General features: G+C 41.0%; 1 protein-coding gene across 5 annotated transcripts; it reads right to left on the reverse strand.

Moving 5' to 3' along the window:
* Nucleotides 1-50,914: 50,914 nt before the first annotated feature.
* Nucleotides 50,915-111,840, reverse strand: MPPED1 (metallophosphoesterase domain containing 1). 5 transcript variants are annotated; one of them, XM_030959522.1, is made up of 9 exons: nucleotides 111,756-111,840; nucleotides 110,809-111,064; nucleotides 102,929-103,001; nucleotides 98,070-98,332; nucleotides 92,931-93,112; nucleotides 80,198-80,423; nucleotides 60,924-61,039; nucleotides 56,238-56,351; nucleotides 50,915-52,775 (listed from the first exon to the last, which is right to left on the reverse strand). In XM_030959522.1, the coding sequence occupies exons 4-9, from the start codon at nucleotides 98,219-98,221 to the stop codon at nucleotides 52,657-52,659; spliced, it is 909 nt and encodes a 302-aa protein (XP_030815382.1). In that variant the 5' UTR covers nucleotides 98,222-98,332; nucleotides 102,929-103,001; nucleotides 110,809-111,064; nucleotides 111,756-111,840; the 3' UTR covers nucleotides 50,915-52,656. The 5 variants fall into 5 exon arrangements, with proteins under 5 accessions (XP_030815382.1, XP_030815383.1, XP_030815384.1 ...); XM_030959523.1 differs by lacking the exon at nucleotides 110,809-111,064 and having other exon boundaries at nucleotides 111,756-111,827; XM_030959524.1 differs by lacking the exons at nucleotides 102,929-103,001; nucleotides 110,809-111,064 and having other exon boundaries at nucleotides 111,756-111,833.
* Nucleotides 111,841-144,179: the final 32,339 nt, after the last annotated feature.

The following is a 144,179-nucleotide window of genomic DNA, read 5'->3' on the forward strand; positions in this document are numbered from 1 at the left end:
GACTGAAGCAGCTTTGGGCAAGGTATAACAACTCTAAATGATTAGGTCTTGCAATAATGCATCTTTTATAGGATTACAGAGCTTTTGGTAGTGCAGTGAATGACAATAGATTACTCTGCACAAGAAATCTTTTATTTTGTTATGATTGTGACCTCAGTATACAATACTGTGTTACAGGAGGCTATGTCTTATCATACTAAGTTCAGTTAGATCCATCAGTTTCCAATGAATTCAAAGATAGAACTTCCTCTTGGCTTCAGTATTTCTGATCCCTTTAACTGAACATGCATTTTTCTTTTCAGATGGCACTGCAGGTCACAGGTTAAATTAACTTCTTTTCCAGCAGTTTTTCTTATACCCACAAATACCCAGCTCAGGGTGTGCTGGGTTAAAGTCAATGCCAGATATCTCAAGTCAGGTGGGAACTGCAAACACAGCTTCCATCCAGGAGGTCTGTAGACAGCCCACATTGCACACCTGGGTGAAGGCACTACCTCTTCAGAGCACTACATTTACTTGCAATATTTTCAACCTAAATAAAAGCAACACAGTCAAAAGAAAAATGCCACCTACCGAATACTTAGCAAAAGAATGCAAGGCAGTTTCATGCTGTGTAAAGATTTCAAGAAATATTATAAACAAGTAATTTGTTGTGCAGTGGGGGGGACCTTGTCTGCCTTGAACAAAGAGGAGCTGTGCTATAAACTGTATTTGCAGTGGGATAGATGTCAGCTGTATGTGACATTATATAAAAAGCTACCTTCATTACAGGTCTATTTTGAAAAGTGATCACTCTAATATATAGAATCTCAGTGTATTGCATTTTGGTTACAAACTGCATTAACTATATTGATTTTTCTTAGCATTGATTCATTTATGAACTATTTTCTACTCCATAAGATTTTACTTCCCATTCTTATTCCTTTTTCCTATGGCACGTTGAAGAGTGTCCTTTTCATGCAGTTATCTGCTGCATAACTTCACTCCCATCAGCCACTCCTTTTAGAGAATAGCTAAAATCTCTTACGTGCCTGATATGTCTGTAACTGGAATAAAGGAATTAGAGTGAAGCTGAAGCTAAATTAGGCATTGCCATGCATCAGAGCACTGGCAGGGAGAGAAACTCCAGAGGAAACAGTCTATGGAAGGATTTATACCTAAGAAAATATGAAAATTGTTATGAAGCTAAACCCATGTTTCTGAAGGATTACAAATCTGAGCATCTTGTGTGACCACTTTGAGACACTTGAGAATGGATTTTTTGGAGATCTGCATCTCAAATCAGACTCTGAAAGACTGCAGCACTGAGAGCTGGAGAATACTCCCAGAAATTTGCTCCTCAGGGTAGTATTTTTAGAAGTGACTCTGTGATTACAATGCATAAGCCCCATCTTTTGAGCCTCATGTAAAGTCACTCATTCATTTTCAGTGTGGTATGGCACCTCTGTAAGGAAGGGAAGTCAGTGAGAGCTAAGCTGTTAAGTCAGTTAAGGACATCTGTAATGCCTTTCTATGGGGAACACATGAATATTTAAAAAGAGCATTTCTTTTTCAAGGTATGATACAGATGAAAAAGGATAACTAACTCACCAAGAATTTTTAAGAAACTGGGGATAGAGTTTCCATCCATTGACACAGGCTCAGCCAACACATCACAGATGACAGCCATGCACATTTACAAGCATTAATTTTGTTTATTATTAGAATAATAAACAAAAGAAGCATTCAAAACTGAAAGAGCAGCAGGGAAGAGCAGAAAATAAAGCCCTGCATGTAAAAGAAATTACAAATCAGACCAAGTAAGTTATTTATGAGCTTAGCATTTAACTCTCAGTGTTTGTGTTTAGTTTGTCAAGATGTCACTGTGAGCAATACAAACACAATGTTACTAAAATAAAAAGGCTCTGAAAAGCCTTTGGAAGATGCTGGACCAAGCTTATCCATAGTGTTATTCCCTTGTTTGCTGGAGATGAGCCTAGCTAGTGTGCACTGTTCTTTCACAGATATTCTCCATGGGTTGTATGTTTTACTACACAGACCTTGTGGCAGCATCTCTACTGGCAAAGCACAAAGTCCAGAGACATTCCCAGACTGCTGCTGGACTGCCGCAGCTTTCACTTGTGACAGCTAATGTTCCCCCAAGCACTGCTTGGGAATAAGAATGCCCCAAGGATGGCTCGTCCTGGGCAGTTTGGGGGCAGCTGCTCCCTTTGGGTGGTGGAGAAGGTTCACTGGCAGAGATGTGCCAGGTGTCCCCTGTGCCTGGGCCACTCTCTGGCCTCTTGATTGGTATCAGCTCGTGATTCCAGCCCCACCACTGCTATCAGCTCAGGCTGAAGGAGAAGAACAAGGGCAAGTCCTCCCCACTAGACAGCTTTAGACAACCTTGGCTTGGACCTGGTTATGCTCACCAGGGGCTTTCCTTGCAGCTGGACTGGCGGGGTGTGTAGGATGCTGTGGTCCCATCTCACTCCCTGTCCCTTGGATGAGGGATGGGTAACAATCACACTCAGCTTCACATAGCTCTAGCAGCTCCTTAAACTGCTAGGAAATGGCTCTGGAGTGCAGCAAAAGCAGCCTTGACAAGGATGGACCCTGGCTCCACATGACAGAAACAAGCACCTCATGTCCAAGTCTCTGTCTGAAAAAATATCAACACTCACAGTTGAGAGGTCACTGCTCCAGAGAAGAGCATCTGGCAGACAAATGACAAAATGATCTCCTGCTTGCAGTGGAGTCCAGTGACCCGTGCCTGCCCCAGTGAGTCAGCAGTGAACAGCCTGCTGCTCCTGCTCCTGTAAGATCCCTGCACCTGCCAGCAGACTAAGGCAGCAGGAGAATCCTCTGCCCCACCACAGTGCTGTAAAAACTTCATATTTCTGTGGATAAACACCACCTGGATGCTTACCATGTTTCTTGCTTGTGCTTTCACTCTTCTCCTGAAATGTATTATATTTTTTATTTATTATTTAGGAGTATAAACCCTCAGGAACAAAACCCATGTAAAAATATATCCCCAGGAGCACAGATTTGCTTCTTTTGTACTTGGAATGTGTCTGGAAGTTCTAGAAACTAATAAATTATTGTTTATATGAAAGATAATTCCCGATGACATTGTTGGCAAAGTTGATACGCTCATAAACAGAGAAGAGCAGCCTTGTCTTGCAGATAAAGAGGCAGCTTGGGAAATCAGCTCACAACTGCCCCACAAAAGAGAGAGAGAAGCCTGTAAGCTAAGGCTTTTGCCTTTTTCCCCTGCTTTTTAAAATTCTGTTTCTCAGTATCCCAAATAGCCTGAAAGAATAAGAGCAAAACTGTGCCTTTTTTTTTCCAGCATCACGTCTCTCCCACCTGCATTGCAGCTCTCTGGCATAAACTGCACTTATGACACCCGCAGGTATCAACAAGAGTTCCACCTGTAAAGAATTGTATAATATAAAGCAGAGATGGTGAGGCAGCTGCTGAGTTGCAGGCATTGTTTATTATTGTACTTGATGCGAAACTGCCTCATGCTGGGCTTTTCCACTCCATTCTTTGTACCAGCCCTTGTTATCAGTTATCTCTAGTCTGACTTGGATGAAGAGCTCTTCTGGTCAGGAACCTTCTATTTCTTTCCTGTTAGTGCAATGCCAAATGCAAGGCAGCCCTGCCTTCAATGCTATAAATAAGAAGCAGCTCTGCAAGTCAGGAAGATGCTGTGTGCTGCAAGCAGAAATTATACAGTGTGGCTCAAAGATGCAAAATACTCCTGAAGCAGCTGGAGAGTAATTAAATCAATGGAGAAGACATGCCAGGTAAAAATGAAACAGTCGTGATGTGTGATGCTGCAGGTTTGCATCCTTCAGAGTTATTTACTGTTGTGAACCTATTGTAACAACAATCATGGTCAGAACTGCAACCACACTCACAGATACACATTGCTCAACCTTTATTTGGAGAAACAGAAATTGGAGACTGGGGCACATAGACCTGGATGCAGTTATGTGCTGGCAGCTGGAGCCAGATGCTCCTGGCTGAGGTAGAGGAGCATTCTAATAGATGGACGTGGAATATTCTGAGCCCTGCTCTGGGGGCTCCCTCATCCTGAGTGCTGACAGTTTGCAGAAGGCACTTTTATAACCCTTTCCAAAATTGCATTCTAATTATTTATTATATTCTGCTTTTCTTGATTTTTATATATAGGACACCCAGTTCTGATTTTAATATTTTGAAATTTGTCATCTGCAGCTTTGTCTGGGAATGAGTTCACTGTTTAATCACTCATGGTCTGCAAAAGTAAGTCTTGTAATTGATTATCACCACCTTTCAGTTTTGCTGAATGTTCTCTTTTTGCCTCCCACTCTTCCTCACCCACCTCCTGGGTAGTGGCAGCAGTCCTGTGCTAGCAGTGCCTGTCTGGTTTTCTCTCTTGGATATCTGATGTGCAAGAGAAGTTGAATCCAGACCTTTGAACTTCTCAGATTTCATGTAAGGCCATGGAAAGCCATAAATTACTCTAGAGCTGGAGTGCCTGTACAGTGGATGAAAACATCCATGTGTGTGGAGGCTGTGAAGGCAGGAATCCAGCCCAGTGTCAGCCTCCTGCTCCAGAAGCCGCTCAGAAAGCTGAGCCGTGTGAAGCAGAGGTGGGGACCACCCCTCTGACTCTGAGGTGGGTGAGAGGAGATCGGCTCTCGGTCAGCAAAACTGAAGAAGGGGCTGCAAAACCAAGCCAGGGTGTTCCCATAGGCCTCAGCCCCCACTTCCTTCTCAGTGTGTTGGGAAACTGATCCCTTTCACCTTCCCCATTCAGAGGAGGAGGAGATCTTTGCCTGCAGGGTGGATTTGCTGTTTACAGGACCCGCTTCAGCAGCACTGGGAGCAGCACCCGCTCCCCCTTCTGCGACCTTGCCCAAGCCCTGGCGTTTTTCCCTGCCCAGTGGCTGTCCCCAGCCTCTGTCCTTCTCCTGCCTTCCTGCAAGGGCTGTGAACCCCACCCCACCAGCTCTGGAGCAGTTTCAGGGCCCTGTGATTGCACACTGTGAGGCAGACAAAAGCTCTGGACATCTTACAATTCAAAACATACTGCCTTTTTTTTTTTTTTTTTTTCTTTAGCTTTTGGAACAAATTGCCCAAATTAGAAACAGACATTGAACAGTGTGCAGTGGCTCTGCAGATCTTCAAGAAAAAATACAAAACATTTGCAAGAAAATATTAAAATTTTGGCATTGCAGCTTGATCCATGGTTTTAATCCTCATTTTCCCCACGTAGATATTTATTGCTGTGAGTGGAATAATTACCACCTGGAAATCTTTTATTAGACCAAAAAATGTTGAATGCTTCAATTTTCCAAAAATATGAATCTCAAAATCTCAGCCTCTATTTTCATTGGGACTATTCTGTGAAGATTTAAGTGGAAGATGACAGCAGTGATGAAGAGTGGCACTGAAAGTAAATATAGTTGAAAAAGGGTTGCTGAATTTTCTTGCAATGAGGGTCCAACGTGGACCATATCAACCCTTCAAAGCCCATCCCTGCAAGATGGAAGGGGCTGTGCTGAACAGATTTTGTGGCTGGCAGAGATCAGTGTCTGGCTGAAATCACAAATTGTCCTTAGGGTGGTCAGCTGCTTTGGCTTTAAGTTGCTGTCCTGCTTCCTTGGTGTGACTCTCCTGGCCTCTTCCTGGGCCTCAGTCCCCATTTTCCTCCACCACTGCCCCATTGCTGTAAAGCTCAAAAAAAACAAACCTTCCTCTGAGAGGAGATCTTAGATTGTTTCTCTGCTGGAAAGTCTGCAGGCTTCTGAACATAATAAAAGTTGAAATCTAGAGATGTAATTAGCAGATGTTGGATCTCTAGGGTTGGATATCCACGAGGAGGCTGAGTTGGAGCTGGTTAGTCAGTAATTGGAACATGGAGACCAGGGAGGGCAAAGCCAGCAGGAAGGCACTGCAAGTGCACCCTGACTGCTGGGCACCCTCTGCAGGGCTCTTCCACACTCTTCCAACATGAGGCTTGCTGTGAGTGTAAGCCCAGTGCCACATGGCATCAGCAGTAGGATGTGAAAGAGAGGAAGGAATTAAGCAGAAAAAGAGAGATTTGAAAGTGAGAGAAAAAGTCATAGCTCTTCAGGGGCTTTTAGAGCCTCTAAATCACACAGGCATTATTGCAGTTTCCTTGAAAAGCCTCACATCATGCCTTGGAACTTATATCCAGTGCCCAGATTAATCATAAGGAAGCTCACAACTATTTTCTGGAATATTGCAGGAGTAGGAGCTATCAAAGTTTTTAATGGCATGAAACCAAGGCAGGGTGAGAGGGCAATCCATGCAGTTACAGAAAGTTGAAGGAATATTGCACTCACAAGGAAACTTGAACTTTTGAAAGACACAGGTTTCATATAAGAATGCAGAGGGAGGAATCCTTTGAAGAATTTTTGGCTGATCTTAAAATAACAGACCAGTCAAGTAGCTATGACATTTCAGAGATTCCATTTTAAAGGATCAAATCAAAGATCCAAAGGTACAGAAAAGATCCCAGAAAAGTAGGATTAAAAAAAAAAAAAAGGTATGCTAGAAAAATCTGTTTAGTCCAGCTAGGACAGTTGTAAGAGGACAATATGGAAATACTAGAAGGGGAGAAGAACATGCTGTTTGTCAGAAAAGGAAACAAGAAAAATTTAAAGATTCTTACAGCTATCTGCAAATAGCTAAATTGATATATGTGAAAATTTATAGATTCACATTATGTTCAGGAGTTTAGAAACTCTGCAGCAGCTATAGGAAATACAGTTATTTTGCAGGACCTTGCAACTGAAAAAGCAGAGGCAAAATAGAATACCCTCCATATCCCCAGATCTATGTGATGGTGCACAAACATGCAATACAGCAAAATATCACAAAGAAATGCTGTGCACCAGCTTCAAAAGTGGGCTGCAGACTAAGAATAAACAACCTTTATATTAAAAAGTGGTGCTCAGTCACTGCTACCCCTAAACATGCTGCAAAATATCTGGCCCAGGAATCTCTCCATGTAGAGGAAAGACTATTGAAACTGAGGGTGTCTAGCAAGAATCTGATTTGTTTCAAAGGACTGAATGATCTTAATTTGAAAAAGATAAATGGGGTAGTTTAAATTTATAGGCAGAAACTGTTTGGTTTTTAAAATATGTCTATCCCTGGGCCTGGTTAAAGCATTGAGTTGAGAAGGATCCATAAACACAGGTGATCAGCTCTGAGAAATCTTTAGTGTCAGAGAAAAAGGAGACCCAGAATGCAGAGCTGTATTTTCCCAACAGTGTGTGCTGCTGGGAGTATCCCTCTGGTTGTGAGAGAGAAGCTCCTAAAGGAGCTGCATTCTTTAGGAGTAATGTGGGAAGTTTGAAAATGAGCTAGTGAGCAACAGCAAGATGAAAAGAGAGATGACTGAGATTGTTCTTACAACTAAGTATCTGTTTCAGGACAGCCACTGTCCTGTAAAGGATGTTTTCAGGTAAAAGGGCTGCATACCTTTTTACAAATATCAGTAAATTTTTTACAAAAATTAAAAATCCAGATTGTTCTGCTGGATCTAAGCAAACTCCCTTGTGTCTGCCAAGGTGTTTAACACCTTGCAATTTTTGACCCCTGGACAAGAGGTTTTTCTTTCAAAGACTTCCTTTAGGCTTGAAGTTCATTCTTGAATTTTCACAGGGAGAGCCAATCACTTGAAAAAACTGTCCTGCTTAAACTGGAGATGTTGAGTAAAGAGAAAACCAGTAAGGAATCTGAAAAACATCTGAGGGCCTGAGAATGTGATTAGACAAAAATGCAACTGTAAGGCAGGAGAAATATCATAAAACATGAACTATCAACAATACAAGCCCGAGTCATTACAAAAATGCCACCCACAAGGATATCAAAGGTGTGCAGAGGCCACTTTGCACAGGAATGTTACATGAAAGTTCATTTCACACAGGAAATCTGTGCAAGTAGCTTTTGGTTTAGTACACAAAATGGACTTATTGAGCTGTCAATGTAGGAAACAAATGCCCTAATTAAAAGCATTAATAAATACAACCCCTGGCCTGACATATATTGGCGCTAGAAAATATTTAAAGTCTTCAAAAGATGGCTTACAGGCAGTATTATTAAAAAAAGAGGAAATGTGTGGCCTGTGTTTCTAGGACACCTGTCAAAACCAGGACTGGGGCACAGACTGAGAGCAAAGTTCTGGCTCTCACTAATATGGAATATTTCTATAATCAGCAGAGTTGTGGCTCTCTGGTTGTAAGTTATGTCACATATTTGCTAATCCACCTGTATGGTCAGAGCTGAGACAAACCACTCTGCAGGCCAAAGAAAGAACAGCTTCCAGAATGTAAAAATAGTGTGACTTTTAGTGGTTTGGGGGTTTTTTTAGGTAAAACCATTCAGCCTTCTAATAAAGTTAAGGTTGGAGAAAAACCTACTGATCAAAGACACTTTACAGAGCATTCAAGGAGTCTCCAGATATTTTGAATACAACACTGAGCTAAGCCAAAACTGTTAAAATACAGTTCAAGCAAGCTGTGAAGCTGAGAAGTAATCTATACTTTTCAGCTGAACTTGAGAAAAATGTTGAAAAAACATTTTCTTGCCAGTGAAACTTGATTAAGGAGAGAGTTAGTCCACGTAAGAGTGAAAGGTACAGTGGATCTGAAGCACGTAATAAATAAACTTCTAACAATCCACCTAAGTCCTATCATAATTCTGACTTTTTAAAGGTGAGTGATTCCTTACACAATGGTGTTTCCTGGGCCTTGAGGGCTATGGGGAAATTGCTCTTTGTTCCTGTGAAGCACAAACTCCAAAAGTTTGGGTTCTTAGGAGAAAAACTAGGCAAGGAAAATGCATTGTCCTTGTAAAGGCTAGACTGAACTTAGAGCTTCTTGAAAACAAATAGAAAACCAAGGATTCTGCAAAGCTGAGAGGACAACAGCTGAGAACAAATTGCAGAGAGGCTTTTGATTGAGTCAAGATACAGGGAGTCACATTGCTTGAGTTATCAAATTTGAACCAAGTCCCTGATATCAGTGAAATGTAAGTGACAAAATGAAGGGGGAGAAAAAGTCAAGACTTTGAGGCTTGAATTCAATCATGTGCAAGAAGTGATATCTCAGAAAGGTTTGAAGGTCCTGATCTGAAGTCCAGCACATGGGCATCGATCAGGCCTTGTTCTGCTCCAGGTGTTGGTCAGGTCCAGCAGGTTTTATTGAAGTTGTCTTGCTGTGTCAGAGTTTCAGGAGCCTCAAGAATTGTGGAGAGTTATGGTGCTAAACCCCTGTAATTTTAATGGTTGTAGTAATAATAAACATTTTGTAACTCTGATCAGGACAGGCTTTAAAAGAGAGAACTGTGTTTTGCATCGCAGCTCCGAATGGAGAGAGGAACCAGTTCTTTTCCCAAGTAACATTTTTTTGTATAACAAGAGGCCCGAGCCACACAATTCCATGTACCAATTAAATGGAGGGCATATTGGATTTAAAGTTTATTTCTGAACAATTTGGCAGTCTTTGAATAAATGATATGAACTTACCACACCTAGATAAAAAAGGTCAAAATCTTTCCCTGCTCCTCTACCCCTGTTCTGTGTATTTGTCTGTATCCTTTTAGCCCATTTAACAAAGGAGCTAAAATAAACTTCTGCTGTCTTTCAGGGGTAAATTCAGGGATTATGTCCAAGATTTCAATAACGCCTTTCATAAAGGATAAAAATAGAGATGGCTATGTAAAAATATGTGGCCTGCAAAAGACATTACAAGATTTCAAGCCTTATCTTGATGATAATGATTTCAGCAGTTTCCTAAACAGATTTGTATGATTATCTCCTTAGGACCTCTTTGTTCACACCCACCAAAGCCTATAAGCTTCTACTGAGTGTTCAGTAAATGGAAAAACTCTGTTAAAGCTAATGGAGATATCCACAGATTTAAAACTACAGATGTGTGAAAAATATTTTTGCATAATGATTTGATTTTGCAGGCAAAAAAGTTAAATAGCTTCTTACTTTTTTTTTAAAGTATTCTTTGAGTATGTGCATTTCTTTGCTAGATTGTTTCACTTACTTCATTTCAGTTTAACTGAGCAAGGGTGTGCAACATCTTGTTCAAAATGGAAACACAATTAAATCAGACTATAAGATAACATTAGCTTTCAAATGATCCAGTGCTGCTGTCATGACAAGCTATCCTTTTCATTCTCTGTATTAATATGAGAAAGAAGAAAAATCTCCATTGTAGAAGCTGAAGAACACAAAGGACCTGCTCCGACATTGGGTACTGCAGTTCTCCGCACCAAGCCAGCCCCCAGAGGTCACATGCCTGGCAGCACTGGGTTTTGTTCTCCAGTGCCTGCCACACCAGACTCATTTTTGAAATAAAATTAACAAAGTCTCTTCACAGTTCACCTTTAATTGGGTGATCAACTTTTTATGAATTGAAACCTTAATAGGAATCTGCTGCTTGTTTCTTTCTCAAAGACCTCTTGATGATAAACACCTCCATTCATTGTAATTTTGTGCAGATTATTCCTTTCTTGATCCAAAATAGTCTTTTCTAAATAATACAGAGTAGATTAGCATATGCATTTAGTTTTATTACTAAAATTTTAATGCCCACTTGGCAATTTATTTCTCCACTGAAATGGTGTTGATTATTTCCTTTTCCACACACTATCTCCAATATTGGAGCCAGCTTGACACGGGTAGTATGTGGGAGTGCTGTGCAGCTGCAAGATGCAAAATCAGGGCTCTTGAATGTTTTTTTTTCTTACTAACAGATATGGGGTCTATAGTTAATTTCTTTTCCAGCCTGTTTTATAAAGCTTCCTCTTTGTTTTACTGGCTCTCCCCATTAATTAGACATTCTTGTAACTGGATATTCTGGTGATTGGTAGCTGAGGCATTGGTCCCTGGTGATTTACTGTGGAAACAGATGATAAAAGTGTGTTACAGTAATTCATTTTTAAACAAGAAAATCGGGGTTGTGTGGTGGGGCCATCTCCTCTGTCAAACCTTGACTCTCTAGGACTTGCCGTGGTCATAATTCTAACAAAAAAGCTGAGTGCAAGACAGAAAAAAAAAATGCAGGCTTTCCCCTGCAGCATAGGACTTGTCTGCCTAACACATGTGTCTGAAGAACCCATAGTTCTGATGATTGGCTATAAAATTATTAAAGTATTTTATAAACCTCTCTAAAGATGGTAACTCTAACATCAGTCTGGAATAGTTCCATGGCAGCCAGCGGGTCTGTATCAAACATGCCTGGTGTAAATTGTATTCTGGAGACTCTCTGGTGATCTTTTAAGAGCAGGAAATTCCACAGTCTGGCTGCACTGGCTTAATATAAGGAAAACAAGGGCAGAGCAAGCCCGGGCTCCTGTATCCATTGTGGTGATGAGCTCTACAGGCTCACTGGGCTTGTTTGGAGTCCTTGTTTAAAATATATCACGTGCCTTTTCATTAAGAAACCACAAGTCACAGGACATTGAAAATAGCTTTTCATGTAGTGGTCAGTGCTATTCATCTTGTCTTAATTTTTCATGCTAAATAACTTTTATAGTCAAATATTTTATGTATAAGTGAAGCTTGCCTGAATTCCAGTCCTTCTATAGTAAAATATGCAAATAAATCTTAATTTAGTTTGGTAACAAAGTCCTCTGCAAAACAAAAAAAAATTCCCAATCATATGCAAGATCTCATGATTCCCCTTCCTGATATCTGATGCAAAAATATATTCAGTGCTGTTACCTGGAGCTATCTGCAGTCAGCTCTGTGTCCCACTCCATTTCCAGTGTGACAGAACACAGAATTCTCCAGTGCCTCTGATCCAGCAGATGTTCCAGGTGACAGACAGAAATTTGGGAAGCTCTGAGTGCAGCCTGCCGAGCCATGGGCAGGGCTCCCAGGTATGGGATGGGCTCCTGTATAGGGGATGGGCTCCCAGGTATAGGATGGGCTCCCGTGTGGGGATGGGCTCCCAGGTACAGGATGGGCACCCATAGAGGGGATGGGCTCCCAGGTATGGGATAGGCTCCCAGGTAGGGGATGTGTTCCCAGGTATGTGCTGGCCGTAAGTGAAGTGGAAAGAGACCCTTGCTGGACACTTCCCACCACAAGGCACCGGCAGCAGGGCCAAATGCATCAGCCCTCTGTGCAGCTCACTGGGCACCCCAAAGAGGGAAGGGCCTGTGCCTGAGACAATGAGTCTGAGCCCTGCCAAGAATGTGTTAAATAATTCTCTAGTGGCCTACCAAGCCATGCCAAGTGAAGTGCAGGCTGAAAAAGAAGTTAAGCCCTTTGCCATAACCATAGGCAGAAGCGCTGTATGGAATAAAGTTTGGTTACTTCCCATGTGATGGAGAAATTGCGAGTTTAGATCTGTGTTGCTATGTCCACAACACCAACCACAGAAAGGTGCTGGCTATCATAGTGCAGGTCTGGCAGCAGCTTACAAGGCTGCCTGTGGTTCTGCTGCTTCCTCTCAGAATGATCACAACATTTAGGAGAGTTAAGCAACACTTGAGCATCTGCAAGTCACGGGTGTTTAAACTGCATGTCCTCCAGCCACATCAAGGATGGTGAGCCCCTCAGTAAATGGGGATCCAAAGAGTGTGCTGTGTTTAGAAAGCAAGGAGTTATTGCTGATGGACAGGAAGGTTTTGCTCTTTGGCCCAGGCTAAAGCAGGTCTCCTCCTGAGCATCTGGAGATTGGCCTGGATCTGCATCTGAGACTGCGGTTGAATTTAAATGACAGGATGGGTATCTTAGACTTGATAAAAAGCTTGGGCTGGAACTAACAAGATTTATACACGGACACCACAAGCATATCCTGAAGTGCTGCTGCAGTACAAGTAATACATCAAAATAACTAATCAGTTCAGACAACATGAGATAATGATTTAAAATAATTGATATCTCATTCTGTGTTTTTCCCTTAGCTTAGGAATCAGCATTCATGACAGCAAGCTCTCTTATTTTGGTTTCCTGAGAGCAATTGAGGATGGCAGAGCATCTGAATACCAGCAGAAACAAAAGCAGGCTGCACCACCTGCAAGCTTTGCAGAGCTCAGTGTAGAACAAACCCTAATAAAGATAAAGGAAACAGTTACATCATCTTAGGATTTGTTGTATAAGGTAAGTTTCATCTTACTTAATGTCTATTTTTTTCTGCCTGGCTGGGTACTACCGCAAAGGCTTCAAAACTTTTCTGCTATTGAGTGCTACCAACAACCTTGGCCTATGTAGAAATATCACCTTCTGACAACATCAGGATTCTTAATTTATTGTATTCTGATAATTCCACAAAGCAAACATATCAAATCAAGCCTAGAGGTTTTGTGACAGTAAGATTTGGAAAGGAAAAAGCAAAGAGCAAATTATCAGGGCCTTCCTCTCTCCCAAAAAAACCCCAAACCCTTTCCTCCTTCAGTTGTCTGTAAATTGTGTCCCAAGCCTGTAAATATCGCATCTCCCAAACAGCTCTGTTGATTTTTCTAAGCTGAGATTTGTTATAACTAGATATAATGTGCTACTGCAGGCAGGCATTATGGTTTTATCAGGCAAAAGAAGCATGTAGCAACTGAGGATAAAGACATCTGATCAGATGTGAGCACATTATAGTGGGTGCAGAAGTTATCACCTGTCACCTGGGGCTCTGCAAGTATCTGCATTTATGCTCTGGGCCACTTCTGATTCTGACACAGACAGATAAGAGGCATTAGCTGTCAAGCAGCATGTTCCCTGGTTTCTCCACCTGTAAAATGAGAACAATAAAAATAACCACTTCTCCCAAGAATTTGGTAAGCTCTGAATGAAAAAAAAAGCTGTATGCTAAGTAGTCTTAGACCATTGTGTTGCAGCCTACTGAAATGCAGCAGCCTCTAGAGGAAATAGCTCTCCCTGCCACAGCAAGATTGTTATCAAGCATGGGAAAGAATAATCAAAAAACCTTGAAGAAAACCCTGCCATCACAAAGAACTCTAGAGCTGTGTCATCTGCACCTGCAGTTTCAGGCCCAGTTTAAGCTCATGCTTTTAGAGGCAGACCCTGTATCCCCAGCAATGTGGTCCTGCCTTCTGCCTTGGTCAAAACCAGCACTTTTCTTCTGGCCCTGTGACCTGAGGCAAGGAACATCCATGTTGTAAAATCCTGGCCAGCTGTTTGTGGCCACAGGGGACCTGCTGCCTGCACAGGGGAGGGGAAGGGAACAGTCCCTGGAGGATAATAGGGATAGAAACTCCCTGTCATCAACTGCTGGATTGTCAATGGCTTCGTTTCTGAAACCTCATCTGTGCAGTCAGGAATAGCACAGCTTTCAGCCAACACACTGCTAGTGACATCCCTGGAAGTAGAACCCAAAGAAGAGATTTCTGCTGCTTTACAGAAATCTTTTCACACTATTCAGAGACTCCTGGAATGTTTGTTCCAAACTTATTGGGGTCACGTTGCCACAACTTTGATCACAACAAACTGACCCACAGCTTTTCTAGATTCTGGTATTTCTGCCACTCTCTTGAACTGCTGTCTCCAAATTACTGCTGCTGCAACTCTTCCCTAAACTGTTTCCCCCGGGAAACCTTTGGAAAACTCCCACAAGGAATAGGCTGGGAACTTTGTGCAAGGGAGGATGAGAAGAAAGTAAGCCTTCAGGATGACCTGAAGTTAATGAGGATGAAAGACTATTGAGTCCTTTATAGAGCAGAAAATGAACTTGCCTCACCAGCAGTCTTGGTGGGAGTGACAAAAGGCAAATTGAATATGCTCAGGTGAGTTTAATTATAAAAATATTTTAATGCAAATTATTTAAGGAAGCCCTCTGATATTTTTGTTTGCTTCATCTCTTGTCTTAACCACTACCTTTTCTGGAATGTCTGAATATTTGCTATAATGCCTTTTAGCTTTTAGGGCAGGTTGTTGTTTGTTTCATACTTATATTTACACATCACAGAACCACAAACTATTTTTGGCTCATTTCAACAATTGCAACTTATTTTTAAAATAAAAGCATGCTTCAAGTTAAATGTGGTTCTGAGAAATGTGATTTGTTTCTTCATGTAAAAAACACCTGCAATTAAAAGGCATATGGATCTCAGGTGTTTCCTTGTGAACTGCTAAATGGCTACTAAAAAAGACTGCTCTTTTGGAATGTCTAGGTATGCTTAAATAATTTGAATTCTTGCTTCTCAGGCATTTTCTCTGTTGAAGAAAGATGACAGTGGAGTAAGTAAGCACTGGAATTTCAGCAAGTACTTGGCCATTTCCCCTTTAAATGATGAGACAAGCAGTTCAGGCACCTTCTCAAGAACCTCAGCTTTTTGTAAGTATTTCACCGTACACTAGGAAGTGTTCTGGGAAATATAAACTACCTCAGACATCAGAAGAGCCACCAAGCTATAATACATTTCTTTAAAAGATAGGATTGGATGTGTTAGCAATGACTGAGTAAGCATGTGATTCACATATTTTCAAAAAGTCATATATATTTCTGTTGACTTCTATTTAACTCCACAAATCCCTTACCGTCTTTCAAACTGCTCTAATAAGTTAAGTTGTACACTCACTTAAATTTTGGTTTGGACATGTAGCAAGCTGGAAGCATGACCATGGATGCAGCCAGATTGCCCCACGTGGGTGATGCAGGACATGGGCTATCCAAATGTGCCAAATGATCCCTGATGGACTGGCAGAGGCACACAGAAAAATGAGCGGAGTAGGAATCTCACCAGGTTCTTGGTGCCAAATTAGAATAGCAGAGTAGGTGTAGGAGGAAGGTCAAATACAGAGATTAATCAAGTACAGAGAAAATCTTGGCTGTAGTTATGGACAGGCTCTTTTGATGTGCTGGATATGAGAGTTACAACAACTCAGATTAAACCAGATTTGCTGTTTCTCTGTGCAGAGGTCAGTGCCAAGAGTGTCTCACTTGCTGCGGATTGCAGGAGCAGATCCCTCAGTTCATAATCATGTCCTGTCAGTGCAGCCATCCTTATCATGTTTGCAAATAAGAGGAACATTATTAAAAGTGCAAACAAAAGAAGTCTCTGTGCTGTTAATTTTCACAATCCTTTCTTCTGTCTTCTCCCCTCTCTGTAGCAGCAGCTCTCTGGCCACAGAGAGCAACGCACAACTTCCCCAGGCATTGTCCTGGGGAAGGCTGTGAGATCAGAGAAAAGAATGATAAACAATTTTTATCTTCCCTTGCTGCACCTGTTGTTGTGAACATGTGGAATGTGTTATGGAGATTTGCTCCACCAAAGGGTGGTTTCTGAATTGGCCAGTGGTGATGGTGTTTAGACTGAAGGACCAATGGGGTCCACCTGTATTGTGACTGTCTGCAAGGACAATGGGTTTCTTAATAAGTGTAGTATAATAAAGTGATTGATCAGCCTTCAGAGAATCATGGAGTCAATGCTAATTATTACCCGGCTGGGGGCCTGCAGCAACACCTCTCAGTCTGCCTTTTCCAGCAGGAAGCAGGTGTGAGTAGATCTGAGTGTTCAGGAGTCCAAATGATATTTCCTTACAGCTAATTTCTGAACCTGGCTAAGGATGTGAAAGTTGGTTACTAGAAAAGAGTATTAACTTGCAGCTTATGTCCTAAGAAAGGGACCATGTTTCATTTTTGAAAGTACATGCTCGAAGCACAAGTAAAATGAAAAAAGAAATTATCATCCAATGGCAAACTGTATATCTCTATTGCCATGGCATTACTGGAATGTTGTACTAAACAGAGCTATACAGAGATTAAACCTTCTGTCATAAGGAAGAAGCTGGAAAACCAGTGAGACATGCCTCAGCCTCTCCAAATCCTGAGTCAAAGTCTGTCAGGTATCAAAATTACAGGGCTTGAGTGATGCACAAGAGAAGGAAGAGGAAGGACCACAGGTTTCAAATAAAGGAAAATCAATAAAGAGCTCCAAAAGTTTGCAGTGTGTTTCTAAACGTTTGTAATGTTTTACAGGTATTTGTAGCTGGTTAGAGACTTTGTGTGTCAGTTGGCAATAGGCAGTTTTACCAAAGTGCTTATTGTAAGTGTAGCTTTATTAAAAATTTTATAAGGTTGCTTAAATGTATTTTATTCTCTGTAAATACAGCATTAATATTTATAGTAGTGCAACTGTTACTTTGTCTATAATAATAGTTATTTAAAAAATAGCTGGGGACTTAAAAATATTTATGCTTTCATCTTATTGAAATTAAAATGCAGTCTTAACAAATAGGTTACATGGTTCTCAGGTATGGAATAGTGGGATACTTTCTAAAGGTTTGCAAATGCCACATTTCCCCTTTCTTGCTTTTATGCTGGAATAAATTCAGTAGGTTTCAACTGAGTCATATCAATAGAAAGACCACTGGTATAAACTGTAACGTGCCTGTATAATTATTGAAAGAGTTTATTTTTGTCCTGTAATATAGACCCACCAGCAAGCTCTCGGGTTATCTTTCAAACAGGCATCTGCTTTTGTTAGGGCAAGGTTGGCTGTGATGTCTTCTCCTCCTCCAAGGAGGTGTTAAGCATCCTTAATAACTCGTCCGGCTGCACAATCCACGGGGTCAAACTCTACAGGACTGTGTGTTTTTACATGAGATCTCTTTTAACAGTCACCCAATACTTTGCACCTCAACTAAGCAATAAAACAAAGTGCCTCCACATCTTTTAAGGGGTACTTGGTCCATGACAGGGCTGGATTTGAACTGCTTTATGAAATACTGAGTGTTCACCTTGAACAGCTTGTTGGGCTGTGGTAGTGGTAGAACGGATAAATCCATCATTAAAATCCAAAATTAGTCCACAAGGGAGAACTTTTCAAAAGACAAAGCAAATACAAACCAGGTTTGCAGTGCTGGCTCAGCTTTCCAGGTGCTCTGAAATCTTTTGTTTTCATTTTGAGTTCAAACTAACATTTCCCACCCACACCTTTACAATTTCATCCCACCCTGGTTCACATGTATTCCTGGGCTCCTGTGCAGGTTGTAAGAAAGGGCTGCTTGTTAAATTATTCACTTCATCCAAACACTCTCCAATTGTAGCCTGTAAAATATGTATGTAAATTAATGAGGTATGCAACTCATTCAGGCACATTAGGAAAACTGATCATTACGCTATACAATTTGATCACTGAAGTATATTAAAAAGTAACAAGTAAAGTATGCAGCTTGATCATTAAAGTATGGAAAATTTACTGAACTAGTAAAGTATGAGCCTGGGATGACTTTTGTCTCACATGGCACCTCATAAATAAAACCCATAACCACAAAGGAAAACATTCACAAACCCAAAAGCCATACAGGTTTAAGTTGTGAGGGGTTTTTTTTCCTAGAAAACAGCTGAATAAGGAGAGACTAAAAAAATCTTATGGTAATTATTTCTAAATGTTTTATGTGTCACGTGGATCTTCTGATGGCTTTGACATATGTTGATGAGCTTTACATTATGATTAACTCTCTAGAAGAGACATTACAGCATCTGTATACAAGCAGGATGCCCACTAAAATACATCAGTGTAGAGTTATAAGGCTGTGCTGTACAAAAATAGAATTAAAGAAATGTAAAAGTTTTTAAGCAGTGTGACTGCAGCTCAATATTCCAGCAGGAAAGAATCACGGTTAATGATATTTAGCTTGGATGTTGCCAGCTAACAGCAGAGGAGCTGAGGGAGGAGACAGACAGGGCACTGGCTTAGGTGGGATTCCATGAACCACAGGTGGATTCTCTAAGAATATTTGAAAGAACCCAGCCCCTGGAGCTATGAACACACACTTTTCCTGGCTGGTCTGCCACTCTTGTGATTAGTAAGGCCTGAGTGGAGATCTTCTGGTTTGGCACAAGTGGCCAGTGCTGTCAGAACTAATGAAAGCTGCATCCAGCACTCAGGCTTCCCCGGGACAGAATGTCCTTCCCCACTGTGAGCTGTTCCAGAGGTGGAAGCAGAAGAAGTACAGTGTTAAAAGCACTAATTCAGGACATGCTGGTCAGGCCTAGAATAGCAAGGTGTTCATCCAGGATCAGCACAGCTGCCTGGAGAGGGGAATGTATGGAGAAAGGATGGATTGTAATCAAGGCCAGACAGTGTTTAACCTTCCTGGACCTGAGGATGCTGAGTGATTTGCTGGAAGCAGAGCAAACCTTCCCCTGTTAAGTCCAGCAGTGAGGAGAGAGAGGGCAGGTCAGGTTGAGACGACTGGCAGAAGTGACAAATTACCACTCCTTCCTGCTCAAGGGCAGGAACTGAGCTAACCAGGGGTTTGTTGACACTTGTGTCTTTCAGCTGACAAAGAGAATTACAGGAATGAATGGAAACAGATTAAGCAATGTTTTTGTTTTTAAAAAAAAGTCTTCTCATATAAAATGATGACATTTGGAAATCAGATTGAATTCCAAGACTTTGCATAAAAATTTGCAGAATATTTCAATATCAAATCAGGCATTTGGCTTAGCTTCATCCCGAACTTCCTGTTTCCACATTAAATTCTCTATTTTTGTTCATGTTTAGCTTCCTGTTCTGAGTTTCTTTGCAGTCTGTCTCATGCTGCCAAGTGCCTTCTTCAGTGGCTGTGTGCCTTTTGTTTTCAGCCAGTGCCATCTAATCAACCAGCCTGCAAAACTGCAGGCTTGTCTGTTCATCCATAGTGCTCTTCCTGCTTCTCCTTGGACCGGTACCCGTGAGAGGATTACTGTACAGTAAGTTTGCATCTCTTCTCGAAGTCTGGCGCTGTGAGAACTGTACCTGTAGGTCCAAGGACTGGAGTTTCTGCCATTCCTAAATCAACAGAGAGGACAGTGCTGACACAGCAGCTCCACAAATGAAGAGTGGCTATGCTGTGCCTCCCCAAACACCCGCTTGCCTGCGAAGTGCATAGAGTGCAACTCTACACTGAATCTGTGGAGCTCAAAACCTCCATGCAGCAGAGAAGTGACATCCTCAGTGATGCCTCAGGTTTTGGCTTTTATATTTTTCAGATTCTGTACTGCTTTAGTGTCTAGTTCTGAGCTTCATATTAGGGAATAGCAAGCTCTCTTCACAGAGTAGGTAGACAAAACAATTCCTTCTCTAGCTGGGGACCAAGGACAAATGATCCAAATTTCAGGCCAAAGAGCATAAACAACAGTGGACTGAAGAGAGAAAAACAAGAAGGATGGGACTTCATAAACTAAGGCTATAGGTGGACAATTAACTCCAATATGCTAATGGATCAGAACTTATAAAAGTGTGAGCTCCTGTGGCTGGTCATCCATTTTGTGACTGTTTTGGGTTCATCTTGCAGCTTATGTCCACACATCTTGGGTGTGGCCCTGGCTGGGCTCTTGTGCCCAAGAGTGTATCCATTGAAGCCTTTTAATAAATACCTACTTTGTTCTTTAGCTCTGTCTAGTCTCTGTTCTAGGTCAGCCTTCACAAGGCATCATCAATCTTTCCACGACCTTCCTTCCTAAATTCAGGTCACTGTTCCAGTCCTTCAGTCAGATGTGGGGACCTGAATCTGATTTTGCTGACCTGTTCAACAGTGAAATTGCAACAGGAATATGTAAAGCTCCTCACTGTGGTTCCCATTTCTTTACCCCCTTCAATAGGTACTTAATATTTCATGGTTATTTAATACAATAATACAGTTATTTTAATTGCACTTAGAAGAATGTGGGGTTTTTTTCCCAGGCGAGACAAAGGCATGCGAGCCACCTTTAACTCGTTGTGTCAAATCATTTTGTCAAATCACTGTGTATTTTGCATATTCCAAACACTCCCAAGAATATCTTATCCTGCAAGTGTGACCTCAAAACATCAATCTGTGTATTGCAAAAATTTGGTCAAAAGGAAAATGGTCCATTACAATATGATCCTCAATGGAGTTTTCATCTTTTGCTTGTAGCTGGGTTTATTATTGCAAGCTCCTATTGCACAGCAGCTATCAAATCCTCAACAGGTGTAAATCAGCACTCAGGTTAAGGAGCCAGCCTGATCACTGCCAGATGAGAGTACAGTTCGATGTGTAAACCAGGGATAAAACACAAGCTTCTCTACAGTGCTGAGACTCTGAGCGCTGGAACAGGCTGGCTGGTGAATTACTGGTTATATGAACATGAGAAGAAAATACATTTCCAGCCCAATCTCTGCTCAGGCAACTAAGCCTACTGCTTCCACACATCTTTAGGGAAGAGCATTTGTATAAAATAACTTGAAGATTTGTGCTGTGAGGCTAAAGGAGCACCCATGGGCTAAGTTCAGAAGCCTCTAAATCTGTGTGAGCTGTCAAAAGGGTGATTCCTTCTGGCCAAGGTCATTCTCACGTACAAGAGGAAAATGCATTTTATTTCAGGGGAAGATACAAGGGCCTTCTTATGCAAGCTGTTTCCCAAGGTCTTTGCTTTCTGAGCTTTTCCAGAAAGGGAAGGTCAGACTTGTGACCGAGCAATGCAATTCTGGAGAGGTCCAGAAAAATTCTAATTTATCTTGATGTACTGATTTACTAACTAATTAAGAATTGCTCTTAACAGAAAAATCTTCCAGAATCAGGAAGGAGCTGCAGGAATGGAGCTTCACTGAGCAGGTGTGGGTGGTGGAGCCTTCTTTTATTACTAATCAGCACAGTTATGCCATTTATAGAAAAGGACATGAGGCTGTGCAAGGAACTTTCTAAAGAAAAATACAGCCCCTGCTTTGAACAGCAAGCGAGCTACCTAGGCTGGCCCATAAGGAAATCCATGGCCCTGGATTCTGAAGTGACACCCACACAGAGCTTGCTGGGGTGAACTGGGCACGTGGCAGTGAACAGCCAAAAACCACTACAACAGCAGAACAGAACAAAAGAACAATCCTGTGGGAATTCCATTATATATGTCCTGTAAGCACTGCTGGGGCAAACTCTGCACAGCCCTGAAGTTAATTCCTGCTCCTCCCTTTCATCCATGAGCTGAGAGCCGAGAAACCCGCACTGTGTCCAAGGCTTGTTTCAAATGCAGAAATGACACTTAAATAACCCGGTGCCCTGTCAAGAATCTGAGATTTTCATCTCCAGCTCCATTATTTCACCTAAAGGTGATTATTTTAGCTCATGGATGATGGAGTCAGGGATATACTCTGAATGTACATGGTACAGGAATTTTCAATCCATGCTTTGCAAGAACAAGTGATTTATTTTTTGACTGGCTCTCCAACCATTTTAAGATTAAATTGCACTAGGTCTTCTGAAAATTTCTTGAGATTAAATAAATTAAGAAAGCTTGCACTTTTAAAATATGGTTTGTTTAAAGATTACAGGAGTAACACTTTCCCAAGACTTCATTAGAAGAATTAAAAGCAGCAGTACAGTGCTTTTTAGTTGCAGCAATGTCAGGCAGGCTGAAGGTGCACTGCAATTTTCATTTCTATGGCACAGTCCAGTTTTGCATCTGCAGGCAAGATTCCCCTTCTCCTATTTCTTCTCTTCACAATCCAACAGTAATGCCTGTCCCATATGCATATTTTCTCTAAAATAATACTGAAATAGTGGGGTTTTTTTTCAGTCATACTGAAAAGTGCTACTTGTATCTCAAGATAGAGGAGTTTTTTTCTGATTAAGAAGCAGGTTTCTTGCAGCTCTGTAAGAAACATATTTTCTTTTCCACCCAGTTATAATGATCATGTGAGATGTGACAAGGAAACAGGAGCACAGGACCAAAAGCCATCTGTTTCTTTTTTGGTGTTTCATATTGCATGGAGCAGCAAGAAGGTGGCAAAGATTCTATGCTTCACCATGGGAGCATAAAATGCAATCGTAATATTTAACATGCTGTAAAGAAATAGCTTTGAACCAAAAAGACTTTTTTTTCTTGTTGCTGTTTTTACCAGGACCTCTTACCACAGCTATAGTAAAACTGGCTGCTACTTGTGTTTGTGAAAACTTTGCTTTCAAGATATTTTACATATTTAGTTTAGACAGCACAGTGGGTGGAAAGTCAGCTTTCATTCCCAAAAATAAGCAGCTTCTTCTTCAAAATCCTGATAGTGTTTTTTAAAATTGTTATTATTCTTATTCTTCAATATTGTGCCATTCCTGAGACTTATTTTGTAAGTAAAACTTGGTTTAATTTTAAAAAACTGAAGTTGCTAATTCTGGAGGTTGAATGCAAATGTTGAACAGATTTCATTGATATTTAACTTTACAAAATGTAGCCTTTTGCATGCAGTTAGATTTTTGGCTTTTTCAGGTGTGTCCATATCACAGCCTAGCAGTGCTTTACTCTGCAGTTTGTTACAACCAACTGCCTTTTGTCTTATTTATTTTTGCCTGCTATATGACCTTCTTCTGTATTTACCCAAAGTGTGCATTTCCACCCTGCAGAATGCACAATGGGAGTTTAGCCAGTAATAAGCCCCAGTGGCAGCTTTTAAAAGCCAAACACCAGTGTTACATTTGAAAAACCGGGGATTGTGTGTATCCTGTGCTGGTATTAACACATTTTCCTTCACCCCTTCTCACACATTCTGCACCTTTACAGCCTTCAGCTGCATCATTTCGCTGCACTAACCGTACTGTGGATGACCAGATGAAAAAGTACCGCCCTAAATATACCTGAACTTAGAAAGGAAAGAGACATAATTGCCCTCTCTTTCATCTCAGGACTGAAGTGCCTTTTCAATCAAAGAGGTTTCCACTACTTGCTAAAGACTATTCAGATGAGAATAATACGTTTAGGATTTTTTGGGCTAGTTAGCACTCACTTCCCTTTTTACTCCATTAGCAGAATAACCCTCTTTGTAAGATCACCGAATGTTTTAGACCAATTTTTTTAGTTTAGGTCAGTCTTGGAATCCTGTGCTTTTGTTGGCCTGTCACCAGACTTATAGTCTATTTTTTTTCCCCCTTAACTACTTGCATAGCCCCTTTTCTCTTTTGTGGTGCAAGCCAGAATTCATGGAAGCAGGTTTTACTGCCTGCAGGATCTCAGAGGCCGCCTTCACCATGGGTATTTCCCTCTTCAACAGGCTAAATGCCACACCAACAATTTATATTTTATTCAGTGGATCCATTAGTGATTCTCTGTGTATGTTTCTTGTCTAGACTGAGGAAGGGCAAAAAGTCATTCAGCCTAAATCTGCTTGGGAGCTGTCAGGGAGAGTCATCCCCTCACAGACATCAGAAGTACCGACTGCTGGTTTTAACATAGTTGCATAAGAGTTTCAAGATATTTACTCTTCAAAAGATAGTACAGTATCAAAAAGAGGAGTACATATGCATGTAACTGACATTTCCAGTGGCTGACTGAAGGACAAGTAAGAAAACTGTATTATTTTGTCTTGTTAATTTAAGTGTACAACTGGGTAAATTGGCTGTGGCTAGAGACATGTGTTTGCACACTCCTATATGTAGGCAAGCAGTTCAAAAATTTGGATGAAATGAAAATGTTTTCAGACTATCATTCCATGAACATTTGTTGCTGCATTTGTGCGAGATTACTTTTTTCCTTATCTCTGAGTATGGTTATGAACTATAATAATCACAGGGTTTCTAAAGCAAAGTCACAGAGATGCTATTGCTAATACTGAAGGTGTGAATTTAAAGCACGGTAGTTCTCTTTCTCTAGCTCTTTATCTGTGTATTTTCTATCTTAAAAGTTTCCTTTTCTTGGTTTAAATTAATTCACTTCCAGTTGATGGAGAAAAAAAAAAGCCTGGGATAAAAAGTATTTCCATGGGAGCTAATGCAAATTCCTTTTTCCCAATAGCTGTTTTGTCCTGCCCTCCTTGGACAAAGAAAGGGGTGAGGATTTGACACTTCCTGGCCACCTCTCAGTTACTTTTCCTGCTTAAAGATTCCACCAGATTAGCATTAATAGTTCACAGAACCTTAAAATAAGCATAAGTTTCTGAAGTCAGGGCAGCACAAACCATCTGATTAGCCCAGTGCTAATCTCAGGAGAACCTTGAGAGGCCAGTTTGTCCTAAGGGTCTGCTTCTCCTGAGCTTAAAATGAAAAAAAGATGTTTGTTTATCTTTGCCAATGTTGATTCAATGTGATTTTTTCCTTCTCCCAAGACTAAGGTAAAGCAGAAGGAACGTTGACTGAAAGATTCCAGGTTTTATTTAAAATCACTCTCACCTTCCTGCCCATGAATGTATCATTGCCATTGGGAAGCAAACTGAAGGACAAGACACAGAGCCTTCAGACTTGTCCATGACTACAAAACACTGCTCTGGTACTTTGATTATTGCAGATACCCCCTCTGAGCTCTTGTTCCAACATTTTGGACTATAAATGGCAGGCAGCAGTGGGGCCTGCTTTATAATTACAGCAGTGTGGTTGCACAGTCTGCCATGTTATCAGGCACTACTATGGAGGTGTAAAATTGCAGATGGAAGCACTGAAAACAAACTAAAAATATTTTTCTTTCCCCTTGAAAATAGTGTAACCCCCCCCCCTAAAACAGCCTGTGTGCTCTCATCCCAGTAGCCACACTTCTGGTGAGCTCCCAAGTGCAAGTGCTGAACAGAGCCTGAAGCCTCAACATCAGGTGGGACAAAAGTGGCAGCGTGGTCCTGCTCTTTGCTCCTCACTCTGAAACACCAGGCAGAAATGCCAGGGTGGGCTTAAGGTTGCTACTGCGTGAGGCAGGAGAACAAACACTTTCCAGAGCTGCGGAAAATCTCTTTGTTTCTTTCCTTTTTGGAAGCAGTGAGGGAGCAGAAGAGTCCTCCAGGCTAGATCTTTTCTACTTTACACTCAAGAAGAAGCAAAAGGACACAGGAGCTATTTTATACTTAAAAGAACCTCAGACAAGTGAAGAAAAAAATCTTGATAGAAACTGTCATCCATAATAGTAACTAGAGGCAGGCCTGAGGAGCCTCATTTATGTAAGCACCAGCCTCTGTGAGAGTGAGATTCAAGCCCTGTATTTCCAGAGATATTTTGATTTTGACAGGCCCCTCAAAGATATGCCTACATAGATCTATATGAAGATGCCCCAGGAGAGCCTGCCAATCTGGGTAGAGGTTTTGCCACTGCTAATCCAAACCCCTGCCATTCTGGCTGTTGTCATTGCTCAGAGCTGTTACAGAAGCGTTACTGACAGTCGTAGTCTGGGTAACTTCACAGAAAATGTCTTCTTTTATCCTTTTCTGGATGATGGCCACTTACTGTTTGCCATTAGCAAGGCTCAGCTGGAGTCTGTCTCAAGTAGTAGATGAAGAATTCCTTTCTGAAGTTTGGCTTCTTGGTCTTCTGAATTTGATACTGTGACCTTTTTAATGAAAGGCTAAGGATGGTAAACATGCTGCAAGTGAGGTGTTGATTAATATCCTGCCTTATGACATCCCCTTTTTACCACAGGCACTCTTCTTCTCTCTACTTGAACTCCCTTGACTTGCTTGTACTATCTGCAGTCCCTCAAATAGCTAGACTTCATTGAGTGTTGGAATAGTTTTCAACTGTAGCTAACCCATTTCATTGGGGTATTGTTCTATTTAATTGAAGTTTGTAATACACTTTGAGATCCCCGTATGAAGTGTGAAGTGCAATGACAAGCACAAAATAGAATTGTTTATAATTCATAATGTGGCAGCAGCCAGGCCAATGGGGGAAAGTTGAAAAGAAATTCAAAATATATCCTTTGTCCTTTGAAGTCTGTCGGCAGCTTGGCACACGCATCAAAGAGGTGACAAGTTTCCTTTAGGGTTTAAGTCTCTGCCGAGAAAGATCAAATCAAAAGCAGTCTGAGGTTCCCAATTAGATCTATATTAAAAATCAATAACGAAGACCCTAAAAAGCAATACTGATAACTCTCAAAACAGTCACGAACTGAGAGCAGCTCATTTAAGGGCAGGCTCTGATAATCTTTTCTTTGATTAGTAGCTCAAGTCATGAGTCTCACTTTACTCTGTACTTATGGAATAAAGCACTGCTCAGTGGGAAATCAGCTCAGCCTCAGCCTTACAATTCCATACACAGCTCAGAAGGTGCCAGGCCAGCAGGAGCAAGAGTGCTCAGCTCTTCTGTAGAGATAGTGTTGTTTGGTATACGATATACATGATCCTAAAGGCTGTGAAGACTTCCTATGTTCCTTTTTCCCTTTTTTTTTTTTTTTTTTTTTTTGCCCTCAGGATGAAATAATTTGTTGGAGCAAAAACAATAACTGAGGAACTTTAATGGCCTTCTGAGATGGTGGCATCACTCAGGTGCACCCCACAGCATGAGAAATTCCCCTCAATGGTACTTAAGCCAGGATGCAAGTGCAGCATATATTTGATTTACATCTGATGTGGAAGTGTTATTCTTCTATACTGCAGCTCAATCACTATGTCTAATCACAAGGTTTAGTAGTTTAAACAGCACGCTAAGGGCCCAATTCAATTAAAAATGTCCTGGATTTTCCTTTTTCCTTTGTTCTCCCAGTTTTGTGCAAGCTTTGGCAGATAAACTCTATTTTTATTTTTTTTAATAAGATGGAGCCTGGATTTTTTTCTATTCCAAAGCATCCTCTCCCTTTATTTTTGATATTTTTTTTTCATATCCTTTGGACACAAAATTTGTGCATTCAAGCATAATCAGGTTTCTGAGAACAAAAAACCAACTTCAAATTAAAAAGACCTAATAGCTGCAAAAGCAGCATTAAAAAAAAATACAGGCAGCTTATCTGTGGTCATCTAAAAAAGCTAGGCAGAGCTGGCAGATGAGGTTTTCCAGTAGGTGTTTTTGGTGGCCTCTCCTAGAGCATTCTGCAAGATTTTCCCACTTTCTGGTGGATGCCAAATTACAGCTGTTAGTGCCTGAGAGTCTAAGTGACAGACTTGCCATGAAGACCAGGGATCTGAGAGAGGTAAGAGGATTAGGAATGTAGTAGGTTCATTTCATTTTGGTGTCAGTACTTATAGATCCTATCAAAAATGCACTTTGGTCCTCTCCACTGCCATACTGGTCTCAGCCTAGTGATAGGATTCACAGAAAAGTAGGAAAATCATTCCAGGAAGAAAAATTCAACATCCCCCTTGCAGAGTTGTATCCATGTTCTTTAGCACAACCAAACCTGCAACAAAAATATTCAAAATATTTAGAATTTTTCATTGCCTGGAACATGCTTAGTTTTCTGACTACTTCTACATGGAAATGTTCAGCTACTGAAAAAAGAAATAACAACTTGAGCAAATTAAAGATGCAAACAAATTGTCAGTGCTAGTAAATCTAAACATTGGCCCATTGTGAGCTCAATTATTGCATTAACTATAGGCTCTTTCTTAGAGAAGCCCAGATAATCAGCTGCATGTGTCCTTTGTGACTTGATCCAACTTTCAGAGAAAGCAACAGAAAACTCCTTGTTAATATTTGCAAATGCTAGACTGGGCAGTGTGAGACAATAAGAAGAGAACTTAAGTGTCCCAAAACTTGGGGCTGTTGGAAAGATCCCAGCCAGCCTGAACGTTGATGGTGATGAATGCTCCTGCAGTATTCATTTCATGGAAACGTTGGTGAGGCCTCAGCAAGCCTGCACCAGTGAAACCCTCTGGGCAGCACTGGGAAATCTCTAAAAAATGACGTTATATGTTGGATCTAGAAGACAATATAGCACATGTGCATGTATTGTAGCGTTCTGGGATGAGGTTTTGTTCCTACCTCCCCCCTAGTCCTGCTGAGGCAGCAATGGAACACACAGAATATCAGGATCCTCCCAAGCTATTCCTTCTGTGGCTCTGCACAGGATCACTGCAGAGCCCCTGAGCCCTCCCAGTGACAAACCAGTCATCTCCTAACTCAGTGACTTTGCACTGGTTTGCATTTGGTCTGAGAGGGCATTTCAGTGCTTTTTTTGTGAACACAGTATCTGTTGCTTAATACCAAAGAGCTTGGGGAAACTAGGATGATTTACAGATTAAGCCAAAATGATAAAAAATGGTCATGGCCCATTAAATGAATACTGACACTAAGAGTATACAATACACTTTTTTACCTAGTGTTTTGCAGACCAAATGCCAATCAGACTTAGAACTGACCCAAGTGGCAAGGTCCCAATCAACTTGCTCAACAAGAATTCTGAAAGGCCTTACAATGGCTTATGTACTCTGAGTTGGACACACAAGAGAATAAGTTTTTGCTGTACTAACAGGATATTTCATGACCTGTTTCTATAGTCACTTTATGCAAGGACCTTCTTTCCTTTTTTTTAAGTCCCATTATACTAATGGCTAAGTATTTATTTGGTAAATCCTTCAACTGGAGCATGTAACTGCTTGGGATCATGCTCTGTGAACTAAAGTCACATGGCAAATTTGCCGCATTTCCTAAAATTTGGGAAAACACAAGGGCTAATAATTTAAGAGCTTTTGTTAAAATAAAAAGCAAGCTAGAATTAAAAAGTACATGGGGTGTATATTAGGGTGGCCTCAACATTCAGCAAGTTTTGCCTCTGCTGCAGTGTAAGGAAAGCCCAGAGGAGGCTCTCACTTGCATTGCTGGTGATGGTCGCACAGTGTGACCTGACCAGCGGCCAGGACTGTGCCCTTGCAGCTCTCCCTGCCCCACATTTCTGCCCCCCAAGCTGTGATGCAGAGGCAGAGGAGCCCTAGCACCACAGCCACACACAAGCTGTTCCCCTCTGCCCACAGTGGCGCCCCAGGGCGCAGGAGATCAGAAGACACAGAAATCTGGCTCTTGTGGCCCAGAAAGGAAGGCATCAGTAATAGCATCCCAGTCGAGTTCTGTAGTAGGAACAATGCCAAATTCCAAATCTGCTCATTCAGCGAGCATGCTACATTTTTAGGCTGTTTCTGACTGTGCCTAATTAGTTTAGATACGGTTAGTAGCAGCATTTTATAGAGAAATTACATTACCAAACTGTTTTTAGACGTAGAATGAACATATTCCTATGAAGGTATGAAGAAAGCATCATTAGGAATTATCAAGTATTCACTACCAGTAGGGAGAGTAAGGTAAAGCCATTAAGTTTTGCCTCAAAGTACCTCATTATCTTACATAAGGTTTCCTTTATACACAAACTCTATACTGTGAAATTCCATCCCAATATTCTGGAGAGGATAAAGCAATAATATTTAAATCCCTATGCAGCTGTTTCAAATATATATTTTTTTAAATTTATTCTCTTCAGAAAAATATAATGAAGGTCTCAATCCATGTCTGAGCAACTTTATATAAGGTAATATTCTGAGTTAAATTTCCTTATAGATTTCTCAGTCCTTTCCACCTAAGTGCACAGACACACATCAAGAGGAATCATAAAAAGCCCAAATAAACCCCTCTTCTTTTGGTGGCAGGCACAATTCTTTCTCTTTTTCAAAAGCCTGAGAGAATAAACAGCCTAAGGCTTCATGGAAGCATCCAGGCTCTGAGCAATGAAAACAACCCAAGTTGCAGTCACCATAAATTGCTTTCTTCCTCCATTCAGTCTGCAGGGGTACTCAGTAGTTTGGGCTGGAAACTGCATTATTTGTGTACCTGCTCATTCCTTTGCCTGTGACAGCTCCACTGACATGTACAGCTGGCACCCAATTACAACAATAAATACCAGGAGAGTGGGAGAAGCTGAGATGGAGATGTATTTTTTGAAGAAACAAGTGGTAGATCAGATCCAGAGCCTGCCAGAGGACTGGAGCTTGCTGCCTTTGGGAAAAGCCCCTTACTCATCACTCCAGTATTAAGGTTATGAAATTAATTTTGCAGTTCAGGGTACAGCAATGTAACAAGTTCAGCCAGGTTAAAACAACAGGTCACAACATGTCCCAAGAGGAAATAATCATATGATCCAGCAGTGGAGCCATAGAAATGTTCAAAAACTGCTAATGCAGGAAGAAGTGTAGGAAGGAGTGGGGTTCTTTTTTTTTAAATACCTTACCACTCCCACTGTTGGCTTATACATTTAGTCACTTTTAAGCAAAACTTCACTCTGAAAAATGAACACTGATGAGGAGAATGAAAAATGACTGAAAAAAGAGTTGAAACAAGGCAAGCGTAACGCATGTGAAAACGCCGAGCAGAAGTAACACTGACTTCAGAATCAGTTTAAAATAATAAAAAGTTAGGGCTTTGACAGTGATTAAGTAAATATACCATCTGCACTTCCCAAGAATATCAAAATGTTATAGGTTAAAATAATCTTGTGTAAACAGAATCTTGCAATAATTTGTAAACAAGTATTCAGCAGCCAGTCACAGACTAAGGCATTCTTACAATCCAGCATCTTTTCATTCTGCATTACAGTTCAGCCCAGTCATGATGCTGTCAATAAATGCCAATCATTTTCATCCATCTTTGTTGGCCCACAAAGCCCTGGACCACAAGCCAATTCAGTCCCAGATGCTGCACTGCTGGACACCAATGAAGAAAACTTTTAAATTCTATTATAAAGTTGTATGAAATGTTAAATATTGCATATTTCAGACAAGTCAGTTGCATTTATTAAATAATAGCCTAAAAATAATAGCTGTCTAATCTAAGCTTCCTGACGGAAAATTTTCATGATTTTCTACTAGGTAAGGGTTCTGTTTCCTCTGCAAGTATTCAGGTACCTTATATCTCCTCAACAGCAAATACACATTCACATATTCTGAATATCAGTGATTCTTCATCTAGATCCATGAGACATTTGAATTTTGCTTAACTTTACTAATTCCACAATTTTAATAAACTAATAATAATAATAATAATGACTATCTGTTTAGGAATAATTCTGAATATTTGCTATTCAATTGCAAGAAAAAGAAATAGAGTGGGGCCCTGAACCCATTTAATGCTGGACATGTTAGGACACCTCCAGGATGTAAGGATTACCTTTTGTAGTTAAAGCAATGGCAACAGCTTTCAAGTTCTCTAACGTGACATAATGTAGGCAAAAAACAAACAACAAAAAAGCCAAAAACCAGTCACAAAGTCAACACTAAATCTTCATGGATCTAGATCAAGAAGCAATCTCTGAATCCAAAATCCTACCAGACACGTATGACCCTGCTGTTTGACAAGATATCAAGTGATTTGGGGCTATAGAGATCCCTTTATCTCCTAGGTAACTTAGTTTACTGAAACAGGGAAATTAGCTTTGTACTAACTTCTTGTACTAACACTGCTATTTATGGCTGTTCTATCTGCAAGAGGTAATCAGTGATTTCTGATGCTGAGTTTGAACAGGGAGAGGGTCAGACTAATCTGAGTTTACCAGGAAACAAAATACAACCAGCATAGGAACATAAGGACACATAAGGTCACTGGCCAGTTGCTTGGTTTAAATTCCTCAGTGTATCTAAACACAGAAGTAACCCTCAGAAATTAATGCAATGTATTCTTTCCTGTGAGGGCACTGAGAATATTTAAAACTGCTGAAGTGCGGAAAGATGTACCAGGTGAAATACCTGAAAGCTGTCAGGCACATGCATCTGTGTTTTAGCATCAGGCAAACCACATGAACCCTGTTCCAGTGGGTTCTCACTTAGGAAGTCTGAGCATTTTTCCCATGGAAATTAAATGCTAAAATTAAAATTAAAATTGCATCATGGGCACTGTGATATGCATCTGGGGCTTTGCACAGTTTGGGTGATTGGATTATTTCTTCTGTTCTCTGAATGCAGATCGCCCAAGGAAGATAGAGAGGAAGATCACCTTTTCATCACCTCATTTCCAGACAATAATGAAAGCCTTCTAAACATTTCATTTTTGTAAATTTGCTTCTCTGCATGGGGGTGCTGCCCACTCCCAGTCAGAAGTGGACAAAACCCCTCCATATCCTGGTGTTCTTATCTCCATTCAGGGAGACAGTATTAGCATGGCAAGAGTAAGAGACAATAAAGGAAGGTTTGATTTTCTAATAGTCTTGAAAAATTAAGAGTGAACCTGGATCATCAAATTATTTTTTAAAGAAATTTTAGTGAAGTAAACTAATGGTTTGACTTCTTTCTCACTCAAAGTACTGGAATAAGTTTTTAAGTTGTCTCTGTGTTTTGCAGGTTCTTCATGAGTAAAGCACTGATATAACAGAAGGGACATCACCCAATATTTTAGAATACTATGATAGAACTTCAAAAATATCATATAATTATTTTCTCTGGGCATTTGTGCAGTAGAATTTGGCCAAATGCAGGAAACTCTAGATAAAGACAGTGACTGATTTATAATTTCAAACTAATAAATTAATTGAGTACAGGTTTTTTGTATCTATTCATAAGAAAACTCAAAATAGTTTTAAATTCTGACAGTGGTCCTGTATTGTGGATTAAATCTACACAGTGAGGGAATTAATTTTGCATAATCCATTTATCAAAAAAGAAAAAGACAACAATTAACATTGTCAAAATAATGTTTCCTAAGACGTTTCCAAAAGCAATTCATTTAAGGAAATTATTTTTAAACTTTATGCATTTTATTACTGGCACACTCTTAACTTCACTAAAAAGGTTTACAAGATACTATTGAATTTTCTCATTTGCCATTTTCCAATTGTATTACTTCTAACACATTTGCCTTCATTATTCAAAAAAAAGGGATCCTATTTCTTAATGCATCTTTTTCCCCTGCTCGCAGTGCCATATGTGTATTTTTAAGTACATGTTTATATGGACCAAGCACTGAAATCTGGGCAGATGCCAGCTGTATGTGGATACCACATCTTTCTCCATGTTGCAAATGAGTGGTTTGGCTGCTTTAGGACATCATCAAAAGTATTGGCAAAAGCATATGAACCATATGAATTTGTGGAAATGTGACTTTACAAAACTTGGTGGCAAGGTCCACTCTATTACTTGCTGTACAGATTAAAACATCCACAGGAAGATCAAATAAGAAGCAATTTGGAATGAATTACAAGGAAGCTGAGAATGCAAGAGAGTGTCAGGGTACAAAGGATATGGATGCAAAGATAAGGGTACAAAAGGGTTTAACAGCATTTAATGACTTCAACATTTTCAAAGCAATTCAGTAGGATTCACAAGAATTATAACAGCACCTTAGCTATGGATTTGAGGAAGGAACATTCATACCAGAATCAGTTCACACACACACAGAGGTAAAACCTGTGTGTGCAAAGGCACCTACCCAGAGTTCCCCTTGGGATCTGTGAAATACTCACATCAAACCCCCTGGAGTTTCCCAAAGGGAAGGGTTGCGCCTCAAGGCCTGTGGAAGTGTGGGCTGGGGGATGTTCTTGTTGTCAGTAACAATCCTTTGTGCATCACAAGCTTGAGGGTTTGGAGCCCCACCAAGGGTCCCACTCAGATGGAGTTGCTGGCACAGCCACTGCAATCCAGGAGAGCTCAGAGGGCCTCACTCAGGACTGAATGCTGTTTATAGGGTCTCCAGATGATGCTTTTGGTCACCACTAAGTTTCCATCCTGGCAGTAACCCAAGCTGGTAACTACTGCCCTTCTCCTGCCCAAAGTGCAGCATCAATTGTAACATTTCATTCAGGCTAAAATTCCCAGTGGGGCTGTTTCACTCAGGACATGATTCAGGTAAAAAAAGATTAAAAAATTGTTTATCCTTTGGTTCCCACTTTGGCGGGGTAGCTGATGGTCCAACCTCTGCCAGGCAGGAGCTCCTGGTACGATCAGTGAATGCCTCATGGCTCCATTGGTTTCCTCAAGGCATCATTCACCAGTTCGGTCAAGGCTTATCAGGATCTTCTGAGATCACAGAGCAGGCCCAAGGATGGGGAAGGGAGGGGAATAGATTAGGGACGTACCCACCACAGTCTATTGAAAAAAAATATATATATATATATATATATATGTATGTATGTATTTACACAATAAACAGTAAATTGAATTGCAGACAAAAAACTCTGGTTAGATTACCAGTTCTAGAAAGAAATCCTCTTTGAATACCTTGTGAGGTATTTTGATCTTGGCAAGGAAAAGAAAATATAATTGTTTGACCATTGAACTCTTGTGGTAATTAAAGGCTAACATGATCATCAGAGCCTGCTTCCTGGGATTATATCAACAATTAAACACCCACTCTGAAGAATTGCTAGATAAATATTTTACTGTCTAGTTCCTAAATCAGTTTTCATCAGAACACCAAAGGGCCCTTGTCAGCTGTGCTGATTTAGTATCTTTCTTTCTCCCAAGTAAAACACAAAGAGAAGTCAACAGATATTATGGGGAGAAAAAATGGAGCAAGTTGTAGGTGTACAAGCATACATAAAAATATGTATTTATATCTCAAGAAAAGTCTTAGGAATGGGGAAGGGTAGAGGAATGTAATCTTGTTTTTCTTATTATTTCTAGTGAATGTATGAACCATTGCATGAATCTGACAGATTCTCAGTACAGAACATTTTAACACATAGAGGTTTATTTTCTGGGAAAATGCTTATTTGCATTTGGAATTTTTCAGGAAATACTGCAAAGGTTTTAGGTAAAAAAGCTTTGGGGACGCCTAAGGTTGGGTGGTTTATATTCTTCTTCTTTTAGCTTCTACGATTTGTGTAATTAGTACTCTACTACAAAATAAATACATTTGGAATTGGACAAATTTGGAAAATAAGTATTAAAAAATTCTTGCTAGACTTTTTTCCCAAAATTGATGTCTATCTGTATGTCCCTGAAACTGCTGTTTAGATAGTTGATTACCAGAGGAAACTGAAACTACCATTATTTAGGGACGTTCTCCCACAATAGATCATTACAAAAAATTCCATTAGTTCTATTAATAAAAAATGGTTTCTGTTATTACTCCATGCAGTTTATATAGTGAATTTATCATTCATATTAATTAAACAGTGAATTGCTACTTTGATACCCAAGATTAACACAAATACCACACAAATTATTTTTACAATAGTGCATATAACCAAGGAGAAAAAATTAACTACTCAAGATTGCTGGGTATAATTGCTTGGGTGTGCCTTTTCTTTGTGTGCTTTTTGTTTTCCCCGAATCTCCTGTTCTTCTTGTTTGATAACTGCTTTTAATTTTGTATCAGATACAGTAAGATTCCCATCCCTGCACTGGTTTCTGGCATGGAATGCAGCTGCTTGGGGGGATGCAGGAGTTTTGTCCCTTGCTCTGCAGTTTTCAAGCTTCCACCATCTTCAGAACAGGCAATGCAGCGAAGGGATGGATGGCTCAGAGCTTCCACACACTCTGCCAGAGGATTTTTCATTAGTTCAACTGGCAGGAGTATCAAATCCAACAACTCCAAAGGGATTAAAGAACAATCTTTTTGCTGTAAAAACAAATCAAATCACGCTGGGTTCTCTAACTGAGTTCTTAAAGGCAGGGATGTCACTTACCAACTGTTTATACAACCTCGAAGAAATAAACCCCAACAAAAACCCAACAAACTGAATTTCAATTGCCAGCATTTTGAGAAAACCAAGGCGATTTTTTATATTAAAATTGCAAACTGCTGGATGGATAAGCTCTGAAATAGGAGTTGGGGATTGTTTTGGCAGCTGCTCCTGTTTTCCAAGGGTCAGCCATGCAGCCAGGAGGAGCTGGAGAGAGCCCCTGTGCTTCCACCCTGAGATTCACGTGAGCCATCTTCTACATGGACAACTGGCATGGGCTCTGCAAGGCTAAAAACAGAGTGTGCTTCAGGAAAAAGCATCAAACTTCCTCCAAATGCAGTCATTTGTTCGATTAAGACATTACTATGTGAAGTGCTTGTATCTTTATGCAATTACTGTTTTTATCAGAATGATGTGCAGCAGGTCATGAGCAGTAAGGGATGCTCCAAACATGGGTAAATGAAAATCAGATTTAAAAAAAAAAGATCCATTTTCTAAAAAATAATTTCCTTCTGTTTTTGAGTTTTTCTAAGCTAAAGGCTGTCATGCAGTGGAAAGAGCATTATTATGCTGTGAAAAGAGTCATAAAGAGAATTTTGTATTATATCAATACTTAAAATATGCAAATATGATATCTTCACAATGCCCCAAAATTATGCTTGGCATGAATTCTTAGCAACAATACAAATATCATCATCTTCAAATAAGCAGGTATAACATGCTGCTCAAATAGCTGTAAAAACAACCTCATCACAGCTCTGGGAGCATCCAGATTTCATCTTTGATGTAGGTAGATTTTAAGTAGGAAACGGAAGAAAGTTGTCTTAAGCATCAGGGTGTACTGGGATGAGCCTTAATGGGATGAGCAACTACATATTTAACGTGGCAAGGACACCTGCTGATGTGCATTTATAGAGCTGTTGTCAGTGTAAAACCAGAGTTTTAGTGCTGTGCAGGCAGAGCCATGGGGACTGAGTTCTGTGGCACAGCCTCCTCCTTCCCTCCCAAATCCACATTGAAACAAGGTGGCCTCCAGTGCCTCAGGTTAGCTGGAGTCTGCCTTGGTCACTACACCTAAACTGATGATTTTAAATAAAAAAGGACAGGAAGAAAATAGCAAAATGAGTTCTTACACAGATGTTTCATTGTGGGGTAGATACCCTTTTCCACCTCCTTTCAATGTAAGTAATTTCACAGGACTTGATCCTGACCTCCTTAAATTAACAACCACTCCTCTGGCTTTGGTAGATTTATGCCAGCATTTGAAATCAGGATCAGATCTCAGCACTCCATTTTCTTTCATATTTTTTTTTCCTTCAGGTTTGAAAAAAAAAAAAAAAAAGCAGCTCTTTCTGCTCACTCCAGAGCAAGAGTGGCAGGAGGGTTTTGCCTAAGGAACAATGCATCTTTCTTGGTACACTGTACAGAATTCCCATCTTGTGCATTAGAATAGATGTTGAAACAGTTCTAATTAACATTTTTAATTTGCATTTTAATTGCCTGCCGGGGTGTGAAATGACATGCCTAGGTAAAGGAGCATTTTTCTTATTTGCAGGGGTGTGCACAGGCCCAGTGAGGCTGAAGTACCCTGGCCACTGGTCATTTTGCAGCCTCTCCCACAGCTAAGGCAGGGCCTGATCCAAATCACAATCATTTGAGTTGAAAGGATTCACATGGAGGTTTTTTTGCTTATTTATTGTTAATGAATGGGACTCCCATAATTATTTTCTGTCTGAAGATACACATGAAACCTTGATTTTAAAATTGCCAGTTGCAAAGATTCAGTGCAATCATTCAAAGGTTGTTTTGGCGGCTAATTACTCTCTTTGTAAAGGAAGTACCATATCCATACATAGGAATGCATACATTTTTAAGATGGTGTCCTTGTTTCAGACATGAATTTGCCTCTGTGCAACTTCCAGCTGGTGCACCCTGCAGTTACATAAAGGTCACAGCAAAATCAACTTAAACCTCTTCTGGTTTCAGCAAGACAGAGTCAACTTCCAAGATTTTCACCTCTTAAAACAAATTTTCTGGCCCTTTCCCCATTTCCACAGGCTTTCCTGGAGTCAATTACAGCTCCTCAAATTCATGCTGAAGTCAGGGATGTCTGAACTGGGCATTTTCAAATCTCAGCCATAAGGATGCCAAAAGCAGAGGACGTGCAGCCTTTCTCTGCCAGCTTTGCCCAGTCAACTGCTGCATTTGCTCTTCTGGGCACACTTTATGCCAGCCAGACAAACATCCAAGGCCTCTTTTATTAGAGCTCTTCTCCCTGAGGCAAGTTTCTCCATATCCTTGTGATGAGGGAATCAGGTTTATACAAGTCTGTGCTAAAATGTAGAACTGATTTGCTGTACCTCATTTTCTAAAACACTTTAGACCAGAGTGTTTTTGTGAGACATCCCATTCAGTATTTCCTGCAGTCCAACACTTGGTTCATCTTGAAAGTTTCAGTGATGCCTTTTGGGGTGGGGGAGGCAGTTTTCCGTATCAAGATGTAGCATGTAATTCATATCAGGGCAGGAACCAGTATCTGGATGACCTTGCAAAAAATATAGCCTCTTCAAGATGATTCCTTATTCAATTACATCCTTTGGTTGGTTTTAATTCATTTATTGTGTGCCATGTTAAAATGATATCATTCCTCTTTCTTCCTCAAAATACCAGACAGAGGTGCCAAATCATGTGCTTTACAGAAGTCTATTACCAAGTCTATTACCTTAACACTAATTCATTTGTCATCCAAACTTGTAATCTCATAAAAAGATATCAAATTAGTTTGAGAAGATCCACCTACCTTAAACCCACCTTGATTAGCATTTAATTTTATTAGTCTCTTTTAATTCTTTATTGCTAAAACCTTGCACAATCAATCCCATCACTGCTTTTTTTCCCCAGGGATCAAAGTCTGGGTAATGCTCTCTTGCTTTGGCCATTCTCTCTCCCTTTTAAAAATATTGGCACAATTTCAGCCTTCTCTGGACTGCTGAGACTTCTCTCATGTCCTAGTGTGTCTGAACATTCATTCATTATTAGCAGCTTAAAAAACCTACCTTCTCAGATACAATTCTTAATCAAGAAATTTTGTAATTGCCATTTAACATGCTATTTCAGGACTTCTAGGCTTAGAAGTAACTGTGTGCAATGTCTCACCAGCACCACAGGCCATTTTTTCTGCAATAGCAAAGATATCTTAAAAGTCCACCATTTAAAAAATACCTCCCATTTCCATTACCTTTTGTATTCTTATTATTACTAGTTTAAGCCATTGATAGCCCCTTTGTGTGTTTTTTTTTTACTTGTTCCTTTTTAACACAAATTACTCCCTTCATATATCTTTTTTTCTGAGTCTGCTTTTTATTTACCCTCCCAACCAGGATGAGGTTTTTTGAAACTCTTCTGAGTCTCCCTTTATTCTGGGACTGTTCTTTGGCAAACTTGATTAAAAAGTTTGCAAATACCATCTCTATTTTCCAGCTTAAATGTTTTTCCTCCTCACCAGTGTGTTAAATTTGGCTTTATGAAATTTCTCTTTTGAAAGACAAAGAGTTTATCTGACATGGTTTATCTTCTCATTTTATGTTCACACAGTGGATGTGACCAAAGTTGTGCTGCTGATACCTCAAGCTGCTTCAGCACTCTCATTCTGTGAACGAGTTCTCCTTGTCCGCCAAGATGAGACATGATGTAGATGCCCCTGCTGGAAGTAGCCTTTCTGTCAGAAAATTGCCATGTGGGGACTTTAGAAATTCTGGCGGACTGAAATTTCCACTTTTTACCGTTTAGAACAAACCGCCTCACAATGACAAGTGTGGGGTATGCTGCAAACAATATTGACACGTGGTTGAGTAGTAGCTTCCTCTATAGGGATAAAAGATCAATTTAATTTCCTTTTATGACAAAGTAACCCACCTGTTGATCAAGGGAAGCTGGTTGATGTAACCCTTTTGGACCTCAGCAAAGCTTTCAGTACTGCCTTTCCCAGGATCCTTCTGAACAAACTTTCCAGCCCACAGCTGGATAAACACATCCTGTGATGGGTGAGCAGCTGGCCCAGGGGTCAAGCACACAGGGTGACAGTGCCTGGCGTGACACCGGGCTGGCAGCAGTCACTGGTGCGGTCCCACAGGGCTCCATCATCAACCCTGTGTTTTTAAACATCCTCATTAATGATTTGAAGGAATATTAAGTAATTTTGCCAATGACACCAAACTGGGAGGAGTTGTTGACTTCCTCGAGGGCAGAGAGGCCCTGCAGAGAGCCCTGGACCAACGATGGGGCTGGGCAGTTCCCACTCTGTGAGGTTCCAAGGGGATTCTGCCCCTGGGATGGGGCACCCCTGGCTGTACGGACAGACTGGGAATGAGAGGCTGCAGAGCAGCTGCAGGAAGGGACCTGGGGGTTCCAGGCTGTGGCCAACCGGACATGGGCCAGCAGTGGCCCGGTGCCAGTGGGGACAGCCCTGTCCTGGAGCACCAGGCCCAGCATGGCCAGCCAGGCCAGGGAGGGGACTGTCCTGCTCTGGGCTGGGCTGGGGCAGCCTCACCTCCAGTCCTGGGGCAGTTTTGGGTGCCACAACATAAAAATCATAAAAAGCACATTAAGCTGTTGGAGAGTATCCAAAGGAGGCCACAAGGATGGGGCAGGGTCTGGAGGGCAGCGCGGCTGCACGTAAACTGAGCCCGGCTAGCCCCACAAATGGCACAGCCACAGCCTGGTTGGGCCGGCCGTGTGACCGCATCAGCTTAGGCTCCAGGCAAGGAGCAGCTGGGGCGAGCGGCCGGCTTCCAGGAACCTCTCCCACGGCTGAGGTGGGAGAAGGCGTCCCTGCAGAGGCAGAGCAGAGTTGGCGGCAGTATAGCAAAGTGCGGCGAGGCAAAGGAGCACACGAGGCAGGCAGCTGCCCGCAGTGGGGGATGGGTTTCTTGAGGAGGAGGAAATACAACACAGGTAGGAAACTGCAGGCAACTGCCCAGAATCCGCCCCTCGGGCAGGGCAGTTAAAGGATCCTCGAGGAGTGGAACGAATCACAAGGAACCAATAACAATACATAACAAAACGATGAGCATGAGACCTTGACTAATCACAACATAACAAGGGAGTGGCTTCCCATCCTGCTCCAATCACCCTCTGCCCCGGGTAGAAGTTTCTAGGACTGGGGTGTGGGCAGAAGGTGACGGACAGGAGGGTTGCCAGGGAAACATGGGAGGGGAAAACCAAGATAATGAGGAAAACAAGGAGGGGTTACATAGATTGATGGGGAAACTGAAACAAAAGGGCGGGAGTTGCCATGGGAACCTGTGAGTGGCAGTTAACCAACTTGGGGAAGAAGGGGAGGGAGACCCTGAAACTGAACTTTGGGGAAGGCATTTTGAACAACACAGAACAACTTATAAAACTGAACAAATACAACACAGAACTGTGCAAAACCATGCAAAACAAACACCGCATGCACCACAACAGGGCAGTCTTTAGAGGAGTGGCTGAGGGCACTTGGTCTGTTCAGCTGGAGAAGAAGAGACTGAGGGAGAAGCTGCTTGCAGTCTGCAGCTTCCTCACAGCTGAGAAGCAGGGGATCAGGAGCTGATCTCTTCTCACTGGTGACAAGTGATAGGACCTGAGGGGATGACATGAGGCTGTGTCAGGGGAGGCTTAGACTGGATATTAGGAAAAGGTTCTTCCCCAGAGGGTGGCTGGGCACTAGAACAGGCTCCCCAGGGCAGTGGTCACAAAATCAAATCTGCCAGAGTTGAAGAAACATTTGAACAACATTCTCATACACATGGTGGGATTCTTGGGGTTGTCTTTATCCTGTGCAGGGCCAGGAGTTGGACTTTGATGATGCTTGCAAGTCCCTTCCAACCCAGGATATTCTATGATTCAACTGAATGTAATGTATGAAGTGTGTATCACCTGGAGGGACCCCACAAGCTTTGCTTCTTAGGTGTAGTGGATAATATTGAATAAATATTCCAGTTGACTAACTTCATAGTTGCCAACATCAACATTTTATAGTGTGAGCCATTTTCATTTCCCTTTTGCCCAGTTGATCTCTTCTAAAGAGATTATAAACAACTTAATCAACATTCCTGTCATGTGTCATCCTATTAGGTTTCATTAATATCAGCTAGTTGTAATGCATGGTTCTAAACAGCCAATTTCTATTCCTTGCATTTATTACCTGGGCTTTTAATCTTGATACATAATCAATTTAGGAATTTCTGCATACCATAGTCTGTCTCTATTATATGTTGCCAACACCGAGAATTTGAACAGTCTGAGGGTTTGGTGGTCCCTTCTTTTCAGACATTTCTGCTATTTGAAACCTCCCCTTGCAGCTCCAGACAGCCTTGTCTTCTGCAGAAGAGGAGCTCTTCCAAGCCATGCAGTTTTTCTGTTGCCCTAAAAAGCAAAAATTATTTAATTTATACCTCCCAGTTAAGCAGCATTTTTACTGTCAGGTCCTTGCATCTTCTGATTTCCTTCATTTTCCTCCAAGCAGACATCCCACTCCCTCAGTCCCATTCTGAGTGTAAATTTTATACAGTTAGATCATGAATCAGTGCAGCAACGTCTTCTGTTTTCAGGAGGTATTGTCCTTTGTGCTGTGGTTCCACTGTCAGCTCATCATTTTGGTGCCAGCCTGTCCTTTGTAGGATATTTTCCCTCCTCTTCTCCAAGCAACAGGAGCTGATCTTCCTCCCTGGTTTTGTCTTTCCCTGCTTCTCCAGGTACCCCGTGAGGGGATGTTCTCTGCCTTCCTCTGTCCCAGTACACAAAATTCCTCAGACTTGGGGAAATAGTAAGAAGGCTGTGCATCCTATTTACTTATCAATCATCAATTGAACAACTTCTAAAGAAAAACCCTTCCCCAATGAATGGATCTTTTTGCTTGCCATAGTTCCAGTTCCTGCATTTGAAGTCTCATATCCCAGCCAAGCCTTTCCCAAATGGAAAGGAGGCTGATCTCAAGCAGCCCAGGAAAGTGAAGCACAGGGGGTGTCACTCTTGGCTTCTTCAGCTCAGCCAGAAAAGAGCAGGGCACAAAGATGAACATGGCTTCTCTTGAAAATGTCTTGAAAAGTTTCCTAAACCTTAGGGTGAGGTCATATAAAGACGCCTTTGACTCATTTAGATGCTCATTTTGATGAGCTCAGTGCTCATTCTTCTGCTGAATTGAGACGGACCAAGACCAGCACCTGCTTGTTCAGAGTGGGTTTTCTTTTTGCTCTCCGGAAACAACCAAAGCAAATCAAACTACTGCACTGAAGACATCAGAGCAGCAGAAAGAGAATTGGCAGACCCCAGGGTTTTGCTGTGGCCCTCTGTGTACATTAAGATTTGGAGTGGCTGCGGCAGCCAGATGAATGTGGTGGCTGCCTGGCACTGGCCACCACTCTGGACATTACCTTGAAGGATGCCACTGTGTAGCCACGTGGGCTGGGGAGCAGGGCAGGTGTCTTCCCTTGGGGAGTGCAGGGCTTGAGCTTTCCATTCCACAGGCAGAGCATTTTACACCTTGAGGGGGGTCCAACACCAGCAGGGATGCCCAGAGGGGTGATGAGCTCTGCACCTTTGCAGATCCTCAAAGCTCAGCTGGAGCAGCCCTGAGCAGCTGCCACTGCTTAAAGCAAGAGGTTAGACTGGGTACTTCCAGAGGTGCTCTGACCTGAGCAACTTGTAAAAAAGACTAGGGTCATTTAGCTCTCCACAGCTGCTCTCCAGATTCAAGGGACCCTGGGCTTCTGACAAGGCCACTCCCACTGGTATCAACACTCTCATCTAGTGGGAACAGCTTTGCCGTTCTCTGAAGTCATGTACACAGGAAAGGAAAAGCCTCTGAAATTATCAAGGAGTCAGGAGAAGTAACTGCCTCTTACAACTGCCAGGACCTTTTAAAGAATAAAACGTCTTTATTTTGTCTTTATTAAAAAATTAAAAGAAAAAAAAAACAACACATACCACCTTCCTATTTCAACTCTACATGTGGGCTGTGAGTTCCTGATGATTTTTAGACCAACATCACAACTGCAGAACATAACCACTGTTAATAATGCCTAGCAGAGACTACTGAGGCAAGGCTGTTCTTTAAAGTAGGCTCTCCTTTTTTACTCAGAGACAGAAACAAAGCCAATAGGGAGCACGAAACATCACCATCACTTCTGAGAGCCCCATTCAAGTAATTTGCTTTCATACATTTTGTTGCTTTCCATCTCCCAGCTTTGAGTTCCTTTTGTTGTTTCTAATAGATAACACCAGCTTCAAAGTTTGGAGGAACTGTTGTTTTTCTGCCAGCGTTGTCCTTTTTTCCTTTATTCCTTTAGCAAATACTGATTTTTTAATTTTAGTTTTTGCAAGTTAAAAGGGGCTGCTTTAACAAAGCACCTCTCCAGGTTCCAGGAGAGACAAGTGTCTTGCACTGTGGCATCCTGAGTTCATGTAGAGATGGAAGGACCCTGTCCTGACCAGCAAATGCAGCTGCGACCTTTTCCCCTCCACCCACACAGCCTTGTGGATGGCAGAGAAAGTCCTACTATTTTGATTAAAATCTGTGCACTAAAAGCTCTTGTACCTTTATTTTAAGGGATGGCATACGCTTGGATTAAAGGCAGTTAAGAAATCCCCTACTTTTAATGCAGAAGAGGGCACAAAATTTTGGAGTTTGTTGCAGTGTTTGTGAGTGCCTGATGGCTCCAGCTGGTCGTGCAACCAGCTCAGTGTTGACTCCATTGCAAACACACTGATGCAGAGCTGCCGGCAGCTGATGAAGTGTCTTCATCATAGTTCGCTGAGTGCCTTGCCTATATGTTCATGATTTATTACTTCCCTGACTTTCTTAGGTGTTAGAAAGAACAATGAATCAATCCTAGTGTTTTCAGAGTGGGGACTGCTAATTGCAAGAGCTCGGTTTACCACTTGAGAGCTGCAGTTTTGACAAGTCTCTTGACCCCATGTTAATACACATGATTAATTATTGTTAAGGGTGTCTGCAGAAACAAACAGGATAGGTAACTTCAGAGCTTTTCTTTCTTTCTGAATAAGCAATAAACATAATTATGTTTACACTGCTGGAACAGGTGGGGAAAGAACGTGCTTTTGAAGGCATGGGGGTAAACCATTGCTGCTCAGAGATGGGCACCCAGAGAGCACAGGCTGAGGTGATGGGGAAGCAGGTTGGAAGCAGTTGACTCCTTGGTGGCTCCACAGCAGCTTTCCCTTTCCCGTGTATGCCACTACAGGGGATCTATGTCACTGCAAGCAAGGGCACAGGTGCTGCATCCCCTGGAGTGTGAATGAGGGGTGGGAAACACAATGGGCAGGCTACAAGGTTATTGCAGTGCCAAACGTTTGTGTCATTTCACAACTGATGGAACAAGCTCTGATGCTGTGGACCCCACTGGGCCATTTTCTCTGGCGGCTTGCCCTGCCCTGCCATGCTTTACCTTGCTGTCCTGCTCTGCCTTTGCTCTGTCTGGTGTTGGTATTCATTCCCCCCCAGGACAGGGCTCTTTCTCCCCAGTGGAGGGAACCTACCCCATTTGCAGCTACTGGGTCACCTGGAGAGGCTTGAGGTGATGGTGAGATTTGTCTCCAGTTTCCTCCCAAGAAGGACCTGTCTCCTTTTCCTACACCACTCCTGGCTTGTTGCAGGTCTTTGGAGCTAAAGCTGCTGGGGAAGGTGTTGAGTTTTATCTGTGGGCTCAAAAACAAGGCAAGGGTTGACCCTCACCCTTGGGGACCCCCAAAGAGATATCCAGAGTGGGGGTGTCCATGGCAAGATGCTTCTCAGGGAGCCCCAATGTGAGTGCTGTGAAATGGCAGGGACCACCAGGAGTGACCAGCTGAGAAGCACAGCAGTTGGTGACAAAGGCAACATAACCAGCAGCTGACACAGTGAAGCAGCATTTTAAAACACCACATAACAGACATAACCAGAATGGCTGTGCCATGCAACAGCCTTAGAAAAGAGTAGAAAGAAGCAGAAATACAGGTTTAATTGCCTGTATTAAACTGCTTTATCCTGCATAATTTTATTATTTCTAGAAAATTTGGCCCAGGTCATCATGGTGGGAGGTAAAGTTTCCAGGAGACCCTGAGATTTGCCACTGTGGGTTACTACGGGGCACTGAGGACAGTATCTCTCTGCACAAAGGCCTCCTCTGCACGCCAGAGGTGCAGGGCTGTGCAGGACATGACCTTGCTTCTTCCTGTCCCTTGTGTTTCAGCACAGCAGCAGCATCACCAGGCTGAAAGAGAAACCCTGCAGGGACAAGCCTCTCTCTGAAGTTCACAGCACACAACACCGTGGCCATCTGGCTCTGTGCCCTGCAGAGGTACAGGAGTCCCCTAGTCCCCTCCATCAGCTTCAGGCCCACACCCCCACAGGCAGTGTCCCCACCAGGACACATGCAGACATTCCCCTGTGGACAAGGGGCCACTCATTGAGAGAGGGCATCTCAGCACCCTTTGAGACCCCTTCTCACCCTTCCAGTGGCCTCTGTGGAGAGGCTTGTACCACCAATCTTGATATCTTTAGTATTCCAAATTTGCACTTGTCAGTGAGCTGTGCTAGCCCTAGCCCCCCCAGCCAGGCTCTAACTGCAGTGGGGAAGGGGCACGTGGGGCTTCACTGGTAGGAGGGTGCTTTAACATCATTTTTTATTCTCCCCAGCCTTTCCTGGGTGTTGGGCAGCTCATGTGGTTGGGCAAAGCTTTTCCCTTACTCTGATGTAGAAGCTTCATTCTACCATAAGCCACTGCAACATGTTTATAGCAACCTGCATTTTTCCATCTGGCCCTCCTCAAGCTGCTCACCCCATTCAGAACACAGAGACACTGACAGGATAAATGTAATAAGAGCTCTGGAAACAGCAACCTGTCTGCATTGTTGCTTCCCATGGGCATCCCCCTGTCCCTGAGGCCATGCAGAGGCTAGACCAGAGCTCTGAGGGAGAGAATGGGCTCTTTGCCCACAGCAGGAAGCATTTGTCCACTAACCAGGCCCACATGGCCCTGGGTGAGAGCAAGGAGCACAAGGGCATTGTAGCAGTCCCTATGGACACAAGCAAGGCTCCTTGGAGGAATTGAATCAGCATTTTACTCCCTCACTTCCTAACCCCACCCTAGAGCATATCCCTGTAACCCTATAGGTTAGGACTTTAACCCCTTGCCATTGGTCCAAATCTCAATCCTCCTAAAACCTATAAAAGGGGCACATTTTAGCCCACTTGTAGAACAAGTGCTGAACCGTCTCTTCGCATCAATAAAGTCATCCCTGCGGAATCTCCATCGCCTCTTCTCCTCTCTCTCGTCCGCTGTGCCTCTCGCCCTGGGCTAACTCTGCCAAGCAGGCAAGCTGAAATCCTGAGCTGAATCTCACTAGAGCTGACAATCACCTATGCTTGCTGGCAATAGCCCTGCGGCCACACCTGAGCAACGCCGGGTCCTCGGGGGTTCTGTTCTCAAGGGGAACAGGGCTCCTGAGGTTAGATAAGGCAACACAGAGGCATTATTAATAGGGCATGGTGTGCACACACCCAGTGACATGTGATGAGGTTAATTGCTCTGCTCAGGTTTAGTCCATCATGCTCTGGAGAGGGAATACACTTCACTGGGAGGGGGAAAACAATGCCGACCGATTTGTGCAGGAAAGTCTGTTCCTTTAATCTATTTGAAAGCTTTTGTACATCAAAGTCCTGGCCAGAAGAGCTATTGCTGATATAATTGGTGTAGACAATTGTGAAGGTTTTGATAAAGACCTTTGTGCAAGAGCTATTCATGGGGGGCATAGAAGGGTCATGGTTTGGGCAGCAGCTAAGAAACAAAAACCTCAAAAGCAGGATGAAGGCTACACAAATGTCACACAGCTCCTTATCCCAGCCAGGGATGATGAGGATTTCCAGGGGCACCGCCAAAGCCAGGGGAACAGGCCAGAGTGGGGGAAGAAGATCCCCACCACAGACACAGCCTGGGCAAGGCTCCCTGAGAGGAAGGAGTGACAGTTATGCTAAGTCCAGATCAGTTCTCACCTGTTGAAGAGAAAACCGAGCTAGGGCCCTGGGCAGCTCACCACAGTGGTCCATTGGGGGTTACAAATACATGCTATTATCCCCAAAACACCTAAAAAACAAATGAAGATATTGGATAAAACTCAGGAGAGAAAGTAGCAGAGAACTGTGTCTAAATGGTCAGATAGGAAGGAAGAGGAGGTCCTCTTCTGGCACTGCTGCCTCTCACCAACTCCCAAATGACACATCAAAAAGAGAGGAGGGGAGCATTTCCAAGATGCGAAAGTAAGAAAGTTAGGAATAGAGTCTAGCTAGAATTGAAATTATTTTAATTTCTAGATGAAGTGAGTCAAAAGCAACATAATGGCCAATATACAAAATAACAAATGGCACAAAAGAGGTGCGTATAAGTACTCCTATTTTCACTTTGCACATAAAAAGAGAACAAAGGGACAGTCAATAAACCCAAGCAGCAGCACACATACAAGGATAAGCGAAATACTGTTGTTCTAATGCACTCTGCGTAATCATCTAGGGTGCTCCCTGTTCCAAAATACCACTAAAATTGCAGATGCAGAGAGACTTGCAAGAAAGGGACAAGAATGTACCTGAAAGGAAAGACCATTTGCAGTTATATTTGCTCTGTGCGAGTTACTTGAGCAGAAAGCAATAATATAGCTTTTAAGAGAGAAATTTTCACACAAACAGCAATAAATGGGATGGGGGCAAAGGTCCCCATGGGTAGATTATTCCAAAAATTGCCTTCTAAGGGATGTCTCATTCCTCCTTCCTCTGAAGTATTTGCATTGACTGTAGGCAGCAGTCAGTGACTGGAAAAGACAAACCACTTCTTATCTCCTCTGGATCCCTCCTGCAGCAAGACCATAGCACATTCCCACCTGCTGTGTCCCCAGCATGACCCTGAGCCAGGTTTTTGATCCTTCCTGGAGCATCAAAAGCAGCTGCTTGGGTGGGTGCTGAGTTCCAGCCTGCTCCTTCCTTCTAGTCAAGGAACATTTCACATCCTCAGCCGTATGTGACTGAGAGAGGTAAAAATAATCTTGTCATCTTTTTTTCATTGACGTGTAGTGATATCTCCCCTATTCATTGCTGAAATGAACCAGAATTAATCTCAGCCAGCAGTTCTGCCTGGTGATGGGAATGCACATCTTAGTGATACACATCAGCACACCTTCCTTCAGGAGCGCTGCTACCTGGATGAATGTCAGTGAAGGTCAGCAAAGGGGAGGTGGGGCAGGAAATTACTTGAGACGTCATCCCAAATTTAAATAGAACTGACAACTGCACAGCCAAATTTGTGGAAATCTTCCTTTTCATGGCCTCCCTTATCTGAGGTAGGTCAGAAACTCAGGTCTTTCTGTGCCCACAAAATTAAAATAAAAATATTCACCTGGTCTTAATCTCCCTCTCTGTGAAGATGTGTCCTGACACGCAACTCAGAGCAGGAACTTTCCTTCCCTCAACTCCCAAAGGATGGCATCCCAGTTCCTGACCTCTCCAGAGCTCTGCTGCAGCACTCCCACAGTAGCTTTTCCCTGCCTCCCAGGCACACCTGGCACACTCTCCCACCAAAATACATCCACTACAGGGGGTGGTTGCTGAGTTGCTGTTTTCCCCTCTCTGCAACCCAAACCTCGAGCTCGTCACCCTCTGCAGGAGATGTGGTGGCTGGAAGATGGGGGACAGAGCAGGGCACCCTCTGCTGACCCCCCTCCATAACAACTTTAATGTCCCACAGCCTGGTTCCTACCCCTGGAGAAGATGGCAGTCATTCCAACGTGGAGCTGATCATATAAGCTGCACATTAAGAGACCTTATTTTTTTGTTGTGTGTTGTTGGTTTTTTTTAAGACTTTATTCGTCTAACATGCTTGACCAAAAATTACAACACTCAAATTATGTCAAAATGATTAAATAATCTTTAAGCTTTCATACCTCAAGTACTTTAAATTATATTTTGAAGTAACAGTTGCTTTCATATCCTTTCCACATAAAAATACACAGTATTTGGAAGATACCTTAGGAAAAATTATTTTTAAGAGAATATTTTATGGTTGACATAGAAATTTTGCTGAGGCTAATAAAAGGACCTCTTCCCTTCACTTTAACATTTAAGTGCTGTGAGCGAATGTAAACATTTCAGACTTTACCATACAGCCAATTTCCTGCCACATTTGTTGCAAACCACTTGAATTGTGACTAGATAAGCCACTTTTATTCTAACTACATGCTATTGTTCATCTTCCCAATGATGACAGGAGTTCATATTCAACTATGAATTTCAGTTCTTACTGATTTAGGAGCTGATCCTGAAATTTCTACACAAGTAGCTCTGACAAAAATGGCCCTATCTGACTTAGTGGCAGACTGCTCATGCACTTGTGAACCACTCCCCCAAAAACCAGTTGCAGGTGTCACCTATTGTTTTGGGTTGCATTTTCAGGAAAAAAAAGCAGCACATTAGTTTCGACACATGGTCACCCAACAGATTACAAAAATGACAGACCTGTGACTTGTCATGTTTTCGGGGGTTCTAGCGGCTTCTTGTGGGTCCACAGCATGAGTCACTTACTGGGCCTGAACGTCTCGGCTCCAGGCAGCACCTGGAAGAGCTGCTGCACGTGGGAAGCCAGTGAAAAGCAGAGTTTGTGCCCACCTAGCTGAGAGTCGAGGCTCACATGGCCTGGTTTTGCAACACAGGTATTTTAAATTGTTTATTTGTATAATGTACATGCAGCTGCTACATAAAACACATTTACATCCATGTAACACACACAATTCTCCAATGCATGTGTGCAGGCGTGGGCTATGCACAGATCTGCAACCAGCTCTGAGCTGGCAGTGCTGTGGTGTGCCCAATGTGTGTGAACAAGATTAATGCCTAGATGCTGTCAGCCCCAAATTCAGGATGCCCACATTCAGAATACAGCAGTTAAATTATCTCCATCAAGTCAAAAGGACATATTTGTTAGTTCAAGACAGAAATCCATTTCTTGCAGGACATGTCTGAAGCCCTGGGGGTTTTTTGGTGGCTTACTAAGCACTTCTTAAGCTTCTGCCTAGGACAGGACTGAAATCCCAGCAGCTTCAATACCTCTGCTAGCACCGCAGAAGAGCTTCATGGGCAGTACCATCACTGTGGACTATACCAACCAGCTCCTGCCACATTCCCTGCTTTGCCTGGTGCCAAAAGCAACATAACAGATGGGTTTCTACTAGGTTTGTGCTGAGCCTCTCTCAGCAGTGTCTATGAGTGGGCAAACAGCAGTACCAGGTCTCCTGAGGTGACCTCTGCTCTGCACACTTTGGTGTGTACCCGTCACTCACAGTGACCCAAAAGGGAGCACTCGCACCACACCTTGGGTTGACACCTTCCCCTTGACATCCATGTTTCCCAAGGACAAAATGATCACAATGATATTTAACCACACCTGACCAGGGCCAAATTCAAACCAGTAATCTCATCATTGGCTAGATGTCCCATTAGCAGTTTTTAAACCAGTCCCAGTAGGTTTTATTTAAAATACCATTACTAATCATTGGGTGGGCTCTTTGCAGGCTCTTTCTCTTTCTTTTTACCTTAAATACAATTACATATCTCTTTACCATATGAAAACACAGTTATATTTTTTCTTTTTTTTTAAGGGAAATGTCATCCTTTTTTTTTTTCTTTTTAAACAGGCAAGGCCAGGTTACAAATTCCTGAGTTTATACTGCACTTAACACAGTCTCCCTTCTTGAATGTTGAGCTGTTTACAGCATGCTGGCAATATGCACCATTTCCCTTGCCATCTGTAATGCCAGATGTAGTAAAACTTCATTTCAGTACAGTGAATTAGGGCCTGTATTGCATTGGTTTTGAATAGATGCAAAGACTTAGACCTGGAGGACTTGGAGAAATAGCTTTCCTCCTGTGACTGGTCATTTGTGCACCATCTTTTATATTTGCCATGTTGATTAAGGGAAAACATCTTTACTATCATTTTTATTTTACCAAGAGCTCACTGAAAAACATCTGAAATGAGGAAAACCTAGTCTAAATACTTACGTTTAAACTGCAAACTTTCTTAAAGAAACACTCCTTTGAAAGACATCGTTCTTTTAATAAGTCCAGTACACGGTATGTACAAAAGCCCCTACTAGATATATATATATATAGATATATATATATGTATATATATATATTTGTGGAATGCATTCACTTTTCTGTGTTCACAAACATTTTAATGGTGAAATGTTAGTCTTTAATCTGGTTCTGGCACCAAAATGTCTTTGTTCCTTGTCCACTTTTGTTACTCCAAATTTATCTGTGAAGAGCTAGCAGGGAAAAAAAGGATTTTGCTTTTTTGTTGAATGGTTCCCTATTGGGATTCTCAGCCAGCAATATAAAGTTGCTTATGTGTTGGGTACAACTTTAAATCCTCATTATAATCATGTGTTCCTTGGAGTAGGTAAGTCAATAACTATAGGTGGATTAAGTGGCTGGTAATTCACAGTGCACACAGATGCATTCACATAGGTGGTGGTTCCATCAGCCATGACACCATAACCTAAAAAGGAAGAAAAATTCTGGTTACTCTCATTATTCCTTATTATCTTCTTTCATTTTTAATTACCTTTATCACACAATGATAAGTGCCACATTTTTTATTACTCAGAAGGAATTTAAAAATTATCTTTGTGCAAAATATAAATGTTCCCTGAATCAATACCATCTTTGTCCTACAGAATAACTTTTTAAATTGTGTAAGAAAAGAAAAATGGGCCTTCAGTAGCTGGTGGCTATTATCTCTGCCAGCCAGCACACTAAACCTCCTTAGAAAGACAGATACTTCTCTCTGCAGAGATTTTTCTCTTAAAACTGTTTTAGTTTTGGAAAGGATGCTTCTGATCGTTTAGGCTTGCAGTCATCAGTGCAGCAAACTTTGGGCAATGTTAATTTCCCACCTTTTTTTCCTGCCCTGTGTTGAACATCCTTTAAGCAATCAATGAAGAAAAAACATTGCTTGACTGAAGCAAGTACATGTGCATGTGCATTAGGGCAGGATTTGCCTAGTAGGAACCTCTTCTTGCTATGTCTTTGAACTTGTTGACCAAACTTGATGGAAAGGCACTAAAATGCCTGCCCAGGCTGAGAAAAGATGGCTTTATTATTGAATGCATTTTCTAACAGACAAGGTGAATTCACACCCTAAAACACCAGAACATTTCCACAGGAGAACACACACATCCGTGTGTCTCGCCAGTGGTGAAAAAGCTTCAGCTACATCTCATGTCTGGCTAGACACCCAAGGCAAACAATTCCAGAGTTAAATCTGCAGAAAACCAAACTTTCAGTTCTAATTCCTGTAGAAGTACAGTGAAATACTGTTACAGAAAGTGAAGAAGAAGCCCTTTGACAGCCTTGGTGTTATGAAAAAGAAGACACACTCTCCGTTGTCAAAAATCTTTTCATGAATCTCTAAAAAACCCCATAAGTTTGATTATATGAAAGCTAAAGGCCTAATGTTGGAAACTTTCACTGAAATATCATGATCAATATGAAGAACTGCATTCGTCATCAGTAATACGTGATTTTGGGGAAATCACCTGGCAGAAAGCATTTGCACTAAGATTCAATCTCACCTTTCATAAAGTTAATAGTGAAATGTATTCATTGTTATATATAGACTAAGCTCTAGCTATTCAAACCCTAGGTACTGAGGACCCTATGTTTTCTCTGAATGCAATTTTGTGTCTTTTACAGCACTGAAAATTGCATAATTTGCAAACAAAGAAACAGTAGCCAAATTCCTTTCTTTTTGGTTCCTTAAAACACCCTGAATAATGCAGGGCTTCCTGCACCTTCCATGGAAAAACTACACTATAATTAGGGCCCAGGGAGGGAAGAAAACTCTGTCAGGCTCCTGTCACAGGAATTTCTTTAAATCTCTTTCTGTTTGCCACAGAATGACTGTTCTGAGGAAAACACAAAATGCACGGAGGAGAGTCAGCACCGTGGCTGGGACTTTCTGTCTCCTTGGCTACACATTTGAAGAGACCAGACACTTCCTTTTGCTGGAAGATTCCTGGTGCTGCAGCTTTCACTCCTGTCCCACTGCCAGGAGGGTTTCCTTGGCCATGACCTCAGTGGAGTACTGGCTATACTGGGAAAACCAGAATTTTAGCCAGAGCCCCTGCCATGCTGCTTGTCCCTTCCATGGGTGCATCAGCAGCAAGCCCATGTGCAGAGGTATTTTTTGGCAGACATGGTAGTGCAGAGAGGGAATAGGGAAGAAACATCTCTTATAAGCACCTCTTCTCCCCAGATGTTCAGTAAATGACTGCTGCAGATGTAGCTATGCTCACTCTGAGAAAGAACTCATCTGTTCAAATCATGCATTCTCTCTAAAAAGTGCAGCTTCGTTTGCACAAGCTGCCTGCAATGGGAATTCTCCTCTGCAGAGATTTAGCATCCCACTGAAAAACAGGCTCTGCAGTTCCCCATTTGTTTTCTCTAAATTATGATAGTTAACAAGAAGAGTACCTTGTTTCTGTGTTTCGTTACCTACTGTGCCAACTACATTAATTCACAGGATTTACTATTCTATGGAGGTGCCATTCTCTTCCCTTGAGAGCCAAAGTTGGACTTGGTTTTAGCAGATGTTTTGTTTACCTGCCTGAAGCTTCATGGCTTGCTGTTTGCTTATATCCCCTGCAACCCTCTTGGCTTATAATTTCTGAAATGACAATGAGTTTGAACTGTATTCACCAGCTCTCTTGGTTGGAATATCAGAGACTGCTCCAGCAGCATTATTTGTTTACTCTGTGATTTAACAGCACTTTGGACATTAACCAGGCATTAACAGGTCACTGCAGATGAGACACACGAAGAGAATGGACCTAATCCTTGAGCTATAAAATAATGATCTGAACATCTTATCCATTAATTTTACACCACCAGCCATTTCATTTCTATGTGCTGTGGTGAAAGCCTCCAGCAGCAAGTCAGAGAGGGATATCTCAGGAAGGGTTCTTCATAAAACCAGAAATATCTGAATGTGAGCTCCTCCAGTTTTTCCATCCCTGCACTGCTGAGACCCACAGAGATCCTACAGCAAAGGCTGGAGCAGTCCCAGAAGCAGAAAACTGGCAGCTGTGGAGTACCTTTTCCTGCCAGTAAGTTAACACTGCCAAAGATGGAGCAGTTGATAATACACACGTACGTGCCAATGGTTCACTCCTGCACAGCCCACTGCTTTCTGCTTGGGGTGGCAGCACTGCTTGAAGCCTTCTGCCTTGCTCTGTGAACAGGACAGGCAGCATCTACCTTTCCTTTTGCCTGGAGACGAACTCCTGCTGTCACTGACTTCAGCAGAGCATATCTATAACCATTTACTTGGCTTGTGCAAAGGGAACTCTTTTTTTTTTTCTCCAGTTAAATATCAAATAGTCAATAGAACCACTTGTTTTGTCTGAGCACAAAATGTGTCCCCTGTCAACCCATAAATATCTTGGAACTTCTACACCAGTCAGTGGTGATACCCCTCTTGATTTCAACTTCATATACACTTTGATGGGGAGAGACAAGTTATTGTACAGTCTTGAAGATCAAGCCTTAGAAGCAACACTCAAAATATTCCTACCCCTTTTACAAGCACAGAAGTTGACACACAGAGATCTTACATGAATTATTGTGAAGCACAGATTCTGCTAAGGAAAAAAACCCCCTCCATCCTAATATTTAGTCATTTTCTGTAACTACTGGACTTGTATTCTTATTTTAAAATTCACAGTACTCATCCCTGTGAAGGAAGCATCAACTTGTTTTATAGATGTAAAAAATGAAAGATAAGCTCAAGTACAAGTATTGAAATGTGGATATCAGCCAATTTCACCTCTACATATACAGCTAAATATGTATCTGAATTCAAGTGTTTCAGTTCAGACATTCAAGTTTGAAAATGCTGGTTAAGACTTCTCTGTTTGCCATTTCTAAAAACACATATATATAAAAAGAAATGTGCTCTGACCTTCATGGATATGTCCAAAAACATGAAGCCTTGGCTGTATTCGTCTCTGGACTGTGTTCAGCAGCTCAACACATCCTACTCGTTGCATTTTCTTAGGGACCCAGTCTAGAAAACCTTTGGAAAGGAAAGGAAATCTTTAAGAGAAGACAGGTAATCCACAAAGCTGTGCTGTTATACAGCATTTTTGAGATTTCACATCTCATGGCTTTTTACAAACAGCCACAGAAGAACTGAAATGGCAAAAACTGTGTCTGCCTTGGTATGCAGAAGAGGAAGGAAAGAAAAATACTGGTGGAAAACCATAAAAGCTCATCTGGATAAAAAGGACTATGATAACTCATTCCAGTTTTTTTTCAAAGAATAATCACTGCACTCAAAGCATTTTTTTGCACTGTTGTTAATGGGATAACTCAATGTTTACCCCTTTTTCTTCCTGAAGAGAATGAGGTGTAAAGTGTAGTAAATCCAAAGGGAGCCTCTCAAGAATTTAAAAGAACATTTAACTATTTAAAACCTGTCCTGGGACCTACTTTTTTAGATTGAACACTTGAACCAATGTAATGGAATCTGTGCTGCCAATACTACAACTCTACTGTTATTACATTGAATCCTACAGCAGTGGAGCTCAGGTAAGGAATCCACTACATGCCCAAAAAGTGACATCCTTGAGTTAAACCACTTCATGGCACAGCAAGCTCCACTTCCCTAAACTGATGAATCTCAGATAGGAAGAGAAACTCAGGCCTTTTGCAGAAGATGTATTTAAGTGCTGCATTTACTTGCACAAAAATTGTGTAAAAATGTATTTCTTATGAAAATAGACAGAAATGTTACATAAACTTGCCTCTTTGTCTAAAAATACTGCAGGGGGAAGTTTACTGCCAACTGAAGTCCATGTTTCTTTCCAAGTAGTAGTTTAAGGAGGATGTTGTATTGGAGTGTTTGCAACAATCAATCTGTTTTCTCTCTATTGTTCAGTCATTTTCATCAGGCTCAGATTTGGAAACCTAGAAGATAAAATCTTCCTGGTTTTATTTTGTTGTTCTGACATTTTCCCTGTGTGCCTGTCATAGCTTTGCATCTCAGATTTTCTGCAGTAGTGTGAATATATTGTGCTTTTAGCCAGAGGTACAGAGTTGGGACCTGGTTTTCATACATTTACTTTTGATGTCCACTCAAGCATGGCTAAGCAGCCAACCAACTGGTTTAAAAGACCAGAAGTGTGGTATTCAAGCTCTTGGAAAAGCTCTCAGATTTGCTAGAGCTTCAGGGCAGGTTCACACATTGAGAAATACCTCTTTAGCTGCCAGTGCTTGAAAACTGGGCTCGGTAAACTGTGAGGTTTTACCAAAATGGCAAAAGTTTGCACTTGTTTCATAGCTACTCAGAGAGCTAAGTTCAATTTTCAGAAAAAAAAAACCAACCTGGGAATGGGGCATCCTAAGTGCCAAAAAGAGGAAGTTCTCATCATGGTCAAAGACCTGAAGGCGTTGTTTGGCACCTGTCAGGGAATGTAGAAAAAGAAAGCCCTGCTGAACTACAGCCAGGCTGAGCAATGCTCACTCCTCCTGAATTCACATGTGCCATCGAAGGGAGGTCAAAATTCACCAGAGAAAAAGAGCACTTATGATGTCAAAGTGAGGCCAGCAATTCCTCTGGAATAAAGTCATGTTTGGGGTTTTTTTCAGAGTAAACATATTATAGCCATAGGTTTTATTACTCCAATGATTTGAAACAGTTAATTGTCAAAATGTCTGCAGTGAACATAAAGCCGAAAGTATTTCCACTTCAAAAACTTCACAAACAAAAATCCATAAAATTAACTTCTCCATTAAATTAAGCATTATTTATGTTGAACATGTTTTTGTTTACATGCATTATCACCCTTCTGAAGCCTTCCCATATGTTTGCAGCTTATTATGTACACCTGACTACACAGACTAAGAATAATTGATTACACCTAGCTAACAATTAGAGTTCATCTTAGGGGTTTTTTAATGTTTGGTTACTTGAAACAGGTTTCTGCAGCTGTCAGGAAAGTATAAATCTTTGTCACAGACTATCAAGCAGACAGCTGCAAATGAAGACTTAAAGGTGAAATTAAATTAAAACCAAAGAAAATAAAGTGAACTTTTGGAAGAGAAATAAAAGAATCATAAATGGAGATCTTTAGGAAACAAAAATATGCTGATACAGAAATGAGCATTAACACTGGTCCCATAATCACAAATTCTATATTTCATAAGCTATGAAATACATTGCATATCTTTGTTAATAATAATAATAAACAGGTTATTAATAAAACAGTCCAAAATAGCTGTTTTAACCTTTTTTTCCCATCCTCTGTGAACCTCCCATCTATCCCTGCCCTGGTTTCATCCCAAAGCATTACTCTAAAACAGAAGAGAAAAATTACTTGGATTTTTGTTACATGGCTAACTTAAAAACAAAGTTCATTAACTCGTAATGGTGCTTCTGCATCTAAATCAGACCATTTCAAATCTATGTAATAATGTATTATTAATTAGTTCAGGAGGATGCACACTCTTGAAGTGAGCGAATCAGAGAGCAGCACAGAAAATGGATGATGGGAAGAATTTAGGCAGCCATGTTGGAGAAAAAAAGCCCAGAATTTGCAAGAGGACTGATTGCTATTTATGGTCATTAGGAACAATGCTAGTGAGGTTCTGAGTTCCAAAATCAGAACAACAGGAATCAGCTTTCTGGTTAAAATAATTGGCTGGGAGGTTCAAGGAGGATCCTGTCTCCCAAAGGGTCTGTGGACAGAGCTGCACAATGAGGTGGTTCTGTAAGTTAAGCAGAGTGCTCAGTTCTTTGAAGTGTCATATATTTGTTGCCATTGCTGTCAGGGAGACCAACAACTCCTGCCCTCAGGCAGAAGGTTCTGTGCTTGAGCCATCTATTAATGCATCGATAAGAGAGAGACAAAGAAACAGGAACTTCTAAAAAATAAAGGAAATTCTTGGGGGGTGATTGAAGATAAAGAATTAAAAGGGAAAAAAACCCCACATACTGAGCCATGGAGATGGGAGGAATTCACAGTACTTCATTACAATCACTGGAGATGGGTGGCCCTTCCTCAGAATTACTGCAAATATTAATTTAGTTTTCAATTATTAAATTTACTATTAAATTCATTATTAAAGTCTGTCTGTTGAGTCCCAGCTCTGCAGTGCTCTTTAGAGGTCCTGCTTCCTCTGCTGATGCCTGAGGCAACTGGAGAGGCCTGGTGGCTAAAGCAGCAAGGTGGTTGAATCTCTCCACGTTCCAACATTAGATTTCAAGTGAATCGCCAGTCAGCTGAAGTTTGGATTGTTTTACAGCTGGCCAGCTGGCTTTAAAAGGGGTTTTCAAAGTGCTGAAAAAGCTTCTGAAAAAGTTTTAAATATGACTTATAAATAAAACTCCATGAAAGACACAGCATTGTGCCTTGGAACCTAGGAGGGATTACCCCCATACCAATGGCTTGGAGCTAATATCTCAGGGCTGAAACACTTAATTTCTGACATCCACTTTTACAATACAGGCTCATATTAAAATCAGTCCGTGGCATGGCATGAGACTCCACTTAGGTGAAGAATCAAAACACACACCCCTAACTGTGAGAAACTGCTCACAAAGAACTACTTTCCCCCAGGATTAGTGAGCAGTGGAATGCAAACATGTCCTTCTAAAGAAAACAAAACACAAACCCTTTAGATACTTTCTCCTCCAAGCTCTGAAAGAGAAGAAAGGGTGGAAGATGAGGGTTTTAGCTTCAGGAAATTGGGGAATCTAAAGGTTTAAAGAAACCAACTGCCTTCATTTCACGCAAAGCACAGTAAGGCTCAGCAGAACACTTGAGTACATGCTTCTTGTTCATGTCCACTTATTAATTAGTGAGAGTCAAACACACAGTCACATTAAATATAGACTGCTGTATGTTAAATACATTGAAAAAAAGCTTAAAAGCCTTAAGCCTTTACTGAATCTGGACAAGTTTGTGTGATTGCATTATTTCTGTAGCAAAGGTAATGTCCAAATTTTCTAGGAATGCAAGAAATCTCTTATAGATAGATAGCTTTTATATCACCTATATTAAAAATAATTGGAAAATGTACATGCAAAACTATTTCTTTTTAATCTCTTCATGTTGCCAAATTGTATTACAGATAAGCAATTCAACCATCCTGTCCAAAGAACAGGCAAACAATGGGGAGCATCTGGGTTTGTGAGGCAGAAGGTGCACCAAGTCAGCATAATGAGGGAAAAAAGAGATTCTGGGTACTTGTTGGTGGGAGAATGCAGTAGCAAGTCAGGGAGAAAGTGATAAAAAATAAAATCCTAATCCTGCATTTCTCTTCAAACAGGTTCCATGCCTTCAATCAAGTAATTTCACCAGTGGCAGATTAGAGATGTGCATAGGAAAACTAGATCCTACTTGTTTGTAAAGCTCATTATGGCTTTATGTGTTAACATTTTATTTTTAAAGCCATCATTCAACTCCCTGCCATTGAGCAGAGATATCATAGGTAATCATGAGCTGAAGACCTGGTGCTGCTGAAATCAGTATGCATGTTGCTTTTGACTTTCGTAAGTGAGGAGTGCACTCTTTTTCTAAGGAGAGCCATCAGTTACCATATAATCATCTGAAATACACAGCTAAGAGCACTATTATTTTCTTACCGAGAGGTGGTCCATGTGTTATAAGAATATCTATTCCATCTGGAATAAGGTTCCATTTCTCTAATAGTGCTTGGCCTCGTGGAAGATTAAAGCCCCAGCCATAAAACCAAGGTTGCCTGCCAAGAGAGGAGGAGAATGTCTTCAGTGCTACTTCCATGTACTGGTTATCTAATTAAAATACTGAGGTTGACTCTTTACTGCCATGGAATTTGAAGACACAAATAGCATTCATTTTCTTTGTGTGCACAGTAATCCCCTCTTCCATACTAGCAGTGTAGTTTAACTTGTACAGCAAATACGAGCAGTCCTCCCCGTTTTCAGTAGGCAGCACAGAGTAAAATATTCACAGTATTGCTCCAACTACTTACAAGGCCTGGATACCAAGATCTCCATGTGTGGATTATCACGCTGACTCTCACAACATTTAGAAGAACAGCTGTCTCAGACACCTCCACGTGATTTATGTTTCACATTGGCTCCCAGCACGTTTGGCCCTTAGCCTATGACCAGCTGGGCAAGGACAGACCCTGGCACCATGACAGATCCTGCTCCAAAGTCAGAGACATCATCTCTGCTGCTTTATTTCCCTAATTGGATACATCCCATCAGAACAAGAATGCTGCTGCTTCTCTTACACACAAATTTCTTCTGTCCTCTTGTGTGTTGACTTGCTTTTAAGTAAGACTTCCCATAGTCAGTATTCCTTATCAGACAGGCATTTACATTTTTTAAAACGTACTCATGGAACCTCATCATGGAGCCGCATCATGGAGCAGCAGGACTGTAACACTGCCAGTCAGAATATAATTTATCTGTATCTTGCTATCCCATTGATTAAAAAACTATATTTCACAGCAATTATATCACAGTGTTAAATTATGTCTTGCTGACTAGGCTCTAATTTTAGGTCATAAAATTGAGGGGTTAGTTTTAGGTTGGAAGTTTTAATAATTTCTTGACTGACGTCCTGTGGCCATACCCATATTTGAAGAACAATGAACAAAAGGTTTTTCTTCCACAGACAAAAAGAGGCTCAACTACTGATGACTGAAAGGCTTCCTTTCTCATCCCCTGCCTCTTCATCACATGCCCTGGATCACCAGGGTCTTGAGAAACAAGTGTCCCAGGGGAAAAAAAAAAAAGGTGAATCTTTGAACATCTGCTATTGGGACCAGAAATATATGTCCCAGCCTCCAGAAGCTGTGATGAGGGAGGTGAAGAAGGTGCGTGAAGGAGAAATGCCAACAGCACTAGCAGTGAAGCACAAATCTTATTCTGAGTAACACTGCCCAGGCCAAGGCAACTGGCTAAGGCACATCCCTACATCAGGCCACAGACTCACACATTTCTGGTTCCCTGTTCAGCATTCCAAGTAGCCTTTCCTCACCTTCCTGCTTCCAGGGTCTAGAGGGAGACTCAGGGGAGACCTTATCTCTCCAAAGTTACCTGAAAGGAGGTTTTAGAAAGGTGGGAATTGAGTCTCTTCTCCCAGGTAACAATAAATAGGACAAGAGGAAATGGCCTAAAGTCGCACCAGGGGAGGTTTAGATTGGATATTGGAAAAAATTCTTCCCTGATAGGTCAAGTGGCTAAGTCACCATGCCTGGAAGCATTTAAAAGATGTGCAGATGTGGTACTTGGGGACATGGTTTAGTGGCATCAGGTTTATGGCTGGACTCGATCACCTCAGAGGTCTTTTCCTAAACAATTATGGGATTCTTCTAACTGGCTTATTGTGCAGCAAGGCACCAGCAATGTTACCATGTGACATTGCCACACAGCAGCCACACAAGCTCTGTGGAGCTGGATCTGCCCCTCCTTACATTCAACTCACCACTGAGATAAGGAAATTATTTTTACCACACAGGAATGCCTTGAAAATAAAAAACCTGATGTTTATGAGATTCTTGGATATTACAGAAGTGGAAGGCTTCATAAAAATATACACTGGTTGGCTTTTTCTAAACTCTTCATCCTTACCTGCCTTGGGATTGCATTCCACACCTAACAGGCCAAGTATTTTTCTTCACCAAGATGAAAATACACAACTCTTGGGCAAATTGTAGGCCCAGGGTAAGTTCTCTAGCAGCAAGATCTCACTGACAAAATATTTGCAAGGGCAAATAGGTGGCAAAAGAAGTGTCAGCACAGTAAATCATGTGTTTTAAGTCACTGACAGTTTCAATGGATATGCCTGGGGTGGGCAGGCACAGGATTGTCCCTGGGTCCCTGATGGGAAGCGAGGGGAGGCACTGTCCATAGGTATGCCAGACGCAGAAATGAAACCAAGGAGAAAGACCAGTATTTGCCCAAGAAGCAAAGGTCAAAAACTCACAAAATAATTATTTTAAGACTACAATGAAGCATTTTTAAAGACAAATAGTCATGACTGCCACATGTCTCACCAGAAGTCAGCTTAATTTTGCTGAAATCCAGACGACCACAAACCACATAGGCAGCTGTGAGAGCCTCTGCCTGCCTCTACCAGGGCTGGACTACACACGGCCACTTTCTAAAAAAGCCCATTTCCCCTTATGAATAGGCATGATCTGCTTATTAAGACAAGAAGCACTTTCCCCCATCCCTCCCTCCTCCCTCCCTCGCTCCCTTTGTGGTGACTGCAGCGGGGCTGGTAAGTTATGCATGCTGGAGCTGTTCTTTTGTGGAGGGGAGATGTTACAACTTGTGTGATTTGCCATTATGCTGTCTTTTGTGACAATCCTGAGATGGAAGGAAATGTCTGGAATATTTCTGGCAAAAAAAAAAAAAAAAGCAGGTCCAAGAAAGGATTCAGTGGAGGATGTTGGCATGCTTTATATTGGAGAGAAGAAAGACAAATCACACACTTCAGTGCCCCCACCCCCAAAGCAAATACCATCTTTATAAGCATATAGGGATTTTATAAATCCCCAAGCCCCTTCTTCTGAAAATTTATTACAAAACAGCTATAAAAGTTTCTGAGTAGGAAAAAAAGGCTTCTTCTCCTCTAATACCCACTAATGAGCCCATGACCTGAATATCATGCAAAGACAACTTTTTCTAAAATTTGCATTTATGATAGAACCTGAAAACAAAGTTAAATTCTTTATATAGAGTACACTGAATTTCTGTATTCCCAGTTAGAGGTTACTCAGGAAAAGTGTAATCATTTTTAAAATGTATTTTTCAATAATCTTAATTTGACGAAGAATATATTGCCAGGTATGTTCTACAAGAGAAAAATCCACTATGATCAGAAAAAAAGAAACCAACCCAAGAGAAATTTATTTGGCAATTAAAGACATACATCATTAATGTATTTCACCTTTGAAGTGAAGCACTCATCTGTAGAAATGTACTTTGATTTAGGTCTTACCTTTTTCAAGCAAACAGCTTGAGTGTTTCCAACACTCTACTGAAATTCAACCGGATTGTTATTTTGATAAGAATAATTATTGTCTACATGTAAGATTCAAGGGGGAAAATATATCAGAGGTGAATTTGTTTACAGCACAATTAACCTTATGTTTAAAACATTTGAACAAGTTTTGCAGGCCAAATAATCTGCCACACAAAAAGGGCTGAATTATCAGAGTTTGTGCTAGAAATCGGATGTTGCTTTATGCACTGAATTTCTATCTTTCTGTTCTAAAGTAACCATTGGAATAATTTTCTTACAGAATGATAGTTGCTATGACAACCATAGCAAATTTTCCTTTTCTGAAACAGATGTCTCATTTAGTTGAAAATTAGAATGTGAAAAACCCATGGGAAAAATTAATTCAAACTTTAACAGAACACTGACTACAATGTAATCTCTTATAGGTTAACCCCTTAACATCTTTCTGCACTCCTATAGTAACCTTCTCATAAATTCTAATTAAACCAGTTTAACCTCCTAGGAATGACCTTCTTAGCTATCATTAGCACTTTAGTTGTCTTTGAAAGGATCATTTCTGTTATAATAGTAACAGAAAAAAGTCGTACTAAAAAAATAATGGTCAAACATATTACCACCCTAATTATTTATTAGGATTTTTTTTTCTTTTATTCAGCTAATATGGGAAAGAGCTAACATGTAGCCCGAAAATTCTTTTGTCATTTAAATGGGGCTTTACTAAGCTTTACATGTGATCTACTGCAAAAGGTAGGGATGCACCACACACATCTGACCTGCCCTTTATGAGAAAACTGAAGGTTTTTCATTTTCAAATCAGTGGTACCCATGTCAATCTGACAGGCAGCCCTAAAAACAAGGGATACTTGACTGGGGAGAACTATCAGTGCACATGGATTTTTCTATTACAAGCAATGAAAGACTGAAATTTGATTCTCCATTGCCTTGATTCAATTGAAACCTTTTAACTCAAAGAACGGCTTCCTTCCTTTCCAGCTCAAGGGGACTCCTCACAGTACCTGGGCACCCCTGCAAAAAAACAGGGCAGAAAACCAGTGGCACTCCCAGAAACATCCCCCCCTTGGCACTGCCTGCAGGGCTGGGGGGTGTCAGCTAACACAAGAGCTGCAAGATTTACTGCAGCAGCTGCCTCTAGGCTGCCCAGCTGAGTAACACAAGTCTTGCCACCAGCAGGCACCAATTACCCTCTTTGACTTCAAGGGGAAAGCCCAGGAGCCACAGGGAACTCTGGTTGGTTTGACTGAACAGCAGCGGTGTTTCAATGGGATTGGTGGGCAGCATCTTTTAAACACCCTGGTAGAAAAAAGTGCAGAACTGAAACACATTGTACCTCCTAATTTCTATTGCTTCCTATAAAAATCTTTTCTTTTTCCACAGCTGGAAGGCAAGTTCTCTCACTAGAATTCCTTTGCTTACCAAATAAATTTCAAAGGTTCACAAACACATGCAACTTGCTCCAGTCTTTTCTCCACAACAGTTGTCATTTTTCTCCTACAGGAAGATAGAAACTCAGTGGGAAAAGAATGGACCAAATCACCTTTCTCAATCCTGATCCTCTTCCTGAAAAAAGCAAATATTCCATATTTAGAAGACTGGACTAACCATGCTGAAAGCCATACTGGGAGGAGTGGCTGGTCAAAGGCCGTGGAGCATGAAAAGCAGATTCCACAGTGGCAAATACAAGCAAAACTCCAACACACCCAGATTCCCAGCCCAAAAAACTCCCTGTTGGACATTTAAGTCTCATTTTTCCTGGTCTTGGTATCATCTTACTATCATAACGAGCTACAGTCCTGTCAACATGGGTGTACAGTACTATACACACTGCATACCTTCCCTGGTGGGCAGGTTCTTCAGGTGTTCATATTTTTCCATTCCCCACCACTGCATAAGCTGAATTTAACCAATCACAGCATTTGCCTTTTTAGCCTTTCCTCATTAAAGGAAATTAAGGAATTAAGTAATTAACTATTTTACTGAGTATTTCTCTTATTTTTAACTCTACTTTCTCTCCAAGAAAGCATTCACAAAAGTTCATATTTTTGGGGTTTTTTTTTGTATCGGCCATTTCATCTAAAGTAGGTGTGAAATAACACAGACCTTTTTATCTTTTCTTCCTTGAATGCAAAAGAGCCATCCAAAGTGGGAAGGACAAGGACAAAAGCAGCTATCAGGCCATTGGTGCTAAGACTGACTGGCAGGGCACTGTTTGTTTATAGGCTTTGAAATTTCTTTCAGTACGTGGGCATCTGAGCCAAACATAACTGAAATGTAAGGAAAAACATGTTTCAGAAATCTTCAAGAGCATGAGAAGATTTATATTATGAGTAACTTCCATGTAAGAGAGGAGAGGGTGGTGTGATTTTTAGAGAATAGCAGTGGGCAAAAAGAATTAAACCATGCAAAAAAGAAATTTTTTTCATTCTTAATATTGAAGCCAGATCTTTTTAAATGAAAGTTAAGGCCTTATACTAACTAATAAATGGAGATGATGCAACTCAAATCCTCTACTGGCCATGACACACAACTCTGCTTCCATGGGGAAGTTTGCCTTACCTGCTTTGCATCCAAGGTTGTCACTCTTGGAACTCTGAATCAAATTAAATTATTGTTTTCACAAAAGGAAAGAAGGATAAAAATCTGAGTATGGCCCTTTGTCAGTAATTATTTCTCTTGCAATTCGAGTTACACATGAAATCATTCATCTTTTGTTTAGTAAAGGATTTCATACAGCTCTGACTGCAAAGAAGAAAGAATGAGCTATGACTAATAGGAACTGATCATTTCTAAACATTAATCTGTTATAAAACAATGAAAAATAAAATGAAATCTACTTTATCTTCATAATAAGAAAACAAGAAGGTAACAGGTAAGGAGGAAAATTAATGAAAGACTGAATTTAAAATATGCCAGTACCAAATGCAGATAGTTTATCTCATTCTTCTGGAAAGCAAATGATTATACCCCATCTGATATTTTTAAAAAATAATAAAGCAAACAAAGGTAGAAGCTAATTTGGAATAATTAGTCAAAAGATTCAATGCTGAGGGTGCAGATGTAGAACTGTACACAGTTTCAGAACAGTCTTAGGGATTTAATGCAGAGATGAGGTCTTGAGTTCTTGATATCTCAGAGCCTGTTCCCCCAGTCTCTTGAATTCTCAGGATGTAAAACTATAGATACAGCCAGGTTATCCAGCCCATATTTGAGATACTGATAGCTGGCAGCCACAGAAAGAAGGGTTAGGAGAGGAATTAACTGCCCCTCTGTTTTCAGTCACCATCTCATTTTAAATGTAAAACCTGCCAAGAAGGGGCCAACCCAGAAGGAAAAAAAAAAATTGATGCCCATCTATGCATGGCATCTTTATGGTTATTCACTGTCAGATGCCCAGACAGCTGAAGAAAAAGAATGTTCTTCACTTCCAGCTAGCTGGTGTTTGCTATAGTCTGCTAAGACGCTGCAGGTGTTGGCCACCTGAGGAGATGGAATATCCCTTTTAGGGGCTCTCTCAGATGAAACATGACTAAAATATGTAGGATATGTAATAGGTGCCCTGAGAAACAACAAAAAAGGCTCTCACAGTAGCCACTGAGTTACTGAGGCCCCAGTTACAGTCAGGCCCAAGAGTTACTCCCTCTAGTAATTCACCAGGTTTATATTCTTGTCTCAAAATACCAGGAGCGATCAGGCCATATGGACTAACTGTCTGCCAGTTCTTTTCTGATTTTCCTCCCTTTTAATTTTTTTTAACCTTCTTTTACTTAGAAAATTTAAATCCATTTTGATTTAAACAAGCATGAAAACGCTTCCAAAACTAATAAATTAATGCAACATGTGTGCATATATGCATGAAGCGTATTATTATTAATGTTTCCAATCTAGCAACAGATGAACTTACTTCTTGTTTAAAAAAAACACATACTGATAGTTCATATGCCATGTGTCTACCCGAAGTGAACAAAATCCAAGCAATCCTAAATTCTATATTTCTGTTTCACTCCAAATTCACTCCACAGTGCAGTGGTGGAAACAAACTGCTGCAATATAGCTTTCTATACCAAAAATGTACATGTTTAACAGTTATCCTTCAGCTATCTAGGAATCTGAGATACCTTAAAAATGTACTTATCAGATGTAGATTACACAATTAGAAATATTTGAAACACATAGGTGCAACCCTGCGTTGTAATATCCGGAAAGCTTTGTCTGAAAAAGGGAAATTAGGAACTTCTGAAGAAGGACAAGAAACTCAAGAGGACTACAAGGATGTTGTGGGTTATGCATGGAAAAAAGTAGAAGGGCCAATTTCCAGATAGAGTCTAATCTGCCTACTGATGAAAAAGACAGTAAAAAAATAAATACCTCAGCAACAAAAGGATTGCCAAGGAGAATCTCCATATTTTATCGGATACAGGGGGGAACATGGTGACAAGGAATGAGGAAAAGACTGAGGTACTCAATGCTTTCTCTGCCTCACTCTTTAACAGTCAGGCTGGTTGTTCTCATTGTACAGAGCCCCTGAGCTGGAAGACAAGGACAGGGAGCAGAATGGAGCGCCATAATCCAGGGGGAAAGAGTCAGTGACTGCTACACCACTGACACTGAGGCACACCCAAGTCTAGGGGGCTGGATGGGATCTACCCAAGAGCTGAGGGTCATCACAGGACACCCAGGGAATCAGCTCCAGCCAAGGTGGGTTTGGGACAGACAGCTACTGCTTGACCCACCCAGCTCCTTCTGTGACAGGGTGACCCCCTCAGCAGATGAAGAAAAGGTGGTTGTGTTTCCCTGGACTTTAGGAAGCCTTTGACACTGTCTCCCACACATTCTCCTGGGGACACTGGCTGCTCACGGCCTGGGTGGGCCCTGCTTCACTGGGTACAAAACCGGGCTGGTGGGGAATGGAGCCACATCCAGGTGGGGCCAGCACCAGTGGGGTCCCCAGGGCTCAGCTCTGGGGCCAGTCCTGTTTAATGTCTTCACTGATGATCTGGACAAGGGGATTAAGGCCACACCCAGTCAGTTCATGGGCAGCACCCAGCTGTGTGGGAGTGTGGATCTGCTGGAGGGCAGGAAGGCTCTGCAGAGGGATCTGGACAGGCTGGATCCATGGGCCCGGGCCAGTGGTCTGAGATTCCACAAGGCCAAGGGCCCGGTCCTGTCTTGGGTCACACCAACCCCCTGCAGCTCCAGGCTGGGGCAGAGGGGCTGGAAAGCTGGGAAAGGCCCTGGGGGTGCTGGGGACAGCGGCTGCACAGGAGCCAGGTGTGCCCAGGGGGGCAGGAGGCCAATGGCACCTGGGCTGTGCCAGCCATGGTGTGGCAGCAGGGCCAGGGCAGTGACTGTCCCCTGGGCTGGCACTGCTGGGGCCACACCTCAGATCCTGGGGCACTTCTGGGAACCTCAGGACAAGAAATGGACATTGAGGGGCTGGAGTGTGTCCAGAGAAAGGAACGGAGCTGGGGAAGGGTTTGGAGCACCAGGAAGGGCTGAGGGAGCTGGGGGGGCTCAGCCTGGAGAAAAGGAGGCTCAGGGGGGCCCTTCTGGCTCTGCACAACTCCCTGACAGGAGGGGACAGCTGGGGGGAATCAGGCTCTGCTCCCAGGGAACAAGGGACAGGATGAGAGGAAACAGCCTCAAGCTGTGCCAGGGGAGGTTCGGGTTGGACATCAGGAGGAATTTTGTCATGGAAAGGGTGCCCAGGCACTGGAAGGGGCTGCCCAGGGAGGTGGTTGAGTCCCCATCCAAGGAATGACTGGACGTGCCACTCAGTGCTGTGGGCACTGGAAGGGGCTGGCCAGGGAGGTGGTTGAGTCACCAGCCCCGGAGATTCAGAAGATGTGTAGATCTTAGGAACAGGGTTTAGTGTTGGCCCTGGCAGTGCTTGTTTTATGTTTGGACCTGATCTTAGAGGCCTTTCCCAACCTAAACAATTCTATGATTGCTTCCAATTTTCTCTTCTTTCTTAGTGGTGAAGAAAAATCCTCATTTTAATTCATTTTAAACAATGCTAATTTATTAAATGAAATAATTTACGATCAGTAATTCCAAAGGAAGTGTTCTGATGTTAAAACAGTTTCAGAAGTGGTAAATTACTTTTCCCCTTAAAATCCAGTCAGGGAAAAGAGAAAGAACTCAGAGAGTTTTGTTACAATTAGTTCCTGTGCCAGTGGCTCTATTTACACTTCTTCATGTAGAGCCACCATTTCCTTCTTGATGTAGTAACACCTTTACTGTGTTAAAACCTGGGGAAAATGCACACATACAAGCTACTGTGGAGTAGGGAGGCTGATTCTCACCAGGTGTAAATGGCTCGAAAGCTGGTGGAGCACTGCCAAGCTACTCCAGCTGAAAATCAGCTCCACATAGACCCACTCCAAACTAGTTGGCTACTTGTGTTTCTCTTGGAATATTGCCAAGGGGCTCATCACAGTGCCCAACTGTGTTTACATCTTTGAAACATCCTGAAATTGCTGCTGTCTGGGACTACAGCTCAGACTACAGATAGAGCTGGTAGTCCTTTTGTTCAAGGAGAAAAAGAAAATGGTGAGGAAAGCAGCAAAACAACAGCAACAAAAAAGGCACTTTAAACTTTAAAATCAGCTCTGTCTCATAAAATTAAACTTTCAAGCAAATGTGAAAAATAAAGAGAAAACTGCTGTGGTGGATAGCAATTTCACTTTTGTGGTTTATGGACTGCAAGAAAGTGAAGCCAATTCCCCATAGTGAGATTACAGGTCTCCTCTTCTACAGGTCTTAAATTAAAAACCAGCTGAATCCAAAGTGAGCTAGTTTACTGGATCAGAAGATTCAATTATTTCTGCTAAGTAACTGAACGTGAACTACTTCCTTTTAATAATATACAACTAATAATTACTGCCCAAGAAAGGACTTTTTCCTACCAAGCTAATTAAACTAAAGCAATATATTTTTCAACTGCTCTCAAATTTAACTAAAATGAGGAACATCGAAAAGCAAGTAAATGCAAATCTCCACTCACATGAAGATATCCAAAGCCACACAAAGTGTTCAGACATTACAAGAAATAGTATTTGCCCAAAATTGTTATGTTGAAATCAACATAATTTCTGGTCTATATTCAGCATACATGCATGTGTATGTCCTGCACACTTGTACAGACACAGTGGAAAGCTCTACTGCAAACTGAATGCAAAGCACTTTTGGCTTCATTAACTGCTTAAACTCCCCCTGCAAGAGGTCACAGTGAAATGTGTTAAGGAACTGGTCCATATGCCTAATATACAACAGGCAAGAGGTGTCTAAAGTACTGATTTTCCTCTGTTGTGATGCTCTGGGATTGAACTGTTCCAGACTCCTCAGCCCCAGGCAATGCTGAGAAGAAATTTTATTTGAGAGAAAACATGTTCTGGAATGTTCATCAACAAGAAAAGAATAAAAAAAGTGATATTCTAAACTGCTGTGACTCAGGAATACCTAATAACTAGAATTTATTGGTTTGACTGTGATGGTATTTATGGACTACGATAGGTGTAGTTCGGTTTACATTTTCATTTGTTCACATACCTACTGCAGAGTTTATATAGTTAATAATAACTATACTCATTCAATGTAATATAGAAAATTCACTTGGAATTAAAAATTTTCTATTTTCTCCCATGCACTTTTTTCAGAAATGTTAACGATTTTTGCTAATTCATTTCAGTCACTTAATTTATATGGAAGCATTCATTAAAAAGACCTCTCCTGAATTCAGTATGATTGCTCACACAAGCAGTAGCACCTGTATACTCAGAGCCTGCTGAATGACATTCACGTCTCCTGTATTTTCAAGTCATGTAGAAAATTAAATGCTTTCCAAGACAAATTTATCACATCAAATGCACCAATTTAAGCTATTTTTTGTTGTTGTTGTTAAACAAAAGAAAAAATAAGGAGAACAATGATCCAGTGATCCGTTCCTGATGCTAAAACCTCCAGGATGTTAAATCTCACTTTCTGCCACTGGAAGACCTTTCACACTCCAGAAGTTCAGTATTGTTCAGTTCTCCACACCAGTTTCCCTGAACAGCTGAGCTTAATAGATCAGAATAATTTTGCAGGAAAAACCATGCTTATGATCTTCCATATGCTGCAGACTAAACTCCAAGTGCAGTGTGGTTTTAAGTAGTTTTAGAAGCATCACTTCCAAAATGGAAAATGGCTTCTTGTAAGTATGAAAGAGGAAAAAATATATCCCTCCAGCATTCTGTTAAAATACAATTAAACCTGTATCTATGTGCCTCAGACTGATAATATATTTTAACAGGATGATGAACTTTTCTCTTCTGAACATGTTGCTATTTCTTACACATCTGTCACATCTTACCTACCTTATACTGAATGCCTGAAATAAAATATCTTCAGCATTCTCACCACAGTAAAACAGCCACATCAAGTAGGCTTAGATGCCAAATTTCTCTCAAAAATTTCTGAAATCTGAGATGCCTCATTTCTAAATAGTAAGTAGAATCTATTATTCCCATTGACTACTTTCAGTTTTTTCAAGAACCATGTCAAGTCTACCTAAATTACTCCTTTTGCCTGCCTCAAAGTCACTAATTAAAACAACTCCAAATAATTCCCAACTTTAACAATCAGGGAACATCTACCACTTTTAAAACATTTCTGAGCAGCCAAAACCCAGCAGTCTATAATTCATCAACATCCAGGATTTCTGCATTCATCCAAACAAAACTGTAGCACAGACACAGAAACAAACCACCTGCTCAGAAATGTACTTAATCTGAAGTTTGGAAGTGTTTTAGAGGGAATTTTCCTCAGGAAACAATACAGAAGTAAGTGCACTTCAGTTATTTGTATTTTTATCTTTTGACCAAGTGAGAGTGCAGCACAAAAAGAACATAAAAGGATCAAGTATTTTATTAAGAAAAACATCTAGTGTGGTTTTGTCCAGTAATAAAACATTTGATTCCCTATATATTTTTGTTATGTGGAAGATGCTAAATAGGTTTTTTGATTTGAAAGGGGACATAAGAACTAAGAATTGGAATGGCCACTTTGAGGCAGAAGTTTTTTCTGTGAATTCTGGGGAGTGAAACCCACAATGTAACACCTTGAGCTGCTGCTGCTGCTGCTGCTGCTCTATATGGAAGCCACACTCCCAGCTTGAGAGGTTTATTATGTTAAATGGAGTCAATATATTATTTTAATACAGTTTCATTTTAATTGATGTTCACCTCAATGACTAAAAATGTGTACAAGGCCCCAGAAAGTAAACATTAGGTGATTCATCACTGGCAAAATGAAAGCGTGTCCCTCTCATGAAATGAATCTATAAATCTTTGCTGATGGAAACTGAGTTCAGTGAGGAATGAAAAGCTGTTCTTGAAAAGATGGAGGAGGAAGGCACTGAAATGGAGACTTAGGCCTGGAGTCTGTGTGGAACCAAAATAAGGCTGCCTCAGTTTGGAAGTTACCAGCCTTTCTATGGAAGTGCATGTGCACACGTGCATGCACACACAGAAAGAAGAAAGAGAACATTTGACAAGGAGTCAAATAACAAAGTCACCTACTCTGCGATAAAACACAAATCAGACAAGAAAATAACAACTGAGACAAGAGTTGTGCATCCACACTGGATGCGCAACTTGAGTAAAGACACTTGGCTGGAATAGTCCAGACAACTGCAGTGCACCAAGAAAGGGACAACAGGTTAGAACCAATTTCCAGCTCTCCAGCCAAAGGAGGATGATGATTTGGAGAATAATGTCCCTGTCAAGGCTGCTTTGGGCTGATATTAATGCAACCTACATGTTGATGTTCTTTAAACTGGAAGGAATTAATCCATCTTCTCTGATGAAGCCAGAGCTCATGGGATGAGCATCAGCCAGTTTGCTAAACTCAATAAAAACAAGACTTGAACAGAAAGAAACTGCTTCCCACATACCTTAACTTTCTTCCCTCAGTTCCCAATTTTGGAAAAATAATGTGGCACCAGAGCTGTTGATCCATGTGTAAACATGCCAGGCCAAATCTAGTCAACGCTCCATTGGAGGAAACCTACAAAACCCCAGGAGTCCAGCCCAGGCATCTGTCACTGCAGGACAAATGGTCACAAATGCCTTTTTAGGCTGACTTTAATATTTACTCTCACATCTTCCCTGTCTGGGAAATAAGGAGTTTCTGGAGTTCAGAAGGCCTTTAACAAAAGAACGAAGGAGGAAATGAGAATACATAGACACTAGAAAAAAATTTACTTCTGCAAAAAGAAAAATGAGGTTCTGTTTCATAGGAATAGATCCCTCCAGAAAATTGAAGCCAAGTAAAAATCCACTCTGGATAGAGTCTGGAGGCAATCTCATCCAAAAGGGATTCTTTAAGTTATCCAGACCAATATGTCATTTAGAATACTGAAACTGTCATATGTTTGCAAGAGAGTTGTAATTGTTCCTTCCTTTCCCACATGGTGGAAAATGGAAAAAAAAGTGCTGAAAGAGATAACATGCTCTCCTGCCACCTTGCCTGCCTGTTTGAAAGCAGGAGGACCAAAGTTTCTCCTGCAGCTGTATACATCTACTTACAACTATTATGGAAAGCTAGAAGAAGATCTTCTCCTTCTGCTACTTGCATTTCTTTTGCACCATCAAGTAAAATGTGTACTCTTATCCTGTCACTAATGCACAATCATCCACTTCTTAATAGCAAGGCCACTCACCATTTTCCACCAGATCAGAGCATACACACAGTCCTTTAGCAGATGCACATCTTTTCTACAAACCTCAGAGACCTGTTCTCATGTCCATACATAATTGCACATGCACCTTTATAGGCATTTGTTTTTTACAGGGCATTTCTGAATAAGAACTGTAAAAGGATTAATATACAGTGGACTCGTTCAGCAAGCACAGCAGATCTTGTGCACTGAATGCATCAGGTCTTTTTGTGCAAACACAGTGTGTAATTGTGCAATTAAAATCTTTGGCAGTTACAGAAACAAGAGTGGATGGTATAGTCTATCTTCAAGCTGTGGCTAATACTAAAACTCTTACCTGCAACATAGTACTGGGGGGGAGTGATGAACTACAATAGAAGGCTGAAAATCTGTAACTCAAATACTCACTAATAAATTATTAGTATTTTTCCATGAATGATGTCATCATAGAGTTAATACCCTATCTGATAACAAAGAACACTGTCTGATGACAAAGACCTTCTGCTTCAAATCCAAATTCAAACTTCCACTGTTATCCCAGCTTCCTGACTTCTGAAGCACCTGTTGGGACCATCTACTGCTTGTAGTGAGTGTGATAACAACAGCAAACTCCCTGTTGCAAGGCCTTTGTTAATACCTGCCCATTTCAGGTGTGTGTCTCACACACAGTTCTAGCTCCAGAGTGGGATTGACAGAATCACAGAAAGGTGGCTCAAAAAGGACTTCTGGAGATCTCCTGTCCAACCTACCACTCACTACCTCTCACCACTACTAGATCTGGTCAGCCATGATTGTCTAGCCAAGTCTTGGAAACACCTAAGGGTGTTTTCTCTGCCACCTCTCTGGTGTTCCTGCTGGCTATATTTTTGCTTCTATTACATGACTTTTTGTTGTTGTTGTTACTGAAAAATAAATTAAAACCCTCTAGAAAATGGCTTCATCCTTGGGAATCCTAACAGTCCCAAGTACATTATATGGAATTATTACACAGAATTATTTGAGTTATTCTATCTGACAGTTTGTCTATCTTCATAACAGTTCAGAACAAAAGGGGAGTTTAATAGTACTTTTCAACTAGAAGCTTTCCATTTTACAGTAAATGTTATTGAGAAACAAAAGTCTTCTCTTTTACATTCACAGCAACTACAGGTGGTGTGTGCCCAAGATTGTTTCCAGGTCTGTGAATATGTTCTGGCTATTCCCTGGGTTTTGCTGGGATGAAACCAGAGTGCATTTTCCTGTGGCTTGTTTTTGCAAAAATAAATCAGGGTGTCCAGCCTTTATACTGAAGAAGATCCAACAGTTCCCAGCATCTGTGCTGTACTGAAGCAAGTGCATTAAGAAGAGCAGTGCCAGCAGCTCAGGGAGTGATCCTGCCCCTCTGCCCAGCCCTGTGTGGCACATCTGCAGTGCTGTGTCCAGTCCTGGGCTCCTCAGGACAGCAGGGACATGGAGCTCCTGGAGCAGGGCCAGTGGAGGCTGTGGAGATGATTCAGGGCCTGGAGCATCTCTGGCAGGGAAAGGCTGAGGGAGCTGGGGCTGTCCAGCCTGGAGAGGAGCCCCAGCTGAGAGGGGCCTCAGCCCTGGGTGTCCCTGTGTGCAGGGAGGGTCAGAGCAGGGCCCAGCAATGGCACCAGAGGAACGGGCAGGGACTGAGCCCAGGAGGTTCCACCAGGGCAGGAGGCAGAACTTCTGTCCTGTGCAGTGACTGAGGACTGAACAGATTGTCCAGAGAGGGTGTGGAGTCTCCTCACTGGGGATATTCCAGACCCCTCTGGACACAATCCTGTGCCCTGTGCTGTGGGATGGCCCTGCTGGAGCAGGGAGGTGGGACCAGCTGCCCCAGTGTGGTCCCTTCCAGCCTGAGCCATCCTGGGATTATTTGAAGCACATTGCATTCTTACTGGTGCCCTGCTCATCCATCCAGATCTGGCAGCCAGCTCCATAAGCACTGTGAGAAGCATCATGCCCCTAGGCCAAACAGCTACCCACTGCATTCAGCATTGCCCTGGACACATTTAAAATCTTGGTATTCCTGCGTTTCTCATGAAACTTCTAATGTTTTCACACTTCTCCTCCTTATCATCTATCCTGATAATCCATTGTCCAAGATATGCTTTTGCAAGTACTAATTCCTAAGGATCTGCTTTCGTGCATTGCAAGTGGCATTTCAAAATGGCTGCTCCCTGCTCAATGATAATACTTGTGTAATTAACAATTAAGACAGTTAAATTTTTGTTAGTGAGTAGAGGCTCAATCTAGCACTTGAATTCTTGCCCTTGGAGCCCAGGAGAGTTAGAGCATTGGTTTCTAAGACAAAACACTGTCCCATTTCTTCTGTGAAATTAAAAATAACTACTTGGTTTTAGATAATAATAGAGGACGAAATACCAAGTGCTATTAAAATATTTAACCACACACAAGTGGTACATATTTAAAAGACCTTAGAGACTGGCGTGTTATACAAACTAATCAAGCTCTCATGGTTTAATTTGCAACTAAAACATTTTAAATAGAAGTATAATCTAATGTGTACAGGTTATCTATAAAAATGCAAATGGCTACAGGTAAAAGACACTAAGTTAATGCTGCTTGGCTTTCATTCAGACCTTACTCCAGTGTTCTCAAAGTACATTGCAACTATTGATCAACGTGATTTATGAATGAGGGATATCTCTAGCTTCCAATTATTTCTACAAAAGGTGATGTAAGACAGAAGGTCAGCGCTGCAACTAGAAATGGAAAGTTTAGGTGCATATATTTAAAACAGAAAAAGAAAATTATTTTAGGATATTAGACAAGCAACTGCATGAAATTTGACTTTCTTATGGAGTTCTGAGACCTTAAAGAACTTAAAATTGTGAAGTCTTGACTATGTTTGTAAATATTTTCTAGTGGACAGTCTTGACTATGTTCATAAATATTTTCTAATGGACAAGCTTTTTAATGCTAGTTCAAAAAAAATATTCACTTTACAGCTCAGCAAATTTCTTTACCTTTTTAGAGATTACATTACTATGATGTAGAAAGAAACTGAGATTGATTTCCCAGAGAGGATATGACAAACGTCTCCTTTTAGGGCAAACAAAGCATAGCAACAGAAATGCCAAAGAACAGTGGTGCTCACTAGGCACAGGAGTCTACTGCAGCCTGAAATCCAGCAGCAGCTAGTCAACCCCCCACACAAGAGCTGTTTGTCTTCCCAAGATTTTTGACTGGTGACCTGGCTGATGGGACTGCATCTGCTGCCCTGATAGATTGATGAAGGGCTGTTATTGCTACTGTTGATGTTTCCACTGGACGTGTCATCAATTGGCATGGAAACTTCATTCTGCCTTGCTAAATAGTGAACAAAACAACTCAGTGTGGCTGGAAGACTTTCATCAAGACTCTCTCCCAGATGGAGAAAGCAAATATCTTCAGGAGACCTCGCAACACTCAACTTCCTGGACCATAAAGGAGTGGGAGATGATTTAGCAGCGTTGTAAAACATGGAGTGTGGAAGTGTAGCTATGACCTGGAGTTGCAGAAGAGATGGAAAGTGTTCTTTTTACTTGAAGGATAGATCATGGCAGATAGCTCAGGCAACTTGTGCAGAGTGACAGGATTTGCCACAAAGGGAAGGTGGCAGAGCTGATTTTACACAAACATTATTTATGGGTTAGTGGGTGGACTAAAGGTTTTCTCAACAGGTTTTGCAGATCTAATCACACACAGAAAGTTCAAGTGGTTCTCTTTAGCCTCTATGTAGTGCTACTTTATAGATAGTATTTTGTTTTAATTTCATTTTTCTAGACTTCCATGCAACTTTTGGTACTTCACTGCCTGGAAAATTATTACTGACACTGGAAATATGGTGCCTGGTTACCAACACTGCAATGAAGACATGAGGTTGCCAGACATATTGTAAACAGAGCATAATTACAGTATTTACAGTTGAACATCAAAATGGGAAAAGATGCCAAGTGGCATTTCTCAGAAGTTAATATTGGAACTGATACCACCTAACATCTTCCCAAATAATTTGGAAAATTAAGTAAAATGCACATTGACTGCATACATTGTACACACAAGAGGAAGATGAACTATAAAACAGCAGGTTGGTAGGTTGAAAAAAACCAGAAAGATCTGGAAGTCTGAAAGGGAGAAAGAGAAGGGTGCATTTAAGAGAGAAACTAATCTAGACAAATGTAGAATAATAAGCTCAGAAAAAATTAACACCCATCTCAAGTAACCAAATGGGAAAAAGCCAAATTTCATTAAAAAAGAAAAAAAATCCAAGAGATTTCACAGTTTATTCACACTGAAAATTCACATCAGGGTATATGCATCAGGTTTGACAACTTGTTTGCTACATTTCAGCCTGATGTGATGTTGAAAGGAAGAATAATATATTCCGTTAAAACCATGCCTTTTAAAATACATTTTAACTTATTTTAAACATGTACCAAATGCTCACAAAAGATCCAATTTACAGGCCCATCAGCGGACATAATAAACAGGAATGGGACATTAGTAAGAGACACAGAAGCAGCACATACAAGGAAGTCAGGAACCAAAGTCCATCTGCCTTCAATACTGTCAAGGGTTCTAAGTGATCACTATGCAGTAGAGCAAAATCCATGAAATATTAAGCTGCCACTGAGTTGTTGACTTTAGAAGCTCAGCTAGACCTTGAGGAAAGCTATTACTTTATAAAAGAAAGTAAGATTCTGAGGGATATGCAATAAAAGACCTTCAGAGTAGCTGAAATAAGCTTGCTGAGTTAAGTGACTACTGTGCACACTAATGAACCTCCAATACTTTCTGTAGGATGGAAATTGTCAAAAGAATGTACCCTTGCAATAAAATTAACCTGTAATTAAATAAATTCACTAAGGATAGAAAACATATTTTATGACACAAAAGCCCCCTGCATGGACTGTTAAACAACTGCTCCTGGCTGAGAGTTTGAAGAGCACACCATCTTTTTTTCCCATCATTATTTGGTTAACCATACCCACAGTACAGTACATTATTTTGTCACAGAAATGATTAATTACAAGAAAATATAAAAACTTTATCAATGTGAGTGTTACTTTTCTTCCTAACACAGCAATCCAAATACAGCTGATGCAGACAAAATGGCTGATGTGATAGCAATCAACAATATTTTTTATATATGCTTAAAAACCTGCTTACCAAGGGGAGCCATATATTCTGAATCCCCTCACCGTCACTTCAGAGTCTTGAAGATAGATGCAGTTTGTTAGAAGAGACTGTACATTTTCATAGCTCTCTGGCTTCAGCTTAGAAACAGAGGGGAAATAGTAAAAGTCCTGCTTGATTAAGTCAGCCATGAATTCCTGGTCAAAGGTCAATTCATGATTTCCTGCTATCACAATCTTGTATTCATAGGGCAGGCTACCTAAAACAGTGAAAAACAAACAAATTACTTGTTTTATGAAAAATCTGATAAAAGCAAACAGATAGACAAAGTGTTATCGGTTCCTGTAATATGCTCACATATTTGAAACAATCGAGCCTACCCCTACTACATGTTATTGTAATTCCTGCTGATTTCAGGTAAATGACATTACTGTCTTTTTCATGGCACACTATGATTTAGCATGCTTAGCATTAATGTGTTGAAATTACTTTCAACTCATCAACCTTAAAAACCAGTCTGCAGACTTCTGCTCTACTATTTACTTCTAGTTAATTGCCATTTGTGCTGCAAGTATCATTTACTGTGACAGTGATGATAACTCTTTGACAGAAATTAGGGTTCAAAGAAGATCAGCCGTAATGCTTCATAAAATCATGTCAGCTCTCTTCTCCCAGAGCTGAGGTCTTTGTCAGCCTGTACTGACACTCAGAACTTGGGTCAGAGGGGTCTTTGCCCTGACATTAATATCAAGCCTTCAAGCAAGTTTGGCTGTCAAAAATCCACATCCCACACTGAAATCTCACTCTTTGCCTCTATCCCATGGCTTTTTTCCTGCTCCATTTTCTCAGTGACTCCCTTAGCTCCGCAGACTATAATTTAAAGTGACTCATGTTCAAGAATATTTTACAACCCGTATTTAGTGAAAAACCTTAGAACAACCTCCTGATGAAGGCAAGAATATATATGCCCACACACGTGGGCTCTTCCTGAGAGCAGCACTGAAACAGAAACTTTTCACCTGACTCTGCATTTGGTTATTCACTGGATTCTGCCCCTGAGAGCTGGCATTGCCTGTCTCAAACAGCTCAGCACAAACCTCCTAAGCACATCTGGAAGAAACAAAGAGAGAAACTGTGCAAAGCTGCATTCATTAGCTTTGTTTCTGCACTGTTAATTTGTATCAGGATCAAGACGGTCAGAAGAGGAGATTGGGACCAGAAAGAAATATTTTACTGAAAATTAAACCCGCCTTGCGTAACAGCAATTTTTTGGGATTTTAATTTTAGAAATGCATTGTTGATAACATAAAAATCCTTAGCGATGGCCCAAGTTTAACCTGGAGGCAGGCTATTTAGAGAACACAAAAAACCAGTTAATATGCAATGGCAAAAGTTGGCATGAGTAGGACTTCAGAATAAAATGCAACAATGTGATTCAGAGCTATGGAAACAGAAGACGGAACAGTGCTAGCCTAAGGGAGGTGACACAGATGAACTTTGCCAGATGAAGACGTGGGTGATTCTGAAATACAAGTTTCAGACACTTGGAACACCTGTATTAGGAAAGCTGATGGTACAGGTTCCAGTCTTTCCTATGGACCAAATACATACATGTCTTTATAATATTTACCAAAAACTCTTTTCAGATATTTATAATTACATGTTAAATGTTCAAGATTCAATGATTTACCTGAAAGGCTTCTTTGTTTTGTTTCTGAAACACTTGGCATTTAGCAGATGTGTACTCCACCTGTACAAGCTTTCCAGGTGTGTGCACACATACACAAGTTAAAAATGTTATTTACATGCTGCAACATGTATGGGCATCTTCAGGCCTTAAAGGAATAAAGAAATCCTGTATCCCACAATGTCGTTACCAGCTCCATTTCTGTTCTGTTTGGTAAATCTTTTCCAGCTCATCTGATCCATCCATCTAGCAGCCAAGAACCTGTATGAGCTGGTTATAGTTGTTGCTTCCACTAATGTATTTATGTCATGTTGCTGTCTGTGGGTGTTACTTAGGCAAATTAGCAAATTACTCTAAATGTACAGTTACATTTATTATGGTGGCGGCCAGAGGCACTGCTGTAGTTACAGGTCTGTCAGCTTTTCAATTAACAACCGTGTTTTTGATGAGTATGCATCTCAGTTGTTTTATTCTTTCATTCCACACCAGGATTTGGTAAAAATATTTCCTTTTCTTTGTCTCCTTAACTGCACTTTTTACCTTTTAAATTTTAATTTTTTTACTAACAGGGTATTTTCTGCTGCTTATTCATAGATTTAGCAATGTTTTGTTCAAACTTTGCTCCTTGGAAGACTTTAGAATGTGCTTTGCTTTTTACTCCAAGGGCTCTTGAATTACAAAGTCGGACTTAGGTATAAATCTTTGAAATCTTGTTCCTGCCTAGGCACTGCTGTTGTGAAGTTATGTGTAAGGAACAGATTTCTGCACAATTTGTAGCCCTGGCTTCCTTGGCTAGGAGCAGGACATCCCCAAGGGCACATAATCTTAGAGCTGTTGTAAGGCTGTGTTCCTATGCACAGTCCTAGAACAAACACATTCCCATTTTTTATCCCAACAGCTCTTGATCGTAGATAATTCAAACGCTTCCAGGTTCATCAGTTGTTCCCACAGCTGCACCCATGATGGACTAACTGCACTCAAAAAGACTCTGCAGGGAGTCTTTGTGGCCATGACACCCTGGCTGTGTTAGTCACCACACCGAGTTTTCAGAAACCAGCTGAACAAAGGAAGTGATCTTTCTCCACCACGTAGCACTTGTGAGACCTCCTTTGGAGTGTGGGGTCTCATCCTGGGCTCTTCAGTGACAGGAAAGCTGCTGAGAAACTGAGGCAAGCCCATCAGAGAGCAGCCAAGGTGGTTGGGATGAGAGACTGAGATCTGAGGCTGTTCAGATCCCAAGAAGATGCAGGGTAGACCCTGCTGCTGGTCTGCAACCACCTGAGCCCAGGTAAATGCAAGAGAGAGTCCTTCTTAGAGATGCATGACAAGCAGCAACAGGCACAAGTGAGAACATGCTACAAGGAAAGAATTTTACCATGAGGATGGTAAAAAAGTGAAATAGGTGCCCTGAGCAGCTGGGAAATCTCCTCCCTCAAAGGCACTCAGAGTTCCTCAGGCCAAGGTTCTGGTCTCTAACCATGCCTGCTTTGAGGAAAAGGTTGAACTCAATGTCCTCCAGAGGTCCCTTCCATCCTCCCTGATTCTCTAGATTCCTGTCAATCCACACTGGAAAACAAACCAGAATTTTAAAGAGCCTCCAATGCTAAACCAAATCCAAACCTCATTTTGTGTTTTGATTGTAATGGAACAAATCTATGGCAGACGGGCAATTTAACAAGACTAGAGAGTATGTTCCATTAACTCTGGTGTAAGTATCTCATACTATCCAATTGCAGATGAGTAGGACTAAATCCCCAACTGATAACCAATTAACATTTGATTCTAGCATATGGCTTTGCTGGTGGGCAGGTAGCAAACTCAGTATTAATACAGAAGCTCTGTGTATACAATGATATTAAAGAAAAATTATGGCTGTCACAGGAATCCTGCACACATATCCAGGACAAAATTAATTCCCCAGAAAAAAATAAGGCAGGAAGCATGTAAGAAACAGATCTGCCCTTCAGGAGTGCCAAGAAACACATGCAAGAACATATGCTATGGGAGTCAAAGATGTAATTTCAAACAAAGAAAAAAAAGAAGAAAAGTTATGAATTTGGGGGAAGTTACATTTTTTCTCCGATCTGTTCTTTTGACCAGCCAAAATAAGGCAAGTGTTTTTGTCCAAAGTCCAGGGATCCTTCTGTTCTTGGCACCTGAGAAGATTCTGCTAAAATATGCCTCTAATCTGGCCATAAACTGCAACTAGAATCAGTTGGAAAAATTTTACCTAAATATTTTTCTGTATTAAAATACCACTTGGATGGAATGGGTTATATTTGGAAATTCACAGTCTTTCTGACATTACCAAGGAAAAAAGAAAATTAAGCAAAATGTCCATTTAAAATATTTTGGGGTGAATAAAAATTTCATTTCTAGGCAAAATTTCTTTTTTTCCCCTAAAGTAAGTGCTGGGTTTTTTAACTCTCATAATGTTTAATTTGCAAGAAACTAAAATTATTTTCCTCCATAATCAACCTCTATCCACTTCATCCTATTTGGATTTGGAATGAAACATTTCCAAATCAAAATCCTATCAGAAACACACACTGGCTCAGATTGAGCCCTGGGCTTCTGAGCTTTCCCTTTCAGTCCACATTCAACTTTTGCCTTCTGCCGATTTGGAATGGGGCTCCAAGCCACCATCCACCTCTGTCAGCCTCTGTCTTAATGTGGAATAAGAGATTTCTCCCATCCTTTTCCTTCTTCTCGGCTCCATGACTCTTTATCTCTCCTGCCTTATTTTCCCCTTTCCATTTTGTAATCTCCCCTTATATGCAATATATCTTGCCCTTAATTTAGCAGTTTTAGAAAAAGATATCTTTTTTCTTAGGGAAAATATGTAACTTGCAGAAGTACAATGCTTTAGACTTCTGCCTGCTTGTCACTCTATATCTATCTGAAACTGCCCAGCAAATTGAAAAGCCGTTTACTATATAAAGACCTCAAAGGTAATTATGTTCCCTTGAATTCCCTGAAAGTGTCTAAGGTAAATAATTCCCAATATGAAGGAGAGGTTTCAAAGGAATGAGGCAACTTGGAACCCACAGCAGATCTATGAGACAAGATCCAAGAAGTCAGGCAGCAGTGGCTCTGCTCTCAGAACAAGTCATTACACAAAAAAATCGGCCCTAAATTTCCTCCATCAATATAATTTCTTATCATTTGAGATTAGTTTACTATCAACAAGCTCAGGTTATCATATTTAACTTATATATAGCCAGATGTGTTATCATCTTACAGACATTTTCACTTCATCCACAGTTTTTGTCAGTTTACAGCAAAGCTTCCTCAGAAAGTTTCTTAGCCTTCATTTGTTCAGGATAAGAATATGACAGCAGTTCTGGTAATATAATATGTATAGGAACATATATATTTCTTCAGCAAGGAACATCTTTGTTTATTCCTTTCATTACTGCAGATTACTAATTAAGAAAATCAACCAAACATCTAATTTTTGCATGTTTATGCACCAATTACAGAATTATTGCAGCAATTTTTTACTTCCAAACTCCAGTAGGTTCTTTTTATGGTGAACATAATTTTTACAAAATAACTTGAAGTGCTGGGGAACCATTACTTGGACTACAGGCTGCATAATGCAGCCTGCTGAGCAACACTGTCTCTTTGCTATTTCTCTGCAGCTGAGTTTGTTCAAAGTGGAATTCTGTGTTATTAAGGGTTCATCTTGTTCTATTATCAACCAAGTAAACCAGATCAACACTGAAAATAATCCAAGAGCAAACTCATGGTGTCCATACTCCAGGCTCCTCTTGTCTTGTACCAAGTGAGGCATCTTTATCAACTTTGGACCTCCTCTGAAGCTCACAGTGGTTATCAGCTCCCAACTTTGCTGAGCTAAATGCAAACCTGGACAGGCAGATGTGTTTTGCTTCTTTCCTGGTATTTTGTACTGAGCAAAATTTTTAGTATTCATTAAAAGAAGTGACAATCATGTAAGTGCCCACTTAGTGCTTCTTCCCTCTCATTTCAACCTTTTAGAATACAGCAGTGAGTGATACAGTGGAAAGACTGCATAACTGTCTCAGATTGCTTTTTAGCATCTTTTTGACAGTTCTGTGTTTAAACACTGGTGCTGATGTCTGGGAAATTCACATTAACATACTTTTTGTATGGTGTGTAATCTGGAATAATACTGTAAATGAACACTCCCTCTGAAGTCATCTGTAACCTTCCAGTTCTATCCATTCTTGCATTGAAAAAGCCAGTAATTATACCAAACACTAAAACAGCAAACACATAAAACACTGCTCACGTTGATAAAACAGGATTCCTTAAAAATAGACGAAGGCAAATCAAACTAAAAAAACACCTGATTATAATCCAACTTAGGCTCTTTGATATACTGTGCTTTATACCCACCCACACACATGTAATTGGTCAAAATTACTTCTAAAGGAAAAGTGGCTTCCTTTTAGCCTAGTTTATTTAATTACCCTGCAATTATGCAGAACCAGCCCAATGCATAACTAGGCCATTAGAGTAGCTGCACTGAATCAAGACAAAAGGTTATGTGGATCTGCACCTTCTGTTCACCTGTGGTCTGTAAGAGATGTCTAAAAAATTGCACAACTGCAATGTCTGCCTGGACTGAACCTTCCTTTGATGTGTCCCCTCAGCTTATGGCACTTGATGGCTTGAAAATCACTAACTATGTAAGTCACAGTCCATTTTCATAACTCTGTTTGGGGTTTTTTTGCTTCCTGGGATAGTTATAGTCTTAAATTTTCTGAGGAGATATAATTCCTACCACATCTTTTCTGCCCCCTGAAATATTCTAGTTTTGGTTACAACTTGTATCTCGGGACCATGAAAAGGAAGGAGCTGCGTTAAAAAGTAACAATTAAAAAACGTTTTACACTTCCTACATGGATCTCTGTGCACGCTGATACAGATTCCTATTCAGATCTTTAGATCCCACGGAGGTGCTTTCAGCATCTCCCACTTGTCACCTTCTGGAAGGGAAGACTACAAAGAGCTGTGTGTCATGTCAGCGTACGAGGTGCACAGCACTAATAACCATGTTTAATGTTTGTGTACAGTGCTGCACAATAGGTGTTCAAAGTGCTGTGCTGAGAATAATTAATCCTCCAATACATTCATGTAGTAGGTGGATCAAGCATCACTTTCACAATTTCACAAGGGGGAAAAATAAAGAGGCTGTCAAATCTGAAGATGACTAACTAGAATTTGGTTGCCTGTCCTCCTCAGGCTCTTTCAAAAAAGAGGCAATGACAGTTCACAGACTCACATCCAAGATCTTTCCAGTTCTGTGGTTGTTCACTTCTGGGCAACACTGCCTTCCTAAAGCTACCCTTGTCTGCTAGTCTGGGATAAGACTAGGTATTTTTATTCCCTTGCTCATTTGAAGGATCAGGGATCTCAGTATTTATGAAACCTCAGACTCAGAATCCTAGAGTTTGGGTACTTTGCAATGCATTAGTGGAAGGAGGCAAGCTCAACATTAATACAAAGTTCAAGAAATCCCCCAGAAGGTCATGGGTTTGGAAGGAGGAAATGAAGGAACAATGCTTTAGCACCTATCACCTCTACGGCTTCTCACTACTGGCATGGGGGTGTATGTGGAAAATTGTCACTTTGGATCATCTTCCCAATACAGGGATGCAACTTAAATATTCCTCACAGAAGCCAGTTTAATATTCTGAAGTTCCTAGGACATCCTAACTCCTCAGATCTGGAGAAATACTGGGAGAGTGCATTGCAGTGCAATTTTCTGTGTCTGAGCCTTGGATGTATAAATGCATCAAGCCACCATACATTTAAGAACAGCAGTAAAAACCAACATTTGTTTTCAGTATGCCCAGTCTTTTAAAATTGACATCTGTTCTGAATCCCTGCACAGCTCAATGTTTTTCACTGCATTTCCAAAGCCATTCTTTTGTAAATAGATAATTAATGCTTAAATACTTCTTTCAAGAGGTTTCTACATTAACATAAAAGTAGTGTAATTATTGATGGTCAAAATGGCATGACTACAATATATAAATTCTAATTCCTTTTGCTGCTCTGAAGCTGATTTTTTTCATCTTCAACACAGTTTTAATCTGGTTTAAATGTGAGTATTACTGAACTTAAAGATATACCTGTTAAGAGAGGAAGAAAAATAATTACTATCATTTTGCAAAGCTGAGCAGTAAAGCAAAAGTAAAGCTAAGTCTAGTGACCACAAGTTTTTCTGAAGATCTTTTTTCAAGCCCTTTAAAAAGTAGAGATGACATTTATTAACAAATCTCTGATTCTGTCTACAGAATCTAATACTACAAGTTTAGATCAAATACAATCTAATTCTAGAAAGAGGTAATGTTCTAGTAGTACTAGTTATTACAGTTGGTAGACATCTTCACTCTAAAATATTTTTTAGTCTGAAAAAATCTTATCCTCTGTGCTGAGTTTGCCTAGGTCAGCTTCTGAAATGCATGTCAAATATTGTAATCCTTTTTTTGGCTGTGTTTGTGTGTGTACAACATGCAATAATATTTTCAGGAAAATACTCTGAAGAGCTAATTATTGTTTTCCATTACAACTCCAAGCCACTTTCTATTTTTTTATTTCCAATTTACCTTGAACTTGAATCTCAAATAGAAAGTCTGTCTTAGAAATCGGAAAATCTCAAGCAAACACACTGAAACAATATATATTACACAATGTGTTAGTTTAAGTAATCTTCCCAATCCATGCACAGAAGAGAATTCTCAGAGAAAAGATGGAAGTATGTGTTGCAGCTTATACCACAGATCAGCTATTTAGTTAAATTTCCAGGAAAGTAACCCACAAGCTCAAAGTGACAGCGGGTCCTGGAGCATACACAATTTGGAAATGATATTACAGTCTTGAGCAAAGGGAATTACATGAGCAACTGAGCCAAGCAGGCAATTTTCAGTGCCAACAGTAGAGGAGATAAAAAATAGAGATGGTTTTGGAGTCAGTATTTGATGAGTATACTAAGGCAGGACATATGTCTTTGTATTTGTCCTACAAAACGTTTGATTGACATGCAGGTAAGGAAGGGAATAAATAACAAAACCCAAAATAATGAAAAAGCTGCAGATTATTTTTGTCTGTTTGAAGTGTTATCATTAAAATCTCCTGAACATGCTGGAAAATTAGCACACATTCAAAGTCATACCATGCATTCTTATAAATCATCAGAAAGTTTCCCTGGATTCTTGGCTTTCTGTTCATTCCTACCATAAAACATACCTTGTACTTCATCTTATTCTGGTTCCCCAAAACTGAAATTTTAAATTTGCAAGAAAAATACAGTAAGAGAACAAGCTTGATAAAAAAAAGGAAAACTTTGAGATATGATAACAGGAGAAGGGTCTACTCAGAAAAAAAAGAAGGGAGGGCAATGAGCAGGTTGGCACTGTTTGTATGCTTTGTAAACTGACTATTCACCCCCTGTTCCCTTAATTTCCTAAGTTACCCTGAGAAACATCAGCAAATAGAAATCTCACTTGCAAAATACTTAATGATATTTCATGACTGGGCAATAAGAAGACAGATGAAACTGAACATAAATTTATGTAGAATAATTCAAAAAATTTGGGAAAAATATACTAACTATAGATGCAGTGATGAGGTCTGAACTAGGTATTATTCAGGAAAGACTTCATGGAATTGTATTAGGAAAATTTATGACAATGCCATCTCATTGTTCTGTTAAAAACAGAATAATCCACAAGACCAAAAAGGAAAAGAGAGCTAGGAAATTTCATTGTGCCAGGGAATAAACCTGTAGTGTTCTCAGAACACTGCAAATTCTGGTCTCACTCTTTTTATAAGGATGTGGAACAAAGAGGTACAAAGAGTGACACAGATGATCAAAGGCATTTAAGGACTTCTGAACAATCTTCAGCCTGAAAAATATCTTTAGGGCAGATATGGAAAGAGCCTAAAAATTCTTAAGCAGAATAAAGAATGATAAATTTTTCACTTGCCTCTTCCAGTATTAGGAAATACCAAATGAAACTAGTAGGCAACAGGTTCAGAATAAGCACAGTTCATCTCAGCATCCCTGTCATATTCTGGAACTCTGCTGCAAAACTGTGTCTGTGCTCAAACTTTGCACAGACCCAAAATGCAATTAAAAAACTCAGAGAAGAAAAATCTATATATTAAATTAAAAGTAATGCTGGACTGCCTACCAGATAAGGCTGAGAAAATAAGCACATACAGTGATCACCAACATTTTATCTCTTCCACAGCACAGAATTAGACACCAAGCCAGCCCTAGTGAAACCTCAACTCTCTCCCTGAGAAAGGGCTTAGAGAAAAAGACACATGCCAGAAAGCAATTAATCACCAGAAAGAACAAACTGAAATGAACTAGAGGGCTTTAGGGGTCGGAAGTATAAAACTTGGTGACTAAAGGGCTGCCAAAACAGAGCACCTGGGTACCAGCCCCAGGCAGGGACAATACTGGGATCATAAGCGCTGTTACCGAGGTGGTAGCGGCCTTCCTGGGAACCAGGGACAGTCAGAAAAAGAGAACAGATTTTAGGGGATGACTCATCCAGCCAATGTGCCTCTATTAACACAACACTTGAGCATGTGCTTGATAGAATCATAAGGCCCATGGAAGTTAATGATGGTAATGTAAAATAAATTTTCCATCAGACAGGCACAGGAGTTTTGTGTAAAGCGCAAAGATAAAATCTGAACTTGCTGAAGGGCGAGTTCATCTGGAAAGATGAAACAGAGAGATCAGAGTGGCACAGACCCAAGAGGGTATGGCAGAACTGAAAACTGAAAGGTGGGAATCAATGCTGCACATAGAAACTTGGAGCAAAAGTAGGAGGAGGGTTTGTATCTCGTGCTTGAGGGGAAGCTGAGATCAAGGGAAGCTGTACCAAACCTGGTGTTTATTGCAAGGCAAAAACAAAGTTGTAATCTAAGGACAGCAGGAGACACGGATTAAACAAAGAAGTGGGAAAGCGAGCCCTGTACATGAAGGAATAAACAGGGAAATCTGGCAGCAGCAAGGAAGAATGTCAGTGGAGGAAAAGTTGGTGCCAGAGTCTGTCAGTTACTTTCTCAAGAAACCAGTAAAATATTAAGGAAGAAGGAGAAGGTTGGATTAGCTGCAAAATTATGGAAGGTACTGGAAGCAGCTATCTAGAAAAATCAAAGCTGTTGGAGACTAATGCCTTCACAAAAAAATGGACAATCAGCAAAACCTTCTGAAATTCCTTCTCAATGGGGATGCTTTTAACCATTCTACCATTTACTGCAGATTTTGTGAACACTCAGTATATTCAAGAGTTGATAAACTGGTTGTTTAAAACAACCAAACAAAAACTTTATTAAAAATTTAAGTTAAATCTTTATTTTAAATTGCCAAGAAACTAAACAAAAACCTTTTAACTTGCTAACTTCCTGTATCTTAAATCTTTTGCTCATGCAAAAATATAACTCCAACCACCAAGATCACCTTTTCCCAAGCGCACACTACCATGAAATTGGAAGTATGCCTGAAAAGTCAGAAAATTAAGCCCTTTTTTTGAGAATAAAAATGATGAAGAGAACATCACAGAAATGCCTTGGGAAATCTTCCTACCATTCTGAGAGGATTTCAGCTTACAGACATCTTCAGAACACCGTACAGCTGTGACCAACAGGGAGGCAGATGGAGAACTGGAGACAAAAACTCCAATTGCAGCAAGCAATGAGCACAGCCCCATCCTTGCTCACCAGCAATATCCCAAAGCACTTCTCTTCCCACACCAGCAGATAAATAAAATCAGGATTATTTAGAAGGGGTAACCATATGGTTTGAATAATTTGTAAATGCTATTTTCAGCACATTACTATAATACATGGTAGAGACCTACAAAATAGGGTCAAAACTTGCTGTTTTATAACCAACCTGTTCCATTTGGGTGCAGAGACAGAGTTGATGGCTCTATATCAATTATTCCACATGCTGTTTTGACCTTCATAGTCACAGAAAAAAAAATTGTTCCATGTGGGGCATATTACTGGGTTGCTGAGCTCAAATAAATATTTATCAGCTTTGCTAATAATTATTTGCTAGTAAATATTTGTTTAAATTGTGAAGTCCTGACTTTCCTTTTTAAATTCCATTTCGGCCTACATGCATCTGTCTGCTTTGTGCCTTCCTAGTGGATTGCTGCAATATGTAGCAAAAAAAAAAAAAGGAAAAAAATGCAAAAATATCAACTATAAGAAAGAAAATCAACAAAAAACTTGAAATGTTACCCTTAAACTGGGTCCTTTCTCTCTCCAACTCCTTCATTCCCTCTCACCTTTTTTTAATTAATGAAATCTCAAAATCCAGAAGCCACTTTTATTCCAAATTAAGGTATCTGCAATGCTGCAAGAACAGCACTGATGAGGGTTTTTGTCTGGATACAGTGCATGCTTTCCAATTTTAATTTTTTTTTCTTTTTAGCATATACAAAACATTGCAGAAGCACATGTAAATCATCACTCTCTTGCCCAGTGGAACAGAATTTCAGTTAGCAATGCCAAAAGTTGCCTACAGAAGGCATCTACATCTGGTCTGCTATATCCAAGGCAGCAACCACAGGCACACAGGGTTTGCTTTGTTCAGAATTCATCTCTGTGGCACAGCTGAGCCTCAGATATAAAAAAAACCCTCAAACCTATGAGCCCTCTGGGGTTAAACAGAAAAATGTTTTCAGTCACAACAACTTTTTAGGGGAGGCAGCAAAGCTGTAACAATGTATGCAAGAGGTTTTATGTAAATCATTAAAGCCTCCTGACTTCAATTGTTGCTAACACCAAGAAGTTGCTTAATGTACACTTGAGAGTGTGAAGGCAGAACAGATGAATAGTCTCACAAATCCTATTTGCTCAGTTGGAAAAATGCAAAAATATTTGTTGAATCTAAGAAAAAAAAATCTGATTCCCGCTCACTGCCATTCAAATTTAAAAGTCAAATTAATATTCATGATTTCTGAGTGTGTGATGGTTTTTAACTGGGAGGCAGAAGGGGCAGATGCAATCAGTAAACAAATTTACTGTCGAATCCACACAGAATTCAATACCTACCTAGCCACTCGTTGAATTTTTTTACTTCGCTAGGAAGCCCCAGCTCAGTAAAATCACCAGCATGTATTAGCACATCTCCATATGGCATTTGGATGGGATCAGTTCTTGAGTGAGTATCAGAAATACAGACAAATCGCGTGTATCCTGGAGGCTTCGGAGCGTCATGGGGCACCGGATCAACCCTGCAGGAAATGCATCATAACAAGGTTATAAAGTATTTACCTACTCCTTAGTGTCTGCTTTGCAATTCTGACACTACTTTTTTACCTTTACAAAAGAGTACACAGACTTCTAAATCTGCCTGATGGAAGGATTTGTTAAAACAAACCTAACACTAATGGGAGGTGTAAAAATTCTTGATGTTCACATCACAACATTTGCAGTATTTGTTGGGTAGATAGATTAATTTAAAGAGATTAAGGAAAAGAGATTGGACTATGGCAGTAACTCTGACACAAATACAAATAAATCAAAGGTATTGCCATTTTCAAAGGAAAAGTATTATCCCATTTCATTGTTTAAATATGATTACACTGTACACAGGAAGAAGATTTATTTTAGATACATAAATACATTTAGATGCTTTTTTTCCCCCTAATTATAACTTCTTTTCTGCAAGTTACTCAATTTGAGCAAATTTAATTAACACATTTTGGAGATATGTTTCAGTGTGTTAATGCAAAGCAACATAAAAACTCTCCTAACAGCTGTAAATGTATGTTAAAGCCTGACTATTGTCAGGACAAAGTGACGACTTTCTGGGCTTAATTACACTAAATGAAATCAGATGCTGTGAGGGGTGAGGCTGCATTGTTGAGAACCCAATCTCTACATTCAAAACTGAAGAAACTAGAAGATCTGACCCCGTTTGATGAGACTCACTTATATTTTACAAGAGGAAATCAGAGAACACCCCTCTGTCATAGAAAGAATACTTGTTTTTAAATCAATCTTTTTAACCTCAATCCATATTTTGTTTGAATACATAGAAGAAAATCTATGTATATGCAGCTATACTGTATCTGCCACTCCAGTTAGGGAATTCTGGTGGAAAAAAAATTAAAAAGCAAGAGATGCAAGAGTTATATTGACGTCACTAGAAACCAGAGAGATATACAGAAATGTTATGAACTATTGTACTTTTACAACATTTCTTTTGAAAGAACAAATAAAATTAGTTTTGCTCACTGTTGCAGTATACAGTACATATTTCTATGCCTTGCTGGTTGTGCTTTAATTCAGGAGCTTACTTTTACATAAACAAACTCAGGGGAAAAACTTATAGAGATCTTTGCTTTTAATAATACTACTTCTGTTTACTAGGTAAATTTTCAAAAAGCATTTTAGTGCTTAAAAGGTGTAAGATAATAATCTTTAATCACTCAACCTTTTCTCTGTGTCAAAAAATCTATGAAATTTATAGGCAGATAAACTGAGGTGGTTTTGACAACTTCACAGGATAAGTGATAGGGTGAGGAACAAATCTAAAACATTGAAATCTTGTTAAATACAGAAAAAGGTCTTAGCATTTTCTACAATGTAACTACAAAACCAGAGTTTGAACCAATTATTTTGTACCCATCTTTGCCACATAGGAAGAAGAAATATTGGGGGTTTTTATAGCAAAACTGGAGGAGCAGCCTTTTTGTACAAACACCTTAGGGCTGTCTTTCTGAAGTTCAGGTTTTGAGCAGAAAGTAGCTGAATATGAGCTGAGGGGTAAACCCAGCTGTGATCAGATCCCACCTGATGAACTACATGCCAGGGACATATGTAAGCAGGGATGTAGTGGGAACTCCAAAATTTGGGTGGCAAAGAGTGCAGTGCTTGGACTCCAAGCAGCTGGAAACTCCTTGTGTAGGGCACTTGGGGAAGGGCAGATGAAGGAAAGGAGCTGAGATGTTAAAAATGTCTCTGTTTTGGAGGAGGAGAAAGCTGCACGGGGCAAGCTCCAGGGGAGGCAGCAGGAGTGCAGAGGGATGTGCATGGTGAATGGTGGGGCTCAGACTGGGAGGAGAGGATTTGCCCTCAGGTGGGAGCTGGGTGAAGGATGATGCAGTCAGTTCACAAAATGAACCAGGATGGTTGGATAAAAATGATGAGAGGCTGACCTTGGCTATCACTGTAGCTTTTCAAGCTAAAAGAATTAAACACCAGTGCAGTAAACTGAATTATTGCTCTCCCTGCCCAACACTTCCCAAAGCGAGTTACAGATGGCATTACTGAGCCAGCTTTAAATCACGGATGTTGCCTTGGCAAACGGAAGGATATGGACTGGTCTAAAACACCACTCTTTGACTTTTCATGGTAAGGTAGCCTTTAAATCAGGTATAGCTTCTCCTTCAGAAATCTTTTAAAGCTCATCACAGCAGCGAGCCGGGTGTTAGGGAGCAGTGTATGTTTCACATAGGAAGCTGTGTGGAAAGAACAGCAGACTTACCATGGCAACCCCATGCAGCCCATAATGCACATGCTTTGGATGGGGATGGGGAAGGTGCGGACAGCATTTTCCTGGTTGCTGAGGTATGTGTAACTTTTAAATTCTCTGCAATAAGCCAGAGAATTTTCGTGGGGAAAAGGCATCAATATAAAAAAACCCACCCAAATAAATGAGATGCAGATTTCTCATGTTGAAGTGATATGCATGCACTGAGACCATATATAGGTAAAAGCATATGTCAAGTTTCACAAACTCATCTAAGTTGTATTACTGGAAATAATTTCTGAAGGCTCAATCCCCATATTCTTGTGTAACGCATTCCCACAGCAGCTGTCACACCAACACCCAATGCGCAGCTTGCAGCATGAGCAGAGGAATACAGATCTGCTGATTATTTTTGTGCAAATGCTTTTGTTTTTCTTTAGATCAGTAGGAAAACTTGCAGAGAAACTGAAAAGTGAAGTTGGAACATCTTAGAGCAAAAACACTTCTAGAGGTTAGTTTATACACTAGACTTCAGTACTTCAGGAAGGAGTGAGACAGGCACTTTCCAGAAATGACTGATGGACTTGAAAACACTGGCAGAATTTACCATCCTTCTTGTCAGAGGCAACCCAGTCATCTCACAAGCACAGGGATGCCAGACTACGACAGGTCTAGAAAGGGCTGTCAGCATGTTCTGGGAGCTAAAACATCAAATAAGAAATCCAAACCTGCACAGAGGACCAAGGAAGAGCAGAAGAAAAGGAGCATACAACCCTCTGCTCCCCCTCACCCTGAGAGTGCAGATGTTAACAGGTCTGTATAAATGTTGCTGATTGTCTGCAACATCACTAATGGAGGTATTCTGAACCATGCACAAAGCCTTCGCCTCCCTGAAGTTAAGGACAAAACTTGCATGCACAGAAGCAGGGCTAGGATTTCACCCACAACAATCATGTGAATAAAAGGTGCTTTTGTCACCCTTTTTATGTCTACTTTTCCCTTCTTTGTTACTATTCTGTTCACTGGTAAGAAGAAAAAGCAATCCTGCTGGTATTCAGAAACATTATTTACTATTTCTGTACAAAGAGAAAGAGTAGGTCAGATTGTGGTACATGTTTCAATTGATTTGGCCTGTTTTTCTATTTGCACAAGCTTCTTCAATACTATTAATCATTCATGAGAGATTGCTAAACTCTTCTGAGGAACTATTTTCTAAGGATATCTTATTTTCAACTCCTTGCTTGGGTGCTGGGTTTCGATCATGTAGTTGACTGCCTAAGCCTCCAATACCACGATTTCTTACTGGTTAGAAGTTTAAGCAGCATATTGTTGAGAGCCAAGTAAATACTAATAAATAACTTTCTTCAGCCCAGTAAAAAACATTTAGCTTTTCAGATCAGGAAACAGATTTCTGAGTGCCCAGGAGTTGTCTGAATATTCACAAAGAAGAGCTAAACCTCAACAAATTAGGCAACCTGCATTTGGCATTTTCATTTGTAAAAGTATTTCAGAACCCACATTTGTTTGTTTGTACTTTTTCTACCATTTGCCAGCTCTATAAACAAAAGATGTTTCCCAGTGCTAACACTCAACTCATTTTACTGTTTGCATTTCAGTAAGATCTAAAAAACCCCAACACAGACCATAATATACTGCCCCCAAAAATCAAGTGTTTGCTCACCATCTTGATATACATGTTAGTCATCAGATTTTTTTTATATAATCTAATTTATGCCAAAAAGCATTCATTAAATAGACACACAGCATTCAACCAGGCACAAGTGCTGAGCTTTTTAACTGCAGGAATCATGACCTACACTTTTAAGTTATCAAATCACATTAAATACGAAAAATGTAAATTAGGTGACTATTTGTTCAGTCTTCCTAAAGGAAAAGGGTTCTCTTTAAAAAATGAAAACCAGCCATCTGATCTAAAGATAAGGCTGCTTCTCTCTTTAATATACACAATAAAATGGTGCAGACATTTTCATTCCCTATAAAAATATTTTACAGTAGAATTTTATACTTAATTTATTTGTAATAGCTTTACTGTTTTGCTCTTCCTTCTGGCTTTAAACTTTATGGCAGGTTTCATTTCGTAATTATAATTCTCCATTTTACGTTACAAGTAAATCATCTAGAGCAGTTAATTTTACTGATGTTGTCATTATATAAGAAGTCAGAAACAAACACATTATTTTAATTACTCTTTAAGCACTTGGCACTTTTGGAAAGTAAGTTTTCGGATGGGTGCCCACAGTATTTTATGTATTTATATGATTTTTCCCTTGTATGCAGCTGTAATATAACTAACCAAACAGAATGCATGCTGTACAGATCCAGGCTTGGTATTTTCAGCAACCATGTACATCAATATGCAAGTGCACAAAGCAAACAAACGTTAGTTATTAAGATTGCAGAAAGTATCATCCTTGTATCATCGCGTGTTTTATTGCCACTGCTTGTTTTTTATTTCTCTTTTCAATACCTAAGTACTATGTATTACACTTACACCGGTGAGGGAATCTTTCTCCCATCTTTTAACAAAGTACTTTTCAAATGGACTGATTTCTTGTCATTATAGTAAATATTAGAAAGGCGGCAAAAACAGCGTTCCTTGAATTCTTTGTGACTGGTCCATGGAATACCACATCGACAAGGCAATAACCATTCCGAAGGCTGTGCCGGAGCAATAACAGCACTATAATACTTACATTTGCACATGCGGGGGCTGGAAGCGTCCCTGGTTAATGTTGTAGAACGTGAAAGCCTGTGTGGGGTTGGAGCTGTACTCATCCACCTCGATGATGAGCCGGCTGTGCTGGTGCCTCCTGGCTGCCATGATGTGGGACTGGGCGAAGGCCATGTCTGCGCGCGGGGCCGGCACCCTCAGGCCGCCATCTCTGCTATCTCCCTGCTGCAGGGGCCAGCACCATGGCAGCCCCCAGCCCGGCCAGCACGCTGCCCTTCCAAACACCTGCGGCACAGGGAGACATGCAGCGTGACTGTCGGGAACTTCCTCTGCTCACAATTGCTTTGTGCAACGGGAGGGGAAGGCAGGCGGACAAAGACAGACTGCTCAAAGTACACAAACTTCTCTAGTCAGCAACCTGGTGAATGCACTTTAATTAGGGGTGGGAAGCATGGAGTGAAAGTAAACTCGCTACGCTTAGAAATGTATAAAAAAGACTTTGTGAGAGCTGTCTCTCCGTGATGCACAGAGGAGAGGAGCCATAGTAGCCCCCCTGTTGCACCCGACCTGTTAGCCTGGTTCAGCACCAATCTGATCTTTGCTTGTGGCCTTTTTACGATTGTATTTTAATTATTGAATAAATTCTCCTTATTAATCAAATTGGCTCATTCATTTATAATAAGAACATAGCTCAAGTATTTCAGACTTTCAATCCAAACCCAAAAGATAAGTCCAAGCCACATCAAATCACAATGTTTTTCCAACAAAATCGTTTACATTCTTTTTTTTTTCAAAGAACTGATGAAGCTTTATTCCCTATCCTCCCTCAGAAAACCCCCACCAAACCTGAAATGGAATACATGACTATGCACAACTCAAACGCAAGTAAATTGAACAGGAATTGGTTTAACTAAATTTTCTCAAAGTCTGTGACATTAGCAAGAAGCATTGCAAGTGCCTGTTCTTTACATCAACAGAAGAGTGAATGGCTTTCTGTGCACTCGATCCTGGTTTTATAGCATCACTGAAGGAACTCCTTGAGCACACAACTCCTTGAGTGAAGGACATATATAGGAAAGGTTCCCCTCTTCAAATAATTTCCAGTCAGTACTAGCCCAGCATTCTGAATTCACAGGAAAACAGAGTGACTCCAAGGCTAACACACAGTTAAAAGTTACTAAATATTAAAAAAATGTAAAATCCATACAGGTTTTATGTTTGGGAATAAATTTTTCCCCGAAGGTTATGCAACTCTAGAACAGCAGTACCATAATAGGGTAGGGGAAGAACAATGTGAAACTAACTGGAATGCAAAGAGTATCCCCTAGAAACAGCAGAAAGTAATTTAAATGAGAATTTTACTCTTATTTCCCAGTTTTAATAAAAAATGGATTATAAGCTATAAAGGTGGGTATTTTTACAGTATAACTTTGCATCCTTTTTAAAAGTTGTCTGACTTAAATATTGACTTTCATGTAAGCAGGGGCTCTTTTCTTCTAGGGAATACAAGCAATCTGATTCAAAGACGTATTTCATGAAAAGCCATGCTAGAATGCAACAATTCAGTTAATATGCAGAGTTTTGGAGAGCAGGACTAGAAATATTTTCTGTGACCAGGCTGATGTGCCTTTCTGCCATTCTGAAGGGACCACTGCCGAGAGTGATGGATGAGGGAGTCACTCAGATTTTTAAAGCTATTTACAAGTACTTAGGTCCAATTCAGTTTAGTGGCAGTAAAGCACTTAAGCATCTTTAAAAATCTGGGCTGCAGCCCTCTGCTTAACTACTGCAGATGTTAAGTGCTCCAAGAAGTGGCAGAGTATTTTTGTTTGGGAAAATCTTGTTCTCAGGAAGCCAAAATGAAAGATTCAGCTTGGTTTTTGTTACTGGCTGAATGGCTGAAAGATGATGACAACTTGCTGTCACTAACAAGCCACAGCAAAACAGCCTCAGAATAAAGGAGCAGATTCCTACATGCCCTCCCCTAAAACGGAGTGGTAAGGAAATGCTAGAATAACAACAAAGAAAATTTGGGATTTCAAACACTTTCAGACGCTGAGTTCAGGCTACAGAAGAAGCAGCAGCACAAAGGAATGTGCCAGAGCAGGGGGAGGGAAGGGAGGCACGATCCTTGTAAGAATAATCAAGTATAAATTGCTGCATTTAGGAAATAAGAAATTATGACAGCAGATGTGAAGAACCTTCCCTAAGGAGCTTCCTGTATTAAATGATGCATTTGTAAAGTTTGAATAGTCAAGGTCAGAGATTTTATAGGGGGCAAACTGTTCTAAGTGAACCTACTTCTGGTTGAAAGAAACTATTAGAACTGGTGACCTCTAGAAATATTCTCCAGTAAGAGAAATAATTTATGATTCCACACCTCCACATAAGGATTTCAAACTACCTGAAAAACACAGCCTTTTGTTTACAATTTGGGGATTGCGCCCACTTTACACACAACTGAACCGGGGTTTCAAAGGAGTTAAGGCACTGCCCTAGGGACCCAGAATGTCCCTTTAGCCTTGGGAAGCTCTCAGGAGCTCACAGCAGCTGAGGTAACAGCTTCTGTCAGTCTCCTCTTTGGCTTCTGTCCTTTACAGCTTGTCACAAGTCAGATGTCAAGTCTGCTCCAGAAACAGCAGATAAACGTGCATGTACCCCAATATCCACCCTTGGGCTCTCTTCCTCTTTCTGGGTTAGCGGAATAGCACGTACCAACACAATCTAACTCAAAAGACAAATTTGTTTGGGAACAGAAAAACATCCAGTACACTGCTCGACACACCCTTAGTGCTGAAGAGCTCTTTTAAGCAGGGAATCCACCCTTGCCCACGGGAAAGTGAGTGAACCACACACCATTTGGCCAGCCTGAGAGAATGGCAGCAAGCACCCAGCAAAAAGTTCATTCTATATACAGGTGAAAAATGGGAAGGCAACCTGTTTCCTTTGATGCAAAACAAAAAACAAACAAACAAACAAAAAAAACCCACAAACAAACAAACAAAAAAAAAAACAAAAAAAAAAGAAGGGAAGGGAAGGGAAGGGAAGGGAAGGGAAGGGAAGGGAAGGGAAGGGAAGGGAAGGGAAGGGAAGGGAAGGGAAGGGAAGGGAAGGGAAGGGAAGGGAAGGGAAGGGAAGGGAAGGAAGGAAGGGAAGGGAAGGGAAGGGAAAGGGAAGGGAAGGGAAGGGAAGGGAAGGGAAGGGAAGGAAGGGAAGGGAAGGGAAGGGAAGGGAAGGGAAGGGAAGGGAAGGGAAGGGAAGGGAAAAATGCAACAGTATATTGAGTCTTCTGCTCAGTGACAGTCACTCAGGACCAATCCTGGACACATAAAAACCATAAAAACAACTTGGAAAGGGAAGTTCTGGGGAGAGGAGAGGAGAGGAGAGGAGAGGAGAGGAGAGGAGAGGAGAGGAGAGGAGAGGAGAGGAGAGGAGAGGAGAGGAGAGGAGAAAGGAGAAAGGAAAAAGGAAAAAGGAAAAAGGAAAAAGGAAAAAGGAAAAAGGAAAAAGGAAAAAGGAGAAAGAAAAAGGAAAAAGGAAGAAGGAAGAAGGAAAAAGGAAGAAGGAAGAAGGAAAAAGGAGAAAGAAAAAGGAAAAAGGAAGAAGGAAGAAGGAAAAAGGAAAAAGGAAAAAGGAAAAAGGAAAAAGGAAAAAGGAAAGGAAAGATCTTTTAAAAAAAAGGAAAAAAAAAAAAAGAACAGCAGACATTGAAACGCCCTGAATGCCCTGTGCTAAACAGAAATCATCTATGTAACACACAGGATCAGTAAGCATAATTCAGTATCAAGCCGATAATTCAGTATCAAGCTGATTTCAAGCTCATTTCAGAAACATACACAGATGTCTTCGAACCTTACCTTTCAGTCTATGGTTTTCTTCCTGCATAAGTGATTGGCTGACTACTGACATTCTTGGTGTTCGACAGAACAAGCTGTCTCCTTCCAGCTTGACTGATAACCAGACTGACACCCATTACTCCCCTCTTTCTCTTTCCATTTCCAATAGTTCCCCAAATTGTAACTTTTCCTTTCTTTTAATATTCTGAAATGTATTCCTTTCCCAAACCACAGTATAAAATGCAGCAGGGAAATAATTATCTGCTTCTGCAGAATGCAAGTTTTAAAATTATATGCCCAGCATTAACAACACAGAGAGTTAAGACTCAAATCCCCACAGCAACAACATGCTAACCATCCTCTTCCCCCAGACTTATGGAGCTGCGGGATGTCTGCCAGGGAAAAACAGAGAAATGTAAAAAGGACTGCAAGAACATGAATACTAAAATAAATATCACAAACCTGGCTGTTGGAATCACAGACTGAGAAAAAGCTATTAAATCAGCTAAGCCATCTTCTTACAGAAGGCAGGAATGTTCTCTGTACATTAATTTCCTGCTGTTTTCTCCAGCGTGTGTTCAAATGGGCCCCAAAGTCCACTGTGTGCAATGGACACTGCTCCAGCCTTCAGAAGGCTCCACATCAGGACAAAAACTGTGAGGACTGAAACACCTCTCCGAAAGAATTACTGGACTAGGCAGCTAGGACTACTCAGATATATTTAAGTATTTTAGGAAGTCCTCAAATAAATCTTTGTATTAAGATTTATTTTTTAGTTTTTCAGCCTGAAATTTCTGCTGTTATATCTCACCAGCATAAATATTTCCCCATCTACATGAACTTCCCAGCCTTTTTATACATCCTATTTATCTTTTCTTTTTCATTTCAAGCCAATGTTTTATTTTGATCTCACTTCTCCACTCACATATTTTGCTTTATTCTAGGTTCACTCTCATGACCACTGTCTCTTGCCAAATCTCACTCCACTGCCCCACTGTTCTCTCCATCATCCACCCTTTGTCTCAAGTCTAAAAACACCACTTACACTTCTTGAAAATAATTCCTGCAGTCCACAATGTGAATCCAGACTTGAAGCTACATGGATCAAGCAGATGTCACTGAAATAATAATTAGAAACCAAGATAAAATATTGATTACAATAATTTTAAGAATGATTTTTAAAAGTCAGTAATTGGGAGAAAACTAAAAAGGTGTTCTCTGTTGAGGATTGAACTTTGCTAAGTTGCAAACATCTGAAGGTCAAGAAGCACAATGTGACTGTAGCACATCGCAGCGAGAAGCTGAACAGGGGTAGTTGCCAGATTTTCCACCACCAGTGAGACAAAGAAAGAAGAGAATGCTGGAACTCTAGGCAGTACCAAGGTCAGGGGCAAAGAGGCAGCTACAGAAAACAGGTTCATTTTGCTCAGCCAGACTCTCAAGCTGATATCTGGGGAGGCAATGAAAGCACAAAATGTATCAAAAAAAACAAAAACAAAACAAAAAAAAAAAAAAAAAAAAAAAAAAAAACCCAAAAAAAAAAAAACCAAAAAAAAAAGAAGAAAAAAGGCAGAAAGACAAGAGCAGGAAAGCACCTTAAAGAGGAGCATGAGAGTTTGTGATAGACTACACGGTGACACACTTGCTTCTCATGCAAATCTTGGACACTGCTAACCAGAAACTCTTTCAAGAGCTTTTACAAGCGCCCAGGTCTTCCCTATACTTGAGTGCCCCTCATAAACTGACATATCATCCCTTACATGGGGAAGTGGACCCTTTATTTAAACCTCCAAAGTCACGACAATTGTCATAGCAAAATTTTTGCAATAACGAGCTCCACCATCACAAATTCCTGCTTTAGCTTTAACTCCTGAAAATGCTTGTTACAAACTGACCACCAGTAAGTGAACATACTGAGACCAGAAAAGCAACCACTTACTCTGAGAAATACTAAGCTTACTTAAGCTGAAAATACTAAGGGTTTTTGCTAAAATACCCATTTCACACAGTTCAGATAGAGGCCAATCAATGGAATCAGTCTGCTATCTTCAGTTCTGCCACCGGAAAATGAATATTGAAATAATCCTAAAAAGGCATTCTTCTGCGGGAAAGGATGAGCCAGGGAAATCACACTGCTGTTAAAATCTTTCCAGAGAGATACACTTTCCTCTTCCTCCTCTTCATCTTCTGAAACAGCATGCAGGTCCTGGGAAAGCAAAACCACTGAGCCTCCCCCTGGCAGCCTGGTGTGCTCACCTGACAAATGAGGAGTTTAAAGGGAAGGAAGCACAGTCAAATGTCATGGAGACACTTGAGGATTTTAAGTTTGATCATGCACACTTCGACTGATGGAATCATTAGGCTTCCTAAATTAATAGGATTTGTCTGAGGAACATTTCCCATTGCATTAAAAAAAATAAACAAAACTAAATTCACTTCTAGGCCCTTTTAGAAAACACCTGAGGTGGTTTTCTGTGCCAGCAAATCTAAATTTGATAACTGTTATCAGTCAAATAATACTCAGTTCTGTGACTCTGTCTTTTCCCTGGAAGTCATAGCTATTTCCATCCACATAAGCAAAACCAGGGAACGTAATTCTGAATTACCTGTAAGCCTCAAAACCCTACTCTATTTGTCCTCATCTGTTTAGAGTCTCATATTTCACATATCAATGAATACTTCAGTGCCTCATCATATATCTCACATATTTGTTAACTGCAGATCTGCAGGGCACTGAGCAATCTCATTTCTAACATGGGGAAAAAAACCCCAGTGACTTAAACAGACCTCTTATTTCTCTATAATTCCAACCACCTTAACCTGCATTAGGAAAAAAAGCGGGCAACGAAATCCCCCAAGTTATTTCTCACCATTCTAAAATGCACATCATTGCTCTCCTTTGCAGGTTATAATGACCTGTCACATACAGTATGAGAAAACTATTGACCAAATTTTTTTTCTTCAAATTAGTTACTTCCTTTGCTCTAGAACATAAATATTGCACATTTCTCTCATTATTTTCTTTATAAAGAACACGAACATACTTGTGAGCTTTAACTGTAATAAAAAGATATATGGACACAGCAAGTACAAAATGAGATAAATTATTTGGGTTTGGGGACTATGTGGTAACATCCACTTCTATGAAGTTTCATCCAAAAATATACTGTACCTACAGCACACCAAAGTTCTGACAATGCATCCAGGAAAGGATATAGACACTGAGTTCAGAAAATACAAAAATGGCACATTTACCTAAGAAATCCAATCCTGTATTTATTTAAAGCAGTTACCACTTAGAAACCTTCTTTGTCAGTCTTATTTTGAATGATCATATGATTTTTAATTACTTTTTCTCATTTTCCTACTTAGTTCCCAAAACTATACAGTAAATGAATATTGTATTTATGAAAATTTAGTTTTGTTTTGGCTCATTAGCAGTATCATTTTCTGAATCAATTTCTCATCCGTACAAATAAACTGTTCATTTATTCAATTTGAAAAATCAACAAAACCTAATAATATTGCTTTGTTTCCATCTTAAAATTCTGCTTTACTTTATATGAAATATATTTTAGATAGTGTAGTGGTCTAAAATTTACAAATAGACTGAATATTTGTCAAGGCTAAATGCATTATTGTAATCCTACATACAATAGTGACTGAATGTATAAAAACATTGTAATATTTCAATGAAATATTTAAATGGATACTTTTTTAAGTAAAACCAATAGTTTTTCCTGAAAAATATAATATTTTCACTCAATATTACCTTTAGTTATCTAAAACTACCTGCAGAGGTAGATAATCTATGTAAGTAATTACCTCTAGGGAAGGAAATTTTAAATAAATATCTAAGAGCCACAAAAATAATTTCTCACTTTTGCCTGAGTCTCTGGCAGTAATATATAATCTGCTATGTTACTGTAAACCATGTGTATATATTCATTCAGGAAAAATTAGAAGTCCCCAAATGAGAATACTCATTCTAAAGGAAAATAGCTAAAAATACAAGTTATGCAGGAAATTACAAAAAATGGACATTCCAACAGAAATAAATTAGGGTTGTGGGGGTTTGATTCTACATTTCAGTTTGCAATTTGGGCATGTCATCTACTCCTGAATCTTTCAAAATATTATTTACTGAGAAGAAGACTAAGTACTGAAACATATTTAAGACACAGTTTGGTTTAATTTTAAATTGAAGAATGTCCTTTTTCTTTACTCTTTTGTGACAACTGGCCACATCCTCATTTCCTAGCCTAGTACAAGCCCTGCTGGGTGAAAGCCACTTGCCTGCGACACTGACTTTATCCAAATTGCTTTCAGTGGAATTTGTGTGTAATAAATTGACAGGCTCTTCCCTTTTCGTGCAGCAGCCCTGCTTGGCTGTGGATTCATTTCTACTGCCAATATTCTCATCTGATTTCAGAAAGAAATCTGATGCTAACAACTCTTGAAAGGACAAGAGCACAAAAGAGAAGTGGCCCATCCATCCCTGTAGTTCAAGATGAATGAAATGCCAAAGTACCAGCACACATGTCAAAGGTGGGATGTAGAACACAGCTCACATACAAATATATTTATAGTGATACTACTTCTGACATCAGTGTCTCTTTTTCTAGTAAGACCTGGAGATAAATTAGAAAATTAAACAAGCAAATCCTTCACAGCTACATTTTTTTCTCTTACACATAAAACTTTGAAAATTTACTATGCTGTCATATTACTTCTGCTGTTTCCACTTCTCTCTCATTTAGCTGCATCTATCCCACTGAAACCCTTCATGTCATCTGATTCATGTTCAGGGAGGGAGTCACTGGGATTGTTACCTTTATTTTTCCAGGTATTGCCTCCAGGACTGATGTAAGGAAAAAACAGTCAACAACCACTTCTACCCTGAAGTCATGTCCACAAAGAGCCCCCCTACATGGTCCACATGAGATAAAGAAAGGCTGCCCCTGAACTATGCACTGCCCATCAGCTGATTCACTGGCTGCTTGAAACACTCACATGAAAAATTTTAGTTGCACTGGTGAAAAGATTTTCATGGGACACAGAAAAAAATGCTAAAATAAAACTACACAGTTTAGAGATGGAAAGTAAGTGGAGATCAAAATGTAAAAATATCTGTGAGGAAAATAACCAAATTCTGAAACAAACTCACTGTACATTTTTGTTTCTTTTCCCTTCTGTTTTATTTGATCGACATGGTGAAATCGGAACATTTTTATGATGTTGACAAACCTGAGGTTTCCACTAATACGTGTTGAAATTGACATTTATTGTCATTCTTGCTGAAGGTACAAGCCAGTTAATCTCTGTCAGTAGCTAAACTCTAATCTACCCCATCCCCACTACAGGCAAGGTGTCTTAAACTTTTACCAAAATCCTCTCATATTAGGGACACAGTGTTGAGGGACAAAACTCAGAACAGCGATACAGTATAGAAAACCTCCAAGTAGAAATGTTTTGCTTTTCTACCAAAGAACCAGAAGAAAGGCTGTCCCACAAAGCCAAAATAATCCTTTTATGAATACATTCTGAGTGTCCACAGACCAGGTGAAATCCAGCAGCAAATGAAGCTGGATACAGCTCTACAATAAAACAGTCTCTGCCCCAGATTACAGCCTCCAGAAACTCAACAAAGGATATGGGAGGAAAACAACGTAGCACATGAATTATCGGTGCAATGGCAGCACACTGTGTTCCTTCAGTTTTCTTTTATGAAAAAATAATGCAAGATTAGCATCACAAAAGACAGAAGTGGGAAGAAGATGGGATCTGATAAGAGTCAGTGAGAGGAGGGAAAAGGTGATAAGGAATCAAGTGGCGTGCAGGGTGCTGGAGTTCCACAGCGCATCAAGCGCAGTCATGCAATTCCGAGAGCAGGCAAAAAAGGAGGCTTGTGCAAAACAGCCAATTAGGAAAACATGGAAAAAACAATCAAAAATATCAGTCACCATCTCCTCCTTCATATGCCACTTGTGCAGCTGCTCTGCTGGCTTCAGTCTTTGGTTCAGTGACAAGACCCTAGATGCCATAAGGGAAGCTGGGCTGACTGCATGACAGAGGAATTCAATTTAAAAGGTGAAGAGGATACACCACATAAAAAGTGAGCTTGCAAAGAAAAGTGATACACTCTTGGTTTTAGCAGAAATGTACAAATTAGACATATGTAACAAGTGAGGGCTAATGCTTGCAGTTGAAATGTGTTTCTGCATTGCACCTCTCAATCAGTAAAGACAAGCCCTTACTGCACTGTGATTAGTCTGACACAGAATACAGCGTATTTAAATGATATTATGAACTCAACCTTTACTCCCATAGTAAATCATAGCATATTAAATTGTGACTGAATGGAAGATGCTAAGCATTTTGTGTTTAGGTTACTATAATGAATTCCAAATCCGTTATGACGGCAAGTTGCCTCATATATAACATGATGGCTAATTGTTGATCCTAATACAATTCTCACTGCCTAGGCAAAGCATGGCAAAACTGCCACACTTGTTGACAGTCTCAACAATGAGGTCAAGCAGTGAGCAGCACCCAGGAATGAACTGTTTAGACTCCAGAGGTGGTTGCTGCAGAAGCACGGAAACAGCCAGTACTGCAACAGCAATACCACTTTTTACAATGGATCTTATCAGGGGCTGTCACTCTGCAACCTTGCCTGAGCATCACATTCTCATGCTATTTTATTTGTAATTACATTGACTGAAAAGATGATTTTCTAATGGGAAGTTAAAGGATAACAATCCAGCGACCTTAAAGAACTGTCTTACATTAACCAACCTTGCTTATATTTTGAAATATAACCTAGAATAGCCAGGATTTAAAATGAAGGTTTTAAGTTAGAAATAATAATTAGAAACCTTCCTCGCAGACAGATGAAACTGACCTATGGAAAATGATGACAGAACCCAAACCAATGTATGATCCAGAACACCCAAATTAAAGTTTCCAGGGCTACACTGAGTCTTATTTTGAAAGCTCATATTGTATGTTGCGATATTCTAATATTCCTTCATGTAACTGAACATGTGAAAAGGCTCTTCCTTCAGCTTACCTTGCACATCCCGTATGAATTCTTCAAAACAAAATTCAGCAAGGATCAAATGGACTGCACTGAATTATTTGTATTATGTTTATTAACCATAAATGAAATATGTCCTCATAGATGAAAAGCATTAAAATTCTCAATTATGAATGCACTTTCTAATTACTATTTCATATTGTTTCCATATGTCTGTAAACAAGAAACTGACTGGGTAATTGACTAAGCAGTTACCTGGTTTCAGGGGATTTGAGTCTCCTTCCTTGTAATTCAGTGGCAGACCTCAAGCTGACTTAAAAACCAATGATCTCTTTATACACTTTTACTTGTTCTACTAAATAAAAAAGTCCACTTCAGTGTAACTCTTCAGGTCAAGACGACTGCACCTGCGGCAGCAGATCTGAACATGTTTGGTTCCTAGTAGGACATTATTCTTGAGGTTTTGTTCTGATTTCATATAGTACATTCAATTAAATAAATATGACCACAAACTACACCACATTCTATGAACCATTAAGTGAAGAAGCAGAAACATCAATGTCAGAGTCATCTATGAATGTATGCCAGATCAGAGCTCCAGTCTGCTTTACATTCCTGCTGACAGTTCCCATAATGAGCATGCAGCATTAAATAAAAACCATGACCTGTTTAAACAAAGATCAGAGCACCAGCTTTATCTTTCCATTCTCTAATGTTTGTTGTTTGGCATCACAAACTAACACCAAAGCAAGTCTCTTGTTAATAGCAGCCCAGAAGGTTTTCATATAGGGCATGAGAGGATGGCTCCTGTCCACCAAGAACATTTGTGTATCTTTAAAATGGGCATTTTACTGCACACGAACATATACAGGTATTCTCTGCAGTTACTTTGCTGTGAATTATACCACAGGAGATCAGGAAGAGAAGAAAGGTGATAGAGGGGATAGTGTACAAGCAAGAAATTTTAAAGATGTGTTATGTCTCAGATAGCTTGAGACAATGAAACAAATCCCAAGAGCCAAGCTAAAACTGTTTAAACATACCATTGAAATTTTATGGGTAGTAACTAATATTAATCAGTTCACAGACATATGATACAAGGGAAAACTACTACATTTAATAATTTCAAAAAAATTCATATACAAATAGAAATTAGTAACCCCCCTATTTTTGTAGTACGCTACCAGAGAATTTACAGTGTCTGGCATCACGAAACTGTTTATTACAAATAGGTGCAACAGAGATTGCCATTTTTCAATGACTCCATAACTGGTCTTTTCAAAAGATGCATGATTTTTTGGTAGTCAGATTTCAGATATACACTTTTAAAATGTAGCTTTGCATTTTAAATAACTACCTTAGAAAAACTGAGAGTTCACTTCATCACAAGCTAATTGCAAATTTTCATAATCATGCCTAGTTATCAATTTATCCAGAATATCTGGAGCTCCTTTACATTAGTCTAAATTAACCACAAAATTCATTAAACTGAAGTTGCAATGGCTATCAATACCATACATTATCAGCAGATCTCTCAATGATAATATTGTTAAGGTACAGACTGTGCAAGCAGGAATCTTCAACTATTGATCTTCCGCCAAAAAGATGGAGCATTTAAAATCTGCCCAGTTGCTTCACGTTTCCCATCTGTACCCTCAGTGTTACCCACGGACAAGCACACCCATTTATAAATGTATTCCACACTACCCATCTGAAAGTGCGAGATAGAAAACGCTAATCCTAAGAAAGCAGTGAAAAGAACTGAAATCTCTATCTAAATGTCCTCAACCTTTTTACCTTTCTTTTTGGTCTGTTATACTGCTTTAAGCGTGCTGGATACCAAATAACGGCGCAATAAATCACATGCAAATCGGCATGAATCCTACCAAACTTATTCGAGCGGTTTCCTCCCGGAACGAAACTTTGGAGGTCACTCAATCCTCTCCTACGACAAAGGGAAGTTCTTCCTCTTCCATCACCCCTTCCCCCGGCTGTGCGACGGGACTATCGGGGAAGGCGCGCACGGCTTTTCCACGGGGGCTTCCTCGGCGGTGCTGGCCGGTGACGCTGAGCACGGCGGGGGGATGCGAGGGACAAGCGGCCGGGGCGCCCGGGGCTCCCAGCCCGGCCTCCGCGGCAACTCTGCGAACAAAGTAACTTCGCGGCTGGGCGGCGGCGGGGCACGGCGGGGCAGCGGCCGCTCTGCCCTCGCCAGCGAGCGCTCTCACGGCCGGGGAGAGCAGCCCCGGAGGGGCAGGCAGGGTCCCCGGAGCGCAGTGCCAGCCCTTACCTTGCTCCGCAGCCGCTCCGCACGGCCGGCGGCAGCAGCGCCGCGGGGCCGGGGCACGGAATGCTGCGAGGCTCCCGGCGCCTCTCCCTCCGCCTCTCTCCCGATCCTCAGAAAAGCCCTTCCCCCCCCCCTCGCTCCCCCCCTCTCGCCCGCCTCACTCTCGCTAGCTTTGGGGCATAGATATTATGTGTATATATATGTGTGTGTGTGTGTATATATATATATATATATTTTTTTTTTAAGAAGCCAAGGGGAAGCTTGGTTGGGAGAAGCAAAACCCTGACGCGCTTGGGGGTGGGTAGGTGGGGGGTGCGGCTGGGGGGGCTTTAGACCCTCGCACGGCAACACAGGCGGACCCATCCCCCCCCCCGTCTCCTCGGTCCCCAGCCGGGGGAGGCGGTCGAACCTCACCGCCTTCCACCGATCCCGCATCGGGAACGGGCCCTGCGTGCGATTCTCCCGCCCGGGGCGGCCGCCCGGACCCCAGCCCCGACCCCCATCCCTGCGGGGGCAGCGGGGCGGGTGGGCTCCCCAGATACGTACCTTGCCCGCCGGGGCTGGCTTGAGGACGCAGGATTTTGTGCGAGCGATCGTCTCCTTCTCCGGGAGCTCAGCCTCCCCTCCCCCCCGCCTCCCCTCCCCCGCCTCCCCCACCTCCTTTGGGGGGCCAGGAATCCCCCACTACCGGCCCTGCCTCCTCCCCGCCCGGCCGGAGCGCTGATGCGCCGGGGCCGCGGCGCTGCATGGCCCCGGAGCTCGGTGCCCGCGGCCGGGCTGCGCTGCGGCGAGCGCGGGCTGTCCCCTCCCGCCGCGGGCGCGGGTCAGCGGGGGCGGCGCGGGGCCGCCTCCGGCGGGAGGGGAGGCTGCGCGGCCCGGGGCACGGCATCCTCGGGGAGCGTGTGCGTGCGGTCGGCAGGCGGGACACTCCGCGCCGGCCTTTCGGGAGGTGGCGGTGCCGCTGGTCCCCCTCCTTCTCGCGGCGGTCAGGGGGAAGTTTGGCGCCGGGGCTGCGGGGGGGCTCTCCGGGCAGCGCCCCGCGGCCAAGAGAGCCGCTGCCCGTCCGTTCGGCAGCGCAGGTGGTGGTGGGCGAGAAGGGCGCCGGGGGGACTCCGGAGGTCCGGTCCTGGCAGGATGCAGGGGGACACGGGGGTGGCCGAGGAAAGGTCCCTTCCCTGACAGCGCCTGGTGTATTTCTCAGAGGCACCGAGCACGCACAGCTTCCCTCGGCTTCGAAATCAGGCCGTCGTAGAATCATAAATATATAATATTGCACTCCTATGATATTATCAGTAGAGAGCAAGAGAGTTAAACGCATGCATTGAGGAGAGGCAAATTACATGTAAAGGGTTTTACTGCACAACTGCAGAGCGCTTCTCAAATGAAAAAATTTCAAATCCTTACAAGAATAAATTTAATTCCTGCTCGCATGTTCCCGTATCGCCTGCTAGGCAAGAAAGCGTGCTGGATATCGAGCAACGATTAGTGGAGTTACATCTGGGTTGGGTACACATGGTGCCTTACTGCTGATCAAACAGCAGGCTGAAAATCCCGAGCTGGAAAATACCCATTCTGGACAGAATAATTGTACTTTCCACATCTCTTCCAGGTCAGGATGAAACAGAGAGCCCTGGGAAGCGTTTTGGAGGAGAGAAAAGAAGCCATCGAGCCCCACTCACGGTCCTGTGTGACCGAGCAGAGCCAAACTCGCACGCAGGCTCTGCCCGGGGCAGGGGGACCCCACGAGAAGTTCCCGTGCCCTGGGCAGAGGCTCAGAACTCCAAAACTGGACCTGAAAACCTTCCCCCACAGCTTTCATTGCTGGCAAAACATACGTATTTATCTTGAAAGTTTGCTTTTTGACCTGTCAGCGGTTTTGCAACAATATAAATGTGCTTGGGAAATTTTTGATCGGCCTAATGGTTAGGACCTATTAGAAGCTGCAGAACATATTCACAGTCAATTCACTTATTCAGATGCATGAATGCAAGCTTAGAAAAGTAATTACAGGCACCTTTTTTTGGAAATCTTGAGGCTGTGTGGTTTCCCCATGGGAAATATGAGTAATAAACTCCTACTTAAAAAAAAAGAAGAAGAAAATGTGCTAAGCATTGTTCTTTTTTTTTGTCTTTAATATTAAAAATTGTTGATTAAATGTTCCAGGTGAGGCAAGGGTGGCTGGATGCAAATCCTTAATTTTCACAGAAAAATGAAAATCCTCAATTTCAACTATTCCTTAAAAGAACAATAAGAAAGATTTCATAGAGGTAATTTAGATCTTCTTTTCACTTCTTAAATTTTAGTTGTCTTTTGTAAGAGAAATTGATTTTTCTTTTTTGGTGAACATGTAAACAGAAATCAGCTGGTCAGTATTAGACGATCTGGCCATTTTTCTCTTTCTACTGAGAGTTAATGTATCTATAGAGTTAACATCATATCTATACACATTAAATACATCTGGTTTAGGTTTAAAATATTTTATTAAAAATTAATTTATTATCCTCTATTGTTACAAAATGGTGAATAGTACTTGACATTTTTAGTTATTTATGATTTGCATCAAGTTGTCTTTGTATGAAAACTGACATTCAACTAAAATTTATTTGAGGTCATTTAAAATCGTTCATTAAAACTATCTTAAAATGCTTGATGCATTTCAAAAGTATCTTTGCATTTTAAAATATTTTCTGAAATAAGTGAAATAATGGCCCCTAGAAGGGGAATTAAATTGGAGGCTTCTGGTAGCCATGGCTTTGACAATCTTAGAGAAAGAAGATCTTATCCTCTCACACTTGGGTTTAGCTGTAGATTGACAGAGGAAAATAGGCAATCTTACTTTCTCTTCTCTAATGTTGATTTTTCAGCTTTAATAGTCCTTAACTGAACTACTCAAATGGATTGAAACAAAGAAGATATTCACCCTGTTGGCAAAAGAAACTGCAGCTCTCAAAAATTGCTTTCCTGCATCAGTTGTATCCTGTTCCATCTGCTTAGCCAAGGCACTCAGTCAGGCTGGTGGTGTCACCCTCTGAAGCTCAGGAACAGCAAACATCTCTTTATGTCAGTTGAAGAGGTGCAGACAATGTTACACAATTTTTTAGTTTTAAATAAAAAAATTTTGGGGAAGATGCTATGGAATTATGTTGTCCAGCAAGGACAATCCCTATTTGTAGGCATTTTGATCAAATTCTGGGATAATGAAGCAAGGGACCCCTAAATAGTTAGCTTTGGTTGTACAGATTGTTACTTCAAGGTAGAAGGGCTTATATATATCATTTTTGAATTAATATTTTTGAAGATGGAAAATGCTCTATGTGAGCACTTAGGTAGCAACAGACAAAAATTTATTTCAACTGATAGGGGAGTAAATGATCCTCTTATCTAAAGTGAAAGGCAGTTGGGCAAATGAAGTTCAGACGATCACTGGGGAAGGCAGAAATAGATAATAAACATAAACCTGTATAGCAGTGCATCATTTCGGCTGAATTTTTGTACTTGATTTGGCTTCTTGGTGGTTGGCAACTATTTATGTCTAGTTTAAATTAAACTTGTGCTTCAAAACCACCCATTAAATGAACAAATTCAGCCCAGTTTAGGATTTTTTTTTATGTTTCATGAGCAGTTTTTCCAGCTAAGAGTTAGTGCAGAGTTCTGTCAGCACAGTGTCACAGCAGAAGAGGAGCAGTAGATCACTGCTGAGTGACAGCCTCCAGCCCTGAAATGTGGCATCCATCCCCTTGCAGGTTCTCTGTTCTCCATCACTTCTGGGACACGTCCGACTTCCTGCACATGCCCTGCAGAGCTCGTCTGTGCCTGTGCACTCCAGCCTGCACCTCCCAGGTGCTTTCCTGAGACATCAGATGGAGTGCACTTGCGCATGGAGCAGCTGATCCACACAGTCTGGGTGGTCTTTGCCAGGACAGGAGGGTATGTGGTGCACCTGAGCTCTGAGGCATGGCTGCATGTCCAGGAAATCCGGACAAATACAGAGGAACATCAGGCTGTGCCTGGGCATGGTTATCACATGGAGAGAATTATGTGTTGTCCAGGATGGAAAGATCTGTTCCTCAGGCAATAGAGCTTTGCACTGCTAACACACACATGCACAAGAATAAAAGTTTAAAGGTTTTTTTTATTGCTAAATTTTACATCTTTTCCACAGAAATTTGGAAGTGGGTCTGATGAATGACTAATATCACATTGCCATTTCTTTAGTGGGGAGGAGATCTCTAACCTGTGTGATATTTTTAAGCTAATAAATAAACAGCTAATTCTTAATACTAAACTTACCAATCAAATCAGCCTTGTGTTGTATTGCAGTAAACCTTAGCGATCTCCTTTCAGCTGGGGTTAGGTGTTCCCTGCAACTCCTCATAAAATACAGAGCTGTGGTACTCTGCCTGTGGGGAAAAAGCCTGGAGCCACATAGTGATGTATCTGTTCAGCAGTGTGAGACAGAAATTCCCTGTTCACAGCCCTGCATAGTCAACATTGCCTGCTGGTAAACTTTAAATTGCCAGAGTTGCTTAATGTCGTGATTAAAAGCCATTTGTTTCTTTCTTGTCCTATGCTCTGTTTGGCAAAACAGAAGGAACAAAAGTCTCATAATTCCTTGCATGCCCAGCAAACAATTGCACATTGTATGGGTTTTTCTTGTTCTTAAAAATATGGTCTAATAATACTATAGATACCAGAGGACCTTTTCATTTCCCCATTGTGAGCAAAATGAAAAGCTGAAGTCTTGAATACCAAAGTGCAATTCTGTGACTTGTGAAACTGGGTAGGTATATCCAGCAGCTACTGAAAAATGATGGGACAAAACTTCAAACAAGCCATCATTGTTTCTTCCCAAAGATGCCAATAAAAAAGGCTTTGGAATAATATTCAGCTTTTAATTAAGACAAATGAGAAATGTCACAAATAATGTGCATTACAGGTCACAACAAAACCATGTGGAATGTAGAATTTCTCCTGTAGAATTTCTCCTTAAACACTGATGTAATTCCAAGTCTGATTTAACATGAATTTTTCTTGAACTTTACTACTATGTCAGAAGCTGAGATACTGCAAATGACTCTAAAACCTGAATAGCAGTTGCTTATGTTCCTAATAGTAAGATGAAATATCTACATCCTCTTGTATTAAAAATAGAAAATGAAGTAGAGAGAAAAAAAAAGAAAACAAAGTATTTGCATTTTGAAAACTGTAGAAATATATATTTGGAATGGCACTAAAAGATGAGCTGCTTTTCAGTGTTGTAAATGAAAAAATATTACTGGGAGGCCATCTATAGCAATAAAAGGTTTTTTGTTTGGCTGGTTGGTTTCTATCAGTGATATGCATTCTTCAGCTGAGGGGAAAAAGTCCATTTCAACAATCAAGTGGACATATTTGTGCTCCTATTTTAGGAACATATTCCTTTTATAGGCATTAAACACAGTTTACTATTGGAAAATTTTCATTTATTACATCTGCTTCATGTAGGGTCTTTCATGTAAACATTATAAAAAGGATTTAGTGTTGGATTTAGAAGTTGGGGTTTGGGTTTTTTTTGCCCTTTGTTCTCATTTTGTATTTTATTTCTTTGGAGAACTCTTTTTTCCCCCCTTTCAGGAAATTTCACATAATCTTTTCCATTCGTCATCAGCCAGGTTGCTGATTACCAGAGTAACTGCCAAGCTTTCAACTCCTTGTCATCAATGGGCTGTGAATGACAGACAGCATTAATGTTGGCAAGCTCCCACTCTCCTTTTTGCCTTTCCCAAATGTAATTAAACTGCACTAATACAGCAAAAGAAAAGCTGCAGCTTTATTTTACTCACCCTAATAACATAACAATTAAATCAGAGAAGCACACAATTCAGTCAAATAAACCCATCACGACAAGGAAATTCAGAGGTAAGGGAAGTGGTGTGGATCTATCATTTAGAGAAACATGAGCAGAGTCTTCCTTTCCTTTCCTGGCACTCCAGTGACTGCAGTGTTTGACCTTCAGCGAGACGAGTCCAGCATCCAGAAGCCACTCTCTTACAGCCTGGGGAAAGGCCTCCAGTGTTTCCCCTTCTGTTGCACCTTTGGGTTAAGCATAAAGGGAATGATTAGCTTTTCCCCCAAGTGACCTGCTGTCCCCCACGTAGGGGATGGCTGGATAAGGAACAAAAAGGTTGGGGGTCAGAATATACAGTCTGGACAGCACTGCATGCCTTGGCCACCAGAAGGACATGGCATTCTCCTGAGCTTTGAGGAAGCCTTGTGTCTTAGGTTTAGTGTCTGTACTGGCTAGAGGACAGCCAGGAGTCAGGAAGAGGCAAAAACCAGAGTCCTCACCTCACTTGCAGATCACTCTGGAAATCTGTGGAATGCACATACACCACTGAAGCAGATAGACTATCAGGAGATGAATATATATATATATGTTTCTCTGGATCGAGGCCAGTTACTCAAAGAAGTTACTGGCTCAAAGAAAAGCAATGGAATTTCCCCATAAACCTCTCATTTCTCGCAGCAGTGTTCTAGGATGGGAAGCAAGCACTCCTAAGGAGGCTGAGAACTGCCTGCCACGAGCTCTGTTAGCACAGCTCTGAGGCTGGCAAGAGAGCCTGTTTCGTCCTTCAAGACATCCTTAAAAGTAACACAGTTGGCTTACAAGACAAAGCAAATTTACAGTAATGCAAAGGAATAGTTTGACTAAATGCTGACAGAAGAAAATAAAGGCTGTTAAACAACTAGCCAGAAACAAGGGGCACCATATTCAAAATGGAAAAGCCAGGACCCTCCTCAGCCTGTATTTGACCAAACCCTTAGGCCAGCCTGGCTAAACAGGCTAAGTCTGTCTGCTTGTGCAATTTGGGTGAATAATGGTGACTGTTAGCTGACAGGTGGTACCTTATAAATCCAGCCTGTGCCAAATTCTCTGAGGAACTGTTCACTACATACTGTAAGTAAATATGTAAGTTCTGTGGAGTAAGTCATTTACAACTCTGAACAAATTGTCCTACAATACCAAAAGTAGCTCAATATGACGATAATTTTCCAGAGGAAGAAAACTTTGGCTGAAATCATCTTTTAGACAAAGTTTAAAGCAGGACTTTTTGTAGGTCTAGAGCTGGGGTGATTTTTTTTTATGTGCCTGCTAATGTGGCTAAAGTAGAGTGAAAAGCAAAAAGGAAAAAAAGGGAGGCATGTAAAACATAAAAATGTAAACCCACTGGAGAAAAAGCATGGTTGTATAGTGGAAACACTAAAGAGATGGAGTTGGAGGTTTCTGTTAGAGTTGTTCTGATACAGTACTGTTGCTTTAAACAGCCAGTTGCAAAATGGCCCAAAAGACCTTTTGGTTGAGTGTCATGATTTTCTACTTGATTCAGCAAACATCAAGGCTTCAGTGTTCCAAGCCAGCTCCAGGCCCTCAGAGGGAGAAACAGCACATCAAACACCCACCTCATCTGTTTTTGCCAACAAGCAAAGAAAGAAGAGGCCACAAAGGACATGGAAAAAAACATATCAGAAGGGCATAACTGAGCCTTCAGCTGTTCTTTTGTGTCAACCATAATTCCTGTTAGAAAAAAAAACATGGCAGATTTGGTTCCTGTGTAGAAACTACCCTGAACACTTTAAAAGGCTTGCTCTGAGTTTCCATGAATAGATGACTCCCAAGACTCCGTAAAAATTTAATCTGATTTTCAGACTGAATACTAAGTGAAGATTGGCAATAGAAATTGGCCCTAAAAATGACAGAAAATGCTTTTACTGCAAGCAAGGTTTGCAGCATTCAATGTGGTGGCCTTTGATTGTCATAGTGGGCAGCTACATTTGAGGCATTGCTATCAGAGGCTTTGGTCCAGGACTACTCCTGGCTTACTCACTGCACTTAAATAACACCCTGGGCATATGTTGGTATCTTTGAACAAAATAAAATATATTTACAAATAGGTTGGGATCAACCCAAAGCTGCTGGCCTGAAACTGCACCCAAAGCAATAGGGATTGTGTTAAAAAGAATGAATTTAGGACTGGCACATATAACAGCAGGGAGGGAAATTCTACTCTTAGGATCTATGGACGCCAGAGAGCTCTCCAGAGACTTCCAGATGTGCAGTTTTGAGGGACTTCAATCCTACCAGAAAAAGTTTTTCCTGTTTTCTTGCAATATCACATAACATTTGCATAAACAATGTTATTTCAATAGTCATTGCGTGATTTACTATTCAGAGATGAAATGCTTCTTTTGACTTTTTCTGTGTTAACTGACCAGGGCTGCAAACCTCATTTTCAATTAGACACAGAGGCTACTGTTTATGGACTGGGTATTGATAAAGGAATTAAAATTACTGAAGATGATGACAGCCTATTAAGAGTCAAAGGTGAACTCTTATGGGAAAAATTACCTTATGTTCTGCAAGAGGTAAAAACTGTAGAATATGTTCACAGCTACTTGTAGGAAAGAGGTTTCTGGTGGGAATGGACCCGCAGTGGTTCTTCAGATTCAGAACCAGAGGGGCAACTACTTCCACCACAGACTGGAATAAGGGGAGCCATGGTTTTGCAGTAACCCACAAGCATGGACTGAGGCTTTAACATTGACTGATATTGATGTCTTGTCCAAATAACTTCATTGTGGGATTGATTGCAAATGCCAGCCTGAACAAAAAAGGAGCAAAGAATTGATTGTTCAGGGCAATGAGCATGTTTGGGGAGAGGTGATTTTTTCCTCCTCGCCTGTATTTTTCAGAAGTGCTAATCCAGTGGAACAGTTGCTCCAGGGATTCCCAAGAAACTGAGTGATTCCCACAGAGGGAATCTGCTACCAGAGTACTGTGCCATTTGCAACAGCCATCCTGGAATACAATCTGTCCCAGTGTGAGTGAAAACTCTTGAGGTTTTTTTCACCTGAGTGAAAACTGCATTCACAGTAGAACAGCTCAGAGTTTACCATCAAGTTCTGTATAAAAGATGAGAGGAAAGCAGTAGATTATAAGATTTATTAGCTAGCTCTAGATGTACTGAAAAAGAATGATGTAGTCCAATGTCATAATTTAAAAACTGCTGGAAATTTTGAGGTGCTGTAAAGTGGTATGATCTCCTTTGCATGTGTTACAAGTGGATGCAGAAGTTGCTAGGAACCATGGAGACATAGGAAAAGCCTCTCTTGAGCAGGATTTTGCTAAGCAGCTCTTCCTAATATTTTTAATAAGGGCTAGTATTTATTATTTGCTTGGGAATTTTGCAGTAGTTCCCAAAATTACATAGAGATCACTTGGGAAGGCCTTGTCAGGGCCCTGATTGCACTAATAAGTCTTAATGTCCCTGATTAGCCCCACCTGAGCCCTCTACCCACAATCCTTAAGAGACCAGGAGCTCTATTTAAGCTCAGCCTCAGCACTCCATTCTCTTTTTAATCTTTGCTGCAAAAGTTGTGGGTTGGAGCCCTGCTATGCAGCCAGATTTGAAGCTGTGCTCTGTCTTCCTAGCTTGACCTGAACCTGCTCATCATTGCAGTCTTCCCTTAGGACCCATATTCTTCACTGGACCCGGCCACCATCTCTGGATTTGTGCCTACAGGTATTCTGAAGTTCTGTGGGATGGGGCTTGGCCAGTGAGGCACCTGCCTTGGTGGCCCCAACATTTCCCTTGGTTCACCTTTCTTTAGGAAATAGCCCTGCCCAGGTTGCTTCCTCACAGATACAAAGTAGTGCAGAATGTAACAAAGAGGATTAATTAGAGATGAAATTTTGGGGTGAGTCATACACAGGTCAGGAAAGAAGTTTTGATTTGAAAGTGTTTGAGTAGATTATGAGACTCTAGGAAAAGTACTAAATACCTGCCATCTCAGTGCAACAACTTCTGATAAGATAATGGAGGAATTCAGAGTGGATGCTGGCAGTTCAGCTGACTTTCTTATCAACTAGAGGCAGAAATTAGTGTTTTGTGCTCCTTTTGAAGCTGTAGGAGTGTGGGCTAGTGCTCCTCACTCTTGATTGGGGGTTGAAGACTTTGGAAAATCTTCTACCTGGAATTTTTTGTGGAGTAGCAATTTTTTAGGTCATTCAGAAGCCCGTAATTCCAAAGGGAGGAAAACCAAAATGTCCTATGCTTGCTGGATATGTTTAAATACAGCCTGTGATAAATGGGACTATCTGAGTGTGTAAGCCAGAAGTACTCCCCTACTCGGGTGTGGGTGCTGTGCTGAGACAAGACCTAGAGCACATGAGCCCTTCATTCAAAGGAAGCTTGGAGTGTCTCAGCTGTGGAGATCAGGACTGCAGGGTGTGCCAGAGATGACTCTTTTTCAGTAGCAACAGTGTCATTCCTCAGATAAAGAGGATTTGTTAAAAGCATCTTAGGCCCTGTTTGATTTTACTGGATCTAAGATAGTTCCTAAGTTTCTGGCAAACTTTGGAGATTATCATGTCCTCCCTACAGAACACATCACAGATGGAACTACTTGGAACTGGGAGTTTGAGTCCCTATCACTGCTTTGTGAAGTCAATGCTCATTTTATCTGTGATAATCACTGAGCAGCTGAATGGTTTGGGGAACTTCCAGTTCAGAAGAATTCCTGAAAATATCTCACTTAGATTTGATTTGGACTGGAATCAAGTCTGAAAAGCCCCCTCAAATTTCCATTGAACTGCAAATCTTGCTTTTGAGCCAAACTTGATTGGAAAACTTAAACTGGCTAAGCCTTGGATAGGACCCTGCATGGATCTGATGTGAATGCAAGTAGTGTCACTGGAGATAATTTGGGGTTCAGCCCTGGATATAAATTGTCATGTCCAACTGAGACCATTTCCAGGTTTAAGATTGTTCCTTTCCCTTTTTCATCCTAAAATTTGAGGGAGTACTTGTCAATCTCAAAATTGCAAAGGCTCTTCCAGTAAGAAGCTGCTGCCCCTGCCCCCCCCCCCCATTAGGACACAATGTGTGGGGTGCCACAGCCAGAAATTTCTGCTCATACACCTGGCACTACTCAGGAGCCTTTAGTCATGTGTCCCTGCAGGCAGCCTGAAAGAGACCTGGGCAGGGACTGAAAAACTCCAAAAACAGGTGTGCTGAGCTACAATTTGGAGTAGCACATGAAAACCCCTAATAGATAGGATACTATCCAACAGATACTATAGATCTACCCTATAGAGAGCTGCTTAAAATTATGTAATTTGTATTGAATCCTCTAGAAATACTCCTTGGCTTTCATTTCCTTTTGAAGGTGACATATAGATGTCAACCTTCTGTCCTAAGCTGCTGTGATGAGTAAGTGAAGTTAACAGATAGGGCTGTGAATTGTCTTGAATTGGATCCTAGAGCCTCCCTTATAATTCTAGTAAGCCATAAGGAGCTGTAAAGCTTCTCCAAGAAACACTACAGTAGAAGTGATGAAGATTTCAATCCAAACAAAGTTATTTGTCCAGAATCAAAGATACAAAGAGTATTCTTTGAGTTCCCTTCTGCTCAGGTCAACAGGGTGGCATCAGAGAAATAGCTGGCCAACCAGTTCCTCCTCCAGCTGGGGCAACCTGCAATGGCCAAAGCTGTGACTCAGCAGGTAGTAGGTGTTATAACACACACGTGTAACTTGCTAAAATAATTTTCACTGTTTAGGAACTAGTTTCTTTTATTCACTGCATGGATCTTGTTTGTCACCTTGCTGTTTGCAAATGGACAGTAGGGAAGGAAAAAATGTTGGCACAGGGAGATGTGGATCCTTTCACACTAAAGTTAAGGAATAGGGACAAGCACAAAGGAAAATTCCACAGTAGGAACTTTTTTTATTCATGGTGCCAAGAAAAAGCATGAAAGATAATACTATGAAGGTTGGAAAATAGGAATCTCATGCCCCTGATGTTAGAACCTCGGAAATAATGTGTCAAAGATGTTGGAACATTTAGAATACAATCTTTTACTGTTTCAATGTCATCAACATGTTGTTCTCGCTATTTTCTGAGACAGGAGATTTTATTGAGTCAATTTGTCTTCAACATGTTAAATGTACTGTGTGTAGGAGGGCAAGCTAACCTTATTTATAAAGTATTACAAGGGAGAATGCTAACTCACATTTGCACTGTTGAAATCTGTATTTCTTCTGACAGAAAATACCACACATTCAACACCCAGGCAGGTGTGAGAATACTGTTTCTTAAAAGAATGGCTTTAACAAAGAAGAAATATACTGGAGGGTAACCTGATTGTGGGGTTGAAGATACACAGACAAGTTTATTTGGCTCTTGTCGCTTTGCTTAAACTGCTCTCAGACCAGATACTCATCCATCTTCCCTACACAAATTATCTCTCAGAATAAGACCCTAAGATACCTTTCCTTGCTGATCCTGAATATTGGTCCCCTTTCTGCTTCACGCATTGCTTTAATCTTCTCAGCTCCATCTTTTTTTACTTAATTTTTTGTTGCTCTTTGTGATGTACAGGAAGAATTTTTTCTCTTTTTCTGCCTTAGTGTTAATTTTGTTACCCCTTTCCTGCAGGTTTTGATAGAGCAAATGAAACTCAACCCTTTGCATTTTTCTTATCTTTAATCCTGGCCACTTTACATCTGCTGTGTGACCCCAAGGGTCTCAGTTGTCCAGTCTGCTCCTTCTGACTGAGTTGGCTTTTTGTCACTGTATGGTAAAACCTCTGCAGTACAACATCCCTCTCTGCTGCTGTACATACTCAAATCCAGCTGGATTTGTGCTGGCTACTTTGTGCTAATTCCATATTTTGCAGCAATATTCAAGAGAAGCCACCTCTCTATGAATTCCTTCTGACTGAGGTGCTCTTCCTGCAAGTGATCTCCATAGTACTGAACTTCTATGGCTGTTCTTTTCATGTCCCCTTTCCCACTTGGCAGCTGCCAAACACCTTTGGTATTTTCCCTGTTACTTCTCCTATATGCGTCTTTCCTGAGATTGTGACTGTGTGTATTCCTGTACCTAAGTTCCCTGATATTTTCCTGCAATCTGTTTGAGATCAGTGGTTGTTTACTTGAAACTTCACCCTAAAAAACTAATTTAAATATATGCTCTTTACATTTTTAACTTTTGCCCTTTTCATTTTTCCCTGCACAGACTTCCCTTCTCAAGGCAGATCATTCCTCCAGTCTCATCTTTTTCAACCCTTACTTTTTGTTTCCTAAGCAGCTTTGTATTTCCTCCACTTTCAATGGCTGTTGGTCAAACCTCAACATGTACATTTCTGCAGAGTAGTCATCCCATATAACTAAAATATCTAACAACTGTTTTACCACTTAGCAAAGGTAGGTTTGGTAATATTTCTAGATGATTAATTAATCCCTAAATGCCTTCCTGTTTCTGAGAGGGATGCCATATGTTTGACTTTCCCCCCTTCAAGCAGAGGTGACAAAGCTGCTTTTGCTAATCATGTGAAAGGTGATATCATATGCAGAGAGAGGATAACAAGCAGGCTGAAGCCAAACAAGTCTAAGAGGTTCACAACTTGAGAGGCATGGTCTGACACCTCTCTCCTTTTCTTCCCCACTCTGCCAAATATTTCTTCAAAACATGACTGGCTTCTTCTCTTGCTAAAATAGGGGTCCTTGCCATACTGTGTCTTATGTCATAGATACTACAATCTGTTCTCCTTTGGCTTTATAACAGCAACCTTGCTTATTCAAGCTAAGCCACTAGAAGCCACAGTCCTTGGATGTCAGTCCCAAAGCTCAGTCTCTCTTTCCCTCTCCGCTTTAAATTGTTGTATCAGTTTTCACACTGAGCAGAACGTCATCAGTTGCCTTTCAGCACTTAGTGCCTGTCTGGTGACATTTCTGTCAGCTTGAACCCAGCAAACACTCTGCTTCTACAAACTGGTATGGACCATCCTCCTTCCCTGCTCTCTTAAACCAAGCCCATGTGCCTGGAACATTGTGCTTGATGTTGTGCCTTGTGGCCTCACTTAGCAACTGCACTGCAGTAATCTCATTCTTCTGAATCTTGACATTAATGATATTAAATGTCCAAAATAAACAGTCCAGCCCCTAAATATCAAAACTAGGCTGGTGCTTTGTGGAGATGTACATCTTACTGTTCACTGTGGTGTCCCAAGGAAGAGCAATCTCTGACTGAAAACTTTGTCATGGTTGAGATGTTTGCATGGTCACTCTTGCACACATGGATACTTTACATCTAAAAATATCCTAATCTAAATAACACTCTTTTCCTCAGCAGAGATAGTTGTAATGTTTCTGGTCACTTCATTCACTAATGCTTGAAAACTTTGGTTGATCTGGAACCTTGCTGCCTGGCAAATTTGTTAATGACTTGCGGAGGTACTCTGGGAGAGATAGATGTGCATGTGCACACTGAGAACATGATTGCACAAGTGAAAACCCTAGAAAGAAGCTTCTAGTGTTTGTAGACACGATTTTTATCTGTTTTATTGCTACACACCCTGTTTATCTCCCCTCACTGACATACCTGATAATGTTGCCTCACTTTCTACTGTTTTCATTGGGTGTAATACTTTCTTATACCAGCACTCCCTTAAGTTTCCATGGATTTAAGGTTACAGGCGGCATGAAATTTCCTCCTGTCTTCTGCGGCTCAGATCATCACCTGCCAAAATAGGCCTGCAAAAATACCATATGTATGTATCCTGTGAACACATAAAATAATGTATGTCAATTGCTTTCAAGGAGCTCTACAAGTTTGTGGGTTTGAGGATATTTTAACTTAGCACAAGGCAGTTGAAAAAACAGTTCTGTACCAATGTGTATAGATGGAGAAGTTGGATACTTCTCTCAGTTTTATTGTGTTTCTTGAAAGAACAAGGAGCTCTGGTTGCAGAGGTCACATCTGTATCTGGATTTTGGACAGTGGCAAGCACTCAATACTGTTATTGGTACATGGGCAGGCCAATTCACAAATAGGGATGCCTTAATAACTTTTCTAAACTCAGAATTTGGGCACTCTGTTAAGGTCCTCTAGGGTTCACACAATGTGAATCCATTTGGCAATAATGTTGGGAACTTTTTATATAAAAATGAGACTAAACAAAAACAAATAAATGAACTCCCAATCAACTACCAAAACTCTCACTTGAGACCTAAAATTTGGATATTATTCAAACCACAAAGCAAAATGGGCTGAGAAGCACACCTGTAGCTGTTGAAATAAGTCTGGAAGTTGGAAGAATCTCCACTTAGTTTCAGTGATGCAAATCCTTTAAAAGGCAAGAGCTCAGTGCACTGGATCAGGAAACATTTGTTATTCCTCTAAAGTGGATGAAATGACAGTGGCATAAAAATATCTTTTTGGTAACTGATGGTGTTAGGCTTATAGCTAAAGTGCACTTGCACTAAGAATGCATAACTTGTAATGGGACAATGCAAAATGAGGTCTGTCCCCACACTGTAACCTCCATGTTTTTGGATTTTACTGTGAATGTAATGAATTAGAGCTAGGTTTGTCTAAATCTGAGCAATAACAAGTGAGGTACTAAAAATTCAGGGTAAAAGAAGAAAACAAGAAGGAGTTGCAGTGTCCCTGTAAGCTCTGTGGAGCAGGCTCTAATTCTTCTTTCTCAGCACTTGCACCATGCCCAGATTAAAAGAAGGACCCTAATTATGGATCTGGAGCAAGAGAATAGAAGATAAATTAATCTTCAAGAGACCCAAATCACAAAGCAATAGCATCTGAGAGGAAAATGTCATTAAACATGCTGCAAACATGCTGAAATTAAATCTGCTAAGGGGGTGCTTAGTTGGAAAATTTTACAAAGTTGGGTGCTTTGTCTACAAAGTTCCTACTACATTCTGCATGTATATTAAGCAATGATTTACAGCTTCCTAAATTTGTTATTTGTTAAATTATTTTCCTAATTACTCTCCTAATTTTGTCTCGTTACTTTCCACACTGTTAAACCACATAAAAGAACATCTACAAAGTGAATTGTGTTTATCATTATCCAAAAAGAAAGTATAAAAAAGCCCCTAGACCTGTTAATTCTGCAGCTGCTGAGGCACCTGGGCTGTACAAAGTCACCACAGAGGAAGATTCTCTGGTCTAGAGTCAGTTCCACCAATAAGTGATTCTGGATGCAGCTTTCATTGATGTTAACATTAGAACACAGTGTTTAGTGACTTGTTTTGAGTCATGAAATCTTATGCCTTGATTTACTTTGACAAAAAAGGAACTGAATGAAGAATAGAATAAATAAGCTTTTTTCCCTGAAAAAAACAATTCTAGAGGGACAATAAAAAAGGAGAATTAACTACTGGGAGAGGGAAAAATATATCTAAATTGGAGATTTGAGTTGCTACACAAAAGATTTCTAAGCGATACTCAGATGTGCCCTTAAACTTTTTCTTGTACCTAAAGTCCCTGTGAGGTAAACTGTTGTGGTGTGTGGCGGTGGTGTTTTATTTCATAAGAGGGTTCTGTCCCAGACTCCAGACTCCCTGCACCCGCTCCCTCCTGCAGTTATCTGTCTGTCACAGGTTTCCATAGTAACTCCCGCCTTTTTTGTATCAATTTTCATGTCCATCTATAATCCCCGCCTTGTTTTTCTCATTATCTCGATTTCCCTTCCCCTGTTACTTTGGCAACCCACCTGCCTGCCCACTCCCCAGCCCCAGAAACTTCCATCCAGGGCAGGAGGTGATTGGTGCAGGCGGGGTTGTCCTTCCTCTGTTGTTCCCTCATTTGTTATTGTCTCATGCTCATCATTCTGTTCTGTATTATGATTTGTTTGCTGTGGCGCGCTCCTCCCTTCGGGGAAATCTATAACTGCTTGCCCCTGGGGGCGGATCTGGGGTAGTTCGCTGCAGTCTCCTCTCGTGACCGGTACCTTGCTCTCCTCAATAAACCCTCCCTGCTGCGACGAACTGCTGCCTCTCTGCCTTGTCCTTGCTGCCTTCGCTAGCTAGCTGCCGCTTCCCTGCCTTCCAGGGGGACGCAGTCCTTCACCCCTGCCGTGAAGGAGCTCCCCTAGCCAGCCGTTCGCCTCAGTCGCTCCCCGCTCGGAGCGAAGGCTGAAGTGGCCACGCGGCTGGCCCAACCAGGCTGTGGTGTGCGTTTTGTGGACGTGCCGGGCTCAGTGACACGCGCAGCAGCAGTAAACCTGAGTTTGTACTTTTGATCCTTGGTTTGGAGAGGTTAATGGATTCTCTGCTTTCCAGGAAAAGCCCTAAGTAGAGAGAAGATGATTTTTTGGAATACACCTATCTTCAAATCCCCTTTCATATTTTTTCCTTTTCTCCAAAACTGTCCTAACCATTAAACTACACAAGGCCAAATAATAACCTCAACTTCATTTAAACAACTGTCCTTATGAATCTGGCCACTTCTTTCCAAATCTTCATTCTTCAGAAATAAAACACTTCAGGTCAAACAAAATGTTTCCTTTTACTTGAAAAAGAATGTTTTCCCTTTCCTTAATGCTAAAAGTGTAACTGTGGGTCATTCTGAAGCCAAATGTATATAGATTCAGCTACCAAAATCATTTATTACCACAGCTCTATGGCAGGGTGTTTTTCATGGCAAATTAACAACTCCAGTGTGCCTTAGGACTTTTGGATGAAAGGGATTATACAACTGGAAGGAATCATTAGGTCTATTTAATTTGCCTTCAGTAAAACGATGGAGGAAATAATCAGCATATTAAACATACATGAAATATTTTTGGAATGTGTAGTCTGTTGCAAAGGAATGAATAGTTCATGTTATTAGCTGGAAAATGAAGTATATATAATCCACTGTGTGTGGCTGTCATCAAACCCCTACTAGGAGTGCAAGACTAAATGTGCTATTTTTACCTTCTTCTTTCCTGCTTTGTTTGTGGCTTTGGCAGAACAAAAAAGACCTGGATAAAATGAGAGAGATCGTTTTTAATTTATCGTGATTGCTTTTGAGGTGCTGTCTTCAGCATGAAGACACAATATAAGCTTTTCATTCATTATTTGCATTAGAGTAGGGCATGGAAGCCTAGGCTGGTATCAAAACTCCACCTCTAGGCACTCTGTGCTCGTGGGGAGGAAGGGTGTCTGCATCTGAGGAGTTTATGATAAAATAGCTGTGGCAAATGATGAGGGGTGAACAAAGCCACAGAGGAGGAACCCTGTATTCACCCCACACCTGGGACATCATGCCAGTGCTTGCTTTCTGCCCTGCTGCCTCCCCTGATCCCTAGTGGATGTGCATCCTTATTGGAAGAGTGTGATACATGAGTCACTACAAAGTGCACACGTACATACCTGTGCTATTTTAACTTTATTGTGACAGAAATTTAAAAATAAATATATTCCTTTCACCTCCCAAATGTGACCTGGCAAGAACATTCATTTTAAAGAGCTGGTGGTAATGCCATACAAGATTTTAATCAGCCTTCAATCCATACCCTTTGTAAGAGAAAATGGAATGGTACATGCCTAGTCTTATTTTATTGCAGTATTTTAACAACAGATGCAATGCTGCCTTTGTTATTATCCTTTATTCCTCAGACAGTGTTCCCCCTCCTAATTATTACTTGTCGTCTTCAGTAAGATTGAGAAATGGCATTTTTTTGAGCTCAGGTAAATATCAAAGCAATCTTACTTGTAATGACAGAGCTGCTTTCACTGGGGAGTGAAGTGTAATGAACTAAAAAAGGAATTTAATATGCTTTCCAAATTAAATAATGTATTAATTTCTGCTGAACAGTGGTCCCCAGCCCCCTTGAAAACAGCGGGTCTTGTATAAATACCTGCAAAGTTTGAGGGTGGTTTGGCAATCAGTAGCCAAGAAGCAAAAGGTAGATCAGGACTGTCTCCTTCAGCTCAACGTTGCCCATGATACCCACGGTGGGCTTTGCCCAGGGTTCTCTGTGGGGACTCTGGGGACACTGGGCTGTGTCCTTTGTCTCTCCCCTGGTTTTGCTCCTTTCCTGCTGGCAGTGGAGGATGTCACTGACCCCATTCCCACTGTGTGAGCTCCAGGCTCGCTCTCTTGCCATCCATCACAACGTGCAGCATCTTCCTTGCTGGAATCAGAATTTTACCTCCCCCTCAAAAATGGCCGAGTTTCAGCTTTTGTGATAGCAGAGAACTGTTTGAATATAGAAATTCTAAAGGTTTGAAAATCAAAGGCATATTAAAAAACAGGCAATTTCTTTTTAGTATTTCCTTAAGGCAGATACTCTTTTGTTTCAGGTACGTGTTTATTTAAAAGGAATGGGAGAAGATAAGGAACTCATTCAGCTCAGTAGTTTTAACCTCTTGGAGAATTCTTTAGGATTGTGCTGAAAAATCAGTGCATTGAATGATTTGTTTTTTCCCTGGCAACATTATTTTTTTCCTATCTGAAACATAATTTTTTACTTCAGAAAAGGAACAAAAAAACTCCAAACAATCTTAGGTAGAATTTAGTGATTACTCTCTGTAGCATGGCTTAAGGTCATTAAAAGCAGCATTTCTGAGAGCAAGTGTGGGCACAGAAACCTGTATTCCACCACTCTCTACAGAATAACCATAATTAAGGCATTCTTATCTAGGTAGAGAGAAATAGACTCCCAGAAGTGTTGAGAAATAAAAGAACAGTCCCTGAAACGGAGAAATTTCCAGGCTATTGCTGATACAGTGGAACTCACAGAGCTGGCCAGAAATTTGTTGTTTAAGAACTACTTTTAAAAAATTATCTAATTTTGTTCATTAAACTCGAACCCATTTCATTTAAATCAATACTTAATGAGTGAAATCATCTTTTTCGCTCCAGGAAAAAAAAGCAGGGATGCGCTTCACAGGCTTGACTTTTCAGCTGTATAACATTTCTCTGTATATTACTCCTATTATTTGAAAACAAGTCAGTAGTACTCATAGATATCCTTTATTTTTTAAGACCGAGGTGACATCTTTTTTTTTTCATTAAAACATAAACAAGAAGCTGTTTCAATCAGAACTCAGAAACACCTATTCATCACGGTTTTTGAAGTAAAACACTAAGTTCTTCTGCACCACAACGATGACTCGGGGAGCGCTCGAACATTCACGTGTTCTTCCCAATATTTAGAAACAAGGTCAAAAATAAGAATACGTTAAAAAAAACACGTTTTTTAAGACATGTACTTTTTCTTTTTTTTAACAGGCACTTAAAAATATTTCGTCTGGAGGAGGATATTGGGAAGGTGTTTCCTGTGAGGTGTACTGACCTTCAGTTTCCTTTTACACTGCGCTTTTTACTCGGTTTTCGCCGCGCTTTGCCCCGGCCCCATCCGGCGGCGGCGCCTGAGGCGGGCGGGGTGGGGGCGCCCCCTCGTGGCAGGCGGCGGGAGCGGCCGCTCGGCCTCACCCGGCCCGGGCCTTCCCCTCACGGAAAGGCCGCGAGTGGTGCCTGCCGAAAGAGCGCTCGTTTGGGTGTTGGCGTTGGGAAATTCTTCACCATAAGGGTAGCGAAGCGTTGGGACAGGCTGCCCAGGGAAGGGTTTGGTTTGCCAACCGTCAGAGTGTTCCAGAAAACTCGTGGATGTGGTGCTTAGTGTCTGGTAAAATTCACAACACTGCAGGTTTATGTCCAAAAGGGAGACAGAAGAGTTATTTGAACATTATTCGAATAAAGAAAGAGGTCATGGGCTCTCTCAAATTGTTGGGGGATGCAGCCCCCTTTTTATCCTCATTTCCCAGACACATTACCCTCTTCCTTCCCCCACTGGCTGAGGTATGTGGAAAGTACAGATTTCCCAAATCACCTACTCTGTGCCCCCCTCTAATATACACTGCCCCCTTTTTTTTCCTCATAACAAAACACTATTCATAATTCTCTTAGGTCTTTGTTCTTTTTCTCTAAGTTGAAGAATTTTACTCAGCCTTGGCTAAGCAGCACTCTGTGTCAATTAGCAATATTTTCTAGAACTGACAGTTTCTTCCATTAGTTCCCTATCTGCAAATTCCTGGCCCTATCTACAAGCAGATTGCCATGGTTTGTTTGTAGTACATTCACCTTATCATTTCAACAGGGATATGCTCTGGTGGTGGGACTGTCATTGAGAGGTTGCTGGTTGGACTCAATGACCTGGGAGGTCTTTTCCAACCTTACTGATTCCATGATCAGCCACCAGAAGATGACCAGGAATGCCATGTTTCTCACAGCTCTGCTGTCCTGGTTTTAGCAGCCCTGCAGGGAGAACCTTGCTAATCTGTACTCCCTGTGCTTTCCTGAAATTTCCTCCACGGGACAGTTGTGCTCATCCTGATTGCTCAAGTGCCACTTAGCTAAAAACTAGTAGGACTGAGAAGGTCCCCAAGTAAATCACCCATGTAGGCAAAGCAAGAAACTGAGCTGTTTGCTTTCCCTCCCTAAAGATAAGAAAGGGGATAAATGAACTGTATGACACACAGGCTACAGCCTGAACATGTTTCTTCCTTTTTCTTTCAGGTTAACTGGAAAATCTGCCTGCTTCAGACATTTTCCCACAGATTTGTGGCTGGATGTTTGCCTAAACTATGGGCTGTGTGTTCAGCTGGGGTCTAATAGATTGTTATATATGGGAATAGGGTCTTGTGGAAAGAAGTCTTGTAGGAGCTTGTCCTGTTTCCAAAGAAAAGAAATATGTGGATCCTTTGTCTGTTTCAACTCTTCAGGTAACCATGTCGTAGCTGGGACAGTGAAGGGGATGATGACGCTGCTCAGATCCTCAACCCTGGAAACCCTAAACATGCACTGAAGTATTTCTGCTGAAGACCACACCACACACACTTGTATTATTTCATCTCCGCTCTACCAACTTCTCGATCCTCATGCCCCTTGTTTTTAATACTTAGGTGAAAATGCTAAGCAGAGTCTGACCCAAGACTGAAGAAACACTTGTATCCAGGCAGTGATAAGTAGGTAGGTGTAAAATAACAACACAAATTGTTCATTAAATCTATTGATCTGTCATTGAGTGGCATCTTCCAGGTCATTCATTAATCACTGATGTGGCCTCAGAACTGATGCATTAAAAGATAAATACTTTGGTTTTTTTTTTAAGGTTTTGAGAAAGTGTTGGAGGTTCTTTGGAAGAAAAAAAAAAGTAACAGCAACTGTTGACTCATTCAAAAGAGTTGTATCTTTTATTCCTGCTTTTGTAGAACTTTCCCCTTCTTATTCCTTACCCACAGGTGAAAAAGGGAGTAAACATCAGAAAGCACCAAACCAGTTTTTCTCCGTAATTTATGTATTCCCTTGGAAAAGGGAATTGCCTGCTTTGTTTTACTTGAAAGGCGTTCCATCTATTATTTTTTTTTTAATGGAGAATGGATGAGAAGTGAGTAAATAAGCAGGCTTCTTTCTCCTTACTTACATTGTCCTTTTTATTCCATGGAAGAAGATGGTTGCAGAACATTTCTTCCCACACACTCTTATTTTGAGTTCTGTGCCCTTTTCTTTGAGAAGAAGGGGTTTAGAGATCACAGAACTGAAATAAATCCCTCCAATTTTTTTTTAATATTTCTTCCTGTGAGAAAGACAGGAATGCAAGGCAGCAAATAACAGAAGTGTTTTCTTTTAAAAGTGGTACTAGGAATTAAAGTAGTGCTTTTCTTAGGATTAAAAATTATTTTCCCTTCCCCTGAAGTGTTTTTTAAAGTTGTTTCATTTTTTTTAGTAAAAAATATGAAAACTGAAGTTTTCTCTTAGACTTTCAACAGAGGGAGGAAAAAAAAAAGTGAGAAATTTGGCAGAAACAAATATCCTGCCAAAGAGCTTCCATAGTTATATGAAGTGGAAAATGGAGCCATTGCTGGTGCTGCTGTTTCTTGCTCAACTTACATGTGGTCTGCATGAGAAAATTCACGCTGGTAGGGTGTAAATCGGGTGAGATCCAGTGTCCTCCTGACCCTTTCTGGAATTAGGAACTCAATGGGGCTGTGGTTTCTAGGTAAAGCCTGTGTTCCAGGACTGTCAAGGTCAGCTTTAAACATGAGGCCATCCTAGACAGATCAGGTGGCTCCCTGTGAGGATATATCACCCTCACAGAAATGAAAAAGGGAGCAGGGTAAGGGAGAAGCAAATCAGGAATCAATGCTTGCTCATAAGCGTGGTCAGAAATATGACAGTTACGTACAGATTGAGGCTCTTTGTGCCAAAAAAGCAATCTTATATTTTTAGGAGTTGATAATTTTTCAGCCTGTGGCAACATTTAATGCTAATAAAACAAAATATTGTGATTATTTGAAGATTAAGCTGCTCCTGCAGATCGATTGCTCAGATGTCTCCATAAGCATCTTCCAAGCTCAGTGATGTCCTGCTCTGTGTTATTTCTCAGTGAACTAGGCATGCCCTGATATGTTTAAAGCCACATGGGAAAGACGTGACAGAAAATGTCTAGGGGGAATGATTGCTGGGAAAACCTAATCTTAATGATATTTCATTACCTGTTGGCAGGTCATATGCTGTGGCTTTCTGCAGTTTTCGAGATCTTTTGTAGAGCTTGAGTGTGAAGCAATGATCTCACAGTTTGTGCTGGCCTGAGCCGGGAGAGCACACTGTCCACTTTGTAGAGGGCAAATGACACAAATCCCCATTAAACCTGCATTCTTGTGGACTCACCTTATCATGATTCTTGGACAAGCGCCCCAGAGAAGCTAAAACAATCAGTGGTGTCTTGTCGGATATGTTTAATGAGCTGGTAGGCTGAACACCCAGTCCGTGCTCATGTAGTTGTTATTAATCCTGTATAATTCCAAGCACATAAATCAAGAAACTCTCCTGAGTTTCCTTTATAATCTCTAGAGGAAGGTTTCTCCCACCCATCCCCCCTGAATGTAATTCAATTCTTAAGTAAGGAGCAGTGCATCTCCAGAGGATGGTTAAGCTCGCTCAGGTGGCTCAGATGAGATGGAATCAGATCACCATCTCTTCTTTAATAGAAATGCCAGGATAGGCTCCATTGCACCTGGATCACATAGCAGTGAATGCCAGCTGCTGAAGAAATTTGGGAAGTAGAAATACAAGACGAGGAGCAACATAGATCTAATCAGTCCTTTCAGTGCTGGAGAAGGGCAGGCAGGGCAGTGCTGACCCTGACATGACCTTATTCTGGCACACAGTGCCTGCTGAGTCAACACTGGTTCATGTCTCCTCTAGTGCTGGCCAAGGAGTGCCACTGCTTCCCTGTCTTCTCCCTGCACAGTCCTCCATGCTGCTCTCTCCAGAGCTTCCCTCCCTGCAGGAGCCTTTTCCAGAATGCTTTGGTATGCTACTGTCTCCTGTATTGTATTCCTCCTTCAGTGAAGCGTCAGAGTTATTTACCCCCACACTTCCACTGAAGTGGCACAGAAGAGAAGCACACATTGTTGTGCTCCACAGGGGTGAGGGAGACCCAAAGTGGAAGCTCCATTTACAGAGCAATTGAACCCGCTGGCAGCACTTTGCTGCTTCCCTACCTGCACTAACTGGAGAGCAGGTTTGGGGCTAAAATAGTAGGAAAATAACTTGTTTTTTCTTCTTCAGCTTAGTATAGGAGTAGTGGGAATGTGTAGCAGGATGTGGTTCCTTGATCAGTCAAAGTACAGCCTTGGCCACTAGACCAGCAACTGGTACAGCCCTTGGGGCCTGTGCAGCACCCACAGTTCCTTCATGACCCTCCCCCCACCCATGTCCTTCAACAGCATCCATCTGTTTAGCTCTCGTGAATTGTTTGTGCTTTTAAACCCAGCAGATAATTAGAAATACTCTTGCAAATTAGTTTGAACTAAAAATGCTGTTGCACTCGATTCTGGTTTCAAAAGGAATTCTAGTTAAAGCATCCCAGCTTCCACAGGGAGGCAGCAGAATACCTGACAATTTCTTTGCAACTTAAAACTTGCTCATTCTCCTAACAAACTTGCTTTTTCTTCTTCTTTTAAAGAGGTCTTTGACCCAGTATATATATTGTTTGGATTAAGAGGTTTTAAGAATTCGAAGTTGAGATGAAAATTCATTTTTTCGTGCCAAAATCAAGCTTGCCAAGATCAACATTGCCCTTATTTCCCTCTGAGCTGCCACCAAAATGATTTACAAGTTATATAAGAGCCAATTTTGAAAGAAATATGCTTTTAATTAGAAACTAAAAATCAGGGTGACTCTTTTGAGACAGTGTAGTTACACTCTGTCAGAATTTCCATTATTTTCAGGGATTTATCACCTCAGGAGAAGAAAGCATTCTACTCCACTGAAACTTGGAATTTTAGTACTCAATACTAAAAGTACAAAATAAGTAGAAAATAATACTCTAAATTCCAGTATTTCCAAACCAGGCATTCAAATATCACGGAGCAGACCTCCACCCTGCCCCCTAATTATGTTATTGGCTTAAAAAAGGTGAAAGTTTTAAAATAATACAAACAGGGTTTTTTGCTTGTCTTCTGCCTTGTAAGACTTTATGATCTCTCTTTTCAAAATCTTTCTTTGTGACCACAGGGGCTAAAAACATTTTGCTTTTTCCCTTTTTCTAAATGGGAGTAGAGATTTTTTTCACATGCTTGCATGACCCTGAAAGCTGAACTTTGGAAAAAATTTTCAAATACCAAAACTTCATATCTTCACTAAATTCAGCTACATGTAGTTTTTCTGAGCTGCCCATATGCTTACAGTAGCTTGTTAGAAAGAGAGTCAGATATGTTTTAAATCAGAATGGACAAGTCAGGAATATTTAAGTTATGTATTTGCTTCAGTCCTAACTGGTTAAATTTAAATGTGCACTTCAGAGAAAAGATAGATTTTCACATTGATTGGTTTTGGGCGGTGGGGGGGTTTTGGGTTTTTTTGTTGTTTTGGGGGGGATTAATTTTTGGGGGGTTGGTTGGTTGGTTGGTGGTTTTTTGTTGTTTGTTTGTTTGTTTGGGTTTTTTTTCAATGCAAGTAAATTCATAATTTCTAACTTTTAGCTTTATCTACAGAAGAGGTGTCTCATTGCTAGGAGCAGCACACATTTCTTTCATACTGTCCTGAAACAGATATCAGTCTGCCTCTGAATTTCACTTCACAGGAGACATTCCAAATAAGCTTTCTCTACTTCTTTACTCCATGTATTTGCAAAAATACCGCTCTCATGAGGAGTCTCTTAATTGATCCAAGGTTACAAATTCTATGTCCCTGGTGAGACTGGGGGTTTTAGACTATTGTCACAGGTTCATGACTTGACATCTCTTTTTGGCTATCTCCAGGAGACTGGATCTTGCTCACCTCATGGTCATTTCTTTGCAGCACAGTGCTAGATTTGGTTTATTCAACCCCTGTCTACTTAGGAAAAAGGAAGAGGAATATTTTGTATGTTTCTGTCCCTCAAAATTCTGTTGAAAGTAAAAGCCTTAAAAATTCTAGTGTGTTTTTACCATGCACAGATATTTTCTTCATATCCTTTTTCATTGATCCACCCAAACAATGAATTCCATTAAAAAAAATCTGGTGAAACAGGTGAGAGGTAGAGAGAGATAGTGGTAACTGCATTGTAACAAACACACATAAGTCAGGGAAAGCACCAAAGAGTGGTGCTTACAATCATAACCAAGGGAGACTGAACCTGTAACCTCGAGGTGAAAAGCTCCAGAACTGGCTACCAGAGTTGTGAGTTGTGTAATCCCTCTGGAGCCTGGTTATAGGCAGAAGATGGATGATACAATTTGAATAACTGTAATGTCAGGCTCTGGTGAGGCACTGGGTTCCTTCTCCAGCCCTAACATCGCTCTCTCTGCTTTGGAGGTGCCTCATTCCCAGTGTAAGCTGCTGCCCTGAGCCAAAGGGCAGGGTTAGAGGCCCGGGGGGACATGGATGGTGTGGCACCTAGTAGTAGTTAAGAGAATACCCCAGAATACACTTAATTTCCACAGCAACAGCTGGAAGAAGCCACCAAACTGTCAGTCCTGGTCCTTGACCCTGGGAGTGCTTTAGGTCTCAGACCCTGATGAGGCCTGTCCAGTCCCCAGGGAGACAGGACGATCCTCAGCCTCTGCCTAGAGGCATTGATGGGACTTTGATACTGTGATCTAAGAGGAAGAACAGCTGCTGGGCATGGAGGGTGTGAGTCTTTCTGAGCCTTTGGTTCCTCCTCAGTGTAACTGATGATCTCTATTTTGCAGGATTGCTGGGAGGGTGAATGCATTAGTCACTGTTCCGATGAACTACAGGGATGGCTGTTGTCAGGTAATTTATTAACAGTCTTTCTTTCTTTCATTGCTGCTTTTTTTCTCCAGTGTTTGATATTGGTATCATCGTGGCAGGTCCTCCTGGTATTCGCAATTACATTTAAAATAATCATATTATGATTAAAGAGCAAATGTGCATCAGTACCTGAATTCAAAGAGGGCCACAGAAACATAGGTTCACTGTGTTTCAGCAGTAATGGGGAGCCAAGAACGTGACAACAGGACATCAATGAAGATATTTCTGATGTTTTCTGTTAAACAGATTCAGAGGCTCTGATTCAGGCTCAAGAAATTCATCTGCCTTTAAAATTAGCTGATCTATTTTTCACATCATAGCTGCAGAGTTTCTGTTCTCTGCCCTCCCTTTCACTTCATATGTAACCACATTTTGGTGGTAGATGAAGTGATTCCTATATATAGCACCCAAAACACTTTGTGATCCTTTCAGGGAATAAGTCCCAGATATATCAGATATTTATTTAGCACAGTACTTTTTAGTAGGATCACAGACAGGAGCACAGCCTTGGAGCACAGCTCCAGCACCTGGCTTCAAACTCAAAGCTGAACCTACTGAATGTGGCTTGACCAGAATGTTTGCATAGTAGACATGCTGAGAGAAAAAAAACAATTTTGTCTGCATCTTTGTTGCAGCAATGAGCTCCTCTCCTTGGATTGATTGCAGTTTCCAAGAAGGCTGACAGTTCTGCCCATTTCCATAGGAAAGGAAATACCAAAGAGTACACTCAAAGGAGACCCTTTCCAGGAATTTAGGATTTGCTATACCTATCAGGTCAGATATCCTGTTCCTAGCAGCTGTCAGGACATGATGCTTCAAAGGAAGTTGGATGAGTTTGCGTAGCCAAAGCATGACTGATTAAAGATGGAGAGAACTGAGGTAAGCATCTCTCTGCAGTGCAGGACTCAGCTTTCTGCCCGTTGGAGGAGATCTGATTACCCCTGGCTTAGTAAGTTGTATAGCTGTAATGTTAGTAGCAATCGTATTCAGGCTTCTACGGCTTTGCCAGGTCATTACATTGTCCCTTTCAGTTACCTGTTCAGCATCTGCTATGTTTTCCAAAGGTTTTACAACCAATATAGGGTACAGCTCAATGGGGAGACACAATGTAAGTTTGTGTGATTATTCTGCAATGTATTTTCTGCTGGATCCTGATTTTTGAAACAGATGGAAAGTGGGCAGAGAGCTGAAAGCCTTAAGACCACTCAGCTTCAGCTGCTTTCCTGCCCACCAAATTACAAGGTCAGGCCTTCCATAACACTTCTGAAAAGTGCCATATGCTAGAGATACCACCAGTCCTTTCAAGTGTCTATTGACTTCAGAGGCCAGACATCTTAAATTACCCTCCACCAAGTGTGCTACTGAGGCTTCACAACACCAAGTATTTTATTCCCTGTATTCTTTCAATGTGCCTCATCTTTTGAACGCTTAGAGTATTAACTAAATTTGTCATCCAGAGCAAATGGACCTAAGGTTTCTAAATTACCTGAAAATCAGGAATTTACTTACTTCTCATCTGCCTTCCCCTCCTCCTTGGAAATCATAAATCATGTGGTTTTGTGCCCCTGGTGCTGCTTCCTTGCTTTTAGGAATGGGTTGACTTGAAAGTAGGTTGATAATTTAGTCAAACTTATCTTTAATTATCTCAGCAGAAAAAGGATCCATGAAAATGTTGAGTAGATAAATAAAACAGAGAAATAGTGACTTATTTCCTACCTTCCTCAAGTTGTATATGTTTTTTCTGAAATTAGGTAGAGTAGAAGGAGAATATTTATTTTAAATTTTGTTGTGGAAAGGTAGGAAATTAAAGAGACTCTATTATTCCAAATAATTTCATTTTAAAACGGAACATTCCTTCTCCAAATCTCTTGAGGTATCATACATATCCTTTAGCATAGGAAAATCAATAGATAAAAAGGTTCCAGTTCAGTTTCCCTTGGATGTGATCAAGTACATTCAAATATTGAATGATAAATAGGCTAATTTACACATCTGCCAAACTGGCATTAGCATTTTACTAACTCCCTGTAGTGTCATGAGGTTTAATTAATGGTTGTAAAGCACTCCTCTGAATGAAAGGTATGACTTTTTACATTTGAGATTATGTAGATCCATAAGTTTCTGCTGTATTTGTAACAGCTGTCTAGAAGACTAATGGCTTTGCAGATTTACTGCTGTGCTCTGCTGCTTTCTGCTAGCCTGCACTTTTTGCAAGTTTAGTACTGGTAGTAACTTTCAGAGATTAAGACCAATCCCAAGTTTGTTTTCAGCTGAAAGACATCTCTTAATTGTTCAAGGCAATTTCCTTGCATTCTAGTACCTGTAACTTACACCGTGTCAAATTAATACAAAGTGCACCACATTATTAAAAAGAATGGTGGTTTTCAAGTAGCTGGGGAAAAAATATCAATTTATGCAGCCTCAATGAGACAACCCAGTGAAGACGTGACACCTTGTCTGACTGAAGCATCACTAGGGTGGCTGCAGGAGCAAGGTAACATGCACTGACATCTCTACAAATAGGTTTAGGAAGATGGGTAAAGTGACAATTCAAGATATTTGTGCCGTTCTTATCTGAAGGCTCTCTCTCGATTTCTGCTTTAGCTCAATGTGGTCTTGCATGTCACCCCCTTGAGACTGCCCAGAGTATTCCACTAGTTCTAACTAAAGTTCATGATGGGACCATCTTATTGAGGTACAAAGGACTTTTTTTTTAAACTCATTTTCCTCTGCTCTACTCTATCAGTGTGTCTCCTGCTAATTTGGTGTAACTGCCCTTTGTGGGTAGTGGGAAAGAAAGAGATGAGAGTGAATGCCCTTAACTTGAGCAGCAAAAATCTGCAACCTGATAAAATATTCACTGATTTTGGCCTTTGCCTTTTGGAGTGCTCCACATCATTCAGTATTGTTGACTTGGTTCAAAAATATTATCAATTTTTTCTATCAGTGGTTTGAAAACTAAAGAGAGACAAATAGAGCATGTGGTTGCCTTGGTCACCCTGAAAGTGTCCTACCCCAGCTCCCATGAAGCTGCTGTATCCTGTATTCCTGCAAGCAGGAAGACTCCCCAGCTCTGCAGCTGAGCCCCAAATAATCCACTGCAATGCTCCATGCCTTATGCCAAATGGACTCCGTGGTCTCCTGAGGCTGACACAGCTGTCAGAGCTTGACAGAATGAGTAAAAACCAGGTAGGTTTTAGTATTATCCCATAATTCTGTTAAATATATAAATATTAGATACAGATTGAGGCAGGGTATCCTAGGCTTATATAACGAAGAGCTACTTACAGAAGGATGTGGCTTTTGGCCACATCAAGTAGAATGATTCACCTGAAGTGGCATTATACACTATTGTTATATTGATCCTAAATGTTGGAGGCTGCCAACAAGCCCTCTCTGCTTAGTTATTTTTATTTGTATTGGCAGTGTAAAGACCAGGACTATAGAAGCACATATGTGTAAAGTGTTTGGATTTTTTCCTTGTCTTTCCTTAGGATAACCAATTTAGATTCAATTGTTTTTAGAACCCAGCAATTCTCTGGCATGTATAACCAGAAATAATCCTGAATCAATCTAGATGTTGACATTTATTTTGATAATTCCTTTACTGCCTTTCTAAGACATGCCTGGTGTTTGAGATGTACTTTTTTTAATCAGCACCTCTTGTCTGGAGAGCTAGAAAGCAGCCCTGCAAATAATTATCACCTCTGCATCAGTGTTGGAGCAGGAAGCAATGCTGTACCAGTGCTAGTGAAGGACTGAAAAGTATAAAATGGTCTTTGGAGCTTTAATTACTGAGCAATTACTCAACCCACAACAGGTCAGCAACAAACTTCAATCACCATCATTCTATTATTCTGTTTTTAAATGGTTTTATTTTCCTGTGAGAATTGTGACCAGAAAAAAACCACTGCAGAATCCTTATGTGAGCTACATGTGACTGCAAAAACATTTAAAAAAAAAAAAATCTCATTATTGGTGACTTAAATGAACGTATCCTGAAAGGTAGTGAGTGATGCCTCTATGGAATGCTTTAGGATACAAGCTGAAATTACGAACAGTGTATGGGAGTATGTAAGAAGGAAAAAGGACAAGCAAATAAAAGTGTCACTGCTCTTGTATATGGAAGAGCACATCTAAGGGGCTGCAATTTCTGTAAGTAGGGGGAAGTTGCTCCTGTAGGATGGGCTTTTGCTCCTGCTAATAAGACAGTACTACTGGAGCTTTTTGCCAGCCTCCTTCCAATGACAGAAGCATTCCCAGGGACAAAAACCCTGGGATCTTGGTTAACACCCAGTGAACCCCCTGTTTTCTTTGCACAGAAGCAGCTAGAAGCTGGTAGGAGTGGGATATGCCAGTGGATAGCCCTCCTCTTCTGGGCACTTCCCAGGAGCCCTGCAGGCTGCTGGTAGGGACGTGTGGTGGGTTGACCCAGGTGCCCACCAAAGCTATTCTATCACTGCCCTCCTCACTCAAATGGGCAGGGGAAATTAAATATAATTAAAGGCTTCTGGGTTGAGATAAGGACAGCAAGAGATCACTCACTAGTTACTGTCATGGGGCAAAACAGACTCAGAGAACTTAATTGTATTTATTACCAATCAGATCAGAGCAGAATAGTGAGAAATAAAACCAAATCTTAAAACCCCTTCCTCCACCCTTCCCTTCTTCCTGGGCTTAATTTTATTCACAAATTTTTTACGTCTTTCCCTGCAGAAGTGCAGGGGAACCAGAAATGGGGGCTGTGGCGAGTTGATCTCAACTTGTGTGGCTCCTTCCTCCTCAGGGGAAGGGCTCCTCCCACTCTCTCCCCACTCCGGCATGGGTCCCTCCCACAGAGACAGTGTTCTGGCAACTCCTCCATGAGTCTCCCTGTAGTTCTTCACAAACTGCTCCAGGGTGGGAGCAAACCTGCTCCATCCTGGGATCCTGTCTCCACAGAGTCTACCAGGACCCTGCTCCAGCACAGGGTGGATCTTTGCGCCCCATGCCCTCCAGGGGCTGCAGGGGCTCAGCCACCTCTCTGTGGGCTGCACCACAGAATCTCAGGGTAATCTCAGCTCTGGAGCCTGGAGCTGTCCCTCCTTCTGCCCTGCCCTGGCTGTTTGCAGAGCTGTTCCTCTCATGTGTTCTCATCCCTCTCTTCTCTGTACCCAATTACAGCTGCACAAAACCTTTTTTTTTCTTTTGTTCTTAAATCCATTATCCCTTAGATGTCAGCACCTTCTTTGCTAGGCTTGACCTTTACCAGTGGCAGGTCTGTCCTGGTGCCTGGGCTGGCATTGGCTCTGATGGACATGGGAGACGCTTCTGGGAGCTTCTCACAAAAGCCGCCCCTGTAGCCCTCCCTCTACTACCAACACCTGGGCACACAGACCAAAATCAGGAAGGGGCAAGTGGTGCAGCCATGCAGTGTCCAGTATCACCTCCCCAGGAGAGAGCTGAGATTCAGTCTTGTTGGCCTGGGCCAGACTTGTGCAAATATTCCATTTGTGCTACTGAATTGGAGGAGAATGGAAGAGGGAGAATAACTGTAGACATTTTAAAGCAGAGAATGAAAGATTGACTTAATAAACAGAATTGTGCCATAATACTGTAATATATCCAGAGAGTCTCTATGCCTCCTTTGTGTTACCACCCACAAAGTTTGTTTGCAGCTGTGTGGCACAATCTGCAGACCAATTGAAGGATATGTCATGCCACTGAAATCTCTTGCTTCAGGACTTGAAATTGCATCTTTTGTTTAAAATTTGACCACATTTGTAGTTCCTGAATTATTTTCTGTTGACATTTCAAGAAATGGATGGTGTTTCTAAGTAAAAGTGAATCCATCCATCCTCTGTCAGGAGTACCTTTAGTCAAATAAAATAGTATCC

Source organism: Camarhynchus parvulus, chromosome 1A (assembly GCF_901933205.1).
Source record: "Camarhynchus parvulus chromosome 1A, STF_HiC, whole genome shotgun sequence".
NCBI classification, from domain to species: domain Eukaryota; kingdom Metazoa; phylum Chordata; class Aves; order Passeriformes; family Thraupidae; genus Camarhynchus; species Camarhynchus parvulus.

Excerpts from the sequence above, each read along its gene's own strand:
- MPPED1 (XM_030959522.1), bottom strand. The coding sequence starts at position 98,221 with ATGGCCTTCGCCCAGTCCCACATCATGGCAGCCAGGAGGCACCAGCAC. Across the intron at positions 80,424-92,930 it reads AAAATTCAACGAGTGGCTAG|GTAGCCTGCCCTATGAATAC; the intron begins GTAGGTATTGAA and ends TCACTGTTTTAG. Across the intron at positions 61,040-80,197 it reads AGAATATATGGCTCCCCTTG|GCAACCTTGGTTTTATGGCT; the intron begins GTAAGCAGGTTT and ends CTCTCTTGGCAG.